The sequence below is a fragment of the Plecotus auritus genome, assembly GCF_963455305.1.
Source record: "Plecotus auritus genome assembly, chromosome: 12".
Lineage (NCBI taxonomy): Eukaryota > Metazoa > Chordata > Mammalia > Chiroptera > Vespertilionidae > Plecotus > Plecotus auritus.
The window spans coordinates 38,833,399-38,973,245 of record NC_137778.1 but is presented as its reverse complement, the minus strand read 5'-3'; the positions used below and the strand labels follow the sequence as shown (position 1 = coordinate 38,973,245).

At 52.1% G+C, this 139,847-nt stretch overlaps 7 protein-coding genes and 1 long non-coding RNA gene across 10 annotated transcripts in view; 5 read left to right on the top strand and 3 right to left on the bottom strand.

Moving 5' to 3' along the window:
- KCNC4 (potassium voltage-gated channel subfamily C member 4) overlaps window positions 1-3,778 on the top strand; it is an 83,624-nt gene extending 79,846 nt beyond the window's left edge. Inside the window, exon 5 of the mRNA XM_080648977.1 lies at window positions 3,575-3,778. The gene's annotated coding sequence lies outside the window, so the exon portion shown is untranslated. The remainder of the gene's footprint in view (window positions 1-3,574) is intronic.
- Window positions 3,779-6,599: 2,821 nt separating this feature from the next.
- RBM15 (RNA binding motif protein 15) lies at window positions 6,600-15,906 on the top strand (the record flags this gene model as incomplete). 3 transcript variants are annotated; one of them, XM_080648972.1, is made up of 2 exons in its annotated part: window positions 6,600-10,669; window positions 15,018-15,906. In XM_080648972.1, exons 1-2 carry the CDS (start codon window positions 7,822-7,824, stop codon window positions 15,038-15,040), a joined length of 2,871 nt encoding a protein of 956 aa, XP_080505098.1. In that variant the 5' UTR covers window positions 6,600-7,821. The 3 variants fall into 3 exon arrangements, with proteins under 3 accessions (XP_080505098.1, XP_080505099.1, XP_080505097.1); XM_080648973.1 differs by having other exon boundaries at window positions 15,439-15,554; XM_080648971.1 differs by having other exon boundaries at window positions 15,023-15,387.
- A 13,566-nt stretch (window positions 15,907-29,472) lies between these two features.
- Window positions 29,473-50,845, bottom strand: SLC16A4 (solute carrier family 16 member 4; the record flags this gene model as incomplete). Its single annotated transcript, XM_080648999.1, has 8 exons — window positions 29,473-30,179; window positions 38,270-38,363; window positions 39,397-39,608; window positions 41,892-42,407; window positions 43,557-43,718; window positions 43,884-44,027; window positions 44,686-44,818; window positions 50,762-50,845. 8 exons carry the CDS (start codon window positions 50,843-50,845, stop codon window positions 30,055-30,057), a joined length of 1,470 nt encoding a protein of 489 aa, XP_080505125.1. The 3' UTR covers window positions 29,473-30,054.
- A 3,411-nt stretch (window positions 50,846-54,256) lies between these two features.
- LAMTOR5 (late endosomal/lysosomal adaptor, MAPK and MTOR activator 5) lies at window positions 54,257-58,424 on the bottom strand. Its single transcript, XM_080648998.1, has 4 exons — window positions 58,289-58,424; window positions 57,424-57,485; window positions 55,422-55,539; window positions 54,257-54,557 (listed from the first exon to the last, which is right to left on the bottom strand). The coding sequence occupies exons 1-4, from the start codon at window positions 58,321-58,323 to the stop codon at window positions 54,497-54,499; spliced, it is 276 nt and encodes a 91-aa protein (XP_080505124.1). The 5' UTR covers window positions 58,324-58,424; the 3' UTR covers window positions 54,257-54,496.
- On the top strand, window positions 58,405-101,495 carry LOC308237816 (chymosin-like). The gene is made up of 10 exons (XM_080648996.1): window positions 58,405-58,556; window positions 61,473-61,574; window positions 93,825-93,972; window positions 94,854-94,971; window positions 95,943-96,061; window positions 97,114-97,313; window positions 98,458-98,571; window positions 99,293-99,437; window positions 100,403-100,501; window positions 101,226-101,495. Exons 5-10 carry the CDS (start codon window positions 96,029-96,031, stop codon window positions 101,361-101,363), a joined length of 729 nt encoding a protein of 242 aa, XP_080505122.1. The 5' UTR covers window positions 58,405-58,556; window positions 61,473-61,574; window positions 93,825-93,972; window positions 94,854-94,971; window positions 95,943-96,028; the 3' UTR covers window positions 101,364-101,495.
- PROK1 (prokineticin 1) lies at window positions 79,146-81,891 on the top strand. The gene is made up of 3 exons (XM_080648997.1): window positions 79,146-79,237; window positions 80,843-80,968; window positions 81,736-81,891. The coding sequence occupies exons 1-3, from the start codon at window positions 79,166-79,168 to the stop codon at window positions 81,853-81,855; spliced, it is 318 nt and encodes a 105-aa protein (XP_080505123.1). The 5' UTR covers window positions 79,146-79,165; the 3' UTR covers window positions 81,856-81,891.
- Window positions 101,496-111,123: 9,628 nt separating the features above from the next.
- KCNA10 (potassium voltage-gated channel subfamily A member 10) lies at window positions 111,124-113,304 on the bottom strand. The gene has a single exon (XM_080648980.1). It carries the CDS (start codon window positions 113,294-113,296, stop codon window positions 111,422-111,424), a length of 1,875 nt encoding a protein of 624 aa, XP_080505106.1. The 5' UTR covers window positions 113,297-113,304; the 3' UTR covers window positions 111,124-111,421.
- Window positions 113,305-114,281: 977 nt separating this feature from the next.
- LOC308237820 lies at window positions 114,282-116,422 on the top strand. Its single transcript, XR_013959482.1, has 3 exons — window positions 114,282-114,357; window positions 114,897-114,958; window positions 115,120-116,422. It is a non-coding gene; the product is annotated as an uncharacterized lncRNA (long non-coding RNA).
- Window positions 116,423-139,847: the final 23,425 nt, after the last annotated feature.

Here is a 139,847-nt window from a genome sequence, read left to right as displayed (position 1 = left end):
TCTGCTGCAGCGGCCATGGGTTGCAGATGACAGCCGATGTCAACTGCCAACCATGTGAGTGGCCATCTTGGATAATCAGCCTGGGTAAGAGGATTAAAGCTGCAGCCAACACCTGGTGGCAACAACACGAGAGGCCTGAGCTTTAATCGTCCGGTGGAGCCGTTCTCAAATTCCTGGTCCACGATTGTTTCAAGCTGCTGAGCACGGGGGTCCTTTGTTCGGTAGCCACAGGAAGGGGAGCGGGCGTCATTAGCTGTAAGTATGTAGCTATATATATTTGTATATAACATACTTACATACATAAAATATAGCTGCAGCTGTCTCTATCTCTAACTGTTTCCTATTAGTTCTGATTCTCTGGAGAACCCTGCTAATACAAGCAGAGCTCAGGAATTTGCTTTTGAAAATGCGATCCTTGGGTCATTTTATTTTTTAATTTTTGCTTATTTTTAAAATATATTTTTACTGATTTCGGAGAGGAAGGGAGAGGGAGAGAGAGAGAGAGAGAAATATCAATGATGAGAGAGAATCATTGACCTGCCTCCTACATGCCCCCTACTGGGGATTGAGCCTGCAACCCAGGAATGTGCCCTGATGGGGAATCGAACCGTGGTCACCTGGTTCATAGGTCCATGCTCAACCACTGAGCCATGCTGGCCGGGTGGGGTCATTTTATTTTGATGCTGGTCGGCAAACCGTAACCTCCAGGATACAGTTCTTCACAACCCAACACTCCCCTCCCCTCCTGTTAAACATAAAAATCTCACCACTCCCCTCAAGAGGACGGTGGCTTTGCTGCAGAACCCATGCACCCTCTACTTATCTACCAGCTTTCCTAGTTTGAGCTTGAATTCCTGTATTTTATATTATAAAAACAATCATGCTACTCTCATTCTTGATAAATAAATGTATAAAACGAAAGTTGCGAATGAATAATTAATGTAATGTGCTTTTTAAATATGCATGTGCATAAAATTTATAAATTAAATAGTAACAGGAGGAAAAAAATTACTCTTTCAGATAATTATCCCCATCACCGCCCCTTCCACGTCCCCAGAGAATCTGATCTCCAACCCTCCTCCCCCACTGAGTTGAACACCATGAATGTTTCCTAGTCATACTAGTCTGTCCGCTTGGAGGGCTTTTTGTTCTTTTGACAAATATTGATGAAATTCAGCACATGCCAGGCACTGTGCTGTGCAATGCATGCCCCTTCCAGAGAGAAGCAATGGATTCCTTGTCTGAGGGCCCCAGCCCCTGAGTTTGTGCTTCCACGAAAGCCTCGTCATTCCGTGAGATAGGTGTCTCCTTCTCAGACTGTGCAGCTTCTTAGGTCAGGGATTCTGTCTTGTTCATCTTTGTATCCGTCACTGGCACCGTGCCGATCAGTGGGAACTCAATGAGTGTTGATGAATGAGTTCATAAATGAATGGTGATAGCCCAGGGTCTGGCACATCACAGATGATCAATAAATATTGGTTGAAATGCAATTGAATTGAAGGTGCAGAGCACAGAGACAAGGGCAGAGAGAATTTCGAGAAGGAGTGGTTGCTGAACACTGTGAAAAAGACACCAAAAGATGGAGGAGGGTGAACCCTGGGGGTGGGTGGAAGGAAACATTGGAGTTGACAAAAAGAAAGTTCATGTGAAATCCTAGCCACTGACAAAATATTTACCACAAAACCAGTAAGTGAAGATCGGTATTTACTGACCCACAGAATGTTGGGGGTGCCTCTTTAAATCTAGTTATTGAGAGAGATCCTTTGAACCCTGTGGTTTATTATGCCACTAATGCACTAATTAGCAAATTAAAATGCCCACGCATTAGCTATCAAGCTTAAATGTCTTCTCCTCACACTTGAATTAGAAGTTTGACCTTACAGTTACCCTTTCGATGAAAAGACGGGGCCACTAGCTGAGGTATCATCACCTCAGTTGCTTTCTCCACTGATTCTTGGGACAAGCATTGATCATGCTACAAACCGTGCTGAGTAGAGTCCATTCTGCAGTTAATGGGCAGCTTCTATTCCTGACCTAAGAAATTGTCTAGACCCCTTGTTCTAAAATTTTCCCCATCACAGTACTGTACCTGATCACAACAAAGGAGGGGGGAATGGATATTGATTAGGCAACAGGCAGTGTCACCCATAATGTGTAAGGATGACTTCAAATCAAATGTTTTTCAGCCGGGAGAAAGCAAAACAAGCTGGGTCACGGTGACTTAGTGGTTGAGCGTCGACCTGTGAACCAGGAGGTCATGGTCAGGGCACATGCCCAGGCTGGATCCCCAGTAGGGGTGTGCAGGGGGTGATCAATGATTCTCTCTTATCATTGATGTTTCCCTCTCTCTCTCTCCCTCTCCCTTCCTCTCTGAAATCAATAAAACAAAACAGTATTTTAGTGTACACATATTCTTATCTGAAGAAAAAAAAGAGATTATAAGCCTATATACCTCCTGGGGTTGTTGTGAGGGTGAAGTAAGCTAATGAGGAAAGTTTTAGCAGAGTGCCTGGTATGTAGTATGTGTTTAGTAAGGCTGGCTTTTGTTTTTATCATCTATTGATAAATGGGTTATTTAACACGATGTGTTGTTCGGATTTCTACTTGTGGGAAGGAGGGGCTGCTGCTGCTACCATGTTACTTCCAGCTCCCAGGTTCATAGGAGATACAGTGGAAAGCCCCACAGCAGCAGCCCGTGGACCTGCGCTCTGTCCCCCACCTTGCAGACTTAAGTGCCTCACTGAGAAAGTCACCAACATACGTGCAATTACAGGACCGTGTGGGCTGTCCATTCTGTGCTTACCATGTACCGTGCACTGTTCTAAGCTCTGTGTGTGTTTTATCCCATTTAATTCCCCACAGGAAGAGATTCTGTGATTTTTACCGTTGTTGTTATTGTTTTAATCCTCACTGGAGGACATGCTTAGAGGAAGGGAGAGAGACAGAGAGAGAGAAAGAGAAAGAAACATCAATCAGTTGCCTTTGGTATGTGCCCTGAGCACATGTCCCGGTCAGGGATCGAACCTGCAACCCAGGTATGTGCCCTGACCGGAAACCAAACTGGCAACCTTTTGGTGCATAGGATAACCATCAGCCAACTGAGCCGCTCTGGCCAGGCGGATTTCCCCCATTTTACAAACAAGCAAATCAAGGCCCAGAGAGATTAACAGTAGAGGCCCACAGCAGAGCTGGATTTAAATCTAGGCTGGCTGGCCCGGAGTCCATGCTCTTAACCACTGCCCTTTAAGATGTCTGGATAAATGAAAGATAATTATGTTAGGTTTTAGTCACCTAGGAGAAGTTATAGCACAGTGCTTTCCTGTAATAATATTAAAGGATGAACCACATGTATAGCTCTGAAGTACATACTAAAAACCACTGGATTGTACACTTTAACTGGGTGAACTTTATGGTATGTAAATTATATCTTAATAAGGCTGTTAAAAAAACCCCCACAAACCACAAATAAGAGTCTTTATAATGCAAACTGGGTCCTAAATGATTGTTGGCTATTTTAGAGATTTATTATATGCCTGTGAGTAAAATACACATTTTTTTTTTTTTTTTTTTGCAGATCAAACAAACAAACCTCACTGTCAGGAGACTATTTTATGAAGGAATGGAACATTTTAATCCTATTGGTGGGAAATTTTTTTCAATTCCCAGCTTCAGGCCTTTTTATATCTGCCAGGAAATTGAATAGCTCTCAGCTCCCAAGATACATTTGCTGTTGCAATTAAATGTCTATATGTGCATTAAGGATATACAAACAATGAAACTCAGGAAGAAAGTGGAAAGAGGACATTTCATTGAAAGCATACTGATACATCCTTTAATTGTACAGTTTTCTTCCATGTGCGTAACTTTTATTTTTGCTTTTTCCTTTTCCATTCAAAACATTTAAAGGAGATAAAGCACTTTATTTATGTATTTTAAATATTTTTATTGACTTCAGAGAGGGAGAGGGATAGATAGAAACATCAATGATGAGAGAGAATCATTGATCGGCTACCTCCTGCACACCCTCCACTGGGGATCAAGCCCGTAACCCGGGCATACGCCCTGACCAGGAAGTCGAACTGTGACCTTCTGGCTCATAGATCAAAGCTCAACCACTGAGCCACACTGGCCAGGTGAGAAAGCACTTTATAAAGAAAGCTAGTTGTGGCCGCTCTCCTGCTGGGCCGCATCCGCTAGGGCCTTTGAGTTGTATAGCTCCAAGGGGCCAGCACTGACCCCAAAATGAGTGATAGCAGTTTTTCCTCAACACACTTGGTTTTTGACAAGGCAGAGGCGATCAAAACGCTGCTCTGATGCTCAGAGAATCTGTTGGTAGCTTAACTCTGGTTTCATGGCCGCTAAAAGATCTTCCTTGCCGGGTCAGCTGCCATGACAAATCTGGCATAGAGTCACAAGGAGATCAGATGAAAATTTGGACTGGATCTCAACAACTCCATCACCAACACCAGTAAAGGGTTCAAAGTCCTGGCCCCCTAAACCATGGGTCACTTTCCTGCTCTCAGCTCTAATGCACATGTGTGAAAATAGGCTGATTCAACCCTACGAGGGAGCTTTGTACTTTAAAGAACACAAAGGAACTGAATTTTTTTTTCACTATTCTGACTCAGTATGCATCAACGTATTATGCCATTATTCAGTTCTGTCATGGACACACACATGGCAGAGGCTGTATTTCGGCTCTGTTACCGCTAATGGCATCCAAGCCTTTCCTATTTACCCATTGAACTTACCGGTCCTCTGGACACCAGTTATCAGTCCCCTTAGGCAAGCCTTCCTGGTGCAGCCAGGCATGGGCAGTGGCACGTCACGCTCACTGGAATTTCAAACCGCAAGCCACTAAGCCTAGCAGACAGGAGGGCAGCACCACAGACACTGGTAGCAGCTCCCTGAATGCCCTCCTTTGCTCCCTCCTATCATGAGATTGGGAATGGGCGCTGATCTGGTCATTATCTTTTCCTTCAATCAGTGAGTCATCTAAGCAGGTCATTTAGGCCAACAGTAGTCACTCTGGAGCCTGGTTTATCTGCATTGGCTATTACCTTAACTGATCAGATAATGGCTTAAGTTCAGTTTCTTGTTGTATTAATATAATGTTGAAATAGATTAAAACCTCCTACGCAGTTGTTTTTTTTTTTTTTTCTGAATGTTTTGTGCTTTTAGAAATACTATGTTGGTTGTTGGTGGTTTTTTGTCCCCTAGCATCCAGATTTTTATCTTTAAATATCATTTCCCACTAACAGAAACCAGAACTCCTTGGAGAAATGACTGATTCCATATCTGGGGCAGAAAATATATCAGATAAACCTGGACCAAAATAATCAAGAGGGGCAAGACTGGGAAGAGAGTATAGATGAATCAAGGCTGACGAGATAATGTTGAAATTGGGTGGCACGTAGTTCTTCATAGTATTCTACATTTGTATATTTTTTACTTTTTCCATAAAAACTTTTTTAAGGAAAGCTCAAATTAATTTCTATTAAAAAGATGAAACACTAACAGCATGTACATGGTAAAACAAGTTTCATCTTAATAATACATAGAGGTATATAATGAAAAGTTGAGTCTCTCTCCCACGCAGACCGGAGGTGCCCCCTCTTCAGCATGGTCTTGCAACAATTTCCAAAGATTCTCAATGAAGTTTCTATGAATATATAAAAATATATGCACATATATGCAAATGGTAGCATACTATACTTTGTTCTATGCCTTATAAAGTTTTAACAGCTACTTTTACTGCAACGACTATGTGTATGTAATATATACAATACCATGAATTTTTATGCCTTTATATATTGGGCTTCTTTCAAGCTTCTTTGAGCTAATTAAGACAAAAAGCCCACATCTTCACCTTCCTCAAAATTATTTAGAAAGAGAAGCGTGGCTAAGGAGGGCTTGCAGTCCCTAATCCTAAGCGTTTTCAAGTTTAGGTTTCAGTTTGGGGGACATTATTGCTACCTTGAAGAAGGTCGTGTTTAAAAACATCGGACATTCTTTACTCCATATTGGACCCTGAGAGAGGTGGCTGGAGAGATCAAGACAAGAATCCTCATATCATGCCCGCAGGATACCTGGCAGGACTGCAGAAAGCCCAGTGGCTGTGATGACCTCAGGGCCACCACCCTCCCCTGCGGGAGGGTGAGCGGCAGGACAGCGGCTGCGCCTGATCTCGGTGTCTCCAGCACTTCGCACAGGCGCTCTTACAGGGGTGGGCAAACTTTTTGACTCGAGGGCCACAATGGGTTCTAAAACTGGACCGGAGGGCCGGAACAAAAGCATGGATGGAGTGTTTGAACTAATATAAATTCAAAGTAAAGGAGCGGAGGGGAGAGCAAGAGAACCGGATAGAACAGCCGGATCTGGCCCGCGGGCCGTAGTTTGCCCAAGGCTGGAACACAATCGAGGTCTCTGGAAAGAATGAAAGTTGGGGTTTGAAGCGCATAATGATGGAGGGAGCCCAAAGAGGTGGACTTACAGACAGCAAGGCGATTATGCCACAGGATTCTAAACAATAGTAGCGGGGTGGGCGGTATGTGCAAGAAGCCCCAGGAAAAAAATAGGTGACACAGCCACATGGTGCGTCAATTTCACTCTATTATTTAGCGGGAGGGGGATAATAAAAAAACAAACAGCTCTATTACGGGACTACAAAACCCCAAGTCCACGTGAACTCATAACATAAAACAGGAAGCCCACAGCCACGCCCGCGCAGAGCGTCCGCCACTCCCCGCGGTTACCCGGGCACCAGGGCGGGAACTGGGCGCGCCAGGTGAGCAGGGCTCCGGGCGAGGACCTGTCCCTGCTGCACAGCTTCTCGGCTGCGGGACCCGGAGCCGCGCTGACCTCTGCCCCGCCCGGACGTTAACGTGACCCGGGGCTGGTGACCTGTGAACTCCCGGCGGCCTGCCCCGCGGGCTCCAGGGGCAGCGCTCTCTCGCGCATGGCGAGTGGGGCTTTCTCTGGCTGTTCACAAAGAGGCCCGAGGGACTAAGATGGTGTCCGCTGGGCGCCCCGGGAGCGGCCTCCAGAAGGATTTGTGGGCCCTACCGCCGGAGGTAGGAAGTGGGGAGCCCAGAAGTTCCGCTCCCACGGCCGAAGCACAGCAGAGTACGCTGCGCGACGGAACTAATGTTTGCGGGCAGAACGCCCGAAGCTCGGAGAGGCGGAGCGGGATTCTGATCACCATCTCGCGACGTCTCAGTGACGTCGCACAGCACTCGCGTGTTCCACTCTTTCACCTTCAGTCCACTCCCTCAGTACGTGGGCCTACCCCTTTAAGCGAGTGATTGACAGTTATCTCAGCCATTCAACGTCCCCATCACCATCCAATCAGATTTAAATTTCTCTCAGCCGCCAAAGGAGTTGGAAAAAGGGGTCGAAAGAGGGAGAGCTCTCTCGCGCGAGATCACTGTGAGGCGGCCTCTGAGGAAAAAAACGCCAGAAAAGATGGCCCGACCTTCCAAGTAGTGGGTTAAAGGACGGGGTCGAAAACCAATAAAAGGAATGAGGAGGTGGGATCATTGCTTTCCGTAGCCAGAAGTACCGTTACAGGGCACACTTTTTGTCCAATCAACGCCTCCAGACTTTGGCTCAGGTGACCATAGAGTGCGAGGGGCGGAGCTACAGCCTGGCGCGAGGAACCGTTAAGATGGACAACGAATGTAACCAATGAGGTACTCCGACTAAGGCGTTGGGAACCCAATAACAGTGGTCGGGCGGGCGCCTTCCCGGAGCGCGGGGAGATGTAAAGACAGACAAGTAGTTTTCCCAATGAGACTGTAGAAGAGGGGAGCTACTTGACCAATGGAGGCTGCGGGGCGGGATCCTTTGCAGCGGCGGAGCCCAAGATGGCGGCATGCGGTTCCGCTGTGTGAAACCAGCGCGGGGCGGCGGGTTAATCAGCTCCGCGGAGACGACCTCCGACGACCCGCAACAATGAAGGGGAAAGAGCGCTCTCCAGTCAAATCCAAACGCTCCCGTGGTGGTGAGGATTCGACTTCTCGTGGGGAGCGGAGCAAGAAGTTAGGGGGCTCTGGCGGCAGCAATGGGAGCAGCAGCGGTAAGACCGACGGCGGCGGGTCGCGGCGCAGCCTTCATCTCGACAAGTCCAGCAGCCGAGGCGGCAGCCGCGAGTATGACACCGGTGGGGGCAGCTCCAGTAGCCGCTTGCACAGTTACAGCTCCCCAAGCGCTAAAAATTCCTCGGGCGGGGGCGAGTCGCGCAGCAGCTCCCGAGGTGGAGGCGGGGAGTCACGTTCCTCGGGGGCCGCCTCTGCTGCTGACGGCGGGGAGTACAAGACGCTGAAGATAAGCGAGTTGGGGTCCCAGCTGAGTGACGAAGCGGTGGAGGACGGACTGTTTCACGAGTTCAAACGCTTCGGTGATGTAAGTGTCAAAATCAGCCATCTCTCGGGTTCTGGCGGCGGGGATGAGCGCGTAGCCTTTGTGAACTTCCGGCGGTCAGAGGACGCGCGGGCGGCCAAGCATGCCAGAGGCCGCCTGGTGCTCTATGACCGGCCCCTGAAGATAGAAGCTGTGTATGTGAGCCGGCGCCGCAGCCGCTCCCCTTTAGACAAAGATTCTTATCCTCCGTCATCCAGCGTGGTCGGGGCCTCTGTAGGCGGTCACCGGCACGCTCCCGGAGGAGGTGGTGGAGGCCAGAGATCACTTTCCCCTGGTGGGGCGGCCTTGGGATACAGAGACTACCGATTGCAGCAGTTGGCTCTCGGCCGCCTGCCCCCTCCACCGCCGCCACCATTGCCCCGCGACCTGGAGAGAGAGCGAGACTACCCGTTCTACGAGAGAGTGCGCCCAGCATACAATCTTGAGCCCAGGGTGGGAGCTGGAGCAGGTGCTGCTCCTTTCCGAGAAGTGGATGAGATCTCACCGGAGGATGATCAGCGAGCTAACAGGACGCTTTTCTTGGGCAACCTAGACATCACTGTGACCGAGAGCGATCTGAGAAGGGCTTTTGATCGCTTTGGAGTCATCACAGAAGTAGACATTAAGAGGCCTTCTCGGGGCCAGACCAGTACCTATGGTTTTCTCAAATTTGAGAACCTGGACATGTCTCACCGAGCCAAACTAGCAATGTCTGGCAAGATTATAATTCGGAATCCTATCAAAATTGGTTATGGTAAAGCTACACCCACCACCCGCCTCTGGGTAGGTGGCCTGGGACCTTGGGTGCCTCTTGCTGCCCTGGCACGAGAATTTGACCGATTTGGCACCATACGCACCATAGACTACCGCAAAGGTGATAGTTGGGCCTATATCCAGTATGAAAGCCTAGATGCCGCTCATGCTGCCTGGACCCATATGCGGGGCTTTCCACTTGGTGGTCCAGATCGTCGCCTTAGAGTAGACTTTGCAGACACGGAGCATCGGTACCACCAGCAGTATCTGCAGCCTCTGCCCTTAACGCATTATGACCTGGTGACAGATGCTTTTGGACATCGGGCACCTGACCCTTTGAGGGGTGCGAGGGATAGGACACCACCCTTACTATACAGAGATCGTGATCGGGACCTTTATACTGACTCTGATTGGGTGCCACCCCCACCCCCAGTCCGGGAACGCAGCACTCGGACTGCCCCTACTTCTGTGCCTGCTTATGAGCCACTGGATAGCCTGGATCGCAGGCGGGATGGCTGGTCCTTGGACCGGGACAGAGGTGATCGAGATCTGCCCAGCAGCAGAGACCAGCCTAGGAAGCGAAGGCTGCCTGAGGACAGTGGAGGACGGCATCTGGATAGGTCCCCTGAGAGTGACCGTCCTCGAAAACGTCACTGCGTTCCCTCTCCTGATCGCAGTCCAGACTTGAGCAGTAGCCGGGATCGCTACAACAGTGACAATGATCGATCTTCTCGTCTTCTTCTCTTGGAAAGGCCCTCTCCAGTCAAAGACAGACGTAGTTTGGAGAAAAGCCAGGGTGACAAGCGAGACCGCAAAAACTCTGCATCAGTTGAACGTGATAGGAAGCATCGGACAGCTGCTCCCACTGAGGGAAAAAGCCCTCTGAAAAAAGAAGACCGGTCTGATGGGAGTGCAGCCAGCACCAGCACTGTTTCTTCAAAGCTGAAGTCCCCTTCCCAGAAACAGGATGGTGGGACAGCCCCTGCTGCAGCAGCCTCTCCTAAGCTCTGTTTGGCCTGGCAGGGCATGCTTCTATTGAAGAACAGCAACTTTCCTTCCAACATGCATCTGTTGCAGGGCGACCTCCAAGTGGCTAGTAGTCTTCTCGTGGAGGGCTCCAGTGGAGGCAAAGTTGCCCAGCTCAAGATCACTCAGCGTCTTCGTTTGGACCAGCCCAAGTTGGATGAAGTAACTCGACGCATCAAAGTGGCAGGGCCCAATGGTTATGCCATTCTTCTGGCTGTGCCTGGAAGTTCGGACGGCAGATCCTCTTCCTCCGCCACATCAGATACTGCCACCTCTACTCAGAGGCCACTTAGGAACCTGGTGTCCTATTTAAAGCAAAAGCAGGCTGCTGGGGTGATCAGCCTCCCCGTGGGGGGCAACAAAGACAAGGAAAACACCGGTGTCCTTCATGCCTTCCCACCCTGTGAGTTCTCCCAGCAGTTCCTGGATTCTCCTGCCAAGGCACTGGCCAAATCTGAAGAAGATTACCTGGTCATGATCATTGTCCGTGGTGCGTCCTAAAGTCCATGTGTAACTTGTATTTACTGCTTTGACATGGTTCCTGTTTTGTGATGTATAATGGGATACAGCATTAGGTGAAATTTTCTTTTTAATTAGTTGTTTAGTTGTAGCCTTTTTCTTTTTTATATTTTTATAAACCTTATAGAAGTCAGGATAGTTTAGTTATTAAGTGAAAGGGATGCCCTGAAGGTAGCAGGCAGATGGATTTACTTTAATTAGCAGTTCCCACTTGTATGAGTAACTTTTTTCCTCCTCTTCGTTTTTTTTTCTTTTTTAACCTTGAGCTTAAAAAAAAATCCTCAAAGTTACAAAACCAAAATTTTGAAGTCAAAATCTGGAGGAAAAAGCCCATTGATTATATAAAGATATACACCTAAATATGGCTTGACTGGTATGTAGGTAAATAATTTCTGTACCAGAAATATTATTTGTATGAAAAATTTTGATCAGGGACCTCAAAAAGTATAAGCTGGTAAATTGTATAGCTATGTAATTATTTTAATCAGGTATTTGAGTATTTCTCTTAAAATACACGGTTTATTCCCAGAGAGTTTGCTTTAACATAACGCATTTTTTCATTCATTCTTGAGTTCTGTATCCCGTATATGCACTTTTGGTTTGTAGCTGTAACTGTTCAGTAAAAATTGAGGAGTATGTTACAAACCATATGTCTTATGCTTACACTAGTATGCAAGTGAGTAGGTGCTTTTAAACTCAGAATTCTTTGGTCAGTTATTGGTGTGTGGGTTGTTTATACTGATTTTTTTTAGAGAGGTGTAGCAGGTACATTTCTAATTGTGCATATTTCAAAACTCAAGTATTTTCATCAAAGATGAGTTTTTTGTATTCATTCAAATTCCTGATTTCAATAATAGAAAGAAGAGTTGTCTGCAGGCTCATAAGTCATCTTTTGTTTCTATGGGCATTAATCAGCCATGTCTAGATTGCGGAATTTTTTAGTCATCGTGAAATGCCTTTGACATGCTCTTAAAATTTTGCTTGTATTCTTATTTTCATATTTAAACAGTAGCGATGACATTACAGTATGGAAAATGTTTGGACTATCTTTGAAATCTTGGGCTTAATATTTGCACTGGTGTCCAACCATAGAGAATTAAAATGTCAGTGTAAGGAGAACTCTTTTATTGTTTTATTTTCCCACACATCTGGAATTAATTCAAAATAACCCACCCTCACGGTTTTTTTTAAAGCTGAAGATTATATTGACTTCTGGTTCTTAACAAGGGCTTTTGCTGCTTAACAGTAATGGATGATTTTGAGGGTCTTTTTTTTTTTTTTTTTTCCATCTATTCCTTAGCCCCCACTTCTAGTTTCTTAGGTCAATAGTATATCCACTCCTCCCTCCCCCCCCCCCCCCGCCCCACACACACTGCCCCCCGATTTAAATGCAGAAAACTTTGGCTAAGGCCCTTGATATTTAATAATGATTAGAAACTTTAGGACCTTTTGGATCATGGTCATGTTTCTATTCTGTGAAAGTGACTTATTGAAAGCCTGGCAGAACCCAACTGTTTTCTTTCTGTTATCAAAGCTGGTAGTTTAAAATAGCACCAATAATAACCCAGGAAAGTGTCATGTAATTTTTCATTTTTCATTATGACAGGTCTCTAATGCATGTCAGCATGAAAGCCTCACCACTGCTGTGTCTTTTTTGTTTTCTTTAGTTTTCATTATGCAGTCATAAATATTCTTTTTAGTTTTAGAGATTTTTGTTTGTTTGTTTTTAAACTGGAAAAACTAGTCATTTTGAGGGAAGGAAAGTACTAGGCTATGAACACAAACGTCCTTGGTTAGCCTGTAGGGAAAATACCTAAAGTCCTACAATTAAAGCTTTGGGTGGTTTTTGCTTTTTTCTTTCTTTTTTTTTTTTAATATATGTATATGTATATATATATATAGTTTTATTGATTTCAGAGGGGGAGGGAGAGAGAGAGAGAGAAACATCAATGATGAGAGAGAATCATTGATTGCCTGCCTCTTGCATGCCCCCCACCGGGGACCCAGCCTGCTACCCTGGGCATGCACCCTGACCAGGAACATGCCCTGATAGGGGGATCAAACCGCAACCTCCTAGTTCATAGGAGGTTGGCGCTCAACCGCGGAGCCGTGCCTGCTGGGCTGCTTTTTGCTTTTAAAAGGCCGAGTGCGGCATGGTAATATGGCGTAGACACCTGTTCAGAAACTAATGCAAGTGTGCAGTCTGTGCATACATGGGGTCAAAGTACAGTTTGGCTAGATACATTTTTCCAGTTTAAATCTCACTAACCATTAACTTTTGAATATCTTGTGATAAGATGGCTGGACAAATAATTTTGCTCCTTTAGGGAGTGAAGTCCATGACATCTAATTTTATGATAATCCCAAGTGTGTGTGCTCCTCTCTCTCTCTCTCTCTCTCTCTCTCTCTCTCTCTCTCTCTCTCTCTCTCTCTCTCTCTCTGCGTGTGTGTTCTTGCTCCATGTTTGTGTGAATTTTTACTTGACATTGCAGCTTTTGTTAAATCTGGGAAATTAGTGCTTCAATGTTTTAGGAACAATGGCTTGATATCATTTCTAAACGTATGTATTGTAAATACCAAATTATGTTTTGTTTGGTGCTTACCTACAGAGTGCCATCATTCAGATGAATCTCTTATTTGTGATGCCCATTCTCGTGCAGTTTTATAATATTGGTGAACTGTTGACTTAAATCTTCAGAATGGAATGAAAGCAAAAGTCTTAAACTGTCTGGTCTGATGCTGATTGGTCAGAATTTCATTATCTCAGCATTGGGTGTTCTTTGTAACAACCAATTTTTTTCTATTTCTTATACTTTAAAAAAAATACTTGTTTAGTTGATGTTTCTGGAATTCGGTTCAAATGAATGGAAAGAAAATTTCTTCAGTGTATCATTTAATGACTTATTAAGTATTACTGGTGAAAACATCAAGCTAATTAAGACTTTTGGATCACCACTTCAAAGTTTATGGAAAATTAAGCGTTCAGCTCCTAGCCAGTTTTTTAATATTATTTTGTTGGTTGTAACTGGGATTCTTAGAGTTTTCCACACAAAAAAATTAAATTCCTGGTTTAAGATGTATACTTTGACTTTTAACTGAGCGTAGATAGACTTCCCTTTAAAGATTACATCTTAAAATGTCCATCCTCTGGCTTGTATAAGTTTTTGACACATTTTGAAGGTAACATGTTCTGGCCCTTCTCTTAACTAGATCATTTGAGGTACAGTCGTAAAAGTAAGGTGTGTGTTCGTTGCTTTCAGAGTCAAACATGGTTTAGGTTTATTTTAAAACTTATGAGCAGGTTTTCACTGACATTACCTTTTTTTTTTTTTTTTAATTTTAAATCCACTGTTTTTAGACAGTGAAATTGCTCATTATATAGGTGTAGCTTGAATTGTAGTTTGGAACCATTCACCAAAAACTCTGTGGTAACAGAATTAGGAAATCCTCTTGAGAAGAGGGCCTTTATGACTTTTCATGTGAAAAAAAAATTTTGGAGAGAATTTCTGGACATTTTTTTTCTGTCTCTGCCACAATGCATGGTTTTGAGATAGATAGAAGTTAAGTATTAGAACAAGCAGAGGAGACGTGGATGTGACCCTGTTAACATTCTGGTTATAGTGATGTCGCTAAGGGAGGGGAGAAAATGATTCAGGTAACCACAGTGAGCTGTCCATCTTAATAAAAAGTTTTATGTGTGATTTAAACAGCACTGAAAAGTAAAAGTCCTTAAAATGTTCTTGGCTGTTTAGCAATGGGTTTACGTGAGTGTTTTTCTTAAAGTAACAGCTGTTGTCTTTGGTAACACAGATGAAGGTGGATTTTTAAATGGTTTTGTATCTTGACCCCTTTCTATAATAACGGAGCAGTTCTGTATTGCTCCATATAAATTACAGAATGAAAATAGAGGGGGTAAAAGTTTAACTAAACTTTACCGTTTCACAGTTTCATTTTTTAAGTTATATGTAGAATATATTGATTATAGGTTGATTATAAACTTGCTGTCTTCTGAAATTTTTTTCAGTATGTTTTACTCAGTTACATGAGTATAAAGGATATTTTCAGTCCTATAATCCTCACTTAATTGCAGTCTTTAAAAAAAAAATCCACCCTATTCTACTTGTTATTTGTCTGTTCATACAGTAAATTCGTTTCACGGTTTGTGCCAATGGGTATTATTGGTGCTTTTTGAGGTCAAGGTGGACTATCCAGGAAGGGCTTGTTAAGGATGTGTTCATCTATGATGGCATAGGGAAAATATATATATTTTTAATATTGTAAACATTTTTACTGAATAACCTTTTTTTCCCTCCTGCAAGCAAAGCTGGTGAACAGTGGATGAAGATACGGAAATCAAAGCTCTAATGGACCTTTTCGAAGAGAAGTTGTGGCTTATGTGGAGTTTACATGGGCCTCTTGATGGAAGAAAGCTAATCTGTTTAGTATTTGTGCATTTTACTAAAATGGCAGCTTAAAGTTGTGTATCTGCTATTGTGATGCCAATGCCGGTGTTTTAAGTGGAAAAAAATGACCTTGCTTTGTGCTGTATACACAAGATTTCTGGAAAAGTAAAGAAAAACCCTTTTTATGGCTCACACAGCTTAAAAGTAGCTGTCACTCAAACGTGCGCTCACAGTTGAGCTGCTTTTGTTTTATTCTAAATAAATTGTTTCTTTTGAGGAAAATGTTTTTCTGCCTGGAAGTGAATTGACGGCAAACCTTTGACCCCTTTGTTTGCAGCTGAGGCGTTACTTGCTGCTGCTCAGATCTTGTATGTCTTGAGCAAGAAGCAGGGAGACCATCATTTTGACTTATCGCGGTGTGTCAATTCTGAAGGATCACTAGTGTTACTGTGACCCCCTTTGTTTGCAGCGAAGGGGATCATTTGCTTCTCGGTCCTCAACTTGATGAGGAAATGGTGCTGTTGGCTGGCACGAAAGAAGCCGGGGCAAGCACCGTAAGCCTCACCACAGTGCACGAGTCGAGTCGGGGGCTTTGCTGGTTTGAAGAGCCGGAGTTGCTGAAATTTTAAGTTTTGATTTATTTTGTTCACCTGTCACGTTTGGCCTTAGTTTCATTTTTAATTTGAAGAGAAGTTTGCAATTGCTTTATCTTGCACTTAACATTTGCACCAAATTGCCAAAAGAAGGAGAATGCTCCGTTTGCTTTTTAAATGTTAATGATGATGTTAATAAAGCCTTTCCTGACACATTTGAGGAGCTCCTTCGTCTCCAGGGGCTTCTCACCAGAGGTATGCAGTGATGGGTTTAGTTCTGAATGGATGAAGAGTTCCTGAGAGCTAGCGTTTGTAATTAGAACCGTTACTTGGTATCTGTGCCTTACTTGACCTGTGGTTCCACATGCCTTGGATGTGCATGCACCGTGACGGTTTCATAGGTACGAACGCACACTCAGGCCCAGACACCTCGGTTGGTAGTACAGATTGTGAGGAAAAAATGGAGGCATCCTTAAGGAGGAAAAAGTGTTTGCCTTTAGTTCCTGCATTATCCTGCACAGGGGGTCCTGAGCTTTGGAAGCTGTTCCCAGTACAGGAGAACAACTCCCCTCTTTGCAGCAGGAGACTTCGGTGCACAGTGACAACGCTGGAGTTCAAGAGGAAGCCAGCAATGCTGCACCATTGGCTTCAGACACCATTGTTGTTTGCCAGTTGTAAACTTAACTAGTTGCAGACGAAGACCACCTTGAAATGCAGGCTGGCTGGGCTTGTTTTGAATTTTAACCTCGGATGGAAGAGCCTAGTGCTGTCTGTCTCCATGCGGGATGATGATTACTTAGGCAACAGGTGATTACCAACAAAGGATGCCACGCTTATACTCTGCAAGGTGGTGTTCCAGTGGCAAACAGCTGTATAGACTCTTGTAAACAGGTAAGAGGGTTTTTAGAGGTCAAAATGCATTATAATTAATAGGGTGAGGGATTTTAATGTTGGGGGTATGCTTCTCTGGAAATCTTCAGGCACTACCTCCCCATCACCAAAGTATTGTATTTGTAAAATTCCAGGCCAGAACTTTTGTTCTACTGGTATTTTTATTTTTAAAAAAAATTATCGTGGGAGCCAAAGCATTGAAATCTTGGTTATGGATTTGGGGCCTACAGCCTTCACATCCTTTAAAATTTTGACGTTTTCCATTAGCCACGACCTTCACCCTTAGTGGTGATTTACGGGTGCTGGAAGAATTTCCTGCTGTAAACCTCTAAGTTAACAAAATTATAGTATGTAGCAACAACAACAAAGAAATGTGTACCATCAGACTAGGAATGATAGATAATTTAGCCAAAATGGTTAGTTTTTTTGTTTTTTTTTTCTTGTCCTACAAAGAGATTAATTATAAAATTTGGCCACTACAACTTTCGGGGAGTGAATAGACAATGTTGACAAGGCTATTACATCATTTTCATGGTCCATTTAGTCTTCCCAGCCTTCTGAACCCTTCCAGCTCCTCCCCCCAACATTAATCAAGTGTGAGATTTTGGCAACTTAACACAAGCACAATAGTTTAATGTATAATACAATTTAGGTTTTCTTGATTTATTTAAAATGGGATAAAAATTTTGAGAATTTTTAAATGAAATTTTTGTTTATCGCTTTACAAAGGGGAAAGGTGTTTTCTTTCTTTTTTTTTTTTTTTTTTCAGGTTTTCAGTGTGCCTTACAAGAGTTTTTAAACATCTGCTTATGAGTTGGCTGCCATCTAAAGCTTTGCTAAATGATTGCTTACCTTCATGTCTAAAGGTTTTTATACCTGTTAGGAATGTCAATTTCCAGTGCATTTTCTTTCTCTGGCTAGTTCAGACTGAAAGCCCATTAAGTAATTTTTCCAGTTATTAAACAAGTATTTTAAATTAGTATAGCGATTTGAGGAAGAGTATGTTACACTCTACATATTTCTGCATATTTGGTATCTTTCTAAGATCTCAGGCTTCCTCTCTCAGGAGTAAGAAGAAATGTTGCACCAAGGCATTTGCTTATTTGTATATGAAACTATATGCAAAATGGAAAGGTACACAGTATGGCAGTTTTGAAATTAGTCAAGAAGTTTTATTACCAGCTACTCTGGGAAAGAAAGATTAATTAGGTCCACTGTTAGATCTAGGATTCTGGTTTTATAAATTGGAAACCGCCCTTTTGAAATATTGGTGTGGTTTCTCAATGTCTTTCATATGATCTAAATTTAGGGTTCTACTCTAAAGGAAATAATTCCATGACCATCTCTGAATTGATTTGTGCTCATGTTGGGAAGCCTGGCTGTGAGTGTTAAAATTGAAAATAGGGATTACCCTGACTTTGGTAAATCAACCTTGATTTTATAAATTGGCACTTCTGTAGGTGAAGTTATATCGTTGTTTCCAAGTTGTTTATCTCAGGCAATAAATTAGTACTTATGACTTGTATAGCATCTATTTTCTTTGTGCAATAGGATATCTGATTATGGCTTGTCTGACCACCACCTTTATCTCCCATCTTACTCCCTTTAAGCTTCCCTGGTTAAAAGACCCTTTTACTTAATAACTTGAATTATAACCTAGTTTTAAATTGTTAGCAGAGGAATTTATTGAATAATAAAATTCCTTCAAACCTCAGACAAGATTGTTCTTAGCAATTAAGAAGAGATTTTGACCTTGAAGTAAAATGACATAACCATAAACAGGTAAATAATTAAATATCAGGGGAAAAGTTCACAGTTTAAAACAACTGTAGGAGAGATGTCACAATATTTGAGTTGGTTTACTAATGAATTTTCACAGGTGATATGGGTATATGAATGAGTAGATGAAGTTTAAGGTTTCTTTAAGCTAGAATGGTCATAAGCCTTACAAAAGAATTTGTTAGTTGGAGAAGGATGTGGAATGGGGGAGGGAGGTTGGGATTGAGATATCAAGCAGACAAGCATGAATCACAATCTAAGCCTGTTGATTGATGGAAAAGATGCAGGCGGAAGCTTGGAAAAGGAGTAAAATGGTTAGAATCCTGAGAGTAAGCCAGTTTGAGGAGGGCAGGGAGTGAGGATGCATAACCAGTTGAAACATGTTGATAAAAAGTAACAGTATTAATAATAGCAGTCACTTATCAAATACCCCCTTCAGGCCAACATTCTGCCAAGTTCTATTACACATTGTCTCATGTCTCACCACAGACCATAATCTGATAGCTAGTAAGTGATAGAACCAGTATTCTAACCAGGCCTTTATTGTCACTGTACTGTCACACTTCCCTGCTCTCTTCAGGCTGGGATGGGATTGAAGCTATAAACTTAAGCATATGGGCAATAGATTTCAAGCTATAGTGTGTATCAACATTCATAGTTCTTGGGAAACATACAGGCCCTTGACTCCAATCGCAGACATTCAGGGATTTGTTAGGGCCAGCATGGCCCAGGAGTCTGTTCTTTCACAAGCTCCCCAGGTAAACTCTGCTGTAGTCTATGGTCAGTGGCCACATGTTGGGCAACACTGTCCCACAGAGTGGAGTGCTGAAGTATGTACATATTTAAGACATGGGAAGGGAACATAGTGCTGGGAAAGAAGCCCTGGTAGGAGAGCCAGAATACTCTTCTGTCTCTGAAGCTGAGACGAGGCACTTCCAGATGATGAATTAAAGCTGTTGCAGAGACAAGCAGAATGAAACGACAAATGCCATGGAATTTATCACTAAAAGTGTCATTTAAATAACAGTCTTATAGTCACATAATTACTTCTCCAAGGAATTCAGTGTTGCTTAGTATTTAATTTTGCCTTACAACAGTCTGTGAAGGAGGTCCACTGTTTAGTTTATGATATGCTGAGGGGATACCAGAAAAGTTTGTGACTTGGCTAAGGGATACACAGCCAGGAAAGGATTGAGATATCCTTGAGTTTTCAGATGTTAATCTAAAAATAGCGTGATTATAGTCTAACTTAAATTAAAATTGCAGGTGATTCTAGGATTGCATGTGTATGTACACATGTAAGTTATTTTCCATGAATGAACATCACCTGTCAACTACCTTCTAACTAGGTTACCAATAGGATGGAGACAATGGAATTATAGGTAAAGTTGAGTGTATCTTTGAGTTGTAAATAGTTGAACGATTTCCTATTTTGAATTATGTATACTGGGTTGTCTTCAATTAATGTAGCTAATTCTTCAAATATTTAGTTACCTATTTTATAGCAGGCGTTATTCTAGATCTTGGGGCGGGGGGAGTATGTTGATAAAGAAAACAGATAAGTTTCTCTTTTCTCATGGAACTTACTTTCTGAGGGAAGAAGGGAGATAGTAAACCATGTTAGGGCCTTGTTGCCAAGGACAAAGGGTTTGGATTATTTTAGTCTTAAGGGCTGAGTGCAAAGGAAAGTTATTGGAGGTTTTAAGCAGGAGTGATGTGATTTGATCAAGATTTGACTACCTGTCTCAGGAAAGTAAAGCAAATTTCCTTATATTATTTCCTAGATCAAGAATAATGCCTGACATATAATAGGTGCCCAAATATTTGAAGAATTAATTAACTAGCTACACAAATTGAAGATAAACCAGTATAGGTAATTCAAAATAGGAACTCCTTAACATTTACAAGTCAAATTTCCTTCAAAGATAAATTAGCATTTCAGATTTTCTGTAAGACTGTGTTCTTCAGAGATCCGCAGTGTTCCATATTTAAATACCATATAGAGATTTTATTCCTTCTTCAGGTTCATAATTGTTGGCCACCTCGAGGTTTCAGAGCCACCTTTCTTCTCGTACCTCATTTTCTCATCATGTTATTTCTTATTCTGTCTGCTTTCATCAGACTCCTGACAGTTTCAGCCGTAGACATATGTAGTCATCATGTAATTTCTGCTATAACACATGGACCATGCTTTCTATATTTCATAACTTGCCATTTCTCCAGCGGTACCAAACCAAACTTCCTTACTAAAAGTCAGTTTAGAGGGTCTTTCTGTAGAATGGCTGTCACCCTATGCAAACCAGATACATGTGTTTATACAATTTTTAAGTGCTGGATTGGTATCTGACCTTTCCCAGATGACCAACAGATTTCCTTTTACCCAGGACAAGGACTTCATACATTTATGTTCAGATTAGAACTGTGATTACAGGCAAAATTAACACTTTGAGGTGCTACATACATACACATTTTAAGGCATCTTGGGAAAATTGTTCCATATAATTTTTATTTCAGCATATAGAAACTGACAATAGTTTTACTTTGCTCTCAAGATAAGCATCTAGTGTGTGTATATTCTTTATATACAGAAACACCTCAATAAATTAGGTACCTTAATTAGAATTTTTCTGAGTTCTGTATAGCAGAGATCTTAAACCTGGCTCCATATTAGAGTCAACTTTTTAATACCGATGGCTGGGACAGTTGCTCAGAGCATCATAAAAATTGATCCTAGGTCAAGTGGGACTCGGCCAAGTTCCCAGTATTTGTTTTGTTTTTAGTGCCCCAGGTGACTACTATGGAGCCAGCGTTGAAAACCTGCCCAGAAACAAATGTTAAGCATATGGGTTCAGTACAGCAGGTGTATTGCTTAGTCTTCTACAGTCCTTGCTATTAAGAGTGTGGCCCAGCAGCATTAGCATCACTTGGAAGTTGGTTAGAAATAAAGAATTGCAGAGCCTCACCCCAAACCTGTTGAATGGACCCAGATCCCCAGGCAATTGGTATGTATCGTACTTGAAAGATTGAGAAGCACTGCTTAAGATGTAGATACATAAATATTCTGTGTGATACAAATAGATGATTAAACTCTTATCCCTTATGAGTAAGATTCTCAGATTTGTGCATTAGTCAGTGATATTTACTTTAAAGAATTTAAAAAAGATTTTTCAACAAGAAAAGTAGGCACAAAAGAGTTCTTAGTGAGCTTCTGACGACCAGAGACCAGTGGTCTCTGCCACCAAGACGGGGGAGGGGTTACTATTGCCTCTCCTACTTGGTTCTTGATTTTTTTATGTTTATGTCTTTTTTCTGTCTTTCCTATTGTGTTCTAGTCCATTCTTTTCATTGAGATAGAACATGTTACTTTTTATAGATACAGATGAGGTTATTTGAGACTCTGTTTGATGATAGGTTTCCCCTAATTTAGAAAATTTGGTCAAGGTAGGTTTAGAGCTTTCAGTGGGGAGATGGATATGGACAGGACTGGGGAGTGGTTCCCAATGGCCTTTCTGCTTTAATTTTAATATAGTAACTTCATAAGTGAATTGATTTTTCTCACATAGCAATAAGAATAAAAAATCTAATTTATATTCAATTCATCTTAAAGTTCACAATAACAAATAATATAACAAATGTTAAATTTAAAATTCACATATGTTAACAGGAGTGGTTCAGTGTGAATGTTCAAAGAATAAATTGCAACGTATCAATTTAGACACAGGAATGATATTTTTAATGTGTTCGTTTTTACGATTAAAGATACTGAAATACATTTGCCAAGCAACCATGTCGATACCAAATGAAAAACTGCAGCTAGACTATTCTCACATCCCACAGTTTTAAATTGACGTATGTGTTTTGCAGAGATTTTTTTTGTCAAGCACAGCACTGTCAGCATCTCTAGAAACCTTTTCTAGGGTTTATTTGTGACTTAACGATTTCTCCTGAGACCTGAGAGGTTCGTTTTCAGTGAAGACTTACCTATTTCTCCTGAGAAATTTCATTTGTGAAAGTTACCCTCTGCAGTGTTATAATCTCACTGAAAATTCATTCTACAAAAGGAATGAATTCATCTGAACTTTTAAGTTTGGTGATTGAAAATACTTCTGTGATACATGAGTGGGTTTTGCTTTAATGTGTTGGTTTAAAGGTATTTTGAACCTTCAAAGACACTTTGGCTTCTGTTTGCTACTTCTTAAGTTTAGAGATATCTGAAGGTCTAATATGATTTTTTAAAATACATATGGTATTGGATCTACCTCCTCTACTTTAATAGCCAAGATTAAAGGAGGGAGCATTTCTAAGTACAGTAATTGGTTAAATGTCTTTTTTCCTCCTGGGTTTCTTTTTAGGAACTACTGAGAATCAAAAACCTATAGCCGACTTTGGGATATGGCTTTATTATTCAGCAACTAAAAGATGAGTTCTAATTGGCAGACTTCTGGCATTGGCACTTGTCCTCCTGTTTCTATAGAAACGGTTGGAAGTCAGAGCTGCACAAGGGAAAGGGTAAGTTTCTTTTAAACTCCATATTTATAAACCCATATGTTATTAACTGTGGCATGGTGTCAGTTTCCACGTAAAGATGTCCATCAAGGAACTAGAACTTAAATATGAACTAATTTTCACTTGAGTGGAAACTGACATCAAGTCATTAAATATCAGGAGGGTTTAAATATGGATTTATTTTTCTTATGACTCTGACTTCAAGTTTCTTGAAGCAGTTAACTCAGTATAGTTTGCATGTTCAGTTATTTCTAATTTAGGGGGTCATAAAATTGATTTTTATCCTCTTAGATCTAATTCTGTTGTACTTTTCAGTAAGTGAACATTGGAATATAAAATGTACAGAGGACATTTTAAAGGTCCGCATGAATTACAAGTCTTCTTTGGAACAGACTTATTTTTTAATATATTTTTATTGATTTCAGAGAGTAAGGGAGAGGGAGAGATAGAAACATCAATGAGGAGAGAGAATTGATTGGCTGCCTTTTGCACGCCCCCCACTGGGGATTGAGCCCGCAACCTTGACCGAAATTGCACCCGGGACTGTCAGTCCGCAGGCGGAAGCTCTATCCACTGAGCCATACCAGCTAGAACCAAAGTCTGATTCTTTACACTATATAACAAGTACTGTACTACTGACCAGTTTTTTAGCCTCTCTCTCTCTCTCTTATCCAAGCAGGAAGGGGTCATCTGCTGGGCACAAACATTTGTTCTCATCCAGGCAGGCTCCCATTATTCGTAGAACCTAAGACAGCTGCCAATTGGTGAGTCATTTTATTGCTGTGGCTTCAGAGGGCTGTGTGCATAGCTGGGGCATTTAGGCTTGAAATTGTTTAATCAAGAGTGAAAAAGTCTGATCTACAGGTTGGTGTATATAAGTGATTTACACTAAACTGACTAGTTTTGAGATATTGGAAGATAGTATTAGCTCATGTCCTTTAAAACATACTGTCTCATTGCCTTGATCCTGACATGCTGCTCTCAAGTATATTGTTATAGACTTCTCTTTTCCCTGCTAAATGAGCATTAATGTTGGTTGATACAAACCACAGAATGGGACATCTTGGCTTTATTTCAACTCAAAATAGTCAGTTATGTAAAAATAGCATAAGAAATGAAAGTTGGACATTTTTCAATGGGAAAGTGAATTCACTTTTTAAATTTTCACTTCATAAGTTAATGCCTGAAAATAGATTCTCACAAAAAAATGTACACCTCTCTTCCTTAACTACTGTGTATCCTGTTCATTCTCTTTGCTCACTGTGGCTTGAATGAAGTAAAAATAGAATTGAATTTGTGATTTTTGAAAGGAAGGTGATTAGAAAAAATTCAGTTTTTGTCTGTATGCTGTCAAATATCTAGAAGGGGTTGTTCTTTGGTCCTTAGTGTCAGGGTGGCTGACTCGTCCTGGTTTTAAAACTGCAAGTCAGAGTTCCAGGAGCTCCCACATCGTCAGCCAAACCCAGACTTTGGTCACCCGATCTTAGTTTGTTCTCTGCATCCCTGAAAAGGCCTCTCTAGGTGTTATTGATCATTTTGGAGATTTCACAATATACTAGCTTCCATCAGAATGTACCAGGGATTAGGTGCTTTTTTAGAAATTATTGTCATATTTGTTTCAGTAATACTAGGTAATGCCAGCTTACCTCTCATAGAAATAAGACATACATTTTAAACTGATTTATTTAAAAGTGGATTCCGAGGACTTTCATTATTTTTTTATTTGTTTGTATATGTTAAGACCATCTATATATATAAAAGGCTAATATGCAAAGTGTCCCCTTGGGAGTTCGACCGGGAGTTCACTTGCTCACTATGACATGCGCTGACCACCAGGGTGCTGCGTGGACCAGCGGCAGGGCACTGAGGGAAGGAGGAGGGGGAGGGGGAGGAACCATGAGAATGGTGAGGGAAAGAGGAGGCTGGGAGGTGGGGAACCTGATTGGCCCTGATCGCCAGAAGGCCTAGGGACGAATTTCGTTCACCGGGCCTCTAGTAAGTGATAAATGTGAAGACAACTGGGTAGGTATTTGTGGCAAATGTAGCCAAGTGAGGCAAATAAGTAGACAGAAAGCCTCATATAAGTTAGTTCTGGCTTAAGAAATGGTTAGGGGTAGAAATATTAATCATGCCACGTTAACCACAATTGTGTTCTGATTAGAGAAAGTACATTCTAACCTGGCTGAGAGTTGTACCTGCCTGGGACTTGGGAGTTAACCTGGAATGGGTCCATTCTCCTTATCTGAGAACTGCCTTTTATCATGGAAAGAGGTGCCTGCCCTTTGCAACCCCCTTGCCCATATTGCCTATGACCTGTAACAATTATATCATTCTTACTCCTTTTGCCTACCCCATGCAATCTTTGTCCTTCTACCAGAAATAAGCAGCTGGTTTATGGAGAGGTGGAGGGTAGAGTAGATTTTTGTGGATGACCTGCTGCTCTCCCATACTGCCAGCATTATTGCGATAAATGCTGATATTTGACTCAACCCTATCTCTGCTTAATTGGCTCAAGCAGTGACAGGCATCCGGACCCATTGATCATCCCATTTCAAAACTACTCAAGGGTTTTAAAAAATATTGAGCTTTGGTTTTATATTGAGGTAGTAGAGAAACCACTGTCCACGTTTTGTATTGTGTCTCTCTTAAAAACAGTTAAAATCCAATATTAATAGACTGTGTTTTTTCTCCTATGGAAAATGCTGATTTTACAGTTAGGCATGTTTATTCACTAAGGGAGCTAATTTTTTTTTTTTAATGGTGTCATTCAGATTTAGACATCCATTTTCTTTTTTAAAATTTTTTATTGATTTCAGAGAGGAAGGGAGAGAGAGAAAGAGAAACATCAATGATGAGAGAGAATCATTGAATGGCTGCCTCCTGCATGCCCCCAAATGGGGATCGAGTCCGAAACCCGGGCATGTGCCTTTGACTGGAATCGAACCTGGGAACCTTCAGTCTGCAGGCTGACGCTCTATCCACTGAGCCAAACCGGCTAGGGCAAGGAGCTAACTTTGTGTAAAGAAAGCATCTTATATTAATATGCCTAGATTACTTGAAAAAAAATCACAAAATTACCACTAGTCCACCTAAGTATAATTGTTGCTTTTATTGAATTTTAAACTAGAGAATCATTAAAGAAGAGAAACCAAGGGCCATGATCTAACGAACACTGGGAATCAGGTTTCAGAATTGGCTCTGTCCAGGACTTTAGGCAAATGACTTGGTTTTCATTTGCTTTTGTTCCTTATTTATAAATAGAAATAATGATACATTTCCAGCTTCCTCACAGGATTGACATGATGATAATGAGGTGATAGGTGGGAAAGAACTTAAATTTAAAAGTACTGTAAGGTAGGTTAGTATTAGAAATAGTATTTAATGACCTATATAGAAAATTCTTCAACAGTGATGGTGTGGCATTGAGCCAATTAAGCAGAGACAGGGTTGAATCATGTATGAACGTTTACTGCCCGCAGTATGGGAGAGCAAGTAGGTCATTCACAAAAATCTGTTCTGCAAGCCCCCATAAGCCAGCTCCTAATAGAGGGTGGGACAAGGATTACGTGGGGAAGTAGGGCCCACAGGCATGGGGAAGTAGGAGGCTAGGGTGGGACTCCATTGTTTGGGCAACAAGGTTGTTAATCTTGCCATGACAATAGGCCAGTGCTCGGCAAACTCATTAATCAACCGAGCCAAATATCAACAGTACAACGATTGAAATTTCTTTTGAGAAACAAATTTTTTAAACTTCTTCTAACGCCACTTCTTCAAAATAGACTCGCCCAGGCTGTGGTATTTTGTGGAAGAGCCACACTTAAGGGGCCAAAGAGCCACATGTGGCTCGAGAGCCGTGGTTTGCCGACCACTGCAATAGGCAGTTCTGGAATGAGAATGGTTCCAAGGTTGACTCCTAGGTCCTGGGGGCATACAACTCCCAGCAGGTCAGAATGCCCTTTCTTTAACCAACACAAGGCAATCGTGGTTAACAGAGCAAAGTTAATATTTCCCATAACCATAGCTAGTCCCCAGTATTCTGTTTTTGCCCCTAGCAGTTTGAGTTAGAACAAATTTATTGATAGATAACTGCTTTCAATTAAATTAGCTTCATAAACTCACCGTAATGCCAAGAAGCCAGGGTGATCTAGAGAAGAAAGAAAGTGAAATGCGTCCCGGCTGCCTATCACTGCTTGAGCCAGTTAAGCAGACAGCGTTGAATCATATGTGAGTGTTTGTTCCAATACTGCCAGCAGTGTGGGAGAACAGCAGGTCATCCATGAAAATCTGCTCTGCCCTCTCCTTCCCCGCCATGAACCAGCTGCGTATATTGGGTAGAAGGACAAAGATTACATGGCGAAGTAGGTAAGAGGAATAAGAATGTATGCAAAAGGAATAAATGGGTATTACAGGCATGGGGAAGTAGGCAAAAGGAATAAGAACGGGTAAATGGTTACAGATTACAGGCAGTGCTGGAGGTTGCAAGGGCATTGTTTCCGCAACAAGGTCGTTAACCTTTCCGAGAGGCCAGGCAGTTCTTGGATAAGGATAAGGAGAATGGACAGAATTGAAAGGTTAACTCCCAGGGCTGGGGGTGTACAACCCCCAGCCAGATTAGAATGTGCTTTCTTTAATCAGAACAGAACGATCACAATTAAGGGAGCGTGATTAATATTTCTTATAACTCTAGCTAGTCCCCAATATTCTATTTCTGCCCCTAACAAAAGCATAGGGTTTTGTGTCAGTGTGTTTGAATTGTGACTCCATCACTTACTGGGTTAAACTTTCTTGATCCACTTATTCATTTGTAAAATGGGCATTTTAGTATCTGCTGAAGATTAAATAAGATAATATATAAAATGTGCCTATCTCAGTGACTAGTATGTATTAGATGTTGAAATAAAGTTATTCACCAGTCTACCACTCCAAACACACAGGTATAACCAAAGTCTAATATTTGTTTTCCTCTTTGTCCACTAGGGATCTCTTGAGGGGCAAGACTGGAAATCAATATACTATTTTGATTTTCTTGAAACCTTATATAGATCTGGGGTAGTGTTTCTAGATTGCGGATTCTTAGAAGTGTGTCGACATCTTATAATATTGTCCAAGAAAAGTAGTAAATGAACAGGAACATCATGAGTTAATTATGTCTATATTAGCTATAGTCTACATATTATTTAGATTTTTCTTAGTCCACACCACCCAGGTTTTAGGGGGACTATTTCCATTGAGTAGGATGAAAAACAGCTCTGTTGCCTAAGATTCATAAATCAGTTCAACTAGGAGTTCTTTAGTTGGTCCTGCTTAAAATGTATAGTCTGCTGTCATAGGAGGAAAGCAGAGTTACCCTGGGTAGCTAGAGGCTCTTTTGAAAACAATTATTGTTCAAAAGGGAAAGGGGCATGAAGGAAAGTGGTTTCTAATAATTTATTGATTTCTTTTATCTTCTCTTTTGATATATAAAACAATGAAAGCAAATTAGAAGGTCCTGTATATGAGGGTTTTTTTGGCTTGGTACAAGTATATTTTCCCTTAATCCACACAATATAATATACCTGTGAGGTAGGTTGGTGGCATCCTGGTTTACAGAGGAGGAAATTGGGACTTAGAGAGGTGGAGACACTTACCCGGTCACCTGGTAACAAGTGGCAGAGCTGGGATTTAATATTAACTATGTTTGCTGTTTGTGTGAGTGAGAGCAGTGGTGTTTCTGCTGGTTTTTAAAGAATATATATCTAAAATGAAAAAAAAAGAAGTTAGATATTTACATTTAAAGGTAAACCCTATACATTTTAAATAGGGCCAACTACTATTTTTAAGATAACTGAGATTCGAACCCAGATTAATTCGGTCCAAAGTTTCTGCTGGGCCTTGGGGAATGCAAAGATGAATAAAACATTATCCACCTGGTTGATCTTTCAGACTGATGGAGATGGTTGACATGCAAGCTCACATAGCACTCTGATAAAATTTAGATGGGGTTCCAGGTGAGAGAACGCTTTAATGCCAAGGAAGTTTTTCAGAGGTGGTGGCCTTTGAGTGAGTCAGATTGGGAAGGACACCTGAGCCTGTAGGATTGTAGCTGGTAGCAAACCTTGCACAAAGGTGGCCACAGGGAGTGAGAGGGTGTGACACTTTGGAGCTAAAACCAGGCTTTCAGTTTAGGATTTTTCTCTGTAGGGAATCAATAGCTATTTTAAAGCAGAAAAGGATGGAAAGATGTAATAATAATAACAATAGTTAAAGGAACATTCTGAAGGAGATGCTAAAGGAGGTTGGTGTTAGTGAGAACTCGAGGTGTTTTTTTCCTTCTTAAAATCACCAAGTAATGAAGGGCTCTCTATTGACATGTAATTTCTTAGTCTAAGTGGCATTGTTAATTAGTTAACATAATTTTTCCATATGTAAGAAGAATCTTTTCGTTTAAGGATATCTCCCATTAAAAGCCACCTATTCAACTTTCATGTAAAACTTGTAGGTCTCAAGAAACATTTAGATAATCAGCTTGAATGTTTCAGATAATTAGTTGTAGGGAAAAAGTAATATTGTTTGGATGGGCAGGAATACTATTCAAATGAACTTGAAATAAAGGGTATTTTTTTAACAAAATTTTTTTATTACATAGCAATACATATTTATCAAAGAAAATGTAATAAAATAATGCAAAGAAAACAAAAATACCTCTAATCCATAAGCAAAGATAAACTTTTTTGGGGTATATAATATTACACTCACTAAATATTCAGATTCCAGAGTTTAGTCAACCAATGGATATATTTAATACCTTAAATTAAGGAAAATGGTTTCTGCCTTCACTTAATTGACTGAATTACAATGCACAGTTGAGAGTTTGGTTATTATTACAGTACGTTCTGATTTTCATCTAATAACTAAGGTGGCTGCTTTAACTGATTAAAATGATAACCTATTAAGTACTAACAAATGGCATGCTTTCAGTGGCCACTACCCCTTTCTTACCACCAGTTCATTCTTAGGAATGGCAAAGGAAAGGGGAACCTTAAAAACTATTTGCTTTGCCTTCTTATTTGACAAATGAGGAATCTGTTCTGAGTTTTTGTGTCCAGTAACTTATTCCTGTAGGTTTTCTTCTGTTTCTAATGATGTACTAGTTGAGCTTTTCTTGTGTTAAGCTTGTACTTGATTGCAGTCCTCTCTCCTTCCGGTCAGACTCTGCTTTTCCATCTTTCAGCCAGTGGTACAAAGAAAAGGGAAGCTGAAGAGAGGAGGTAGCATGTGCCCGAGAAGTAGAAGGAGCCTGCGTATGTCTGGGTGTAATCATATAACCAGCCTGGAAGGAAGGAATGGTTTCTGTTAGCCAAGCAAACCTTCCCTTTAGTCATTCTCAGCCATGAACTTTTCTCGAACAAAAGAACCTCGTGTACTTAACCAGCCTGTATTGTGACCTATTAGAAAGTTAGTCCAGCTCCTCATCTGTCTTATTTCTAGTGATGGAGTTACTTACATCAGTTTCACTTCGTTTAGGGACTCAACCCATGGAGACAGTCATTGTGGACCCAGAGCTCATCTCCGATCTTAGAATAGAAGTTGGAGAAAATGAGGGACACCTACCATTTCATTTTCTGATGAATTTTATTAGAAGGCACCATTCTTAATAAAGAAAATAATTGTAAATTCCTAATGTTTTCCAAAGAAAAAAATTAAGAGAACTGATTTCACCCCGTCACTGAACAAATGTTTGAGTATTTACTATGTTCCCAGCGATGTGCTAGGGGTTGAGGATACAATAATGACCCAAAAGAGACATGGTCCCGGCCCTCGCAGACTGTACAATTTAGTGGGGGATTAAGTGTTAACCACATAAATTGCAAACTTACATTATGGCTTTTATACTTAAAATCCAAAAAAACTTAGAGAGTTAAAGCTGTTATTCTGATCGTGTTTTTGAAAAAATGTTGGTGCTGTACGCTGGCACAGTTCTGGGTACTGGGAATATACCCACCAACAAAATAGATGGAAGTCTGCCCTCGTGGAACTTTGGTTGTGTCTTTTGATTTTTGTTTATATCTTGGAACATGATTTCTCACGGGAAGTGTAGAGTATACCCTATCCTCTTTGTTCTCTTATTTGGCTCTGAAACACACTTTATGTTTTTAGTTATTTTTCATTCGCTTTATGTTTCTTGTTCGTAATGTAATGAATGAATGGAATGTTTTATCGCCTCTGAAATTCAGCTAACTTTAAGTTGTTTTTTACCTATTGACTCCTTGTTTGATCAGTGACCACAAATGCTTCTTGGAGTTAAGCAAAAGAGTGGGTGAAACCTACGAGGACAAGTCCTTGTTGATTGTGATTGACCTTTATATACCTGAAAAATAGGTGACCAATCTCTCAACTTCTAGAAATTTCTAGGAAGGAGGGAGTGTGGAAAGCAACCACACTCCCTTTTATCCCTTGTCATTGTTGCCTTAGTCCCACCAGTACAGCCAATTTACAGGGTATATATAACCTGTGAATTATGAGACAGCAGTATTAGAAATAATACTATGGGAAAAGACTAGAAATTCTTGGGTTGCTAAGGGTCAGGAGAGCACAGCTAAAAGTAGTGAAATGAGTTTTTTAAGAAATCCCAGAGAGCCTAAAACATTTTCAGAGAAAATGCTTATAAGCCTTTAATTTCACCCACATACACACATTGAAAGTCAGAATGTTGCTTTCGAAACATTAAAGATTAATGAAATAATTTGTTTTAAATCTGTTTTTCCTCTCTATACTTGATAATTGAGATGTTAGTATATGTTTTTTTATCCTATCTCTACGACCCAGTTGCCATTCAGTAGGATTTTAATGTACAGTTGAGTATGTAGTTTTAGGAGTCTATTTATAATAGCAATTATGAGGTGAAATATAGGATGCATTATTGATTAATTGTGTATGAAAGTATTGTCATAATCAGCTCTATGTGGCTGATAGGTAAGTTAAATTCAGAACTTGGTTAACATTGAAATATTTACTCTTTTTGGTTGGAATAAGTAGCCTTTCCCCACCACTGAAAAATAAAAGAACGCTGTATAATTGGTCAGATTTTATCAGATCTCTGTACTTTTTAAAGAATAGTATGAAAAAGCTGTATAACAGTGCACTTCCAACTCTACACAGTTTAATGCTTCTAAGTGTATATTTTTAAAAGAAATTATTGTTGGTAGTTCAAAAGCCACTCTGTTTTAAATGGAAACACACACATGGTTGACATTCAAAAGTCTGGGTTCCTTTGTGGCCGTAGCAAAAGCATGTGAATGGCAGAGAAAGTCGTAATTAGGTACCAGCCACAATTCAGGAAGTGTGTGTATGTCTGTGTGGCCACTCCATGTGTGTGGCCACCCCTGACGTACGCCAGCAACTTCCTAAGCCGCTGTCCCCTGTGAGCACGTCCCCAGTGTCTCCAGACACCCGAGGTGCATGTTAATCGCTTATTGGTTCCCCGCAAGGGTACGTCCTGGCTGGTGCCCAGTTGATTCTTAGGCACAAAAACTTGTTCTCCAAATCACTTCCTTTATCTATGGCTCTGTAACCCATGTGGGGCAGGAGTGTCTAATGCTTCCTCTGATAATTTAAAACAACTAAGAAGATAGGGCTCAGCTCCCTTCATTAGTTTTGCAAACCAGTTTCTTACAGTGAACACAAAAGGGATTAGAATAATATGTCAAGTTTGATTTGTAATCTAGGATTTTAAATTCATTTAATAAAATGTCAATGTTTTAAAACTATTTAATGTTATGGGTTAAGCCAGTGGTCGGCAAACCGCGGCTCGCGAGCCACATGCGGCTCTTTGGCCCCTTGAGTGTGGCTCTTCCACAAAATACCACGTGCGGGCGCGCACGTACAGTGCGATTGAAACTTCGTGGCCCATGCGCAGAAGTCGGTTTTCGGCCTGGGCGAATCTATTTTGAAGTGGCATTAGAACACTCAAGGGGCCAGAGAGCTGCATGTGGCTCGCGAGCCGCAGTTTGCCGACCACTGGGTTAAGCCATACATGTTTAAAGATGAGTTTAACAACCTGTCTAGAAAGTATTCATACCTGTAATATCTTAGAAGTTGGTTGAGCTCAGTTATGAATCTTTTTTATTAGGATTAGTACTGTGAGGTTTACTGTTGGTCACCTTGTGAAAACTTGAAATATACCCAGAAGGTCCTTAATTCCAAAGTTCCTTGATGCTAGTTCAAGTTAGTGGTTGAGAATTCTGTAACTGACTAGCCGGTGTTGAACCAGAACTTGCAGCTGATGGGCTGCAGCACAGCGTCCAACTTCCAAGGCTGTACCAAGACGGTGCTCTCTCATCCCCAGGTCACCGGAGCTGCTGGCTGGCGGTCAGTATAAGTGCCATGATGGGAAAATACATAGGTATTTTCAATAATCTTGGGAAGTGTGGTTTAGCACATTTCAACCTCAGTGTCTTTTAAGACCAGAATTCTCCGAACGCCTTATGATAGAAACTTGCAGTAAGATTTATTGGGTGAGCTTTGGGCATTGGCTCTGTGCTGTGGGTTTAACTAAAATGATTGTGGTCTGTGTTAGGATTTTGAAGCTTGAATCCATGGCCTTGCAAAGGAATATATTTGCAAGGGAAGGACTAACCCTCCTCCTCACTAAACCACACTAAAGAGCTATTTGGGATTTTTTTTTTTTTTTTAATATTTTTGTAGCGAGTCATCCATCCTGGAAATACTGAATCAAAATAAAATTTCCATGGGCATTGTTTGTGGGGGAAATCACTGGATAAAGAGATGCTTTACATGGTTTTCCTTTGCCTCTTCAGGTTATAATGTACCCCTCAGGATTTAGAGGACAGAGAACCTTGCTCTGCCTTCTCACTTGTCCCCCACTTCCTCCACCCTCCAGGGGTTTATAGCAGACTGAAAGGTTGAGTTGTTTTGTTTGTTTGTTTTTCAAATACAGTTTCAGGCCATGGAGAAATTCCCAACTGATAGGCCAAGATGACTGATAAATGTGGAGCGTATGCTTGATAACAGGTGGAGTGAGGACTGGGCTTAATATTTGCTTAATATTGTATCTGAAGTGAGGAAGGAAGAGACATAGGACATGACCTATTATTTCATGAGGAGGTGAACTTATCTGTGTTAGTGGGGCAGAGGCAAACTTGGATGAATTTTCATCTAGCCACTGTCTTATAAAACACAGATGAAGAGTTAGTGCAGAATTACCAATTTCACTCCATGGTATTTTGGATAATAGTACAAGAGAGATGTACTTCTCCTTTAGGAACTAGTTAATTTGAACTTGTGCTGGCATACAATCAACTTATAATTATTTGGCCTTAGAAGTAATTTCTCGAGTTCGTTGAAAAAAACAACAAACACTTTTGTGAAGTACCCGCTGGATTGAGTCACGGCCATTCTTTCTATACCACAGCTCAGAAAGTCTTAAAGGTAGGAAAATGGAGACATGGCTTAACCTAAATTTTCTGTTAATGAAGTGGAAGAAGAATGCACATTCTATTCTCAGTGTTAGAGTTTCCAGATTGTTGGTTTTATTTTTATTTTTAAAAATTTTTTAAAATATATTTTTATTGATTTCAGAGAGGAAGGGAGAGGGGAGAGAGAGATAGAAACATCAATGATGAGAGAGAATCACCAATCGGCTGCCTCCTGCACCTCCCCTACTGGGGATCGAGCCCACAACCCCGGCATGTGCCCCCGACCGGAATCGAACCCGGGACCCTTCAGTCCCCAGGCCGACGCTCTATCAACTGAGCCAAACCAGCCAGGGCCAGATTGCTGGTTTTAGTATTGGGTCCGGTCCGTGTATGTGCCATTACTCAGTGAACAGTGGAGGAGCATTAAGAAAAGATTGTCTTCTCTGTATCCCACGTAACAACTAGCAGAGAGCTATGCTAATAAGGGGCTTGGTAATTATTGAATGAATACTGAGCTATCAAATAATTGTTTTGGTATTTTAAGGGAGTTTTTAGAAGATAATTGGGATTGATGTAAATATATATTAGCATAGTATGTACATTCATCAGTTGGGAATGGGGAGGTATATGGGAGAGAGGGAAACTATATTCAGTTCTGTTTTATAGACAGCCAATATGGGCCCTTGGTTTTATTTTTACATGAAACTGAGCCTTTAACATTTTGAGCTCACACATCAAATGCCTTTGGATAGAAGATTAGGAATTTTACATAAGCAGCTTACATTTGACTGGTATGTTGGAGAATATGACTTATATACTTGCTTTTTTTTTTTTTTTTTGCCCAAGGCACTATTTTTGTTTTTATACTGCTGTCTAAAGGCCTACTTTTGCTAACAGGGTATACTAGAAATATAATAATGCTTTAAAATAGCAATGCTTTTTATTTTCCCACAACTTTCCAAGGCTTCCATCTTAGTGCCAGCATGTAGATCTGGATGCCAGCTTCCAGCAAAAACAGCAGTTGGGTTTGGATAAGTTAGGACATTGGCCTATACGTAGGTCTGCTGATCACCATAGGTCGGAACACCCCCTAAAGCTGGCCTAGTCTGAAGCAAGCCACATTATTAACTATGAATTTGTCACTAAGTATTGGAAAGCAACAGGAGGGGTGGGCTGTGGGGTGCAGTGGACAGGGCCGTGGCTTGTGGAGGAGGTGTGTTAGGGAGTAATTTTAAACTTCTCTCCTTTTCGGTCCCTATTGATAAAAGAATTTTGTTGCTACTATATTATCATAATCATGGTTTTAAAGGTGTATAAATAATTTTTTGCCAAATGCTCTATTTGCATTTTTAAAAGAAAAAAAGTGTGTTTTGAAGAAACTCAGGTATGATTCTTATGGGTTTTCTTTCTGTGTTTTTTATGCTGTATATGACTAACTTGCTTTTCTTTTTCATTTCCACACAGGAAAGAGAAAAATATTGTTCAGATAACCGATGTGACCATTATTAACTAGTGTTTGACTGAGATTCTGTGGAAAGTTTTACTGTTTGCTAGAGTCCTAATTTAAAATGCTTGTAATCTTTTATAGGAATTTCAACTTTTGCGATTTAGTAATAACAGATCTAACAGGTAAGTAGAAAAATGAGAGTCTCGTACAATTTGAAGATCTAAGTTTGGTTGAGAATTTAATATTTTGTAACCAGAAAGCCTATTGATTTATTTAAAGCTAAAGACAGTAATGGAACTGCCCAGTCCTGTTGAGAACTGAGTGAATCTTTAAGGCAGCATTTCTGATGTTTCTTTGGTAGTTGCTGTTGAAGTCAGAATTTAGGAACAAACCTCCTAATGGCCTTTGTCAAGTCCTCTGTCATCTCACAGAGGAATGAGTTACAGAGACAAAGGCTTGCTGAAGTTTCTTCCTCCCACTGAGTGCGCAGTGCAGCGTTGCGGTCAGGGAGAGATCCTGGTTTACAGAAGGACATTTAACCACTCCTATGTCAATTATCATCATCTTGTTAAGGTACTGTGAGCTACTCTCAGACCAAAAAATCTATACATAAGCTTTCAGCAGCAGCCTTAACACTTTCTTTGACACTTTTTTTTTTTTTTTGAACTTATAAAATTTATAGTTGCCTAAATAACTGCTCAGAATTAACAGGTAGAAATTTTACCACGACCTTCCTTTCTCCTCACAGCTGGGGCATTGTGGACTTTGGGTAATAAAAGGCTCGTAAATTTTTTTTTATTCACTGATAGCAAGAAATGTACTTTACATCACATATACTTAAAATACATAGGTATGTGTGTAAAATAGAAGTTTCACAATAAAGTGATGCACTGTTTTCTAATCTGCTCTGTTGTAGTCTATCCTTTTTCATTCAAAGATAAATGAAAAGATCATGAACCAAGAAATTGATTTCAAGACCCACACACACATCTGCAGCTTTTCCTGTTCAGGTAGTGGTCCTCACAAAACATGCCTCGTCTTCTCATATACGGACCTCTTTGAATATTTTATTTTAAGATGTGTACAAAAACTGGAATGTAAAATCTCTAAACATGTTGTAGTTCAGCTACTCGCCTTTCTCAGCTGCATGAGATGCTCTGTGCACTGGAATTGGTTACCACCCTATGCTTTTGGCCTGACAGGCTGAGCTCCAGGCATCATTGGACCCAGAGAAGAGGGATCAAGATGGGAAGAAATGCATGAGCAGCCTGTCCTTGGGCTCTGTTTTCTGTACCTCACTGACCTGGGCGCTGGCCATCGAGTAGTTCTGCCAGGTGTCTCTGGTGTTTGGTTTCTCTCATTAGTCCCTAGAGAACAATTCTGGCTTAACTCTTATATCCTAGCCTGCTCTCCAGGTATGAAGTATAGACTGAGTTGGACAACGTGGGAAGATGTGTGTTCATACGTGCAAATAAGGATTTGGTTGTATATTTGTACCAATCTTAAGAATGATAGTGGGCAAGATCAGATCCTTTTCCTGCCTCACTTCAGGACTAAAGGAGGCAAAAGTAAGTTTTAAGTTGAATTCCTTTTTGTGGGTGTTTGGAAATGCTGTAGTAATTTCTACATTCCAATACATTGAGAACTATAGTTTGGAAAATACTGAAGTCTGTTCCCTATAAGTAGTTAGTCTTTTAATAGTCTTGGATTAAATGTCCAGTTAGGTAGAAAGCGAGTAAAAAAACCAACACACTTCAGTCTTAAAGCTAACTTACATGATCAGAACTCCCCCGGATTTTACTCTACTTGTGTTTAATGTTCACCAGTGGTCCCACATAGCCTCTCCACAGAGATTGTGGCCTGTAGGCCTAGTATCCTCCCACCTTTGGTACAGACACAAAGTGAAGGGCCTCCATCCCTCTTTGACCATCAGAGATGTTGAGCCCTAGCCAGTTTGGCTCAGTGAATAGAGTGTCGACCTGGGGACTGAAGGGTCTTGGGTTCGATCCCAGTCAAGGGCACATGCCCGGGTTGTGGGCTCAATCCCCAGTAGGGGGTGTGCAGGAGGCAGCCAATCAGTGATTCTCTCTCATCAATGTTTCTATCTTTCCTTCTCCCTTCCTCTCTGAAATAAAATATATTTTAAAAAAACAGATGTTGAGAAGAACAAAAGGGTCAGGCTTGCAGTTTCAAGCTCTATAAAAGTGACTCCTGTTTAGGTAAAAATGGTAGTGGTTCTTTTTCTTTTAAGCATCATAGGTCTTTGAAAATTCGATAAAACTGTATTGTCTTCCCAGATAAGTAGACATACCTACAATCTCTGCTCTAAGACGCCCAAGAGGCTATAAGAGCCTGCTTAATGCACATCTGTTGAATTAACCCTCAGATTCTCCTGGACTGGCGATGGAGTGTGAGGGTTGGTACAGGAACAGCACAGATATCATCAGTTTCTTTTAGCCTGATGTTGTCATTACATGTTCCTGTTAATCACGGGTCGGCATTTTCTTTCATTTGCTCAGAACATGGCTAAACTGTTACCTGCTATCGGTGGTCCAGAAAGGACAGCTATCCCAACGAAGAAACTGGCAAGTCCCATAAACCTGTGTACTGCAGAATTCCCAGACAGGTCCACCTGTAGGGATTAGAATTCATTGTTCGCCAGACAGAGGGTGAGATTCTGTGGAGACCTGTGCCTACCAGGGGACACACACTGTTGGTCATCTCAAACTGAACCGTTGACTTCCGGGGTGATTCGGGTGGCCTTGTGCTCTGACTTGTGAAAGAGCTGAGGCAGACAGGGCCCAGAAGTCTCGCTAGGCAGGTAGTGTTTTCCCTTTACGAGTAAGGAACATTGGTTTTTGTTAAGTCTTTTTGGTGGCTCAGGGGTACCTTTTTTCCTGAACCTCGCTGCTCTTCTCTGTTAGGAAATAATATTTACAATCTAGCTGACAGTGGGGTTCTTGAATCCACCTGAGGCTGAGTACCAACCATTGGTTTGTAAGCAATCAGACATTATGAGGAGTTGATTCAACTTGAGAAAGTTTGGCTTTTGCCTAAGCCTCGTGTATTGCCTGCAGCACTTAAGCTAATATGGCCGCGAGGCCAGCACTGCCCAGGGATTGTGTTCTGGCACACTGGGGACTTGGTGCTAAGGAGAACCCAGAAGTTTGTATGTCAGTTCCACTTGGGTCCAGGACTTGAGGTCGATTGGGGGTGAAAATGGAGCAGAGTTTTTTTAATGCCCCTGTTGAAATACAGAGCTTCTCTCAACAAGAGAGAAGCCACACTGGTCAGGAAGGCCCTTTTCTCTCAGGAACTCTGCAGGGTTGTACCTTAGAGGGAGCCAAGGAAGTTTCCGGAGCTGAAGGAAAGAAGTGACCAGAAGCCTGACCTGGGAAACTGGTCAGCAAAATGAAATCCTGCTGGTCCCTTACTGGTTTCCATTGCTTGTTCCCTGTGGACAGTCCTCCCATCATTCCAACCCCCGAGGGAAGATGAGTAACTGGATTAGGCTATAGCTACAAGGTTTCTGAGGCCTTGGCTGTGTGTGATGTTTTTTGTAATTATAAAATTAATACAAAATATGTATTCTCTTTGGGCAAGATTATTATTCATCCTTGCTTTTACCAAATGGTTTAACGATGTTAATGAGTGTGTCTACTCACCAGAACAGGAAGTATCAATGCCAGGTAACCACCAGAGAAAATGGCAAAGATGATGGTATAGGTCATCAGTAGTGGAAAGGTGGTGGCTAACGGAGCAAGCAGGTTAGTAACGCCGCAGAGTGCGAGGTAAGACTTGTGGTAGTGGTACTTGCTGGTCCAGTTTTGATCAGCAATCCATCCAGAGAGAATCTGACTGACTACCTCAGTGATACCTAGAAGAAGTTTGAAAGGTCTTATGAAATCCTAATTCCATATTTCCCAGCCCCTTTGAAGAATGTAAATGCCTAAGGCATCTTTTCCTAAGTAATATGACTTCATCCTTAGGCTAGGACACACGAGAAAAAAAATGGTTTCATTTGCCTATCAGTAGATTATATCATTTACTTAAGTACTCCAGACACATCTAATAAGTTACCAGAAGGTTCATACCACTGAGCTGGGAGTCCCTGGTTACAGAGGAGCCGGGCACAGGGAGCCTTCCTCAGAAAGGAAGTGTGGGCCCTCCGGTTTGTGTCTTGGGGAAGTCAGAGGGTGGATGATGAGTATAATAAAGCCTTATGTTTACAAAAAGAAAAAGGAGATGTTGGGAATCTTTTATAATTGCATATGAGGATTTGAAAATTAAGTCCTTCTACAAAGGTTGTTATGCTTAACTTGGAAATATGTAGGAAGTCTGGAAATGAGAGATCATATTTTGAACACTGGAGCTAAGATGTAACTTGAACAAAATGTAAGAACCACAATTTCGCTCAATTTCATAACAAAAATTCTTAACCTTTATCCTATTAGAAGCTAATGTAGCAGTTAAATACCAAGAGATTTTCCCCAAGAGTAGCATGAGCTGTGGTGGTTTTATGCTTCAAGTCCTTCCTACAGTTCAAACATAAATTGCTCCACACACGCACATTAAAAGGAAATAAAAATACAGAATACTACCATTTCTATATTTTTACAGTTATTTCCTAGAATACATACTGAGTTTATGTTACGTTCTTTTGTTCCATTACATAGCCCTAATCTGATCTAAATTGATACTACTAGACGTTTTAGTGAGAACATCTGTTGAGCTTTATCTTTTGTGTGTGTGTACATTTTATTTGACTGAGAGTACCTTTGCAGTTGGAGGCGGAGTGCAGTCAGTTTTGTAAGTCTTGATAAATAGTCTTGCGGGAGGAAAGTCACTGTGAGCTTCCGAGACTTTCCAGATAACTAGAGCTAACCAGTTCCATTTCATCCCTTCTCATTTTAAAAAAAATATCAGTCAATTCATTAGTGACTAGCCTCAACAGACATACACTGAGTGGCCGGATTATTATGACCACCTGCTGTCTGCAATCACCAAGATAAAATGTCTTCAATTCGCACAGGAACACAAGGATTGGACAGTCGAGCATTGGAAAAAAGTCAAGTGGTCCGAAGAATCACGTTTCCAGTTGCATCATGCAGATGGCAGAGTGAGAATTTGGTGGAAACAGCCTGAAAGCATGCACCCCACATGCATGAGTACAACCCTTCAAGTTGGTGGGGCAGTGTTATGGTTTGGGGCATGTTTTCCTGGCATGATTTGGGCCCTTTAATTCGTGTGGAACAACGTCTGAATAGCACAACATACCTAAGTATAGTTGATCAAATTCATCCTGTCTTGTTGATGGCGTATCCCAATGGAGATGGCTTCTTCCAACAAGACAATGCGCCATGCCACGGTGCTCGTATTGTGCAGGAGTGGTTTCAAGAACATGAGGGAGACTTTACCTTGCTTAGGTGGCCCCCACAGTCACCAGATCTCAATCCAATTGAGCATTTGTGGGACGAAGTTAAAAGAGCCATCAGGCAGCTGGTTCCACAACCATCCAATCTCACAGAACTGGACAGTGCTGTTCATCAGGCATGTGTCAGATTCCTCGCATCACCTTTCAACATCTCGTGGAGTCAATGCCAAGAAGAATCGCCGCAGTATTGAAGGCAAAAGGTGGCCCAGCGAAGTACTGATGGGGTGGTCATTATAATCTGGCCACTCAGTGTATATGTCTTAACATGAGTTCAAGTGGAAAATGCTTAGCTACAAATATTAGTAGAACATGATTGCATGCTTACAATGGGCCAAGCACAATCCTAAACCTCTCATACGTTACTTTTTTAATCATAACCTTATCAGGGTGGGTAGGTAGGTACTATTATCCCTATATTACAGATGAGGACATTGAGGCACAGAGAAAGCACATAACTTGCCCAAAGGCATACAGCTCGGGAATACAGAGCAAAAATTTGAACCCGGGAAGTCTAGCTCCAGAATCAAACCTTTCAACCAGTGCACTGTGCTGTCTACCTGGGATTTCTTTTGTTCCTTGGGTGGTGGTTGCCCCTAAGCACCAGCTTTTAAAAATACTGTATTTTCCAACAAAGACCTAATGTCTACTGTGTCAGACACCTATGAAACACTAACAAGAGCTTTCTGTTTGCTTGTCTGAGTGTGAGGTTGCAGTAGGCTTTCTTACCAGCCGCAGAAACGAGGTAGGAGGCATCCATCATGTCGATCCCCAGTGTTTTGGCTCTGGCTACCAGGTGGAAGGTAGGGATCAAATATGCCAGCTGACTGAAGAGAAGAGACCAGGTAAATATGCAGAAGAAAGGGTTCTTTAAAAGGGAAATGTCACAGAGGTTTTGTTTACAGCTCCACCAATTAGCCTGCTGGAAACGTGTGTCTTTAGGTGTTAGGAACAGTCTGTTCCCGCTTGGCCCATTGTTGATCTCTTCGTTTTGGTGTTGCGAGTCTATGAAACTTGCACCGGCTTGTCCAAGCTTCTGCTTAGTCCTGTCCCTGATGGGGAACTCTTGTGTCTCGCTGCAGTGTGACGTGTCCATCCCGCAGCCTGCCTCTGGGCCACTTACAGACAGACTGCTACCTGTATCTCTCCTATCAGAGTTGCTCCCGCTTGTGCTGTGGATGGCTCTCAAGAGCATACTCGAAGGCACCAAGTTCAGGATGATAGCTCCAAATAACATAAGGGCACCTACATGGAGAGAAATCGCCAGGTGGTTAGAAATTACCCCTCTCGTTTCACAGTGCTCTGTTCTCAGGCTCAGAACATTCATAGTGTTGCTAAATACTCATAGCACGATAATTCCTTGAGATACTACTTTGTCTCCTTATTTTAACTGGAAGTATTGAAATCTGATGACTTGAGAGCCGTACACACTGCTGTATCCTTGTGAAACAGTGGCCTTTTGCAGATAGGGTACCAGAAAGCTGGCATGGAAGGGGAGTTATTTGTGCTGAAGAAAAAGAGAACAAGGGTTTTCTTGGAGGAGCCGGGGGAGCTATTTCAAATGTTAGAACATTACACGGTGTTGTGAAGAGGGACGTGAAATGTTCGCAAGTGGGTATAAATTTTGAAAGAAAGGTGCCAGTTTCGCCTCTGAGGCCGAGTAGGTCTTGATTTCTGCATGACCGTACTAAGCTGAGGTGTGTGTGTGGCTCCGAGAGACAGGGCTGGCCACAGGTCCCGCCATCCTGTCATGGATTTGTCAGCTGGGCCTGTTCATGAGACTCCTGCACAACTGCTCTGTGAATTTATGTCTCTTTCTGTAGAAGTAGACATATACATACATATGTGCGTATCATGTTTCCAGTAATGTAAGAAGATTTAATCCAGATATTTTCTGTAAGGCACAAAGAAAATTGTGAATGATTTTCATTCATTTGTGTAAAAGATTAAGTATTAAGGAACATAATCTTTTTACCTGTTTTTTGTTTTTGTTTTTTTCCTTTTCATTTTTTTGTTCTGGTTTAGTGAGTCTAATGGAGGAGGCATGTTTTAATGCAGATTTTTTTCTTAAGGGGAGAATTTGGAAAGAATGCTTTGGTGGTGGAAGGAGAGGGTGCCCTTGTCTCCCGAGGGGTATTGCTGTCCCTGCAGGGTGTTTCACAGCCCACAGAGGCGCTCTGTGCCCCAGACAGGACCCTGGCCTGAACTTGGAGCTGCTGGTGTGGCCTGCAAGTAGTTCAAGATCTCGCTCCTGTGTATTCCCCACGGAGGAGCATGATTCTTTAGAAATCATTTCTCCTCTGGCTCCATACATCTTCACCTCCAGTCCTCAAGGCGGAAAACTGAACTTGAAATCTTGCAGAGTTGATAGGTCAGACACTTAGAATGACTCACCTGTCCAGTCATACAGATCTATCAGGACTTTTGCAAAAGGTGCCAAGAGAAATGTCAGTCCCATCCCTGAACGGGCAATAGCTGTAGAAAGCGCTAATCGCTTTTTGAAGTATTTGCTCATTACCACCATTGCTGCTTGGTACAAGAAAGCGGAACCCAAACCTAAAAAGAAAACCATAATAGGTTGGAATCACTTACATGAGGTGCCTTGCACCAGACCACATATTCTCCTGGACCGAGATAATGGAACTAGGCCTTTGGACATGTGGCCAATAAGAGGGAAGGGTCCTAGTTCCCGTTTTTCTAACCTTTTTACAGTGGACTCACCAGGTAACACTCCCATAGTCACACAAAGAAAGGGGATGCTCGTGGCCCAGCTGCTGATCACATATCCACCGGAAACGAGGAAGGCCCCAAGCATGGAGGCAGTCTTCTCTCCATATATGTCACAGATAATGGCAACCAGGGGGCCTTGGGGAAAAAGAAAAGCTGGTACTAGGGTGAGTGCTCGGCGTCCCTTATCCTGGCGTCAGTTGAAATGAGCAGCTTTAGGAAAACAAACTTAAGTGTTGTGTGTACTTCACAAAGGTATCTGTGTTGGGTTTTACTGTCCTAGTCCACACTATTTGCTTTGTTTTTTTAAGGAGAAAATTCTAAACAGGTTTGGAGGTGAAGCTTACTGAAAATGAATTGCGAAACCTCCACACAGTGAGAGTGCGTCTGGTGGCCTATGACTAGAACAAGTTTGCTCCTTAACCTCTGCACCACGCTAGGCTCCAAACAGAACTGCAGGAAGAGGAACTGGTTCCCAGCGTGTTCTGCGAATGCTTAGGTGATAGGTCAGAACTCCGAGGTCTGACTTCCCAGCTGACGGTGGCTCACTGAACCTAGGGAAAGGCCTGGGGAAAGAAACACGGCATGAGGAACCATGCAGTTAAGTAGGTGGACCCCAACTTTCTCTGTTTGAACTCGATTTTTCCAGTTTTACCACGTCAGGTGGAGCTACACACAGGTTTTTCCTTTTCTCGGCTGCCCATGCTAATGAGCGACCCTGAGGGCAGCAGCTGGTTCCTGGAATTGCCCTCTGGGCCTGCTCCTTGCACTGTGAGCTTATCCCTGGGCTTCATACCTGCGGAAAAGCTGAGTGAGGACATGATGGAGCCAATCCAGCCAGTTTGCTCCGAGGTGCCTTCAAATTCTTCTTGAAAAACCACAAAGAAAATTGCAAACGTCTTGGTCATCCCCAGCACAAACATGTTGACCTAAATGAAAGCAGACAGAGTCCAAGTCAGGGTGCAACAAAGGGGTTACAGCTGCTCGGGGTTCGGTCCCCCAGCTCGCCAGCACTTACCCTTCATACATTTTGTGTTTTATGGGGTTGTCATCCCCAAAGAGCTGCTGTAAGCACTTGACATGAGTGTCCCCTTGAATCATCAAAGCTGGGGAGTAGGTGTCACGATTGTACTAGTGATCAGGAGATGGAGGTTTAAAGAAGGGGGTGCTGGGGCTGAGATTTGAACCCAGATCAACCCCTACTCGACTGTTCTACGACATTAGCATCCGTTAAGCACAGCCAAGTCCAGTTACCTTTGTGAGAGATGAGTGTTTGTCCAAAAGATGAATTGTTCCTATCAGTTCGTGGGTTAGCTTTGCTTTAACTCTGCTCTTGAGCTGAGTACCATTCATCACCTGATATGTAAGTAGGGTGGCCATATAGTAATTTATCCAAATTGAAACACTTTTGAGAGCAAAAGGGAGCACTGTTAATTGTGCCAGGACAAGAGTAAATGAGGTCACCTGGTTGGGTCACATGGCCACTAGGAGGCGCTCTCCTTTGAGGTCAGGTTTTCTTTCTGTGGAGTGCTAGTGAATACTAGTATGCCCGTAGACCAGGGGTGGGCAAACTTTTTGACTCGAGGGCCACAATGGGTTCTTAAACTGGACTGGAGGGCCGGAACAAAAGCATGGATGGAGTGTTTGTGTGAACTAATATAAATTCAAAGTAAAGGAGTGGAGGGGAGAGCAAGAGAACCCTCCGCTCTTTCGGCTCCGCCGGCCGGATAGAACAGCCGAACGGGCCGGATCCGGCCCGTGGGCTGTAGTTTGCCCACGGCTGCAACAGTCCCTCTCCCAGTTTTAGTTGCCGCCCACATACTAACGGTGTAGTAGTTAAGTACCTATCTGCACAGTCAACCTCCTTGGCCTGAGTCCTGGCTCAGCTTCCTACTAGGGGTGTGAACTTGGGCAAACTATTTCTGAAATAAGAATCCGGCTGGGGGTGGAGTTAAGCTTCGCACATTTTATATTTCACAGAAGTTAAGCTTCCTCTTTTGTAAAGTGGAGATGAAGTCAGTGTTAGCTAGCTCACAGGACTGTGAAGACTGAGAAAGTTCTGGTAAAGTAATACAGATGTTTCTCAACTTGTGCTGGGGTTACACCTCGATAAACCCATCATGAGTTGAAAATATTCTTAGCTGAAAATGCATTTAATACACCTAACCTGCTGAGCATTATTGCATAGCCTACCTCAGAGATGCCCAGAACACTTACAGTAGCCTACTACAGTCGGGCAGAGCCATCCAACAGATGATTTTATAATAAAGCATTGAATATCTCGTGTAATCACTTTCGCACCATCGAAAAGTTGAACAATCGTTAAGTCAAACCATCAATTCAGGGACCATTAAGTAGCATTTAATACTCAAATTATTAACTGATTTTGTTATCTTTAACCGTTAATATTTTTCAAGAGTTTCAAACTTGTTTATATAACTCTACCATATCTCACGTCAACTCATCCAAAACGAAAGTCTTTCCCTTGTCCCATGCCCACTTTTCCTTCTCATTTCCCTTTTATTGCTACCATCTACCCACTCAGCTGAGTCAGAGCCTGCCTCTTCGTTCCCTTAACCCCTAGCTTCTAGCAGTGGTTCTCAACCTTTCTAATGCCGCGACCCTTTAATACAGTTCCTCATGTTGTGGTGACCCCCAACCACAAAATTATTTTCGTTGCTACTTCATAACTGATTTTGCTACTGTTATGAATCGTAATGTAAATATCTGTGTTTTCCGATGGTCTTAGGCGACCCACAGGTTGAGAACCGCTGCTGTAGAGCCTAAGACCATGGGAAAACACAGATATTTACATTACAATTCATAACAGTAGCAAAGTTACAGTTATGAAGTAGCAACGAAAATAATTTTATGGTTGGGGGTCACCACAACATGAGGAACTGTATTAAAGGTCGCGGCATTAGAAAGGTTGAGAACCACTGTGCTAGAGAATCAAGCTACACTCGTATTTCAGAAATAGTATTCTCTCCTGTCTGGAGAAAGGAACTAAGAACCAGTGGTGGTGCTCCGAGGTTGCAAAAGTTGGGGGTGATGAGGAGGTCCCTTAATAGGTTTTTCCCATTTTGACTTGATAGAAGCTACTGATTTTTCATTATTTACAGTGAACAATGCTATGGACGCCGGGGCTCTATTTAAAAGTGAAAACTTTTATCAGGCCCTCATTAGGACACTTTGCCATCAGAATGTACCCAGAGGTGTTTCTATCAGGAAGTGGGGCTACAGAGCATGTAAGAACCTCGAACGACCCAGACTTGTTTCTTTCAATATACAGAGTGGTGATTGCGCCCTGTCACACAGTGAGGCATCATTCTGGAAAACATCATTCCTCTTAAACCATGTTTTCTGTGCTGGCATGTAAAGGACGTGGGTCCTGTGCTGGCATCTAAAGGATGCTGACCTCTGTCTCCTGAATTTGGCTAGCTACTGCTCTCCCAGTTCAGAACCTGGCCTCTCTGGTCCGTCTTTGACGTCTGGGAAAAGCAGCAGTGGGTAGCTATGACTTGTATCTAATCACTGAGTCTGCGTCTTCCCCTGTGGATATCAACAAGGCCAAGGTCAGCCTTTGCGTCTACTGTGCCTCCCTTACTTGTAACCTTCCAACTTTGTTTCTGTTCTCCCCCCGCTGGTCCTCCCCCAGAGTATGTTTATTGAAGCTGGGAACAGTGAAACAAGGGCAGGCCTAGGAGAGAAGAAGCACCAGGAGAGATTAGGCGGGGAAATGGGCCCAGCTGGGCTGCTTTGGCTCACTGAGGAGTCGGAGAAAAGGGGGCTTGTGGACAAGTCCAGAGGGTTTGCCCAGGAAGAGCTGCCCCTGCCCATTGCTTGCTGGGCAAGTCCCGTGGGGCCCTTTAGAGTTTAGGAGGTGCACGCCTGTGGGGCAAGAAGAGGAAGGGAATGGTAAGGGTGTGCTCCCTGGACGGAGAGCACGCCTGCTTTTCTTTGGACTCAGATTAAAAAGTCTTTTCCCTAAGCCTAGATTTCCGCTTCGTTAAGCGGACTAGACAAATCTGGATTTCATCCCATGCTTTGGACCAAGGTGGCTGGGTTTTAGTCCTGTCTGAGACCACATCTGACATTGTCAGCGGGCTCACCCCAAAACTAAAGCCTTTGAAATTTTCCTGTGGCTGGTCCTTTTTATGTTTAAGGGCACGCCCCTACCCCACAAGAACTTCCTCAGATCCTTTTAATTAGAATATTGTCTCAGGGCTGGTTCAGCCACAGTGGCCCCTTTTGAATAAAGAGCATCAGGCTTTGTTAGAAATTATTGCTTAATAGCAAGTTTCCTCTACCTTAGATACCCCTCTAGCATCCACTTGCTCTTCCAGACCTTCACAGACAAAAGAAAGAATAGTCTGTTAGGTTATCTGCACTTCCTCTGTCTCAGCACCCACTGTACAGGCTCTGCTTGGGGGTTATCAGAGACTTCCCTGTTGCTACACCAACAGCCCATTGTCACTTCTGTGACATCTGACTTCTCAGCAGCTTCTGCCCCTCACTTGCTCCTGGACGTTTCTGCCTTCGCTTAGGGGGTGCTGCCCGTCAGTAAAACCACTTGTAAACTGACTTCTGACTGTTTACTCTGTGGGCAGCTCCACCAGTTCCCTAGGTCTCAATTCCCCCAGAACCAGTTGCTCGTGGTTGCTCTTCCCTCTCCCTGGCGCTTTGACCCACCTGTCCCATTGTTCCAACCGCCAGGGATGCTGGTGACTCACAGATTTCAGGGTGCAGACCTCGTGCTCCACATGCACATAGACTGCTGACCACATTGCTTATGCCGCATGCCCCTCAGACTGTCCAAAGTCAAACCATCTAAATCTAAGCCATCCGCAGATCCCCCCTTCCCTCGTCCCCCAGCTCACTGAATGGCATATATCAGCCTCCAAGTTGCCCGAGGCAACCCAGGACTGACTCTGCCTGAACTGCAGTTACTCTCCCAGTCTTACAGGTCTGCCTCCTCAGTGTAGCTCAGATCTGTATTCTGTCCATCCCCATTGCTGTGCCAGAACTTGGGGCCTTACTGTGTTTTCACCTGGATCATTGCAACATCCCTCCAATGGATGCGCCTGTCTCTAGGCCTAGCCCCCAGCAATCCATATGCACCCTGCAGCCCGAGTTATTTTCCTGGCATGCAGATCTGATCCCATCACTCCTGCTTCATTTTTTTTTTTTAACTAGCTCTCAGAGCCTCAAGATAAAAACCAAGATTCTTAACATATCATACAAGTCCCCTGCCCATCTCTACAATTTCAGCATTTACCACCTTCCTTCTTGTTTAGTCAGAAATCTGCCCATCAGTCAGTCCACCCACCCACCAACAGGTATTTATTACATGCCTACTATGTTCCAGGCTATTTCTAGGGTCTGGCTTACAGCAGTGAGCAAACATGGTCCCTGTCCTCATGGAACATCAGCCCAGTGAGGCAGACTGAATGTTGGCAGTCATGCCAATATGTAAAGTGTGGCAGCTTAGAATGAGTCCTTCTTTAAAAGTCAGGAGCCGCCGGAGACCATGTGGGCGGCTTTTTCACTCACCTTTTCAGGAGCTCGTCTGCTGTAGAAAAGTACTTGGGACGCGTGCGGTCACCAAAGCAGGCGTCTAACCGGCCTCATCACTGCAGGCGATGAGCCGGAGTTCCTGGGTAACATTTTGGGACCTAATATATCTTACACTTTTATAAGCAGCATCACTCCCCACCCCCAAAAGCAGGACATTGTTTATTAATCTAGTTATAAGGCAGTTTTTCTTACCAGCAACTACATGGGTTAAATAACTTCCTATCCTGAGGATACTGTAGGCAAAGCAGGGTGGTGGTTGGGGAGGAAGGGGAGAGAACCAGACGGATCATAAACAGTGCCATCCTGCGAAGCCTGCATTCGGGGAGGTGGCCCAGCCACAGGAAGGGCTCTCAGACCTTAGCGTGATTTCTAGTAACACTGAGATCCCACGTTCTTTGGTAACGAGGCCAATGTTGCACAAGCGGTTGTCTGGTTAGGGAGTTTGTATTACACAAGTCCTGGCCGAGGACCTCTGCTCCTACTTTCCCTTCTCTCCCACCAGGGAGGAGGCCTGAGCTGTAGGGCTGTGGGCGGAGTGAGGGTTGGGAGGAAGGGGTGTCTGTGAGTAAACTGATCTGGGGACACGAGGAGCTGTGGAGCAAGTGCCCATCTGTAGGGTTGTTTGGGGCTTAGCTGTGATAGGATGCACCGATATTCTAGAATGACCATGCTGACATTCAGATCAGGATGAGGGAGAGAGAGGATCATTAAGAAACAAGTGCCCAGTCCAGTTGCTTATGGATGAAGGAGAACAGGCTCCAGGTTCAGAATCTGTGTCCTCCCCTCTCCAGACATCAGAAACACACATGAGCCTGATTCTAGCTCATGTGTGGCTGGTGGGGAAGGGTTGGAAGTCGGCAGCAGGCAGGACGGAGGAAATGTCCCCATCCCCTGTGAGTGAAGGAGGTCACTGCCAGGTCTACCCTGGGCTGAGTGCGGACCCCACCCGAAAACGCTTTAGCCCTTGCCAGTGCTACTTCCGGGGTAGTTAATTGTGTGATTGTCCTCAAAACTAACTGTCGTGTAGCCAGGGCAGAACTGTTGATGGTGACTGGAGCGTTCTGGGGTGCAGGGATGGGTGGGAGGAGGAGGACGAGACCAGATGGGAATGCTTTTGCTTTTGCTCAAGGTGGACGGTTTCAACCTGGGTCCATTGTGGGCAGCTGACTTGAGCAACCACTGGCAGTTTCTGGCCTGGCTCTGCCCCCTTTCCATTCAAATGCCAAGGGTTTCATAAGGGATCTCGGCCTCCAGAGGCTGCCTTTCAGGCGGGAGGAGGGAAAGGAAATCCTTACCAGGAAGAAGTGGAGCACAATCATCCATCCCCAACCTCCATCCAGGGCCTGGGTGTAGGGTGGGGCCTTCCCCGCCCTCAGCATGGTGCAGGTCCCTGGGACAAACCCAAGACATAGTTTATTCCATCGACAAGAAACAGATCTAAACTTTTAAACTTGACTTTTCTCTGCGGTGTAAGACCACTTGTAAATGTTTTTTAGCCCAACTCTTTAAAAACGGATGACTTCCTCTTGTTTCTAAAGTTGTTTATAGACTGTTTTCACCTCCAAAACGCAAGCAGGACTTTGTACAACTTTGGGACTGGCCTGCAGGCTGCTTCCTGGCTGCTGCTGGCCGCTCACAGGGCTTGACAGCTCCTGAAGCATGTCCTAGTCACGTGTACAGGCTGCCTGACTTTGATGTCCCCGATCCCTGTTTTTTCTATAGTCACGATTCAGGCAGAATCATGGGAGAAGGAAGAAAAGCTAATGATAGGCTGTGATTTGAGGGATTTCGAAGCCACTGCAGAGAAATCTCTTGTCACCAGTCTGAATGGCACTAAGATGACCACTCAGTTTATTTCAGGCAGGAATTTCAAAGGAGTTAACTGCAAAGCTCGACCTTACTGATTGTGGGGTGGCAGCTCCTAGCACTGTCCTCGGTGTCTTCCCCCAGCTCTGCACACCAGATCCTAGGGGAAGCTGTGCCCCGCCCTCTGGTCTCCTGGGTGAGCTTTCGACTTTAGAGAATTTTTAAAAAAGGGCAGGTTGCCTTGGGCTAAGAATTCCATTTACAAAGCCCTCGCTAAAATGAGAATATTCTAAGGGCCTAATCAGGGTGGGGGAACCTTTTAAAAACTGCCATAAGCCATTTGGATATTTATAACATCATTTGCAGGCCGTACAAAAATATCAGCTTAAAAATTAGCCTGCTAAAAAAAAAAAAAAAAAAAAAAAAATTAGCCTGCTATATTTGGTCAAACTCACCCCTAATGCCCTGGCAGGACCTGATGTTCCCCACCCCTGGGCTGACAACGAAATGCAATAACTGTTCCTTGAGTGGACCCTGGGCCAGGAAAAGTGAAGAGCTTTGGAGGTCAGTTGGAGGGGTTTGAACGTGGACTGTGAGCAAAGTTACGCCTCGTGGGTGTGATGGTGGTCTTGTGGTTCTGCAGGAGAACGTGCTGAATAGCATTCAGGAGTGAAGTGTCATAACTGCTACCTCCTCACAAATGGTATAAAGAGAAATAGCAAGGAAGAGAATGGATGTGTCCTGGGGAAGGGATCCAGCATGCTTCATTTCCCACTGTCAGGTCAGCAGGCAGACCGTTTCTTACCGGGAAGGAGAATCCACAGCCGGGCATGCGCAATGGCCGAGTGGTGAGCAGCTGGGCTGGGAGAGAAGCCCGTGGGTCACTGAAAGCATTATAGGAAACCAACCCCAATGCACAATCCTATTCTCTTACCTTGGACGTGGTGTTCAGCAAAGGGATCCTCCACGGATGAGACACTCCGGGAAGAGAAATAAACTCTAGTTTTCTAGAATATTTCTCTTTTTCCAAGGGAGTTCGTCACGTTGTGCTGTGAGAACAAGTGAGCATGTGAGAGTGAGGACCTCAGAGCCAATGTGGGCTCCCGGCCAGTGGACTTTACCTCCTGAGGAGCGGGGGCAGACTATGATTTGACACCAGCCATCCTGGCCCTGAAGGTAGACTTTCACCGTAGGCACAACAGCAAGCATCGGAGTAAGCCAAGTAGAAAATCCTCTTGGGAACTGCCGTTGAATTAGTTAAACAAGAAGGTCAGTCCAGAGGTGGCTCTGGGGCTGCAGTGGCTACATAAGCAAACCCAGGTCAAGGCCTGTAAACGCCTCAGGGTGAGGAAATGAAAACCCAAGGACAACCATCACAAACAGCCAATCAGGCCTTGAGTGATAGCCAGTCATTTCCCTGCTTTGCTTTTGCCTTTTCTCCACAAGTCTCTCCCCAAGCTGCTGTTGGTGGAGCACGCCTACCTACTTCGGGTTTGGTGCTGCCTGATTCAAATGGATTTTTGCTCCAATCCTTACTGTTTTAATATGCCTCAGCTCCCCGTTTAACACTATGCTCAAGGCAAAGAATGAGGCCCCAGGACTCTGAGAGCCGTGCCCCTGCCATTCCTTCCAGGGGTCCTCGGGACTTCTTCTTTTACAGAAGACACCCCCCTCTCCCAGGCTTGGGAGGTCCATTTCCTGGGCTACAGATGGCAATGCTCAGGAAGTTCAGCCCATATGTGTGACCTTACATGTAGTGACTAAATCTGGGCAGTAACGTGGGGTTCCAGACGCCATTTTTAATTGCTGTTTTTCATACTTGGTTACCTTACCACCAAACACCTCCCAAAGAAGGTGTATACGTGAATTTTAATGAAACTTCTTTCTTCTTGCATTTTTGAAATGGTTAAGGCTGAATCTCCTAGAAAATTACTGGGATGATGCAGCTTTCTTATTCCATTTCCTTTTTCTGTTCCACCCTCCACCTCAAAAAAACCCCAGTGAATAGGAAATGGCCTTTCATCTCCCCAACATCCCAGGTTTCAAACCAGAATGTATGTTAGGCTAATGTGTGTTTTTCTTGTTTTAGCTGGAAAATCTGCACATATTTACGCATGTTCCTTTTTAAAAAGTAAGTGGCTTCTCAGGCTCTTAAAAACCAAACTAATACTTTGAGACGAACGTGCTAGCAGGATCCCAGTGAAGTGGTTTGGGACACGCCTTATGAGTAGCGATAGGATAATAGTTACGTGATGCTGGTGCTAAGGACCGAACAAACCTCCAGCAGAAGGCAAAACCCCCAGAGAGAAGGTGAGTACTATTGTTTGTCCTTATGAAATACTGGGAAAGCGTTGTCTAGTAAACATCTATAGGACTGGGAGCGTGTTGCTCTTAGCAGGGCGATCTGTGATTCTGATCGCAGGATGAGACGAGGCCAGGCTTCATGTTGATGGAGAGCTCTGATGGAGGCAGAGGCCGGGGCAGATTTGCAATGTGGCAGCAGCGTCAGGCTGGGAGGGCTGCAGAGGCCTGAGATGAACCCCTGGCACAGCTTTCATAGAGGGAGCTTTGGGGTGTAGAGGGGAATGAATTGCAGCTTGGTATCTCCTAAGTCACTGTTACCCTCACTCCACTGATATGTGGTGAAGACTAGACACGAATATCCCTACTTTCCAATGAGTGAGAATTAAATGAGTTCCTGGCATATAGTACTAGTAAGTGCTTAATGATATTAGCCATTATATTTTTATTATGGGGTAGGAATATGCTTGATTTGTTTTAATACCCATGGGTACTTCTGTGGGAATTTATGTATTTGAGGAAGCTTCTGAAAGAGAAGAGAATAATTTGGAACAAAGACCTTTGAAACAATTGTCAGTTTGGTAATTGAAAAAATGAACATTTGGTAAGAGTTAGGACGAGGTCGGGCATGTCCAGGCTGGTATGGCCATAGACTGATGAGTTTAAAGAATCCAGAAAAGATCCAAGCTTTCCTCCAACCAGATTTATTGAACACAACAGAATTCTATATACAAAGTCACCTAGACCTGCTGCTGCAAAGCAAGATCCTTTCTTACTAATATTTTGGCCAGTCAGTCCATAGTGTCCAAAAGCAACTTAGCCTAAATTAATCAAAAGTGCCCACAGCACACTGGATGACAGGCCTAACCACTGAAACTAACGGGAAGGCAAGGAGCAGACGCTGCCGGAGGACTTGGGCGCCATCAGGAGGCCATCTTGTGCACGGCCACTGTGATGCCGTCGTGTTTCTGGATCATAATGTTCCTGGAAGGCAAAGCGGAAGACCTTCAGTAAAACGTTCCACGTGGGAGGCAGTGTGACGTTAATGGTTTAGGACACGATGAAAACACTATTTTCCCATGTATATAGAAGCAATATAGGAACACAACAGAACATTTGGGAAACACAGAAAGTATTAACTATAAAAATGAAATGACTCCTGTCACCCTAGCACTCAGACAACCAGTGACTATTTTCCTGGTTTTATCTGCAGGTCTCCTGTCACACATTCTCTCTTTACAAGCTGTGATGATACTGTAGTTTGTCTGCTGCTTGTGTCCGTTATTCTGAGGACACTCCTTGGAAGATCTTTAGTACTTCTATAATTACAGAAGCAGTTTCTATTCTTTGATTGGTCTTCCTCTACTTTACTTTCTTTTTCTTTTTTTTTTTTTAAATATATTTTATTGATTTTTTACAGAGGAAGAGAGAGGGATAGAGAGTTAGAAACATTGATGAGAGAGAAACATCAATCAGCTGCCTCCTGCACACCTCCTACTGGGAATGTGCCCGCAGTCAAGGTACATGCCCTTGACCGGAATCGAACCCGTGACCTTTCAGTCCGCAGGCCAACGCTCTATCCACCGAGCCAAACCAGTTAGGGCATTTACTTTCTTTTTCTTGACAGACTGATAGTTCATGACAATGCTTCCTCTTCATTTAAATGCCACTGTGGTCTGAAAGCCCGCTAGCTTGAGATCAGTCTCGGTGCCTGCAGTCCAAAGGGTGAAGAACCCCCTTAAAGCCCTTTGAATGAAGAACCACCAAGGAACACAGGGCAGGCCCCAGTCACTCTCCTAAATCTTTCTAAATAAAAAGGAAAGGAGGGACCTGCTGCCCTCAACTCACCCATTATCTGACTCTAGACACACCACAGGAGTATCAGTGGGGTCTGAGGTTAGCTTAGCCGCTTGCTGGGCTAGAACGGATATCACCCCGGCGTGCTCATCTGACAGGGTCCCACGGCCTGGAAGACACAGATGGTATCATGTTGCCCGACTGTCTTAAAAAGGAGCGTGGAGCTGGCGTAGCACCTCATGAATTATTCACGAGAGTCAGTTCCTGTTCTCTTGGGTTAGTTACTGACATGAAATGGTTTTGCTCTGCTGTACTCAGCTGGGTGCCTCAGTGAGAACGCCACACACCAGTTCCTGAATCAATAAAGCCATAACAGACACTCAGTTTTCAAAGTCATTCCCATCACCATCTTTAAACACCATCTCAAGCCTACAAGGAAGCTGTAATTTCAAGTCGCTCTGAAAGTCATAAATCCATTCCACAGGAACCTTGCTGAAAGCAACAAGAAATTCGGAGGTGAGATCGACAAACGGCAGGAAGGACAAGAGACCTGTTGAAACATTCCTCATAGGAAATCTGATTTCCTTCACTGAGCTCCACCTCAAAGGGTATGGAAGTTTTTTCGGGAGCTCAGCTGTAAGTCCACCTTGACAGCATATGTGGACATTCTGTGCGCAGTTCACCCTGTTAGAATAAGCTGGCTGTTTCCCAATACCAACAGAATTGGCTTTTGTTTTGGCCTGTAGATGATTAAATCCTGGGTGGCAGGCAAAAAAAGTAATTACTAAGTTTACAATATATTTGCCTATGTAAGGACAATACAAGCCTATCTGCTAAATCAGGTAACGGACATGCTACTGGAACAGAGCTGTTGGGTTGACTATTGTCACACAGAACATTAACTGCACAGACAGCGCAGTCCTGTGGGCCTTGAAGGTTTAAGGAACTAATTTCGTTTTATATTTCCTTGAATTTCCATTAGTGAGCCTGGCAAGTGTCCCCACCCCCTTGGCCTTTTTCCTTCCAATTCACTGTGTGTGTAACTTCCCAGCAAAAGTTCAGAGCTTTAAAAAGCCCCACATTAAAGAGTCCTGGGCTTATTGGTGCTGATGTTAATCAGCCAAATGTTTCAGTTACTTATTTCTTCATCTGTAATGGTTACCATTTATGGAGCATTATGTCTGGGTTATGTGTTGTGTTTTACACATATAATCTTATAGTACTGTGATTAAGAGAATTTGGAGCCAGACTCAAATCCCAGCTAGACCACTTAATTCTTTAATCCTCACCCGAGGATATGTTTTTATTGATTTTGGAGGGAGAGGGAGGATGAGAAACATCGATGTGAGAGAGAGACACTGATTGGTTGCCTCCCATAGCTCTCCAACTGAGGATCAAACCTCCAACCTTCAGTGCACGGGACAACGCTCCCACCAACTGAGCCACACCGGCCAGGGCTACCACTTAATTTCTTTATCTACCTCATGTTTTGAGGACTAAATGACTTAGTATATGTAGAACACTCGAAGGGTGCCTGGCACACAGTAAAAACTCAATAAATGTAATTCAATAATAATAATTATTAAACAACCCAGTAAAGAAACAGGCTCAGAGAGGTTCTTTCTGGCCCAAGCAAACAGAAGAGCAGGCAGTTGAACCCGGTGTGTCCAACTCTGAAGCCTCATTTTTACCGCCTCCTCACTGTTAAGTGTAGACTGAAAAATAGCATCTTGCAGGAATAATGTGAAAATTAGAAGCTCCGTATACGAAGCCTAGCGGTCCAAGCAGACGGCACACATTCAATGTTAACTGAAGGCTTTCCTCAATCCACTTTTTAAAATGGGGCAAATGCTATTTCAGTAGAAATAACTGTAGTGCAAAGAACGTTTCTACCTTCATAAATACCAAGTGAAAAATTCAATCTTCTAATCTCATTATTGGGAGATAATCTCTACTTACAGCAGTAGCTAGAAAGTGGCAGGCTAACAGCACACGGACTCGCAGCCAACTTCAAATGCTGTGCAACCCACCAAAGGGTGTGGGGGGTACTTACAGCCCAGGTTAAGTCCTTGTGAATCTGTGCACAGGACTCCAACAATGGATGGATTCTTCATTCTATTTCCCGGAACAGATGATGTGAGAAAAGGAACTTAAAACATTACAACACACATAGGCATTATACGTACCAGGCAGGCACTGTTGCAAGCGCTTTAAATTAGTGTTTCTCAACTTTTTTTTTTATCACCCCCCCCCCACGAGAAAAAAAATAGATGAGTTTCTCTGATGACAGAAAAGACTGTGTCCAGGAGCTTAGGAAGGCCACAGACATTACAGTACCTAGGATTCTGTGTCCCTCGTTAAAAACGCGTGCTTTAGTGTTCTAACTGAAAACTACTGACAACTCAAGTAACACGGGCGCCTCCTGGTGGGGGTGGGGCGGCGGGGAACTGGGAAGCTGAGGGGCATCGGTGCGAAGGAGGTGCTTCCCTGTCCACTTACTTCGACTTCTACATAGATATTCCTCGTTGAAAAACTGAAGGGATGACTTTCATTTTAATCACCAAGTAACTGGTTACACACGGAAGGAGGGGTGTGTGTGTGTTTACATTGCAGGACTAGTCTACGTGGTGGCACGTCCTTCCCCCAAATTAAACCAGTTCCTGAAACTCGAAAAGGCGGCCCCTGTCCAGAGACCATTTCGGCAGGACGGGTGGTTCAGGGCTCGGGCCGCGGAGCAACGTTCGGGAGTGTGCGGGGCCCCGCGGGCGGGAACTTAATTTCGGGTCACTGGCCGCCTGCGGGCCCGGGACCAGCTCACCGCCTGACCCGCGCCCGGGGGTCGCGCGGCGTCCCCGAGCCACGCGGCCGGCCCTCGCAGCTCGCGCACTTTGTCCCGATCAAGTGCCCGTGCCACTCACGTGTCCTCCAAGTGCTGCTCCAAAGTCGCCTCCATCCCGCTGGCCTGGCCGTCCACCCCAACCCAAGCCCCGAAGCGCGCCGCTTCCGCCTCCAGGAGGCTCCTGGATCACGTGACACGAGCGGCCTGGACGGCGTCTACGAAGGGACAAACTTCGCGGCGGCGCCTCCGCGTTGCGTACAGGGAGCGTTCGCTCCGCCCAGTTGCTGAATGCCCCAGCGGTGACAGGTGCTTCGAAACAGGTGGCGCGGCTGTCCCGCGGGAGAGAGGTCCGTAGCCTGTCCTCAGGGCGTCGATTCCTGGTCGCTCACTTTGTGTCAGGGATGGAATCTTGGGATTTTTTTTTTTTTAATATGTTTTATTGATTTTTTACAGAGAGGAAGGGAGAGGGATAGAGAGTTAGAAATATCGATGAGAGAGAAATATCAATCAGCTGCCTCCTGCACACCCCCTACTGGGGATGTGCCTGCAACCAAGGTACATGCCCTTGACTGGAATCGAACCTGGGACCCTTCAGTCGTCAGGCTGACGCTCTATCCACTGAGCCAAACCAGTCAGGGCGAATCTTGGGATTTTGATTCAGCCGACTGCGAAATGTCGGCCAGACCTGTGTTCGTTTTACCATAACGCGGTGGTCAGGCAGGTCAGGGCCAGGCAGTGGGTCAGGACCCAGAGGAGACGCAGGACCCCGTGCAGAGCTCCACTGGCCTGGAGGGAGACGACATGCGACATGCACACGGGGTGTTGCGGAGCCAACGCGAGTAAAGACCACTGGAGTCCAGACCAAATTAAAATTTAGGGAGCCTTTATTGCCGGCCTGCGACTGTCCCCTCTCCACTCAGGGAGATCAGAGAGCAGCCCCGACCCTTTGTGTCCCACCGTATTTAAACCCATTCACTAGAGCCTGTTTTTTGCAGAGCAAACAGTCTAAAACAATTTAAAACAAAGCAGTTTTCCTTAATTAAAGAGCCAGCCCTATTTGCGCTTAGTGGTTATCTCGCTGCTGGCCTTGAAAACAACACAGTTCTATCCAATTAAAAAATGCACCTGGCCTGGCATTGAGAGTATGGGCATCTCTAGTCTCTGGCCTATAAGGTCAGACAGCTAAGTTTATCTTCCTCATTATTCAAGCAGGCTAGAAAGCCAAGTTATTTTTTAGAATAAGAGTTCGTCTAAAAAAAAACAGCAGAGAATTCCAAACAGTAGTTTTACAAAATAGGGGGTTAGCCTTCTCACTAGGAGGAAGCATGCTCAAAAATTCCACTCTCCAACAGGGGCTAGAGGACGAGGTGTGACAAGGTGCAAACCCCAGCTAGGTATTGGGAAGTGCCGGGATTTTAGCGAAGACACTGGTTCTTTCTTTAGCAAAGGCTCAGGACAGATTGGGAAAGACAGTAGCATTAGAAAAGAAGAATGGGTAGGACAACTTAAAAATAACTTTAAAAATTAATTATAAAGCAGTTCCAAAAATAAGGAAGGAAGGACACCCGTAGTCTGTCCAGAGATGATTGTTAATGTCTTGGACAGTGTCCTTTCAGCCCATCCTCTGCCAATGCATGCTTTTAATGTTTTTTTTTTCTTTTCAGTTTTACAACTGACATACATACTGGGCATACAATTCTGTAGCTGGGCTTTTTCACAGAATTTTGCATAAATGTATTAACGTGTTAATAATAATTCACTTACATCCTTTGTAATACTTACAAAATATTCCATATTATAGCTGTACCTTAATTCATTTCACCAGCCCCTTAATGTGCAGTTGGGTCGCTTATAGTTTGTGCCTGTAGTTCTTCCCTAGCTGTGATAGTGAAACTTGCAGCTTCCTTAAAATTCGTCTTGAATATTGTAATTCAGGAGTTTGGAACGCCTAGAGAAATTACTATTTATGCTTCTTATTTTTATTATTTAACTCAGGGATAACATAATGTGGACCATTTAAACTTTAGAAAAAGCAATTTAAAATACCCTTAAAAGCATTAGAATAAATGTTAGGAGCCAGACTGTTTCCTGCTAACCTCCCGCCCCAGGCAGCTCAGCGCTGCAGTACTGCCCCCTTGTGGTTCCAGGTAACGCTTTGCTGGGCTAGCGCTTCCCAACGGGCTTTTTAACCTCCAGGGCAGTGACGTCCAATAAAAATATGTGAGTCACTTTTATGATTTGATTTTATGTTTTAAAAATATATATTTTTTATTTCAGAGAGGAAGGGAGAGGGAGAGAGAAACATCAACGATGAGAGAGAATCATTAATTGGCTGCCTCCTGCACATCCCCTCCTGGGGATCGAGCCTGCAACCTGAGCATGTGCCCTTGACCAGAATCAAACCCCAGGACCCTTCAGTCTGCAGGCCGATGCTCTATCCACTGAGCCAAACCAGCTAGGGCTATCTGATGATTCCTGAGTCTCAATTTTGAGTGCTGATAACCGTTTCTGGGATGACAGGGAAAGTCCCATGACGCCCATAATTGGAGTACTTACCTCATTGCACTGTAATTAAAAAATATATTTTTATTGATTTTTAGGGAGAGAGGAAGGGAGAGGGAGAAAGAGAAACATCGATGTGAGAGTGAACCATCGATTGGCTGCCTCCTGTACACCCTCCCCCCTACCCCCCCCCCCCCTTTCCAGGAATTGAGCCTAAAACCTGGGTATGTGCCCTGACTAGGAATGGCACCTGCAGGCTTTCAGTGCACAGGAGGGCACCCAAACCCTGAGCCGCACTGGCCAGGGTATTGCACTGTAATTTTTTATGTTTTCTTTTCAAAGACAGGAAGAGCATCTTCTCCCTTTCCTCATGTGAGCATTGGGGGACACAGTAGGAATCTAGCCCATATTTACTGAAGAATCTTTTTTTTTTAAAAAAAATACATTTTATTGATTTTTTACAGAGAGAAAGGGAGAGGGATAGAGAGTTAGAAACATCGATGAGAGAGAAACATCGATCAGCTGCCTCCTGCACACTCCCACTGGGGATGTGCCCGCAACCAAGGTACATGCCCTTGACCGGAATCGAACCTGGGACCCTTGAGTCCACAGGCCGACGCTTTATCCATGGAACCAAACTGGTTAGGGCTACTGAAGAATCTTGATGGGTCTTTTGGGAGTGGCCTCTGTGTAAGGTAAGAGCCTTTAAATACCAAACTTTAACCACCTTTATCTTCTTTCTCTCCTCCTCCAAAAAACAGAGGAAGCAGCCGGTCATCTACAAGCCAAGGAGGAAGGCCCTGACAGCCACAGAAGGAACCCACCCGCCAACACCTTGATTTTGACTTCTCGCCTCCAGAACTGTGAGGCAATACATTTCTGTTGTTGAAGCCACTCCCTTCATGGTATGTTGTTATGACCGCCCTGAGAAGCCAATATACACGAATATTAATAAACCCTTCCAGTCAAAGTCACTGTCTGTGATGCCCCCAGCATTTGGCAGCCCTTATGTAATAGAAAAACCTCCCGGAGGCAAGAGAATAGAGCAGATAATCTTTCCAGCATGCTCCCAACCTTGATACTTGGCTAAGATACGTTTCCTGCATTGGCCAGCCGTGGTGGCATGATCCATTTGACTGTGACTTGAGTCTGTTTTATACCCCGGAGCCTGGCCTGTAAGGTGCTCACTGAGTGTGTGGAGAGGGAGTGAGTGGGAGAATACACCCCTGGCCTCTCTGACCTGAGCCTCTCTAAGCAGTGAGCTGGGCTGTCAGTCTATGGCAGTGAGGTTGGCACTGTCTCCGAGAGTTTACAGCCAAGCCCGGTTCTGGGAGACACAAGGCGAACGTATCTGAGGCGACTCAGGGTTGGCTAGAGAGGTTCCGGCGCAAGAGGCCTTGTCCTGCTGCTTCATTCCTTTTGCTGCTGAGGATAAATGCGATCAGACTTCCACGTCTACGTCTCCATTAGCTGCCGTGTTAATGCAGCCTTGACAAATCGGAACGAAGCCCTTATGAATAAAAAAAATGATCAGCGCAGCATAAAAAATTGTAGACCAGAGAAAAGAAAATTTAGGGGAGCTGATAAAATACCTCATTCTTAATGAGGCTGTCTGCATCACACGTCACATCAGCCTTAATGCGAAGATTTATTGGCCTCGGAATTATGCAAATCAAATAAGTGCTTGAAATGCAGGCAGAGGAATTTCCTGTATTAGCGTGTGTGGGAGAGGCAGGCCTGCGCACTGATGTGCTTGCTGCGCCGTGTGCCGTGTGCCCTGCCCGTCCCCTCAGCCCTGGTGGGCTTCAGAGAAGACCCTTGTGGAGTGACAATGCCTTCCATTGTCAGTAATCTCTGCCATCGTCCCCGGGGAAGCCCTCGGACAGTCAGATATCTCTGTTCTTTCACCAGCTGTGAACCTAGTAGGGTGTCGCTGGTCCTCAGGACCCGCCACATGTTGCCCATCCTGCCACAGATGCTGCTCCCACAGCCTGGGCCTTTCCCACTGCTGCCTCCGTCTCTCTTGGAATCATGTTGAGCTTCAAGAGCTCGTCTGCTCACAACACTGAGTTACCCTCTTTTTATTTTATTTTATTATTTTTAAAAATATGTTTTGATTGATTTCAGAGAGGAAGGGAGAGAGAGAGAAGCATCAATGATGAGAGAATCATTGATTGGCTGCCTCCTGCATGCCCCCTACTGGGCTGATAGGTCACCAACCGAGCCGCAAGTCCCCCAATCTCCTAATGGCTCCATTTCCGCTACTGTGAATGAGGTCTGAGAATCCCATGAGATTGCACACAGAGCCCCTGGCAATGGCAGCTGTTGCTGCTGCTGCCAGGGCTCCAAGAAATGACCCCTCAGGCAAACTTGAACGAGGCTATCATTGAGGGTTTTTTTTTTTTTAATATATTTTATTGATTTTTTACAGAGAGGAAGAGAGAGGGATAGAGAGCTAGAAACATCGATGAGAGAGAAACATCGATCAGCTGCCTCCTGCACAGCCCCTACTGGGGATGTGCCCGCAACCAAGGTACATGCCCTTGACCGGAATCGAACCTGGGACCCTTGAGTCCACAGGCCGACGCTCTGTCCACTGAGCCAAACCGGTTAGGGCCATTGAGGGTTTTTAATGCACGCAATGGAAGCTACCTCTGCCATAGACTAGGAAAGGGGATTTTAGAAAGACACTGGGGAGCTCATGGTTACCCAGATTGTTGGGGGGCGGGGGGATCTGGAGAACTCAGTCTAAATTTCCAGTGACACAGCCCCAAGCCCCCAGTAGGAGAACACCCCTGCCACCAGCACCACCAGCTGGACCGCGCCCACACAGCTTGCAACGCCCACGTCGCTGCTGCAGAAGGAGCCCAGTCCTGCCACCCTGCCCCCTGCTCTGCTGTGCCTCAGCCAACAGCGTGGAATTTCCCCAGAGCCTCTGAATGGCAGTCCCAAGTGCGCGGGTAAGTGCGAGCCGTGGGCCTGGGTCACGTGCCGGGTTTTAGTCCAGGAGGACTGTTCTGCTTCTGTGTTTGTTTGTTTGGAAAGCGCCCTGGACGTGGCAGAGGCCTTCAGTGGAGTATTTCCAGTGTCTCCTACGGGGGCTTCTCGCTCGCTTTGCTCTGCTGGAGGAGAGGCTCTGAGGTCGGCTCTCCAGCCCCTTCTCCCACCCGAGAGCCACTGGGCACCGGCCGCTCCCTGGCAGAGGGAGGGGAGTGCCCTCTCTTCTGCCCGAGGGTAGATATGGCATTTGAGAGCTGCTCAGAGCCCGCTTGTCCGCCAGCTCCATGCAGCGGCCTCGCTGGCTCCGCAGGGCCATTTCTTCCTTCTCACTCCTGCTTGGCCAGATCCTATGCGAGGAGCCCCGGTAAATGGGGCAGAACTCCCTCAGCCCCAGCGCGTGCGTTTTAAAGGTGACTAAGCTAGAGATCATGGAAAAAACCCAGGTTTGTTTGGATCAGAGGAGGGCCTGACCGGGAACAACCTGTGTGTTTGGCGCTCCCACCGCCTGGGCCAGCGCTGCCTTTTCAGGCGCCAGATTTTAAGGAGGGGGGGGGGGTGGGTGGGTGGGGGAGGGGCTGGGTTGGCAGGGTCCCTCCCCACGCCTTTTAGGGAGGGAGCTGCTTCTGGGAAAAGACTAGAGGGAGGGGCAGGAGAATAAAAAGAGAAACACCGAACCCTCAGGGTCAAGGCCTTTTCAGAACTTGAGTGTGTTGTCTGTACCCCCCATGGCGTCCAGAAAGGCCTCTGGCTCTCAGAAGTAAGCTCTCTCCCAGCCCGGCCGTTCTAGTAGAGGAGGCCTCTGTGGGACCCGCCGAGGAAACTGACCCTCTCCACCCATCCTCTGCACAGCATCCCAGCTCCCAGGGAACCGGGAGAATCAGGCAGTCACACGTGTCAGCAGCAGCGGGGCGGGGGCAGGGGACAGCCTCCTGATTGACGGCTACGGGTGTCACCTCCATAGGCCTGAGTTTTAATATCTGCAAACTTGGCCAGTTTCTCACTCAAGAACATTGACTTACTCTTGAGTTTAAAGATGAAAATTTTACCAATTGTATCCATTCACACAAATCATCTCTTTAAACAAAAATTTTTTAAATTGATTTCAGAGAGGAAGGGAGAGAGGGAGATAGAAACATCAACGATGAGAGAGAATTATTGACTGGCTGCCTCCTGCCCCCTACTGGGGATTGCCCTGACTGGGAATCAAACGGTGACCTCCTGGTTCATAGGTCATGGTTCAACCACTGAGCCAGCTGGCTGGGCCAAATCATCTCACTTTAATCTCACAGTCATCCTTTGAGGAATCTCTGTCCCACGTTGTAGATGCAGTAACTGAGGTCTGGAGAGGCCAACTCTCCTGTCAAGGTCACAGAACTTGAAAGTGTCCATGGTCTTGGGACTTTCAAGACCAAGGCGAGCCCGTCTCCAGGGCGTAGGTCCCGGATGAGCCAGCCCCGCTGCAGCTGGCCTCTCACCCAGGTTGGCAGCACAGGCTTGTGAGTTGGTCCCATGAAGTGGCCAAGGGCTGCCTTCTCCTCTCCCCTCCCAGCTGTGGGAGGACTGGTCCTCCTGCCTGTAGACACCACGAGTAAATCAACTGCCACATTAATTCTGGACCATCAGCATCCCCTCCCCGCCCCTCGCCACCCGGAGGAAGTCTGAGGCACAGGCATGGAGACTAAAGTCTCATTGATCTTCTCAATTGCCAAAGGGGTAGGAAGAGGAATCCAATCCCATCTGTCACAGTGAAGGGCGATCTGAAGGCAGCACAGAGGACTTTAAGCAGATAACAGTTTATCACTCTCTGGACAAGCGAATATGAAATTGGGACTAACCTCCGATCTGACTTGATAGAAACATCAATCAGCAAAGAGACTATCTAGGGAAACGAGCAAGTTCTCCGGCTTCTTTGCTACCGTCCTTTCCCTAATACTTTGTTTTCATATAGACACACATTCACACAAACAGGACAAAATCCACCGCTACTCACAAGCAAGAAACATTTGCTGAGGATTGATGATTGCCAGGGGGTGTACTGAGTGTTTTATGGTTATACTAGAGGCCTGGTGCACGACATTCGGTGCCCTCTTGCCCGGGACCCCAAGGGGTCCTTAGCGCTGCCACAGAGGCAGGAGAGGCTCCGGCCACCGCTGCTGCACTCGCCAGCCGCGAGCTGGGCTTCTGGCTGAGTGGCACCCCCCCCCCCCCCCGCCCCCGTGGGAGCGCACTGACCACCAGGGGACAGCTCCTGCATTGAGCGTCTGCCCCCTGGTGGTCAGTGTGCATCATAGCGACCGGTCGTTCTGCCGTTTGGCCGATTTGCATATTAGCCTTTTATTATATAGGATCCGGCAGCTTTCTGAGGTGTTCTTATTAGCACCGTTTTACAGATGTGCAAATTGGGGCTCAGAGGTGTTGAGTGGCTTGCCCAAGGCTGCTCCGCTCTGCAGGTGAAGTGAGGTGCAGCCTGGCTGACCCTGAGCCTGCCTGCCCTCGACCGCACCCAGAATGTGCACATCATTGAGCCTGAGAAGCAGCCCAGGCGGCTCTGCCCTGAGACCCCTGCGCCTGTCTCCTCTCCGCTCACTCCTTCCCTGGTCGCTCTTAGGGAGTCCTGCTGGCCCCAAGGAGATGTGCCCTCTACGTTGTAGAGGCTGAGCCAGACCGAGGGGCTGGACTGCCAGGAGGCCGCAGTCAGGGCGTCTGGGCAGCTGAGGCGGGAGGAGGGGTGGAGGAGTGGGCAGCGGGCGCGGTGGGGCTCAGCACCCAGGGCTCAGGCTCACTGAGGCTTCCTTGGTTACTCCTTCCTGTGCTTGGTTGGGCCCCGAGGAGAGGCGAGGGCAGCGAGTCTCAGCCAGTCAGAACGGGGGCATCTGGACTGTCCAGCCGTGACGCAGGCAGGCTGTTGTGGCCACTGAGAGCCCGAGGAAGGTCATGTCCATGGGTCAGGAAGTTCAGGTTAGGGAAGCCTGGAGACCACAGCAACGTGATTTCAAAAACCCAGGAGGAATGTGCGTGCCTGAGCTCCTCAGAACACGTCTCAGCGGTGCGCGCGGATTCTTTGCTTCCACCCGGACAGAAGCACCCTCCCGAGTCAAGAGCCCCACGGGAAGGCTCGCCACCGGCCTTGCGGCTCGAAGGCTGCAGTTTCGCCCTGTGTGGTGTGGCCAGGACAATGTTCCTGATGAATCCCACGCTGGATCTGCCAGGGGCTGCTCCGTCTCAGGCTTGTTGGCGGTTTGTCCTGTGATGGATGCTGGTAACAGTTCGAGCCTGTCGGGGAGGTAGTTCATGGGCCCACGGGACGGGATGGAGTCGGCCAGGAAATGCGATTCCCTCGTTAAGGCAGAATCAGAGGAAGTGCGTGTTGAAGGAAAGGCCCGGGATTTTCAGCCTCTCGTGAGGTAGAGGAGGGGGTGTGGGGCCGGTGGGGGCATGGAAGGTGCTGGCCTTCCCTGGAGCTGCAGGGGGACCCGTGTGAAGGGCCGAGAAGAGAAATAGCAGATGCGAGGCAGGCTTCGTCATGTAAAAGCATCAGCCCGGTGTACTAAGGGTTTACTAAGACACACCCGAAAGAAGCAAATAAAGCCAGCAAGCGTTCTTCTTGCCATTTCTGGGGTTTGAACTGTGTGCCCCAAACCTTTTCTGCCCCCCAGAAGGCCACCCGTTGGCCATAAGGCGGATCTCAAAGGTGAAAAGGCTTTTGAATCCCCCAACTGGACGTGGTCTTCACCCTGACACCTACAGCACTTTGTACGTTACTGTGAAAGCACGATGTCCAAACATTTTAAAACATGGCTTTCGTAAAATGTGGAATGGACAGGTGTCAAAGATGTAGGAACTCCTGGATGAGAGAACCGGTAAGAGGGGAACGCTGGTTCAAGAGCATTTTGAGGAACTGGATGTTGATAAACATTTAAAGGGAAATGTGTGAGTAAAATTTCTAGGTTAAAAAATGACGCTGGCACTGGTTGCCCTCATGTGTATGGGCAAATGATTTTTGACAAGAGTGCCAAGATCATTTAATGAGGAAAAGACAGCGTTTTCAACAAAAGGTGCTGGGAAAATGGAACACCCACCTGCAATAGAATGAAGTTGGACTCTACCTTAGACCATATAAAAAATTAACTCAAAGTGGATCAAAGACCTACAGGTAAGAGCTACAACTATAGAACTCTTAGAAGAAAACAAAGAAACATCTTCGTACATACGCTTTGGCAATGATTTTTTTAAAAAAATTTATTGATTTTACAGAGAGATATTTTTACAGAGAGGAAGGGAGAGGGATAGAGAGTTAGAACCATCGATGAGAGAGAAACATCGATCAGCTGCCTCCTGCACACCCCCCACTGGGGATGTGCCCGCAACCAAGGTACATGCCCTTGACCGAAATCGAACCTGGGACCCTCCAGTCCGCAGGCCGACGCTCTATCCACTGAGCCAAACAAGTCAGGGCATTTGGCAATGATTTCTTACATTTGACACCAAAAACACAATAGATACATTGGGCTACATCAAAATTAAAAACTTTTTAAAAATATATTTTATTGATTTTTTACAGAGAGGAAGGAAGAGGGATAGAGAGTTAGAAACATCGATGAGAGAGAAACATCGATCAGCTGCCTCTTGCACACCCCCTACTGGGGATGTGCCCGCAGCCAAGTTACGTGCCCTTGACCGGAATCGAACCTGGGACCTTTCAGTCCACAGGCTGACGCTCTATCCACTGAGCCAAACCGGTTTTGGCAAAATTAAAAACTTTTACCAGAGGACACTATCAACAGAGTGAAAAGACAGCCCACGGAATGGAAGAAAACCTTTGCAAATCATGTGTCTGGTAAAGGGTTAATGTTCAGAATATATAAAGAGCTCCTACCCGTCAACAACAAAAATGTCGAACAACATGATTAAAAAAATGGGCAAAGAACTTGAATATACATTTCTCCAAAGAAGATATATAAATGGCCAGTAAGCGTATGAAAAGATGCTCAACGTCACTAGTCTTAGAGAAATGCAAATGAAAACCACAATGAGATACCGCCTCACCCCCATTATGATCAATAAAGTAAAAAATAACAAGTGTTAGGATATGGAGGAATTGGAACCCTTGTGCACTATTGTGGGGATGTAAAGTGGTTAGGCCGCTGTGGAAGACAATATGGTGACTCCTCAAAAAATTAAACAGAAATCTATAAACCAGCAATTCCACCTGCAGGTATGTATCCAAAAGAACAGAAATCAGTGTCTCAAGAGATATTTGTACACCTATATGTATAGCGACATTGTTCCCAATAGCCAAAAGGTGGAAGCAACTCAAGTGCCCATCAATAGATGAATGGCTGAGCCAAATGTACATGCACACATCAGAATATTAGTCAGCCTTAAAAAAGGGAAGAAATTCGGACACATGCTACATCATGGATGAACTGAAAGGACGTTGTGCTCAGTGACATGAACCAGTCACAAAGACAAACACTGTGTGATCCCATGTACACGTACCTAGAGAGTCAGGCTCTCAGGGACAGGAAGTGGAATGGTGGTGGCTGGGGCTGGGGCAGGAGGGACGGGAGTTCGTGGTGCTGAGGACAGGGATTGTAGAGATGAAAAGAGTTCTGAAGATGGATGTGGTGACGGCTGCAGAACAGTGTGAATGTGCTTAACACCACTGAACCGGACACTTAGAAATGGTTACGGTAGTAAAATGTTATATATTATGTGTATTTCACCACAATTGAAAAATGAAACAAAACCGGTTAATGTCCTCCAGGGCAATTAACTAGTCAGTCTTTGGTGTTATCTTGTCTATTGGATTTACACTGTGTATGTCTTTCCTGGACTGGATCTCCATCCATGTCACTCTAACTTCGTAGAGTCTGAATGAATGGTCAACCGCCAAGGCCCAGAGACACACTCCCCCGGGTCCCTAAGCCATCCTTGGGTGGGCTTGGGAAACAATGGCTAACTGACGTCAAAGCCCTCGCGTGGCCTTATTTCCAGGATTGGGGTGGTTAGTGTTCTTTTTTAACATCACAGTCATTTAGGTCCTTGTTTTTCCAATTGGTCCCTGGTGGGCAGGGGCTCTGTCTTGCTGTTCTTTGCCACCTCTCTTTGTCTGGGGTGTTGAATAGAACGGACAGGAAGGGAGAGGCGGCAGGGCCAGCGAGGAGCAGCGGACCAGGCCTCCCACGGTGCCTGTGACCACAACCAGTCCTGGGATTTCCCGACGTTCTCACCCATCAGATAGGGACCTTGCCCCCAGGCCCTGGGCTCGGTGCTGGGCACCAAGGGCGCTGTCTAATCGGGTTGTTTCCTTCCGGCTCCAAATGCTGCGCTTCCCGTTTGGTCCAACCCAGGGGTCGGCAAACTCATTAGCCAACAGAGCCAAATATCAACAGGACAACGACTGACATTTCTTTGGAGAGCCACATTTTTCCAACTTAACTTCTTCTAACGCCACTTTTTCAAAATAGACTCGGCCAGGCCGTGGTATTTTGTGGAAGAGCCACACTCAAGGGGCCAAAGAGCCACATGTGGCTCGCGAGCCGCGGTTTGCCGACCACGGGTCTAACCAGCCACTCAAGAGAGGAGTTCCTCAGACTCAGTGATGCAGACACATGACGGGGAAATGAAGACCCTCTTGCAGGCCCATTGCACGGACAGAAGCAGCGCGCTGCTGGCTTTTCTTGGAAGAGCCGCTCTCGATGCCTTGTGACCCCCGTGGGCCTGGCTCGGGGCTGAGGACAGACTGACTGTAGCTTTACTAGAGAGGGAACAGCTGTTGTCCGCTGGTGGCGGGAGCATCTCCTCCGGGGACGGGGCCCGGGTGGGAGGGGCGGTCAGCCGGCCCCAGAGGGAAAGCTCACAGACGCCAGGTCTGCCCTGGAGAAAGGGGCCCGTTACTGTCTTATGACGCTTTCACGAGGCTCTTGTTGCTGCTTTCAGTTAATTTCTTGACAGCTTGCTCCTCCTCTCCTTTTCCTTAGGACGGAGGGGAGGCTCCGGGGGACCCAGGGGGGAGGTGGCAGATGCTCCCCGTTGGGAGCTCCGGCTGGAATTAGCTCAGTGCTTTGGAGCGAGATCTGACCGGCAGGACCGGGCCAGGGTGGCTCCTTTTGCGGGCGCTGCATGTTGCCGTAATTTTCCCACGGGGTGCAATGTCCCCCAAAGCCTTTGGAGCCTTCCATGCTCAGTCCCATCCCAGTGTCCCTCTGTGTCCCTCCACTGTGGGTCTCACCACCTTGTAGGTGAACCCATCTCCCCGCCCCCTCCCACGTTAGTCCCGGCCACCAGTGGGCCCGCATCTTGCTGACTGGAGTCCCGGAGGTACTGGAGGTACTGGGTGTTCCCCACTCCCTGCGCCTGGGTGGGAGGCGCTTCCGGGCACTTTGGCGGCGAGTGTGGGTGCCTCCCAGCTGTGCCATCCCATGTCCCCTCTCCATCCTCCGTTTCAGCAGGAACTCTTCCTAGCACCACAGCCATCTGCTGCTGGCTGCTAAGCACCCTTGCTCCGAAAATGCTCTAACCACCACACCAGTAAAGGCCTGGCTTTTGCCTACGCATGTCCTGGCGATTGAGGGAGAGGAGACAGGCGCCGGGGAAGAGAAGTCGCTTGTCCAAGGGCACCAGCCAAAGGAGAGAAGGAGGGTCTAGCTGGGCATAATTCTCAGTAATCCCCAGACTCAAGTGCTTTGCTAATTTTTCCTTTCCCACCCTTTTTATAATTATTTAAAGCTTACATTTATTTTGTTTCCCATGACAAAAAGAATGCATGCTCAAAGAGAAAGCTTTGAAAATGCACCAACGGCCAAAACCGGTTTGGCTCAGTGGATAGAGCGTCGGCCTGCGGACTGAAGGGTCCTGGGTTCAATTCCGGTCAAGGGCATGTACCTTGGTTGCGTGCACATCCCCAGTAGGGGGTGTGCAGGAGGCAGCTGATCCATGTTTCTCTCTCATCGATGTTTCTAACTCTCTATCCCTCTCCCTTCCTCTCTGTAAAAAATCAATAAAATATATTTAAAAAAGAAAAGAAAAGAAAAGAAAATGCACCAACGTCTGAAGACAAATGAACCACCCAAACCAACAGCACCAAAGCCACGGCCATTAGCAATTCCTCCCGGCCAGGATGAAACAGGAGCGTCTTAGCTCCTTTCTTTTCAGTCCCCCTCTCTCTGAGTGGGCGCGCGCACACGGGCGAAATGGAGAAGTGGAATCACACTGTCCATTCTCTCCTGTCCCCAGCTTTCCCCACTTGGCAGTTAACGCGAACATCTCCCCACAGCAGAACGCGCGCTCCAGCCCCAGGCGCCTCACCGCTCCCATCCCCGCGGGTCCCGCCCAGCTCCGTTTCCTTCTGTGTCAGTCACATGCCTCCTTTCTGGGGACCCTGACGTCCTTTCCAGCCCACGGAGCTGGTTTGTTTCCAAGCGACTTGCTTTGTGCGTGGCACATGCCCGCTTTGTCTGTGAATGTGCCAGAGTCTATTCAGGGCGGGCCTGTGGGCTCGGCCACAGCTCAGCCCCGAGAGAGAGGGCCGGAAAGGAGGGGGAGAGGCTGCTCATCAGGAGAGAGAGCCCTTCCCAGGAGGATGCGCCCCAAGGCAGAGTGGCCTTTGGGGGGCCGTTTTCAAAGTGATGTTTCATGAGAGCCAGTGACCTTGCGACCTCGAGGCCTCAGGTGCTCAGTCTGTGGATGTGTCCCAGCCTCTGCCCAGGATGCCGGGCGGGGGGACTCCCCTAGAAAGAAATGGCACCCCAGGAGGCAGGGTCTCCAGGGTTCAGCCCTGGCTTCTTTGCCAAAAGGTTTTTTAAAAAGCAGGTAATTGCCCTAACCGGTTTGGCTCAGTGGATAGAGCGTCGGCCTGCGGACTGAAGGGTCCCGGGTTCGATTCCGGTCAAGGGCATGTACCTTGGTTGTGGGCACATCCCCGGTGGGGGCTGTGCAGGAGGCAGCTGATAGATGTCTCTCTCTCATCGATGTTTCTAACTCTCTATCCCTCTCCCTTCCTCTCTGTAGAAGATCAATAAAATATTTTTTTTTTAAAAAAGCAGGTAATTCCATGAACAGCAGGGACGGAGAAGTATGGCAGGTTGTGACCCTGCTCCCATCACCACAACCACAGCTCTCGCAAGGAGGACTCTGGGTGACCCGCCGCCTGGCCCGAGGCTGTGGTGGAGTTAGAAACAGCCCGGGGCCTCCCCCGGAGGTAAAGCTCCCGGACGAGCCTGTGATTGTCTCCTTGACGTTTCCTGTGGAAGCGGATGGTTAGAACCCACACGGCTCGAGGGCCACCCCGTCCCACCGGTCCGCATGGGCGCCCTTTCCCACGGAGCCCAGAGATGGCTTTTCAGATGCCACCCAGGTCTCTGGCAGCCCTGCCGGTCCGTCCCAGTGACCTGGGGGAGGAAAGCCCTCGCCTTCCCTGGGTCAGTTCGTCATCCCCGGGAGGGACCGGGCGCCGCGTGCCCATGGCGTTGAACATGAGCCGGGCCGGTGCGGTGGATGGGGAAGGTGGGCTAAGAGAGCCAAGGGGTCTTTGTCTGGCCCCACCGGTTTTTGGTTTAAGACTAGCTGTGTCTTTCTCACATTGTCACAGGCAGCCCCACCCCTGCCGGTTCCTAACCCGGCCTGGGTCTTTCCACCGCCGGCAGGGCAGCGGGGAGGGGGCCTGGGGTGCCCTTCCTCCCGAGGGCAGGCGAGGGCAGAGCCTGTGGCTGTGCCGCACAGCTGGCCCGTGCCCTCGGCCGTTGTCCCCTGGCCCCCCTGCTTCCCAGGGGCCTCCTGCCTTACAGCCTCCAGCTGCCGCTCCAAACCTGCTGACCTCGTTCCCCAAGAAAAGACCTGTTTAGTCGTTAAACCCTGCGTGGGGGGCGAGGGGGAGGAGGAAGTAGTATGTGTCCTGATGCTGGAGACATCAACACCCGGCGGGTTAGCTCACTGAGTTAGCCAATCTGCCACCAAGAGGATTACTTGTTTTTAATTTAATTGCTTTTATTTATTTTAATGAAATATTTCAAATGCACAGAAGTGCACGGATTAAAGAATGCCATCAAAGCCACCACCGCATACCCTGCAGCCTCAGAAATGGAAGGACTGCCCCTTAATGAGAAGAGAGCGAGGCGCCGCTGCTGGAGGCCAGGGCTCTGGGGCCCGGGGGGGGGGGGGGGGGGGGCGGCGCTGGATGCAGTGGGAAACCGGCTGCGGAGTTACCCTCAGCTGTGAGTGTTCCCACTGCGGCTTCCCATTATTGCCTCGTTCAGCCCACCCCCTGGCAATACGCCCCTTCCCGTGGGGGAGCCCTGGCTCCGGGCCTGACTGTGGGGGCGGCTCCCGCAGCTCCTTCGCTCTGTCACCGCTGCGGCGCCGGCCACCCCGAAATTTCCTTCCCACGTGTTTCCCAGGTTCGTCCTGCGCACGAGGGACGGTGGCGCTCAGTGGCTCAGGGACCCGCCAACACCCGCCTGCTTCCTCGTGGCTGCTCGCAGGCCAGATCCCGGGGAATCTTGGGGTTGGTAACAGCAGGGCCCCGAGGGCGCGGGAGGGGGGGCCAGGCCCCGTGCTCACACGGCTTTTCCGGGTGGAAGGGCTCCTCTGGTGAGAAGGCAGCGGCTGCGTTTCCCGAGCTGCCCGGGCTGGGCTGGGTCTCGGGGGGTGAGCTGACCGAGGGACCTGCCCCCAGTGACCTGGGCTTGGCCCCACGGCTTGGCAGGCTGGGCCTGGGTCCTGTTTGCAAGTTGGCCAGCTGCCCTGGAAGAAGCCAGGTCACAGTAACTGTGGAGCCACCTCACAGTATCTTCCTTTCCGCTGTGACCCCTAAGTCTTCAGGCCAACCGCCCTCGGAGGCTCAGAGAGGTTGAGTAACGTGGCCAAGGCCACACAGCAAGGAGCAGCAGAGGAGGGTCTCTGGCACAGCTCCCCCCTCCACAGCCGCTCCGTGCCCCTCAGGCCCGCCCTCCCCTCTGCCCTGCGCGGTCCAGGAGGCTGCCCAAGGGAAGGCACCGGCGGGCCCTGTGCTGGCCGCCCTCTGCTGGGCTTGGCTGGTGGGGCCCTGTCAGAAGACGGGGAAAGGAGGACAGGGAAACGAGGCATTCACTCCCCAGCCGTGTTCCCAGCCAGCTCACCTGGTTGGCCGTCCCTCAGCCCAAGGGTCACAGCTCCTCTGGAGAGACCCCTCTCTACAGGACTCTCCTCCTGGTCCCGGTGGCTGGTCTCGTCTCCTGGCCGGGATCCTAGAAGCTCCTCCGCTCTGTTGTCTCGGGCCCCAGGTTCCTGCACTGGCCCTTGTGCCCACCCTAGGCCATGCCCACCCTAGGCCATGCCCACCCTATGCCATGCCCACCCTATACCATGCCCACTCTAGGCCATGCCCACCCTATGCCATGCCCACCCTACGCCATGCCCACCCTACACCATGCCCACCCTACGCCATGCCACACCCTTCACCATGCCCACCCTATACCATGCCCACCCTAGGCCGTGCCCACCCTATACCATGCCCTCCCTATACCATGCCCACTCTAGGCCATGCCCACCCTATACCATGCCCACCCTACGCCATGCCCACCCTATACCATGCCCACCCTACGCCATGCCACACCCTTCACCATGCCCACCCTAGGCCGTGCCCACCCTATACCATGCCCTCCCTATACCATGCCCACTCTAGGCCATGCCCACCCTATACCATGCCCACCCTATGCCATGCCCACCCTACGCCATGCCCACCCTATGCCATGCCCACCCTATGCCATGCCACACCCTTCACCGTGCCCACCCTATGCCATGCCCACCCTACGCCATGCCACACCCTTCACCATGCCCACCCTATGCCATGCCCACCCTAGGCCGTGCCCACCCTATACCATGCACACCCTATACCATGCCCATCCTATACCATGCCCACCCTAGGCCATGCCACACCCTTCACCATGCCCACCCTATGCCATGCCCACCCTATGCCATGCCACACCCTTCACCATGCCCACCCTATGCCATGCCCACCCTATGCCATGCCCACCCTACGCCATGCCACACCCTATGCCATGCCCACCCTATGCCATGCCCACCCTACGCCATGCCACACCCTTCGCCATGCCCACCCTATGCCATGCCCACCCTACGCCATGCCACACCCTTCGCCATGCCCACCCTATGCCATGCCCACCCTACGCCATGCCACACCCTATACCATGCCCACCCTATACCATGCCCACCCTATACCATGCCCACCCTATACCATGCCCGCCCCGGTTATGGCCTCGGCCACTTCAGAGACATCGCTGCGTTCCCATGGAGGGGACGGCCTTGACATTCACGGGGGAACCAGCAAGTTAATGAACCAGAGGGATTTCTGGTGCCTGGGAATCCTCTTATGGAAAGAAGAATCCATCCCGGACAGGAAGGTCCCAAAATGTACTGGAAATATCCAGCCAAGGGCACGCCCTCACCCTGTGCTTCTTTACGACGCGATCCCATCACTAGACGCACGGAGACTCCTTGTGCGTCCCTGGAGGGGAGGCCAATCACACCGCCTCCCTACCTGAGCAGGTGAGCCCGCGGGACTGGCTCTCCTTTCCGGAACCAAAGCACAAGTCCTGAAAAGTGACCTCCCGTGGACGCCAGCCTGTGACAGCTGAGGCAGGCTTGTCCGTGGGACAGGTGCGGCGCCCTCTGCTGGCGAGACAGGTGCGGCGCCCTCTGCAGGCGAGACAGGTGCGGCGCCCTCTGCAGGCGAGACAGGTGCGGCGCCCTCTGCTGGCGAGACAGGTGCGGCGCCCTGGGCTGGGCCTCACTGGCCCCGGAGGTCCCCTTCCTGTAGGACAGTCCCAGGGGCACAGCGCCAGAAAGCCTCTTATTTTGTAGAGGAGGGAAATGAAGTCCCAAGACGCTGAGTGACATCTTGGCTTGGGTGTCTCAGGAAGCAGAGCCCGAGGCAAAGTCCCGGGTCGCTGGTGGTTTACTTGAGAGGTGATTCCAGCAAACAGGAGGCGGGAGCGGGGAGAGGGGGCGGGAATGCCAATAAGGAGCGGGTCTCTCGGGCCTCCTGGTTGCAGCATTCATGCACTGGCTCCCTTCTCCCTGGCTGAGGGGTCCCCAAGGTGGGCCCTGGGGGCTGGTGGGGGGCAGGTGGCATAGGAAATTGTTCTGTCAATCTTCCAGCCAGGAAGATGCTAATTGGCAGTGGTGGTGAAGACGGAAGGGGGTGAATCTCAGTCCCGGGGGAGGAGGGTGTCCAAGTGACAGGATTCAATGGCGAATGAAAGCAGGCCATTCAGGAATCCAGGAAGCTCCCAGGTTCGGCTGCTGAGTGCCACTAACCCATGCGCCGTAGCTGCCTGAGAAACCTGAGCCTCTTCCCGGATACAGCTGGAGTCCGTTTCACCCCGTGCCCTTGCAGGTGGGCGCAGGTGTGACACGCAGACGGGTGCAGGTGTGACATGCCGGGTCTGCGACCAGACAGCCCGCGTGTGCCTTCCGCAGCGATGAAGCAACACGGAGAAAGGGGCTCCACATGGGCCCTGGATGGCAGCCTCAGATCCGGCTGGGGGAGCCCTCTCCTCGTTGGGCAATTCCGTGGTGAGGCTCCGGGCACTGTGGTTGGACCCTTAGCTCCATCCCGTTTCTATCCACATAATTCAATGAGCTGAGTCATAGTCTTTATTCGTCCCTCTCCTACTTAGGCCAGCCAGATTGGATTCTGCTATTTTGCAACTAAGAACCCTGGGCAGTATGAGTGGGTTTAAGGGGGAGGGTGAGAAGAGGGTAGAGGAAGGGGCATGTGCATGGCAGTGCCTGCGGGGATCAGCCTGTGGCCTGCAGGGGGCCGTTGGCTGTGTGGGCCAGGAGCCTGGGGTGCCTGCACAGGGACACAGATCTGGGGTCATCAGCATGTAGGTGGCCTGGAGTTCATTTGGGTGCATGTGGTGGGATAGGAGGCGATTGGATGTGTAACCCTGGGGAACGGCCTCGTTTAAGGGAGGGAGAGGGGCGGGGGGACCCCTGGAGGAGACCGAGGCGGGGGAGGAGCTGGAGAAGTGATGGCGTGGAGTAAAGAAGAAAGTAGAGGAGGAGCAGGTGTCTGTGTCAACAACGGCAAAGCGCAACAGGGTGAGGCTGGAAAGTGACGTGTGGTAGTTGGCATTTAGAAGGTCAAGGGCGATGCAGAGAAAGCGGTTTCACTGGTGTGGTGGGACGGGGGAGCCTGGAGTGGGTGAGGAGGGGAAGGAAAAGGATTGCACTCTGTCTTTCTAGAAGCTTCCTGCGTAGGGAAGGAGAGGAATGAGGCGCAAGGTGAAGGAGAGAAGCAGGAACCGGCCAAGGCCTGTGAGTGGAGCTGGGCAGGTCAGAGTCTGCCCCGTGCCCACGAGAGTGGCCCTTGTTCACCACGCACACTCATGTACACATATGCACACACGCACACACATGTATGCATATGCACACACATGTACGCATATGCACACACGCACACAGTCCTGGGAAACGGTGACACTGGCATGAACTAAGCAGAGAAGCAGGCCAGGCCCTTTGCCCAGCACATCTCCCCGGCTTTCTTCTCCCTCCGGGGACGCAAGTGCCTGCTTACCACTTGTCACCAGGCCTTTGCCAGTGGCTCCTCAGACAGACCCTCACCCCATCTAAGGTGTCACCCACTCTCATGCTCTGTCATTTTCCCTGACTTCATTTTTCATAGCACTCAGCTCACCCAGCCATTTTATTATGAATCCATTTGCTTATCAATTACCAAAGTTACATGGACACAGGGACGCATTTTTTTTGTTTTGTTTTTGTTTTTAATATATTTTATTGATTTTTTAAAGAGAAGAAGGGAGGGGGATAGAGAGTTAGAAACATCGATGAGATAGAAACATCGATCAGCTGCCTCCTGCACACCCCCCACTGGGGATGTGCCCGCAACCAAGGTACATGCTCTTGACTGGAATCGAACCTGGGACCCTTGAGTCTGCAGGCTGATGCTCTATCCACTGAGCCAAACCGGTTAGGGCTGGGGACCTGGTTTTGTTCATGCTCCATTTCCAGGGCCAAGAGTGGGGCCTCCGATAGAGTAGCCATAATAAATAGTCAGCGGATAAATACACAAATGGATGGAGACTCACACAACCTGACGATGCCATTGCTACGGTGACACCGAGAGGCCCGGGTGCGATGCCTGTGACTGCCTGCATCCGTGCGATTTGGGAGACTTAGAGCCACTGTCATTTTTATTGGTTTTGATGGTGATTTGATGTCATTAGGGATTCAGGTCTCATCTTCTCGTCTGAGATCCTCTGAGTAACACGGTGATGGGGAAGGGAAGAGAGGCACCGGCACGTATATTTATAGGGTCGGACCGTATAAATCCGGGAGGAGGGGGGCGGGGCGCGAGCGCCTGGCACCAGGCTGAGCAGCAGGAAGCTAGAGGCAGCGGAGTGGCCCGCGTTTTGCTTCACTCCAAGCGACCATGCGGGGTGCCACACGGCTCTGGGTCATGCTGCTCCTGGTGACTGCGTCCGACTGTGCCGTGATCACCGGGGTAAGTCAGCTGGTGTTGCCCTGGGGTTCGGGAGGGTGTCAGGGTCTGCGTGGGAGCGAGCCGGGGGGTGGGGGGGCGGGGGGGCATGGGAGGGGAGTGGACGGAGGGGAAGGGGCCGGCCACCTCACAGCACCTCCCAGGCCATTCGTGATTTCCCCACGAGCCAGCCTCGCCTGCTGAACGGAGCTGCTTTAGCGGAGCTGCGTGTAAACCCAGGCCTGTTTCCCCTGCCTGGGGGAGCAGGAAGCACGTTAAGTTTGGAACGTGGGTGAAATGAGGCCTCCTATTTGGGGTAACAACCTTTATAGAAACGATTGGCATCTTGTAATTCACCTTCAGTGTCCATTGGGGTTTTCCTGTTCCGTCTGGTCCACGGGTCACGTTTAACTTACAGAGCTTGTTGGCGGAATTAAAGGCAGTCACCTTAACAGCATCTACCGGGTACCGTTCCCCTCTGCGTTCTCTCCTCTCAGCGAACGCTGTCCCGAAACTCGCTCTCCCTGAGCGTTTCTGTTTCCACTCTGTGCCCCGTCTGATGGGAACAGGGGGGACCCCTCAATCAGCTGAGTCACCCAAAAGCCAGCGTAGGGAGACATGGGTCGTGGCAGAGGCTCGGGGTGGGGTGGGGGGTGGGCACGGGTTCTGCACACGCTCGTGTGCAACTCCGCAGGTGTGGTCTCTCGGGAGCGTGGCGTCGCCCTCGCCTGGGCACCGGCTGTGCTGGTGGGGGGGCCACGCTCACTGCAGCAGGAAGTCATAGTGGACCCCAGAGCTTTCCAGAGAGGAGCCAGTAGGAAAAAAGGGGGGCGGAAATTCGCTTTTATTTCCACCTCCTCCAACTTTCCCCGGGATGATGAGAAGGTAGAGAAATGCCCAGCGACTCCCGGCCTCGGCCTGGTTTCATGCTTAGGAAAGGGAGCCCCGTCTTCTCCCTGTGAGGCCAGACCCCAGCCGCGCAGGACCAGCAGGAAGGGCAGCCGCTGCGTTCGAGCCCAGAGCTCAGATGCGACTGTTTGGGCAGAACCGCACCCAGCGGCTGTGAACCCAGAGGCTGCCCTCCTGCTGGGCTGCGTACATCGGGGAGGGCGAGTCACAGGGAGAAGCGTGGTCACCCCGCCCAGAGGGGTGGGGGCAGCAGGGTGACCCCAGGCCCAGGTCACCCTGTGAGCTCTGACATCTGGGGGCAGGAGGCAGGCCTGAGACAGGCGGGAACTGTCTTCCAAGGTGACCCTTTGAAGAGCACAGGGAGGGAGGGACCTCGGGGAGAGGAAATGCGTGACGGACGGACATGCACGCGTGGGTAGAACAGGGAGATGAGGGCAAGTCAGGCCTGCTGGCCTCCCTCCACTCTCCACCTGCCGCTGCCCCCTTCCGACTCCCAGGAAGGGCCGAGTCCTGCCACCCACTCCTCTGCACCCCGACTGCCACCGTCCCCAGCTCAGGCCTCCTGGTCCTTCCCCCAGCGTGGGACAGCGACCCTGTGGGGCGGGTACTGCTCTCAGTCAGCATCCCCCCAAGGGTTTGGGGGTGTGCTTTTCGCTTCTGGTTTCTTTTGGATGGCACTGACGAGCCCTAATGGCCCCTTTGCCCCCCCCCCCCCCGCAGGCCTGTGAGTGGGATGCCCAGTGTGGGCCGGGCACCTGCTGCGCCGTCAGCCTGTGGCTCCGAGGCCTGCGGATGTGCACCCCGCTGGGGCGGGAAGGAGAGGCGTGCCACCCCGGCAGCCACAAGGTACTGCGCCGACTTGCTCGGGGCCCAGGGCCCGGGAAGCAGAGCCCAGACTGGAGCCACTCTCCCTACTAAGTGCTTTGTGCACGTTTAAGCCTCTTCCCACCCATATGTGTTAGGCTCTGTTATGAACCCATTTGACAGATAATAAAGTTGAGGCACGGAGAGGCTGAATAACTCGCCAGCTGTCACAAAACTGGTAAGGGGCAGGCCTGGGATTCGAGCCAGGCAGTGTGACCGACCGTAATCGCTCCTCTCCAACCCCCTGAGGACCTCGGGGCTCAGCCCTGCTCTGGGTGTGACCACAGGGCGGAGCAGTGTCAATCCTGTCCAGCTGCGTCCCCCGGGCCCCTGTGGCGTGTGATGGATGAATTGTAAGGGATATTCCGTCAAGGAGTGTGTGTGTGTGTGTGTGTGTGTGTGTGTGTGTGTGTGAGCACCTGGGTGGGCCAGCGAGGGGAAGCAGTGCTGGCGGCTTGTGGGGTTTCAGGCTTGGGGGTGGACAGCCTTGTGCTGTGGCTGATCCATGGTCTCGGGAACCAGATTCCCTGGGTTCAAATCCTGACTCCTCCGTAAATTAGCTGTGTGATCGTGGCCCATTGCTTAGCCGCTCTGTGCCTCTGAGAGAGGAGTTTGCTCCTCTCTCCTGGCTGTGATTGCGCTGGGGCGGGGCTGCTGGGACGCAGGCCGGGGCTGGGCCCAGCAGAGGCCCTGCCAGGAGGCCCCTGTCCCTGCGGGACAGTGTCATCCTTCCCCTCCTGTCCCCCCAGGTCCCCTTCTCCGGGAGACGCCAGCACCACGCCTGTCCCTGCCGGCCCGCCCTGCGGTGCTCCTGGCGCGCCCCCGGCAGGCACCGCTGCTCCGCGGACTTGAAGAACTTCCACTTCTAGGAGCTCGGCGGGTCTCCGGACACCACCCGGCTCTTGGTCTCTTACAAACTTTTATTTTCTTCTGCCACGTGGGGCCCCCCTCCCCCCCGCCACGCCTGTCGACACGCCCCACACCACCTGCCTCCATCCTCCGTCAGCACACACATGGGCATGCATGCCAACACACTGCTTAGGACACGGTCCACCGGGCGGCCTGAGGGTGTCCCGCTGGGGCCGTGGTCCCGGAGGCGGCCTGACCGGTTCTCGACAGTCACAGAGGCTGTGAGTCACCGGAAGGGTGTTCTTTCCTTGTCCCGGCCTCGCCCGCCTGCTCCTCCGTGACGTGGCCTCCGGGGCCCTCCCTCTCTCCCCCCACTTGTGCCCTTCTGCCTGGTCCCGATGTCCGAGCACAGACCCTGGGAGTCACGGGTCCGGGCCTGACTCTGGTCTAAAACATCAGCCCCACTCAGCACCCCACATTTGGACCCGGCCCGGGCTCCCTGGGGTCAGGGTGGTGGTGCCAGCAGCTGGGCACCCTGGCGGGCCGGTTGCAGAATAAAAGCGTGGACAAGGGCGCGTGGCCGTGGTGCCCGCTACGCCTGTGTGGGGACTTGGGGGCGGGACCAGGCTGTGTCCAGGTGGGGGACGGAGCCAGGGCGGTTTCGTGGAGAAAGCGGATTCAGGGTCTTTGAATGAGGAATGAGACGCAGCTCAGCGGTCGCGGCTCAGACGTGTTGATGGTTGGAGGCGGGAGGGAGCCGTGACGGGCATCGGGTGGGGGCGCCACGGTGGCATCTGGGTGGGTTGCAACTCCCATGTCTGCCGTTGAGTCCCTTTGGCTCAGTGTCAAGTACTTGATGCCACCACGTGTGCATGGGGGGGTCCCCCTCAAGCCCCCTGGAGGACTGGTTTCTGAGGCCTATCTGCCCTTGATGCCCTCAGAGCGGTGCTGGAGGGGCTGCCGAGGACAGGCCTGGGCCCCCCACGGAGGCCTGCTCTGCTGTGTGCACACCTCCTACAGCCCGGAGTCTCTTCCCACTGTCAGGCTCGGGTACCAGGAAGGGCTTCCTGTCCAGTCTGGGATTCCAGTTCGCCATCCTCGTCCTGTGGGCCTCCAGCACCGCCGACCGCTGCCCGGTGCCCTCTCCGCCAGCAGAGCCATCCTGGCGGAGCAGTGGCACCTGCCTTAGAGCCGCAGAGGAGGCAGGGGTGCCCAGGGCACGGGCGCTTTGACACTCTGCCTGTGGCTGCCCCGCTCCATCCCTGCCTGGGAGCTGCCAGAATGCAGACCCGCCACTGGGCCAAACCACCCACGTGACCTCACTGGACCAATTCCCGCTCTTTATATCACACTTTCGAGGGATGTATCATTGGTCTCTGCCCCGGTTCCCCTTGTTTTTCCTGAAGAACAAAGAGGGGGGCTGGGAGGCTAAGACAAGCTTATTTGTGTGAATTCTTTATATTCAGGAATATATTCTTCATACATGTAGATATAAAAGGATTCTACTTATACTAGTAAGTAGAATCCTATATAATAAAAGGCTAATATGCAAATTGTCCCCTCGGAAGTTCGACCGACTGGGAGTTCAACCACTCGCTATGACATGTGCTGACCACCAGGGGGCGGTGCAGGATGAAGGAAGGCCCGGCTGGAAGCTGGAAGGCCCCAATCAGCTCTGATCGCAGGCCAGGCCTAGGGACCCTACCCATGCATGAATTTCGTGCACTGGGCCTCTAGTGTATCCATAATAAGAATGTCTTAGAAGAAGTAGATTAGGATTGGGTGAAGTGGACACCCCTCCAGGTGCAGACCTTTCAGGGGCAGCCTCCCCCATTCACCCCATCTTTTCTTCCCAGTCACTGGAGTCTGGTGCCATCTGGTGGCTAATGCGGGGATGGCAAGAAAAGCTCAGCCGGGGAAAAAGGAAAAAGAAAGATGCAACCTTCTCAGAGATGATTGGGACCCATCCCCAGGTACCCCCAAGAGTTAGACTCACTCAGAGGTTTAGAGGGGCAATGCTTCCACCTGCAGGAAGAGGACTGACACCCTAAGGCACACAGGAGGGATGCTTTCTGCCCCTCTGGGCCCAGCCCCACCCTAGAAAATGCTAGAAGCCCTGTCCTCTTCCTGGGAGACTCTCCCCTTCCCCAGGATTAGGAGAGTGGAGGTGGGGGGTCAGACGAGGCCGACTGAGTCCCTCCCCCTCTATCTGTGTGCTGGTCTTCTGTTAGTGTCCCCCAGCCCCCACCTGAGTCTCCAAGTCTGAAGTTCAAGGGCAGCCTAGGTTTCTATGTCCCTTCTCCCTGAGCTCCATGTCAACTGGTCACCAAACTCTGTTTCTTTTTCCTTTTTAAAAATGTCTTTATTGATTTTTTAAAATACATTTTTATTGATTTCAGAGAGGAAGGGAGAGGGAGAGAGAGATAGAAACATCAATGATGAGAGAGAATCATTGACAGGCTGCCTCCTGCACGCCCCCCCACTGGGGATCGAGCCCACAACCTGGGCATGTGCCCTTGATGGGAATTGAACCCAGGACCCTTCAGTCCACAGTCTGACGCTCTATTCACTGAGCCAAACCAGCTAGGGCTCTTCATTGCTTTTTAAAGAGAGGAAGGGAGAGGGATAGAGAGATAGAAACATTGATGACAGAGAAACATGGATGGGCTGCCTCCTGCGCTGTGTCTGAGCGCCTGCCCAGCACCATCTAGCAGCGGTCCTCACACTTTTTAAACAGGGGGCCAGTTCACTGTCCCTCAGACGGTTGGAGGGCCGGACTATAGTTTAAAAAAAAAACCTATGAACAAATTCCTATGCGCACTGCGGGCCCGGGACGAGTCGGCTGCTAAGCAGGACAGGCAGCGGCACCCGGCGGGCCGGATAAATGTCCTTGGCGGGTCACATGTGGCCCGCGGGCCGTAGTTTGAGGACGCCTGATCTATGGCAACTGCTTCCAACCTATTGTCTCGGCCGGAGTCCTCCCCTTAAAACCCACCCCTGTCCGTCTGCCGTCCTCCTTCCGTGCATCCTTCAGGATCGACTCAAAGGCAGCCCTGCCCGGAGACATCTGCCCCCTCAGGCACCCAGCCGGCACTTGCTCTTAGAAAGCACCCATGTCCAGGGCTGCGTCCGGGGCGCCCCTTTGCTGGGGGTTAGAAAGGAAAGCAAAACACCACCTTTTTACACAGCTTTGCACCATTGACTGATACAGGAATGAAGAAAACGTGCCACAGCTGAGCGATGAGACATTGCCATAGCGCCCGCCTGCCTCAGGGTTGCTGAGTTAGGTGCTGCGTGCACAGCGCTTCAGCTGGGGGGGAGAGGGGGGGCGGAAGTTCCATCACAACCTCTCAGCTTCTTTATTTCTGAAGACACTGCACCAGGCATCCTCAAATTACCGCCCGCCGGCCACATGCGGCCCGCCGAGGACATTTATCCGGCCCGCCGGGTGCCGCTGCCTGTCTTGCTTAGCAGCCAACTGGACCCAGCCCGCAGTGCGCATAGGAATTTGTTCATAGTTTTTTTTTTAAACTATAGTCCGGTCCTCCCACGGTCTGAGGGACAGTGCACTGGCCCCCTGTTTAAAAAGTTTGAGGACCCCGGCCGCAGACTCCGGTGCTGGGATCCCTGCGCCCCCGAGATTCCTGCGCCCCCGAGATTCCTGCGCCCCCGGGAGCCAGCTCACTGCGCCTGCGTCACCGGGAGGAAACTAATCAAGCCTCCAGGGAGGAGCGAAAGCCTTCGCCTGCAGGTGCCTTGAATCCCCGAAGTCAAACGGGGTGGGAAGAAAGTGACTGAGACTGGCGTGTGGGCTGCCATTATCACGAGGTTAGGAGCGCAGGTTTATGCGGGCAAAGCTCCAAAAACAGCTCCTCTGGGGAACATAGATACGCCAATCTTATCTCAGCGCGTCGGATGCCTCGCCAACACAGGGGCCACGGTGTCACCGTGAAGTGCGTGTTTGCTCATGATCTCAATCCCGTGCTATTCATTTTATTTGTTTATTTAGAAACAGCAGAAGGAGAGTGGGCTCAGAATTCTCTCCCAGCTCTTCTCGGATTGTTCAAATTAAACCTGTCAAAGCGAGTGTGTCCCCTGAGACAGGCGTCACTGTGGCTGGTGGCACCCCCCTCCCCAGCTCCAAGTACTAGGAAATGTCAGTTTCCAAACTGTCGTGCGGGGAAGCACCAAGGGGGGGGGGGTGCCAACGTGCTGATTCCTGAGCTCAGAGGCTCTCAGCGAGGACGGATGCAGGTGGCCCCTGCGCCTCCGCCCCAGAGAAGCAGGGTCCTAGCCGGCACCCCGACCTCGGGAGGAAGGCGCTTAGACATAGAATGGAAATTCTGACTTTCTTTCCAAGGGACAAGGAGGCTCATTTCCACCCGAAAGTGCTCCCGTCATCTCATTAACAAAATAAACCTGCAGGAGCGGATCCAGAGACACGGAAGCAGGGAACAGAGTGCGGAACTCGGAGGGAAGGCGGGGCGGGGGGCGGGTGGGAGGTGATCGATAAAGACCTCGTGTGCATAGATGCGTGGCATGGACACAGACAATGGGGGGTGTGAAGGCCTGGGGAGGGGCGGGGTGGGCTGGACCGGCCAATGGTGGGGGGAAGGGGACATGTAATACTTTCAACAATAAAGATTTTTTTTTATAAGGAAGAAAGAAAATGCTCTCGTCAAGCCAGAGTGTGGTCTTAAAGTGAAAACAAGGATAGCAAGACAGGAGACAGGGTGTGCGTGTGTGTATGTGTGCGCGTGTGTGTGCGCACGTGTGTGCACATGTGTGCATGTGTGTGCACGTGTGTGTGCGCGCGCGCCTGGCTCTGTGTCCACCCACAATTAGGTTTCAAAGGCGCGATGACTGTCCCTGTGAACACCTCATCGAAGTGGCAACGTGGAAAGAGTACGGAGAGGGGGCGCCGTGGGGGAGAGGGGAGGCCCCACTTAGGGGCTGTCAGTCCCCCTCCGGGGCCGACAGCTGGGCCCACACCTGATGCGGGAAGGCCCACAGGTGTGGAGGCCGCACTGCTGCCCTAGGCCCTGGCCGGGAGGCAGAGACCGTGCCCAGCTCGCATCTGGGGCGCAGCTGGGATGCTCGGTGTCTGGAGGGGTGTTAGGGAGTTGGGGCCACAGAAAAGGGGGCCCAGGCCCTGGGGCCAGGGGCTGCCCCGCTCAGCCGGGGAGCTGCTGGGAGCAGGTGAGTTGGGAAGTAGCCGCACGTGCGCAGCAGCCCGTGGCTCCCTCCCAGGGAGAGGAGAGGAGAGGAGAGGCAGACGGTGCGGGCCCTCCCCCCGGCGTGTCCTCCTGGGCTCCTTGGCCCCCAAGAAGGGGCGCTGAGAAGAGGCCATGGGCCTGGGTCTGAGGAGGAACCGTGAGTGTTCTCGGGGACCTGGCCCCCGGGTGGGGGTGGGGGGGGCTGGTCCCTGCAGGGCGCCAAGGGCCTGGCCATGCTCTGCTGCAGGCAGGCTGGGTGGGCAGGACGGGCCTGGGCGCTAACTGCCAGGGCAGCTGGGGACGTCACTGAAAGGGACGAGGACGTTCATTTCTTCGCTCCCTGGGGTGTGTGGGTGCCTCTGACCACGGGGGAGGCTGCCTGTGGCCACCACACCCCGGCAGCTTGCAACCCCCGTGGAGACAGCCTCATGGCAAAGCGAGGGGGTGCCCTGAGCCCTTGGGGAGCTGGGACAATCAGGAATGAGGCCCCCGCTGGCGTCTCCTGCCCTCCTTCCCGACACTGCCCTCCCCATGTCCTTCCCTCCTCCCCCCCCCCCCCCGCTTCTCCCCTCCACGGAGGCTCTGTCCTCTCCCTACCTCCCACCCCCACCCCTCCTTGTGGACCTGGAAGTAAGTTGGTTCTCAGCTCAGCACCCAGAGGGTCAGGCGCTCTCAGCGTCCTTCCACCCCTGACCCCTGGGGCACTAAGTCCTGCCGCCCTGTGTGTAGCGTGAGGGGTACCCATGGCACTGCTTCCCCAGCCTTCCCTGGTGGTGGGCATCTCCTGGGGTGCTTGCTAGGCACCCAGAGGCCTGTCCCCCCTCCCAGAGCTGCTGGATCCTAGTGGCTGGAGGGGTGAGGGGCTGGGGAACTCTCTTTTAAAAACGTTTCAAACATGAACCCAGACAGAGCCCCCCTGACTTCCGTGCACACAGCAGCCCTCTCCCTTCTGCGAGCCACCCTGGAGTCCGTCTGTGCGGGGAAGGTGGGGATTTAACGCGGGCTATTTATAATTCCCGCCGCGGCGCGGGTGTTCTTTTCAAAGCAGTCACGCCAGATGTCGACTTGGAAGTTGAGAGGGAGCAAACGTTCTTATAAATTAATGTTGCCAGCGATGAGCATCTGAGATTTTTAACACATGCATCTCAGAGGGACAAACCCTCAGATTAACGGCTGCAGCTGTGCGGACGCCCCCCTGGCGAGGGGTGGCTGAAGTGGGTGTAGCTGCGGGCGAAGGTCTGACGGCAGGACATTAGTGGACCCTGAGTGGGTGCCCTGTGGACCTGCTGCCCTCTCCCCTCTGCCCACCCCTTCTTCTCGTCCCTCGGGGCTCGCGTTCCGCTGGTTAGTTTGATCGGGGCCTGTGCTCTGCCAGGAAGTGGAGTGGCTCATCCCGGAGACGGCCACTGGGGGGCGTGCTGCAGACCTGCTGAAAGGATACCCTTCTGTGAACCCCGGTGTGCTCCCGCACTCCTGTCTCTCTCGGACAGTGGGCAGTCCTGGCGTCCCTGGGTCGGGCTCCCACAGTGGCACTAACTGGTCGGGGTGGCTGGCTTCGCAGCTGCCCGGTGCGCGGTCGGCGTGATGTCGTGTGCATGGTGCCTAAGGATTCAGGAAGTCCTGCCGACCACGTGGCAGCACTTGGTTAAGACCCTCATGGGGCCCTAACCGGTTTGGCTCGGTGGATAGAGCGTCGGCCTGCGGACTCAAGGGTCCCGGGTTCGATTCTGGTCAAGGGCATGTACCTTGGCTGTGGGCACATACCCAGTAGGGAGTGTGCAGGAGGCAGCTGATCGATGTTTCTCTCTCATCCATGTTTCTAACTCTCTATCCCTCTCCCTTCCTCTCTGTAAAAAATCAATAAAATATATTTTAAAAAAAAGACCCTCATGGGACCCGCTCTGTATCACCGTCTCCGCAGAAGAGGAAACTGAGTCACCGAGAATTACAGGGACTTGCTCAAGGCCACTCCACCAGGTGGCAGACCCAGGGTCTAAGCTCAGGGCAGTCACTCCTGCCCCTCCCCGCCGGAGGTGTCTGTCTGGATCACCGTCCACGGGGGCACATCCAGCCTGTCCCCGCCCGGCGGTGGGCTCCAGGGGCAGAGAGGGCAGCTCCCATCTCTGGTCCAGTGGGAGCCCATAGAAGGTGCCCCGGGCCCGGTGCTGGGCTGGCTTTGCTGCTGCTCATGTTGTGGAGCACCAGGGCTGGGTGCCCCGGAGGGCTTGACCTGGGCCGTGGCTATGTTTTAGCCACTTTCATGGTCGGCCCCCAGGCACAAGGAGCTAGGAGCCGTCCCCGCCTGGCACTGGGTAACCAGCAATGGCCTCTTATCGCGCTTTCCAAAAAGCGTTTGCAAGTCTTGGCCTCCCCCTGCTCCCGCCTCCCGGTGGTTACACAGTCTTCACGCGCTGTGCAGCCCGGGGCCGCATTCCCGATAGCGCGCACTTTGATGTGGTTAGAATGTCCCAACCTGTGAACGCAGAGCAGCCCGTGCCTGGGGATCTTTGTTTCTTGGTTGTGAGGGTCACCTTGCAGGGGGAGCGGTGGCTGAGCCTCACTTCCCGGGCTCGCTGTCCAGGTGTGTTTGCTCTGGGGTCAGCCTGGGCCACTGGTGACATGGGGAGAGCTCCCAGCCGACCGTGCTGACCCCAGAGGGTCCCGGCCTCAGGGGGCCCACTGCCCACGGGTATGGCTGTCCCAAGTGCTGCCAGGGGCCGGAGGGGTGAGCTAGAAGCAGAGCTGCCCCAGACTTGGTGTTGTAGACTCATGACCTTCCTGCCGTGTGCCTGGCGGGGGGGGGGGGGCGGTGCGCGGGGGGGGGGGGGGAAGTGCAGTGTCAGGGCAGGGGTCTTGTGACCGTCCAGACCAGCCTTGGGCAAACTACGGCCCGCGGGCCGGATCCGGCTGTTCTATCCGGTTCTCTTGCTCTCCCCTCCGCTCCTTTACTTTGAATTTATATTAGTTCACACACTCCATCCATGCTTTTGTTCCGGCCCTCTGGTCCAGTTTAAGAACCCACTGTGGCCCTCGAGTCAAAAAGTTTGCCCACCCCTGGTCCAGACTCTTCCTCATTACGGGCAAGCCCTCTACCTCTGCGCCTCCATCACCTCATGTGCAGGACGTGACAAATGGGCCTCAAGAGCGGTGGGAGCACCATTCATCCGCTCACTGGCTTGGCCAAGCGTTTATTGAGCAGCTACTACGCGTCGTGCTCGGTGTCCGTGTGTGGGAGGAAACGCCGCTCAGACTCAGGGCCTCTGGGCCGGGCAGCGTCCTCAGGGAAGAAACAGGAAACCAGCTGTCCCGTGCGGCGCGTCTTTCCAGAGGCTTCCCTGGCTTTTGCAAAGGGAGGGAGTCATGGAGACAGGCGGACGCACTCATGGCTGCTTCCTGGGCCTGAAGGGCAGCGGCATCCTGGCTTCTGGGAAAGGACATGGAGGGTGTTGCCGTGCTGGGGACCAGGCCCACTGTCCCCCTAACTCCTGCCCTAACCCACTGAGGTCCCGTGTTGGCAGGCCCCTGGGCACCTTCCCGAGGCCCTTACAAGCCAAGTTCTGGAAACATCCCGGCTGCCCCTCTCCCAGCACCCCCGTGCCCAGACCCCAGGTGCCCACCCCTCTGTCTGCCCAGCCTGCCCTCTCTGCTCCAGGCCCACACTTTCCTCTTCCACCGCCTCCAGGCGTCTGCCTGCCGGGAGGTGGCGGCCGGCACTGTGGTCCCACACACCGTGGTCCCAGAGCCCCTGCCTCACCCTGGCTCCATCCACCTGCCCTCTGTCTGGGTGCTGAAGGCTTTGTTTTCCTTCTCCCCCGGATTCCCAGGCTGCGGGCCGAGAGCCTTCTTCCATCACAGCCCCTGTACCTGAGCTCCCGGAAGCTGGGCCCCTGTGTGGGCTCAGATGCCGAGTCTCCCCTGCCCCGGCCCCTCCTTCCTTCTGTGTGTGGCACATGTCTGCCTCCTGGGCTACCTCCTTGTCCTCCCAGCTGCTCATGGGATCCAGCATCTACCCCTCCTTTTCCCAGCACCTCCTCACAGGGAACCCCGGGCCACAGCCTGGGGGTGCAGGGATCTTGGTTGGTCATCTCTTTAGATCAGGTGACAGGTCAAACACTGCCTCAGATGCCACTTCGGGGCAAAGTGCGTGTCCCCTGGGCTGGGAGATCCCTGAACAGGCCCAGGGTCGGGGCGGCGGCGACGGCAGGAGAGGGGGCCTTGGGAACGGGCCAGGTTTCTGCAGGTGGCACCTGTGTTAGCTTAAGAGTCTTGTTTGGAGGGGACATCGGAGCGGAGGCCTTGAAGTCCCTGCGCCCTGAGACCGTGCCGGTGGGTGCTGGGGCCTGGGGCTATCTGAATGTGTTTGCCGGGAGTCAGGGGCTATCGCGGCGGCCTGGGCGCGCAGCCAGAGGGCGCCTCGCACTCGCTATAAAGGCTGGGCTGCGGGCACCGGCAGCAGCAACCAGCCCGACGCCCAGCATGAGGAGCCTCGTGGTGCTACTGGCAGCCCTCGCGCTGTGCCAAGGCATTGGGATCACCAGGTGGGTGTCAGCGCCTCTCGGGGACGCTCTGGGTGGCTCTCTCCCTGGCGTCGGTCCCCGGGGGGTCTTTGGAGGAAATGGGCGGGTTCCCAGGACAGTTCTCCCTGCCCCCCCCAAGCCTGACTATTGCATGTTTTAGGACAGGGGTGGGCAAACTTTTTGACTCGAGGGCTACAATGGGTTCTTAAACTGGACCGGAGGGCCGGAACAAAAGCATGGATGGAGTGTTTGAATATAAATTCAAAGTAAAGGAGCGGAGGGGAGAGCAAGAGAACCGGATAGAACAGCCGGATCCGGCCCGTGGGCCGTAGTTTGCCCACGGCTGTTTTAGGATCTTTTCCTCTGAGGGCGCCACTCCAGGGTGTGGGCGGTCAGGGACGCTAGGGCAGGGCTTCTTCATCAGACCTCCACGATTCGGTCCCAGCTTCAGCAGGGACTTAACTCTGTGCCCAGTGTCCTCGCCTGTATCAAAGCCAGAGACGGGGCCTCCGTCTCCTGGGGTCAGGGAGGAGCAGAGGAAATGCACGCATTTGCTAAACAAAACCGAGTTCTCTATGTCACAGGCCCTTGGGGGTGAAGTTCCCCGGTTCTCCTTCCAAAACCATAGGCGGTGTTTATTGCGCCGCCTGCTGCTAGGTTCCCCCACACTCGCAGGGCCCTCACGGGTAGATGTCAGTGTTTGCATTGACCGATGGAGAAACTGTTGTTCAGGGAGGGTCTCCGAGCTGCCTGAGGCCAGGTGGGTAGAAGGGGAGGAGCCAGGACTTGGTCCCATGTGGACGTGAACTGTTGACCTCACACTGTCTGGGGTTTCCAGGTTCAAGGTCCCTTTGAGGGCGGCTCTCGGGGGCCCTGTGCTAGGACAGGGCAGCTGGGCGGAGGCACGGCAGCTGCTGGGGGGGATCCGGAGTTGATCAGGAACCAGAGCCGAGCGAGCAGGAAGCTTTGGGGGCCTGGACTCGGGACCCCGGAAACGGCCGCACCCCTTCCTTTAGGGCTTAAGTCCTCTTCTCTCCTGAGAGACAAGGGCTGGGAGACATGTCGAGAGCCTTTCATCCGTAAGCCAGGTCCCGGCTGGAGTCACACCCGAGGGCGGGTGGGAGGCACCAGCGGAGACAGTAATCCACAGGCAAGGCTGTCCTGCGTGGCATCGTGGGACGGGAATGACACTCAGAAACCACTTTCGTTCCAGGTCTTAAAACGGCAGCATTTTATTATTCTCAGCAGACGTCCTCAAACTACGGCCCGCGGGCCACATGCGGCCCGCCGAGGACATGTATCCGGCCCGCCGGGTGCCGCTGACTGTCCTGCTTAGCAGCAGACTGGTCCCGGGCCCGCAGTGCGCATAGGAATTTGTTCATAGTTTTTTTTTTTAAACTATAGTCCGGCCCTCCAGCGGTCTGAGGGACAGTGCACTGGCCCCTGTTTAAAACGTGTGAGGACCCCTGCAAAGGCGTTCACACCCGCTGTCTCCAGTGGTTCTCCGTCAGCCCCAGGGAAGACCACGGGGCTCTCGGAGCCGGAAAGGGCAGGGGACCCGCCGAGGGGTTAAGCCGCTGGCTGGTCCAAGGCCGGGCGGGGAGAGGGACTGGGCAGGAAGGACTCAGCCCATTGGCAGAGGAGGAGCCGGAGCGCCAGGGCTTCGGGGAGCCACCAGGTGCCACCGAGCCGCTTCTGCGGTTTGTCCGTCTTGGTTCTCTTCCTGCGCACCTGCCGCCATCACCGGCTCCTGCGGCCTGTCAGGCGCTCCCTGGGGACCACGCTCTGGGCGAAACCTCTGAGGAATCTCCCCCAGCTTCGGCCCCATCGGGGAGCCGAGTGCAGGGACGATGTCTTCCGCTCCAGTGCGCTCCGGCGGGTAGAGAGTGCGCCCTGTGCATTATGTGACCCTGGGCCCTGTGGGTGCCTGGCACATAGTAGGTGCACAGCAAGCCTTTGGAGACGGATGATCACGTGCTTCGTCTCGCAAACCTCAGAGTGGGGAAACTCATTAGCTGGTTATAAAGGACACCTGCTGAGTCTCCCCCAGCATTACAAAGAGAGAGAGAACTAGAAAATGGAGCGTGTGGCATTTACAAAGGGTAGGCACTGATTTGTGAAGGGATGTAAAATGTGTTTTTTACTTTGGGTTGTGAGAAAGCGTTGGGGAGTGTTGGGGTTAGGGCTGGGCAGGTGTCGGAGGCAGGGCAGCCCTGGGGAGGCGCCGCCCTCCTCACTCCCCTCCCGCCTCCTCAGGGTCCCTCTGCACAAGGGCAAGTCCATCCGGAAGGCCCTGCGGGAGCGCGGGCTCCTGGAGGACTTTCTGAGGACACACCAGTACACGGCCAGCGGCAAGTACCAGTCCGGGAAGGTGGCCAGCGAGCCCCTCTTCAACTTCCTGGATGTGAGTGGCTCTCCACCCCCACAGGGTGCCACGGACATCCCCCAACCCCACCCACACCCCCACCTCCTCCCCTGCTGGAGGAACCGTGAGTCCCTCAGGACATGGAGGCCGCATCCTTGGCCCTGGGTCAGCCTCGCAGCGCTGGCCTCTGAGTGACAAGCTTCCTGCAGACAGCAGCCCTCGGGGCCCATTGTCTGCCCTGGTCCAGCCTCATTCAGGGACCAGGGGGCCCTGCCTCACTGGGGCTCCGCGGGGATGGGCAGCTGGTGGTAGGAGGGACCTGGGCCCGATGCCTTCCTGGAGCCCGACTCCCTCTCACCCGTCACTCTCGGCAGGAAACTCCCAGCCCTTGTCTCCTGTCTCCCTTCCTTACTGAGGTCACCCTCACGCCTGCCGGCTCTAGTCCTGACACGTGGCGAGGAGGTGTGACAGGGGCCGCATGCTCTGCCCCTGATCCCGGCTGGGTGGCCCAGTGTCCCTCCCAGGCAGGACTTAAACTTTAACCCAATGTCTGCTGCTGCGGCTGAGGCCAGCAGGGCTCATGGCTGGGGTGGGCGCTCAGCGTGGGGGCTGGAGACCCCTCCCCAGGGAGCCTCCTGTTCCTTTCCCCTCCACTTCCCCGTCTCGGGCAGAAAGCACGGGGCCTACGAAACGGAACAGGCTCCATGCCCACGTCCCGCTCCCCCGCACGCTGCCCCCCTCCCCCGCACGCTGCCCCCCTCCCCCGCACGCTGCCCCCCTCCCCCGCACGCTGCCCCCCTCCCCCGCACGCTGCCCCCCTCCCCCGCACGCTGCCCCCCTCCCCCGCACGCTGCCCCACCCCCGCACGCTGCCCCTCCCCCGCACGCTGCCCCCGACCTGAGCCCGCGCTTCGCCCGCAGTGCCAGTACTTCGGGAAGATCTCCATCGGGACCCCGCCGCAGGAGTTCACCGTGGTGTTCGACACCGGCTCCTCCGACCTCTGGGTGCCCTCCATCTACTGCAAGAGCGATGCCTGCCGTGAGTGCCCTCCCTCCCCACCCGCTCGGACCCCGGGCCGCTGCCTGCAGTGGGCAGCTGGCCAGCGGGCCCTGTGAGGCGGCAGGAGGCTGGCGTTGACATCCCCAGCCTTCCCGGTGTCCCAGGTCCACACAGCCCCTGCCAATGGCCACGGACGGAGGGTGTGCACCTCGGGGCTGACGTATAAACCGCGGCTGGAGGCGGGGGGGCGTGGGATTTAGTTTTGCCTCCATCAGGAGCCACGGCAAGCTGCGGCCTCTCCCGGGTCCTGTTTTCCTTTCTATGGAAGGGGCTAGACAGGCCGGGGGTGCCGGCCAAAGGAAGAGAGAGGGCCTCTTACTAATGAGAAAACGCGCTGGCTATATCACCCACTTCCCAACAACCCCGGGCAGTTTGTGGTCTTTCCACCTCATGTGCCAGAGGAGGAAACACGTTCAGAGAAGGAGAGAGACTGGCCTGAGGTCGCAGAGCTGACGAAAGCGCGATGCCCCGGGCGGCCGAGGGGAGGCGTTTTTTCTCTCTTATTTTTGTTCGGAAGCCACACAGGTAGCCCTGGGCTCAGAGAGGTGGGTCCAGCAGCAAAGGATAATTTTCTTTTTCTTTTTAAAATAGATTTTTATTGATTTCAGAGAGGAAGAGAGAGAGAGAGAGAGAGAGAAAGAGAGAGAGAGAGAGAGAGAGATATCAATAATGAGAGAGAATCATGGACCAGCTGCCTCCTGCACGCCCCACACTGGGGATCGAGCCCACAACCCGGGCCTGTGCCCCGACAGGAATGGAACCGTGACCTCCTGGTTTGCAGGACGATGCCCATGTCCGCTCTTGAGCCGGCTGGCCGGCCGAGGATAATCTTGTTGGTCGACCTCGGGGCTCAAAAGAGAACGGGCTGCTCAGCTTACTTCTTACGAGGCCCGCAGGCGCTGGTGCGGGTGAGGAGACTGAGGGCCCCCTGGCCGGGCTCTGTGTTCCAGAGAACCACCACCGCTTCGACCCGACCAAGTCCTCCACCTTCCGGGACCTGGGCGAGCCTCTGACCATCCAGTACGGCACGGGCAGCATGGAGGGCGTCCTGGGCTCCGACACCGTCGTTGTGAGTGGCCCCCAACCTTCCTGCCCACCCGCTTCCTGCCTGACACCTGCTCTGGCAGCCGCCCCTCCCCGGTGCCGTGGCGGGGAGGACGGGCCCTGGGGACAGGAGGGAGCAGGAGCCCTGGGGTGGCTCAGAGGAGGCGGGGCCGTGTCCCTAGTCGGCTTTTCAGGGACACGGGCAGGTTAATAGGCTACTTGGGAGTTAACCCTTGCTCAGCCGAGGTGATCGACATGGGTGATCGACACGGAGGGGGCGAGTGCTGGTAAATGCTCAGCATGAGGGTCGTGTCGCCTGAGATGCAGGCGCCATCGGTCCATGAACATGAGGAGGTCAAGGCTGGGAGAGGCATGTCCCAGGGCACTGGGCACATGAGGTCTTTCACAGGCGAAGGGGGCAGGGACACCCATCTGGCTCTTTCAGATGCAAACTGCGTCTGTGTCCTTCCGGTCCACCCACAGCTATTCCCTGGGAGACACCCCGATGCAGCCGGGAGGTCGGGGGTCTGCAGGCCGGCAGGGGGCCTGAGGCACCCCTCATCCCACCCCCTTCGTTGGGCTCGGCCCCCAACTTCTACACCATGAGCCCTGCTGTCTGCACCCTCTACCGTGTCCTCTCTGTCCTTCCTCCCCTACCCACTGAGCCAGTTCCCTCAAAACCGCAGCAAGAGCGGGTGCAAAGGGGCTGTTTCTCTTTAAGATCATGTAACTCTGCTCAGCCGAGCAAGGTTGGCTAGCTGGGGTGGCGGGCTGGGCTGCCTCTGGCCGAGGGCTGGCTAGCTGGGGTGGCGGGGCGGGCTGCCTCTGGCCTTGGGGCGGCTAGCTGGGGTGGCGGGCTGGACTGCCTCTGGCCAAGGGCTGGCTAGCTGGGGTGGCAGGGCGGGCTGCCTGTGGCCGAGGGCCGGCTAGCTGGGTGGTGGGGCCGGGCTGCCTTTGGCCGAGGGCCGGCTAGCTGGGTGGTGGGGCCGGGCTGCCTTTGGCCGAGGGCAGGCTAGCTGGGGTGGTGGGCCGGGCTGCCTCTGGCCGAGGCCCCATGGAGGTCGCTCCCTCCTGCAGGTCTCCAACATCGTGGACAGCCAGCAGACGGTGGGCCTGAGCACCGTGGAGCCTGGGGACGTCTTCACCTACTCGCAGTTTGACGGGATCCTGGGCCTGGCCTACCCCTCCCTGGCCTCCGAGTACTCGGTGCCCGTGTTTGACAACATGATGAAGAAGCACCTGGTGGCCCAAGACCTGTTCTCCGTTTACATGAGCAGGTAGGCGCGGCGCCCGCCGGCCGGCTCCCAGCCTGACAAGGTCTGCGTCTGAGGGTCAGGCCACCCCATGGGGACGCTGCCGCTCAAAGGGAGTCACCGCCTCCAGGCACATTCAACCTCTCGTCTGAAGGCCCCGACACGGTCACGGATGCAGCCAGAGGCAGGGGCCGAAATGGGGCCTTTATTTCTGCCGTTTAAAAGGCAAGCCTGACCCGACCTCTGCACAGGGCCTTCCTCTTCTTCCCAAAGCGGTGGCCTCAGCGAGCCTTTGTGGACGTCACTGAGCTTCGCAGACTTTTAGAGCAGGCTCCAAAGGAGTCCTACCTTCTCCTTGCACAATGTGGGGAACTGAGGCAGGGAGGGACGCTCACCCTGGGAGTTGGTGGCTCCTGACTCCAATGATGGGCAGCTGGACAGAGGGACAGGGGGAAGGCTGATGTCAGAGGAAGTCAGGCAAGGGATGCATTGGTTTATTCATTCATTCATTCATTCATTCACTCATTCACCTATTCACTCAATAGATATTGGTGGGTCCTACTGTGTGCAGGGGCTGTGCCAGGAGATGGGGAGGGATCAGCAAACAAGACAGCCTGGGAGTTAACTTTTATCAGGGGAAGCAGACCACGCACATATGATGATGACAGGTGTGGACAGGGCGGCCCTACTGACGGGGAGGTCTGCGTGTATTAAGCTGAATAATAACAGGGAAGCTGGCCTAACGGAGGGTGTGGAGGGGCCGGAGGCTTCACTGAGGCATGAGTGGGCGCCGTCCGGTGACACAGAGGGACGGTGCGTTTTAGGGCCCGGAGGTGGACGGAGCTAGATGAGGGCAGGGACGGGATAGCGGGTGGGAAGCAGGTGGCAGTAGTGTGCCCGTGTCTCCTGGCCGTGGACAGAGCCCAGGGGAACAGAGGGGTCTGGCGGAGGTGGAGGGTTTAATCCAAAGGCGTGGGGCCTTGTGGACAGCCCTCTCTCCTACTCTCAGCCTTCGGTGAGGGCGAGCGGGGCACAGGGCGGCCGCTGGGAACGGCCGAGGGTGGTCCGCGCAGAGCCCAGCAGCCTGTGACCTGGGGCAGCTTGCTCCCGGAGGTCCCCTCCCATAGCCGGGTGCCGAGTGCCACAACACACCTGTCCTTGGTTTCAGGAATGGCCCCGGGAGCATGCTCACGCTGGGGGCCATCGACCCATCCTACTACACCGGCTCGCTGCACTGGGTGCCCATCACCATGCAGGAGTACTGGCAGTTCACCGTGGACAGGTGGGTGAGCGGCGGCTGCGGGCTGGCCAGAGGCTCCCGCCAGGTTGGGGACGTGGGGTTCACGGTCAGCCCCGAGAAGACCATCACACCAGAGTCTGAATTAGACACTCCCAGGCCCACGGCCTCGACAGCCACGCCCTCGCCTCTGCTTTACGAATGAGACGGCGGCATTGCCTGAGCGCTTACTCCCCGCGAGGCACTGGCTGGGTGGCTGAGTGAGAATGGGACTGTCTGGTTTAATCGCAGCGCGGTGGGTGCCGTGAGTGCCCTTCCTTTATGATTTTCTAGCATCCGGTTTGAACCTCACAACCATCCCTGGGAAGTGAGGAAGGGGTCGTTAACGTACCCATTTCGTGGATGGGCAGCCCGAGTGTAGGAAGGTTGGGTAACTTGCCCGAGACGCGCAGCAAGTCAACAGCGGGGAGAAAACTCGGTCTCCAGGCAACGAGCAAAGTACATTCCAGTACATCCACCGCGTGCACGTGACGGCTGTCTCATTGCAGTGTTTGTCCCACAGAAGGTGGGGTGGTCTTAGCCACTGAGTTGGGAGAACATTGTTTCGGGTCTCTTCTCTGAGCTCAGGAAGTTGTGGGGAGTCCAAGAAGGGGTCCCAGGGAAGGGCACTTGGGGGTTGGGTGTCCTCCCTGCCCGGACCCTGGCAGGGGAGGCCAGGGGCACCCGGGAGGGAGGCGCAGCAAGGCCATCCGGTCTCCCTCTGCAGCGTCACGGTCGATGGTGTGGTGGTGGCCTGTGACGGCGGCTGCCAGGCCATCCTGGACACGGGCACCTCCATGCTGGTCGGGCCCAGCAGCGACATCCTCAGCATCCAGAAGGCCATCGGAGCCACAAAGGACCAGTTTGGCATGGTGAGGCCAGGCCCTTACCCCTCCCAGACCCCCCTGAGGGGCCCCCTTTGTGCATGGGAGAAATGGCAGAGGGAAATGGCGGGGACCACAGAGGTCATGGTTTCCCGGGAGGCCTTCACGGTGGCCTCCTGTCCCCCCAGCCTGACCTCCTGTCCCCCTAGCCTGACCTCCTGTTCCCCCAGCCTGACCTCCTGTTCCCCCAGCCTGACCTCCTGTCCCCCCAGCCTGGCCTCCTGTCCCCCCAGCCTGAGCCTCCCCAGCGTCCGCTGAGAAAGCAGGCCCCTCCCCTCCGCGTGGCTCAGTTCCAAGGAAGGGGTCTCAGCCTGGGACCGGCTCTGCTGCTTCCGGTCACACCCATCGCCCTTAAAAATTTTTTTTTTGTGTCAATCACCTGAGGACATTTTCAAAAAAATACGTTTTTATTGATCTCAGAGAGAGTTAGGGGGAGAGAGAGAAAAACTTTGAGGAGAGAGAAACATCCATCAGCTGCCTCCGGCACGCCCCTACTGGGGATCGAGCCCACAACCTGGGCATGTGCCCTGACTGGGAATCGATGCCAGTGACCTCTTGGTTCGTGGGTTGACGTTCAACCAACTGAGTGTGCCACACGGGCTGGGTACACTTCTCTCTGGTCTTTTAAAAACATAATGTTAAATGACTTATTACAGCATAGTTGCTACTGTAATACAATATTATATTAGTTCCAGGTGTGCAACACCGTGATTTGACATTCATGTGCTTAAAAAGTGCCCACCACACCAAGTCCATGGCCCTGTCTCTGTACAGAGCTCTGCTATGACTGTTTTCTCTGTTGTATGTGATACCCATGACTCCCTTCTCTCCTAACTGGAGTTTGTACCTCTCCATCCCCTTTCCCCTTTCCCACCTGCCCCCACCCCGGCCCTCGGGCAACCACCAGCTTCTTCTCTGTGGCTGTGAGTCTGTTTTGCTGGTCGTTTTTCCAGTTTGAGATCAACTGCGGGAGCCTGAGCAGCATGCCCACGGTGGTGTTCCAGATCAACGGCCAAAAGTACCCGCTGCCCCCCTCCGCCTACACCAGCCAGGTAGGCGTCTCTGGGGTGGGGTGGGGGGAGCCCCAGGCTCCCCAGGCCCTCCGCCCTCCTGGGAAGTCAGCCAAGTTGGTGATAAGTGGAGGGACCACATGGAGAACGCAGGGTGTGTGCTTAGACCAGCTGGCCCTCCGGAAGGGGGCCCTGAGGTCCCTGGGCCCCGTGTGTGGCTGCTGCAGCCTCGTCCTGGGAGAAACTGGGCAGGTGGGGAGGACAGAGGCCTGGGTCTGAGGGAGCGGGAGGCAGGGCCATAGACCTCCGTGGGGGCCTCTGTCCACTGCTCTAGCTCCTCAGCCCAGGGGCCTAGTGGGTCTGGGTTGTCCTTAGATCCCCTGGGTTGTGTGGGGACCCAGATTCCCAGCGATTGGGCTTGACCTAATCTTAAGCACCCCAAACTAGCAAGGCCTCGGGTCCCCAAGCTTCTCTGGCAGGTCCTCAGGACAGGAGGTCATGAGAGCTGGAAGATGGGGGGCTGGAGAGGAGGTGAGGGGGCCCCACCAGCTGACCTTGGATCCCGTCCCTTTTCTATGTTTTGGGCATCCGTTTCTTCACCTCTTGAGTGAGATGAATCTGATACTTGTTTGCCTGCCTTGGCAGGTGATTTCAAGGATGGAAGGAAACAATAGCTGAGAGCCGTGGGGGAGGGGCACGGGAGGGAGCGGCCGCGCTGGAGTCCTGCGGCTGGCCAGCCTCCTCACCTCAGTCTCGCCTCTCCCAGGAATCCGGCTTCTGCTCCAGTGGCTTCCAGGGCGACGACAGCTCTGAGCAGTGGATCCTGGGGGACGTCTTCATCCGCGAGTACTACAGCGTCTTCGACAGGGCCAACAACCGCGTGGGGCTGGCCAAGGCCATCTGACGCACCCCTGACGTGAGCCGCGCTGCCCCGACACATGCATGCCTGCACACACGTGCACACACACATGCATGCCTGCACACACATGGGCCGTGTTTCTGGGCAGATGGTTCTCAATAAATACCACTTCTCTGCAAAGCCTGGCTCTTTGGGGCTGATGTCCTGCACTGTCATGGGTGTGGCTGTCATGGGTGTGGATGTCATGGGTGTGGCTGTCACGTGGTGTGTTGGGCAGAGCGGGGCCATATGGGGGGGAGGGCTGGGGACACTGAGGGTGGGAGACTTTCACAGGTGAATGGCCACTTCAGGTCAAATCTTGCCATGCTGGCCTCCTCCTTTCTGGGGAAAGGGCACAGAGGGGAGACTGTCGCAGGGTGACACCTGTACCGGGGAGCTAGGGCTTGGGATGTGGGGCTGAGCAGAGGACTCTGACCGGGTGGAGAAAGACTCCGGGTCTGTGAAGAGGAGGCCCCGCTGCCTCTAGGAGGAGACAGTGAGGGGCACAGGCAGAGGGCATCTGGGAAGGTCTGTGGGTCCAGAGGTCGCCGTGACCTTGAGGGAGAACCATAGGCCAGAGCTCCCCCCTCAGTTTGACTCCAAACCTGACCCCCCCCCCCCCCCCGGCGCCCGGGGCGTGGCTCCCTCGCCCCATGGGAAAGGCCCCTCTATTCCCCAACAGGGGGCAGCGCAACGGACCGGGTTCCTGTCACCCCTGAGTCCCTCCTCCTCGTCCTGACCCCACTCGCCCTGCTCACTGAGGGCAGGTGAGCCAGAGGGCAGGCTCAGCCAGAGCCGCAGGTCTGCCCCGGCACTGCACAGGTGTGTGTGTGTGTGTGTGTGTGTGTGTGTGTGTGTGTCCGTCCGTGTGTCCGTGTGTGTGTGTGTGTGTCCGTGTGTGTGTGTGTGTGTCCGTGTGTCCGTGTGTCCCCGTGCCCCAGCAGGAGCTGTGGATGGGGTCCTGGTGACAGGCCCCTCTGGGGGCCTCTCGTGGGGTCTCAGCTCCCGCCAAGGACGGAAGGATGCTGCCTGAAGGGCCAGTGCTGGACAGGAAGGCATGGGTGACCTCTGGCAGGGAAGGAGCAGGGCTGGGGCGGGGGGGGGGAGGCGTGGAGAAGGAGGGGCTCAGGCTGTGGTCCGGGGGAGCTGAGGAGCTGGGGTGGCTTAGCAGAGGCTGCAGGAGGACGGGGCTGGACCCCGGGCCTGGGTGCCAAGACCTCCAGGGCCAGGGAGGAGAGCCCGGTGCCCAGCAGGCAGCCCTGGCATCGGCGACTCCCCTAAGCCTCCCTCTGCTTATCTAAGACCCATGCTGCCCGTCTGCCAACGATGAGACAGAACTGGGCCACGGCCATTATTTTTAGGCTTCTTGTCACTTTAAAAAAAAGTGCCAAACAGACTCACACAAAAAAGGTGTTACATTTCAATGATTTATGCTTAACACACTGTATTTTAAACATCCCAGCGCAACTGGAGGTAACGTACAAAGTCTAAATATGACCACTTTCATGAACCAGGGGCTTGGACCAAAGGGCCCCTCAGACACCTCGGCCCCCCGCCCCCCGGGCCTGGTGGTCCTGGGAGGGCAGCGACCACGGGAGGCAGCTCCCTCCTGGGCAACGGCCTGTGGGCAGCCCCGTCTGCCATGGGCCTCTCCTGGCTGCCGAGAGGGCGCTGCCTGGATGCTCTCCACACCCCCAACCCCCTCGGGCTTCTCACTGTCCTTCTGCCCCCTCGGCCCAGCCTCTGCCGGCTGCTGCTGACCAGGCTGGGGGTGTCCTGCATGCCCACTGCCCCCAGCCTGGCGCTCGGTACCCAGCACTGTCTCCTCGCCTGTCTCCCCCGTGGATCCTGCTCCTCTCGGCTCCATGTGTTGGATGCTGCCTCCCTAACTCGAGTCTCGTTGGAGGAATGAGTGAGTGAGTGAGTGAGTGAGTGAGGGAGGGAGGGAGGCCAGCACTCAGTGAGGTCCTGGGGAGTCACCTGCTTGCTGGGGTCTCCTCTTCCCTCTCAGGTCTCTCTAACCGCCACCCCACCTCCCCCTCCCATTCCTTATGGGGTGCTCCCGATCCTTTGCTGTCCCCGGGGAATGGCTCCGGGCACTTAGGCGGACACTGAAGGGACAGAAGGTGGCCGAGCTGCTGCACATGGCTCTGCGAGGGGAGGAGGGGCCTGGGGCGGACCCGTCAGCACATCTGCTGTTTGCTTATGAAGAGGGGCAGCCAGGGGGGCGGTGGGAGCCGGGAGGGGCCCTGCAGGGCTGGGGTTCTTGCCAGGGCGGGGAGAGGGCCGCTGAGGAAGCCTCATGGTCATGCTCACCCAGCCCGTCCCAGGCATTTGCTGCAACGTAGCTGCTGCCATGGCCACTCCCAGCACCTGCCAAGGCCTGGCTCGTGCCCTTCCCTTTGCCAAGGGCGCCTTCCCGCTCCCTGTGGCCTGGAGCTGCTCCTCATCCTTCCCCGCCAGCGTAAGCATCCTCAGGTGACAAGCCCTGCCCCCCACTCCCATCTTCCCCGTCCGAACTGCTCCGCCTGTGGCCGGCTGCAGTCACAGGCTGGACTCTGCTCCAGTGCCTGATGGGCAGCACCATCTTTCCCCTGAACCCTCAGTACCCAGGAGGGCTCCTGGCATGTGGAGGAAGCCAGGCAAATGGGGGAGGCGGGGGGAGGGCTTAGGCTCTGTGATCTGAGCAGGCAGATCTCTGCTTGACTGGCATGAATCATGAGCACTGAGAAACACGAGTTCACAAAGACACGGGTACACACAGACACACAACATACAATACATGCAAACAACACATACATAGACACATAACATACATGTATACACAGAAACACAGAGACATACAGACACATACACAGAAGGCACACAAGCACACGGAAACACACACACACACACACACAGTATCCCACCAGTGCTTGTCTGCCAGCACCCTCCCTGCCCTGCCCAGATGGTGGCAGAGCCCCAGGTCCACAGCCCCATTTCCACCTCCTCTCCCTCCCTTGTCACTCATTTTTCCTGCGGTGCCTCTCCTGCTAATGAGAGGAAGCATTTGGCCAGAGAGAAGCTTGGGAAGGAGACTTTGAAATGGAAATGTTGTGACAGAATGATGGATTGTTTTCTGAGCTGTGCAGTTTGTTTCTTGTGGGAAGGTGCACAGAGCCCAGCGAGAGAGGTTGCCCAGGTCGGGGAGCCCTGGACCCTGAAAAGGCAGGTGGAGAGGGGCAGCAGGCGGAGGGGACACGGGCCGGGCCTGCAGAGGGACAAAGCTGGCCTCTGCCCAATAGCCCTGGTCATGGTTGGGGGCCCCAAATAGCTAGGACATGCAGCAGCTCCCTGCCGAGGGACATCTGGTCTGTCTGGTCCTCTGAGCACCTGCTCATGCTGTTCCCTTTGCCTGCGGCTCCTCTCCACTGTCTCCAACCTGGGAACTGCTCTTCCTCCTTCAGAACCAGCAGAAAGGTCACCTCCTCCGAGAAGACCCCTCCCACCGCACGAGGATTGCTGGTTGGCTCCTGGCCACTGGGTTTCCTCGGGGCTAATGAGAATTGCCACTGGTCTTATTTATTAAAAAGGGCGTTTTTTGTACCTACTGTGCGAAGCACTGTTCTGTGTATTGTGTCCATCAGAGGGCACAGCAGAGGGACCCTCCGCCCTCAGGGAGCGCTGTGGGGACGCAGACAATGGAGATGATAAGTGTAAACTGCGTAGCATTTTACGTGGTTTTAAGCGTCACGGGAAAAGGATGCTGGGGTGGGAAGGGAAGGCTCCAAAGCCATGAGCGGTAAGGCATGCGGATATGAGGAGAGACGGGCATGACGGGTAAAGTGTGTGAAGATGGATCCACCCTCCCTAAACAGAAGTTACCAGCAAGCAAACATGTATATGTTATTCTTTGTTTGTGCCGCCCTTCTTTCTAACGGCCCTCTCGCGGAGGGCAGGAGTCGCATCAAAATCATTTTGTATCCTTCACAGCACGTAGTGTTTGACGCAGAATAATTAATTGTTCAGTAGATGTACTTGACTGAATAAACAAACTACAAACTGTCCCCTCTAAGCTCCAAATCAGGGTGGGGGCGGTCAGGTGTCAGCTCTTGTCCTGGAGCGCCCTCTAGTGGTGAAATCTCAAACACCCGTTTTGTACACCTTGTTTTATATCCTGCAATGTTCCTACTCCTCCCCCCGACCCCAGGTTCCCAGGGCAATGGCCATGCAAACAATAGAATTTGCTAAGTGCCTACTATGCGCAAGGCACAACGCAGGCGGCACAGACATAGGAGACCTGGTCCCTGTCCCGAAACCCCTCAGTCAGTGGACGTCTCGCTGGGTAGCTTTTTCTTTCTTCGTCTTTGTTCTCTGGTGCTCTCCCTCTCGGATCTTTTCTGGATCATCGGTGATACCAGACGTGCATTTTGGACTAGAGCTGGCCCGGCAAGGATGTGCCTGCTGTGTGTGTCCGAGGGGTGTGGGGGTCGCATTGGCCCCTCGAGTTGGTGGCACAGCCCTTCACCCCAAGGAGTGACAGCTCCGGGGAGCTTGGAGGGCAGCCAGAATCTGGTGCATTACACACTCCCTGCAGTTTCGGGGTTGAAGCTGTCTCCCCGTTCTGGCTGGTGGGATTGTGCCTCCTTTTCGGGGACTGCTCACGGCCCGGCCACCTCCTCTGGGCTGGCGGCCTTGGCTTCCTCAGTGCCAACGCCGAAGCTCCATCCGCAGGTGCTGAGCCTCCCCCAGCCTTTGTCCTTGCCTCTCCTCTGGCCCAGCCGTGAAACCCGAGAGCCCCTTTCTTTCCCGGGGCCGTGTTCAGCGCTGAGACCAGAATAACTGCGTCCTGGGAGCTTTATTTTTAGGGTTTGCGAGAGGGAACAAGGAGCCTCTGGAGACAGGTGTCTCCTGTGTCCAGGAGTGTCCTGGGTGGGGGCCAGCCACACCCCCTGCAGCTCTGAACTGTATGTACTGCTGGTCAGCCCAAATCCTAGCTGTCCCCATATCCACTCTTGGGGGGGGGGTGGCATTTCTGATCCAGAGAGAGTCAACACAAGCAATGAAGGGGTTTGTGGGCAGACTAGCTGTTCCGATACCGAGGTTGTGTCCCTGGGACTCCCTGAGTCCCCCTGGTGGCTAGTGTCTGGGCCTCAGCTACTGAGAGAGGGAGTCAGGTGGCTCCAAGCTGAAGGGGAGCTTGGACCAGAGCTCCAGTACCTGCCCGTGGCCCTGGCGAGTTGGCATAATATGCAAAAAGTAGGGCATCTCCAAGGACTTTCCGGAGGCCACGCGTTTCCAGGGAGACCCAGGCCAGAGAGGGAGAGAATGGACTGGGATCTGGGGAACTTCCGAAATCATTGGCTTGGGCCTGAGAGGCAGGTGAATGGATCGACTGAATGGATTGGCATCTGGGGAACTTCAGAAATCATTGGCTTGGGCCGGAGAGGCAGATGAATGGATCGATTGACAGGCAGGTGCAGAAGGCGCCATGCGGATGTCCTAGTTTCTTGGTGGCAGTTGGGCTATGGACTTGGCCTGGATTTTAGGACTTATTTAGACCTGAGTAGAGAGGCCGGGCTTTCTACTGCCCGGGGGGTGCTCCCTGGCCAAGGTTGCTGGGACCCTCTCTCCTCAGACCACCCTGACGTCTGTGTCTTCCTCCTCGTCTCCATGGTGTGTTTGTCCGTTTAGGCTGCCATAAGCAGATACCACCTATGGTTGGGTTGTAGACAACACAGTGTTTTCCTCACAGTCTGGAGGCTGAAAGTCCAAGATCAGGGTGTCGGCAAGGGCTGGTTTCTCCCGAGGCCTCTCTCCTCGGCTTGCCGACAGCCGCCTTCTCATTGTGTCCTCGCGTGCCTCCTCTGTGCCCGCACATCCCTGGTGTCTCCTCTTCCTAAGGACATCGGCCCTGTGGGATTAGGGACCCACCTTTATGACCTCATTTAACCTTAGTTGCCTCTTTAAAGACCGTGGCTCCAAAGCCAGCCACAGTGGGGATTAAGGCTTCAACAGATGGATTTTGGAGGCACATAACATTGTCTTAGGAGGGGGGTCCTTTCTCCCCACTGCCTGTCAGCCCCATACCATCCTTCTGCCCATCACTCCTTCCCCTTCTGGCGCTGAGAAGTAGCCTCTCGCCCAGGCCTAAAGCTGCCCAGGTCTGTTCGGAAACAGCTCATTCTGGGGCTGGTTGGACCTCAAGGGACAAAAGGAGAGATTTATTGGGTGGGGGCGCATTTTAGGTTTTACATGCCCTGTCACATGACCCTCTCCTTTGATTTCAGTGTCCTAAGCAGGCAGCTCATTCTGAATCCAAGCGCCCGCTGCCAGAATGTTTCTTGCATCAGTGAGAACCCCAGTGTTGAGTCCAGAAGGTACGATCCCCGTGCAGCCATTGTTTCCGAACCTCTGACGCTGGACAGGGATCTGAAGGGGGTGGGGGTGGGGAAGGGAAGCAGCCCCGGGGAACCGGGAAACCTCACCCAGTCACGTGGTCCCCACTTGGTTGCCTCGTGGGTGCCTGTCCTTCCCTGGGGGCCGGCCTGGGACTAGCTCCCCTGACTCCGCTGCTCCAGACAAGCCCCCAGGACGTCCCAGCCTCCGGACAACCTGCAGAGCCTCCCCCACCTGCACCCCCACCCAAGAGGTGGCCCTAGCGTCCCCACAGGGTTCGCTGGAAGTTCAGAGAGCTGAAGCCAGAGGGCAGCCGAGAGCTGAGATGGGATGGGGCTGGCTAGGGAGGGGGAGTGGCTGCGGCTGGCTGCAGGGCTCCAGGCCCAAACTGGAGACCGGATGGGCGAGAGGCACCGTCCCCAGGAGGTGCCCTTGAAGTGTTTGGCAGCTCTGACTGTCTCCTGCCCAGCGGTGGTGTCAAAAAGAAGACAACAGGCCCTGAATGGAGTCACTTATGCCAAGCCCCGTGTCGGTCACCAAACTGGGACTTGGTTACCGTGTAGCTCTCCCAGAAATGGAATCTTAAACCAGTGGATCGGCACCAGGCGGAGCCATGCGTGAGAGACCCAGCCATCCCCTGAGGAAAGGGACTTTGCCATCACCCACCCGCATGTTCGCCAGTAGAACGTCCTGGTTCTGCTCCCTCCTGCCTAGAAGAGCCTTTCATTCTGTGCTGGATGCCGCCAGTTCGAATCCATTTTCAGGGGACACAACCCCGATGTTGTGTCATGTCCACTTCTCTCCCTTCCTCTTCTCCTTCCTTTGTTGGCTGTTTTGCAGCAGACACTGGGCGGGGATTATAAGGTCACAGAGGCACAGCGTGGCCCCTGAGGAGTGACCCCCTGCGGGCCAGCCCCCATCCTGGGCCTCATCTATCTCCATCGGCTGTGTCACCACATTTTACCTTTTGCTAAGGAATTTCCCACATGACCTGATTGAATCCCCACAACCACCCTGGGGGCTTGGTGTTATCATTTCTGTTCCACGTGTTTGTTTGTTTTTCCAATCACATTTGCATGGATTATTTGTTAGCGACAGAACGTGAGGGTGGTGGTGGGAAGGAGGGGACTCAGCCGTGGCCCCTGTGGCTCGGAGGAGAAAGAAGATCCGCTCAAAATTCCTAATGAGCTTCGCTGTCATTCTCTCCCCAGGCGCCTGACAGACACCCGGTGACGAGGGAAGCAGCATTCATTATCCGGTGACATTTCGCGGGCGGCTTTCTACCTCTGCGTCCCCTGAGAAGCAATCACAGAAGTGTGTCTGATCTTCCTGTTGCCCGCCTCCCGGGCAGGGCCACCCCAGCTCCTTTCATCCCAGCGATTGAAGCCGGCGGCCACCGTCTCTAAGATCTGCCCTGGACGACACCGTGGTCTCTGGGGAGCCCCCGACGGCTTTCTTCCTCGCTTCAAAGAGCCGCTGGAGCACTTCCCTGCACGGGTGGAGCGTTTTATTTTCTAGGGGCTGGGCAGCTGTCAAGGGGGCGCCCCCCCCAGACTGAATATGGAGGGAACAGGGGTAGAGGGTGGGGCCTTCGTCCTCAGCAGCTGGTGTGCAGGTGGCCGGAGTAGGACTTCCCAGGAGCAGGTGGCTGCTGAGGGGCGGCCGGGGTGGTCAGGGCATGGGGCCTGGGCTCCTGGGAGGCGGGGCTTCCGGATGCTGTGGAGAAGGGCTCAGGGGTTCCCTTGGAGGCCTGTGAGGGGGTCTGAGACACGCCCTCCTGAGAGACCTTCCAAATGGGGTCTCAGGCTGGGGGGCCTGCTCTCCTGTCCCCTCTAAGCCTCCACCAGGCAGAGCAGCCCCCAGAGGGGAGGGAGCTGGGAGCCTGCAGGGCTCTGGACCAGGCCTCCTGTGCCCGTCCCCTGCTGTACCCAGCCCCCCTCCGCCCCCCCAACCCTGCAGCGCCTTCCAGGGTCCCTGCACTCACACCCCCTCTAAGGAGTGGCCGGCCTCAGCCTGTAGCCTGGGGTTTGGGGGAGAGTGGGGGTGGGAGAATGAAATCTAGCAGCCCACGGAGTGGCTAAGTTTGGTCTCTTTAGGGTCATTGGAGGGAGGGCTTGAAGGGACAGTTCACTGAGGCACTGACTAGTTCCTGGTCCCTGCTGTGGGCGGCACAGGCCCTGGGGACACCGCGGTGGACCAGGCGGAAAACCCCACTTCTGGACCTAACGTGTCTGCGAGGAGTTTCAGGTAATAACTAGGTCGGAAGGTGATTGTATGTGTGTGTGTGTATTTATTTATTATTATTCTCTGGTTTGATGGACACACGCTGTGGCCTGGGACTGCCACGCCCCCTGCCCCTTGGAGAATGCCCGCCTCAAAGGCACGAAGGCCCCAGCAGAGGAAGAGGAAGAGGAAGAGGAAGGAGATGGACAGACGTGGCCAGAGCTCTGACGGTGATGTTCGAGCCCCGGACGCACTCGGGGCTACAGCCAGTTCCCTGCACCTCTCAGTCGCGTGAGCAGGTACAGTCCTTCCTCTCGGTTCCCGTCGGAGTTGGGTTTCTGCCACGGGAAGTGTCCTGCCTAATTCATGCCCGCACCAGCTGTGCCTCCTCAGAGAGCCTCTGAGCACGTCATGGGAGGGGACTGTGCCCAGAGCAGAGCGAGGGCTGAGCAGCGCCAGCAGGAGGCGAGCTGCTGAGCTGGGTGGGAGGGCAGGGCAGGGGAGCAGCGGCCACTCCGGGCCACTCTGCACGGGCGGCTCTGAGCCTGGGAGGCTGTCCCGGAGTCCGCAGAGCCTTCTCTCCCAGCCGTGACTGGGCGCCTCCGAGTGGCCGCCGCACAGGTGTGAAGCAGGAGAGGCAGGTGCAGCCTCTCCACGTCCCAGGACCCTGGGAGCGATGCATGACCCTTGCCCCAGAGCAGCCCTGGAGACCCCCCCACCCCCAGCTCCATCAGGCCCATGAGTGGAAAGAGCAGGAGACTGGGAGGTAGGAGATGTGGTCCCAGCACGGACTGCGCCCGTTTCTGGTGACCCTAGGCAAGTGACTGACCCCCAGTTTGTTCATCGGTGTACGTCTTATGGGAATGATCATCAAATCTGTTCTGCTGGTGATTCTGAGACACAGTGAGGTCATGTGGGGAGAGCACGTAGGAACGTGTGTGCCACGCCCCAGAGGCCAGGCGTTATTGCTCAGCAACCGAGCTCTTCCTCTGGCCTTTCCATCTGCTTCCTCCCGGGGGGAGGCGGGGGGGGGGGGGGGAGAGTGAAGCCGGCGCCTCACCTTTCCCGTGAGAGCGAGAGCGAATCGCCTGTTAAATGCAGATTTGGAAGCAGGAGGGCTGGGCTGGCCTGGGCTTCTACCTCCTTGCTCCCAGGAGGCGCCGGTGCTGCTGGTCTTGGGAACCACAGGCGAGTCGCAGGACCTGCACGGCCCTCCCAGGAGAGAAGGAAATCCCATTTTTGGTGTGGCCGGTGGGGAAGAAACAGCTTAGAAAACGCGGCAGCAGAACGTGTTTATTAAAACAGCTGGCAGTCCAAGGTGGCCTGCTGGCTGCAAAGATACATTTTGCTCTTTGGGAAAACAGAGCGGAAGAGGCAGGGGAAGGGAGAGAGAGACACACACACACACAGAGACACAGAGATGCAGAGACAGAGAGACCCGGAGCCAGGACGCCGGGCACAGATCACTCCCGGGACTGCTCTGCGGAGCAGCCTCCGTTGGTCTTGCTGAGCGAGTCTGCGCTGCCCACCCTCGAGTCCGCGCTGTGGACGGTCTTGTCGACGTCCTGCGGCATGTTCTTCTGCCTCTCCTCCCTCTCCGTCTCCCGGTGGTAGAAGTAGTTGAAGTTGGACACGATGACGGGCACCGGGAGCGCGATGGTGAGGACGCCAGCGATGGCACAGAGGATGCCCACAATCTTGCCCCCCGCGGTGGTCGGGCACATGTCGCCGTAGCCCACGGTCGTCATGGTGACCACGGCCCACCAGAAGCCGTCGGGGATGCTAGAGAAATGGGACTCTGGCTCGTCCACCTCCGCGAAGTAGACGGCGCTGGAGAAGAGGATGACCCCGATGAAGAGGAAGAAGATGAGCAGCCCCAGCTCCTGCATGGACGCCTTCAGCGTCTGGCCCAGGATCTGCAGCCCCTTGGAGTGGCGGGAGAGCTTGAAGATGCGGAAGACCCGCACCAGCCGGATGACCCGCAGGATGGCCAGCGACATGTTCTGCTGGGCGGTGGGCTCCGTCTCCTGCACCAGCTCGGTGATGACGGTTGCGAAATACGGGATGATGGAGATGATGTCGATGATGTTCATGATGTTCCGGAAGAAGCCGGCCTTGCTGGGGCAGACCACGAACCGGAGCACCAGTTCGAAGGTGAACCACACGATGCAGGTGGACTCCACCATGAAGAAGGGGTCGGTGAACATGGAGGGCGAGAGCACCATCTTGCTGATGTTGCGGCCGGGGTCTCTCACCAGCTTCACCTCCCTGTCCTCTCGGAACTCGGGCAGCGTCTCCATGCAGAAGATGGTGATGGAGATGATCACCACCAGCACCGACACGGTGGCCACGCCCCGGGCGGCGATGGAGCTCTCGGGGTACTCAAACAGGAGCCAGAACTGCCGGTGGAAGTCGTTGGTGGGGAGCAGCGCTTCGGGGTCTTTGATGTAGCCCTCGTCCGCCCGGAACTCGTCCATGGCCTTGCTGCCCAGCTCGTAGAAGGCGATCTCGTCCGCAAAGACGTCGATGGGGACGTTGGCCGGGCGTCGGATCTTCCCACCGGATTGGTAATAGTACAGGATTCCATCGAAGCTGGGCCGGTTCCTGTCAAAGAAGTACTCATTTCTCATGGAGTCAAAGAACTGCGTCCGCTTCTCCCGGTCGCCCAGGAGGGTCTCCGGGAACTGCGTGAGGGTGCGGAGCTGCGTCTCGAACCTCAGCCCAGCGATGTTGATGATCACCCGCTGGTTCCCTTCGTTCAGGACCGCGGGCTCCGGCCCTGGGGGGTCCAGGTAGTCTCCCGGGAGCCTGGAGAAGGCCGTCTCGTGGCTGCCGCTCTCCCCGAGGAGGAGCTTCCAGTTGGAGAAGGGGCTGGCCCCAGGCCGGCCTTTGGGGGTGCTGGCGGGATTGAGGTCTGGGTCGTAGCAGGGCTGTTCCTGGATTTCATCCGAGTTATCGAAATGGACCAGAGCCACCTCCATTTCCTTCCAGCCGCATCCATCCATCCTCGGGGAGGCAGGGGAGCGGAGTGAAGACCTCGGTCTTCCCGGCCTGCGGGGAGCTGCGGGGAGAAGAGGCACGTCACGTGGGAGTGAGGATGGGGAGCAAGGACGGGACGGCTGGCCCTGGGCGTTGACGTAGGTAGGCCGTTGGATGAAGGGATGATTTATGCTCAGCTGGGGAAGGAACCTCCTGGTGGTTTTGGCAACATTCTTCCCTTGAGACCAGTCTGCACACACTAATAACTGGAAAACATTGGGGAGAAGGAGCCGGGCCGAGAAAGGACAACTTTCTCCAGACAAAGGGGCCCTCCATACGCGATCGTCGGTAGAGGCCATCGTGGACGAGGAAGGTAACATTTCTCTTTTTAAAGATGAAATTGAATTCTTTGCAAGTGAATGTTTCCTGACACTAACACGTGGAATCTCGCATGTGTACGCAGTCTCCCGGGGCACCCGGCACTTGTGTGCCCAGGTCAGCCGAATCAGCCCTGGCGGTCAGTGGAGTGACACGTCACGGCCAGGCCACCCTCACATCCCACTGGAGCCTTAGAATACTGGGGGAGGGGCAGACACAGGACCCCGCACTCTGCACGCAGAGCACGCTCCTTTCTTTCTCTCACTGGACAGCCGGGCCCTCACGGATTCTTTTGGTTACAGCTTCAAGACACATCTAGAATTCACCCTTTGCTCAGCACCCCCACCTCCGCCTCTTGGGCCAAGTGGTGGGCGGCGTGGAGACACGAACCCCGTGGGTTCCGTTGGGAAGGTGAGGCTGGAGGTGGGGGGCACCGGCAGGGCTTGTCCTGAGGGCACGCCCTGAGCTAGTGTGGGCACAAGGTGGGGGAAAGGTCATCAGATCACAGCTGTCGTTTCTGCCAGCTTCCCCACATCACAGGAACTGGACAAGCCAACAACTGCTGGTATTTTTATTTCTTTTTGCGTGTGGATGGCTTAAGTCCAGGATGTTTATGGGAAATGATTTGATGTCTAAAACATCCTTCTCGGCAGGTGGGAAGTAAGTGGTGGAGCGTGTGTGTGTTGAGGGGGGTGTTACGGAGAGCATGCCCACGGGCTTGGGCATCCACACACAGAGCCCAAGATGCCCTCCTCGGCTCCACGCACACTTTTGATTTCAACTTAACACATTGCGGACGGATCACGAGAATTCTCGCTTCATATTCCACAGTGTTTTACAAAATATCACACTCTAAAAAGATTTTCGCTTGTAAGAACATGTAATAAATAACTTCAACATGCAATGGATATTTAATTTTAAAGCGTGCCTTAACACCGTGTAAAACGTTTTTTGTTCTCGTTCAGTAGAGACTCATCTGGCCACTGGGTAAAGCTGGCAATAAGACGACTGGTCTGCAATGTGTTACGGACACTGAAGGCAGGTGAGCTGTGGGGAGGGTCACAGCTGGGAACAGTCTCACTCACAGGGGACAAGGACAGCCTAGAGTGTCACAGAGTGCGTCCGTATTCCCGTCTGCTCATCTCACTTCTAAGGGACAATAATCGCGTGAGCCAGCTGGAGTGGGGGCTGCCCTCCTGGCCGCTGGGAGGACCGGATGCTCTCGGTGGGGGTGGGGGGGGCACCCTGATGAGGTGGGGCTGTGGGCTGGGGTATCTGGGGGCAGCTCCCATGGTGCTGGGCAGGGTGCTGGAGCGTGCATTGCGTGCGGGGTCCTATGTCTGTCCCTCCACCAGTATTCTAAGGCTCCAGTGGCTGTGACATGTCACTCCACTGACCGCCAGGGCTGATTCGGCGGACCTGGCTGGGCGGGTGTCCCCTCCTCCCTCACCCACTCATGCGTGTCCCCCACAGCATCTGATGCCTCAGCACTCGCACTGGCTGGGCACAGCGCCCGCCGAGACAGGGTGCTGGGGTAAACAACCTCTGTCCCCTGAACACACTTGTGTTTCTTCCCTCCAGGACACTGTCTGTGAGGCAGACGTCACCTGAAGATGAAGTTTGCCCTAAAGACGCAGGAGAAGGTGCGCTTGCTCTCCCGAGGTGACAGGGAGGGCTGAGGAGGCGGGGGCGGCCAGAGGGTGGGCAAGCGGCTCTCCCCCTTGTTAGAGTGGGGTGGGCACAGCGGGGGCTGGCTGTCTCTCTCCTGCGGGGACGGCTCAAGGACAGAGCTGTGTTCCTATAGAGATGGACGACACAGCCACGGCTCTTTCCTTTAAACCCTGAGCGGCAGCCGCAGCGATGCTGGGAGGGACCCGCGGGATCGCTCCTTCCAGCAGGGAGAGCTGGGCTCCTGGTTTCCTGGCTTTGGGGAGAAGACTGTGCTCTGGGAGGCAGCTGGGAAGAGGGCTCGCTGGCCTTTTCCTGCACCTCCTGGTTCTGTGCACCATCAGGGCCTCAGATTGCCCTCCCCCCCGGTTTGCTTGTAACACTAGTTACAAGCCCTGACTCTGGAGCCTGCAGGCCGAGGCTTGCAGCTGTGACCACGAGCCCTGTGCCTCAGTTTCTTCACCCGTAAAATGGGAGCCTCCTGGGGTCACAGGGCCTTCCTTCGGCGCCCCTGTGATGGGCTGAGTCACACTGGCTTCTGCGTCCCCCTGTTCATGCCCGGGCTGGTTCTCTGTGCAGGGAAAGGCGCTTTCTCCCCGACTTCACACCTGCATCGGTTTGGAGATCCTGCGGGATCTGCCTGCCTGCGGGGTGTCCTGTCTCCCACCCTGCCCGCCTCTCCTCTCCCCTGGATTACGGCCATGGCTCCCCCACGTGGTTGCCAGGTGCTCCTGCTCACAGCCAGGTGATCCAGTTGCCCCTGCATAGCCTCAGCGACCCCTCCCCAGCCAGATCACCCCCCCTCCCCACGCCCTGCCTGGAACTGTGCGCGCCCTTTCCCTCCCCTGCTGTGGCCGGGCCCCGGCCTCATCTAGTCTCCGCAGCCAATTCTGGGTCCATGGCCACGCATGGTATCCTTGGGGGGGCTGGAGGGGAGGGACCCTGCTCCATGGGGCGGTTACCCCCACACTGCTCACCCCCCTCCCCTCTGTCCTTTCCTGCACGGGGAGGCAGGGCCGGTGCTAAATGTTGACACTGAACAACAAGGTGCCGAATGGCAGCCTCTCCATTTAGCAAGCACCCCCAATCTCGAGTTATGGCTCACCTCCCTAAAGAACACCCCACGGCTATGTTCCAGGATGCCTTAAGCTGTATGCCCTGGGGAAAGTTACCTAACCTCTCTGGGCCTCAGTTCCCTCGTCTGGAAAGCTGGGGTCATAACCCTGTCCACAGAGAGACCTGGGGAAGGATTCTGATCCTGTATCACCCCAGTACCTCGTGTGTTTTCTAGCCCCGAGAAGGGCCTCTGTCCATACCTGTTGAATAACCCATTGCTTGGACGTGAAGGTGTGAGCAGTGAAATGAAGCAGTCATGGTGGGATTGCAGGCACCGGGGGTTGGGGGGGGGAGGTGCTGGAAGCTGCCTGTGTGCCTGACAAAACCCCCCAGAAGCCAGCCCATTCTCTGGCTCAAGTTCTGCTCTGCCTCCTGGGCTTGCTCTCCTGTGGTCCTTACATGGGCCACTGAGCAGGGGGGACTCTGGGGCCTCTAACCCCAAGAAGGCTCCAGAATTTCTGGGGCAAAGGTGGGCGTAGTGGGTCGGGGTCTGGGGACAGCTTTCTTCTGTGCAAAGACAAGGCTCAGATGGTGGTGGTCGGGGGAGGTTGAGACTGCTATTCTAGAAGGCTCCGAGCCACATGAGCTAGGAATGTGGACCATAGAATAACGCGTCTCCCTAAGATCGTGCTGGGAACCCAGCCAACCTAGGAGCTCACGCTTGTTGCCAAGCTCACGACTGCATTTCCCCAGAATGCCTCGGGAGCTCCAGGAGAAAGACGCTGGGGCCTTGGGGTGGTGGCGAAGGTCCCCGCAGAGACCGCAGGGTGGGTCAGAGGGTAGGGTGGCCAAGGACTCACCGGGGGAGCAGCGAGGAGCAGGCGCGCCTGATCGGCCTGTGGGGGCCTGAGGGCCCGGCTCGGTCAGCTCCCCATGGCCCAGGCGTCCACGGGTGTCCGGCGGCAGGAGCTCTGGAAGAAGAAGCCTGAAGCTGATGCCTGGACTCAGAAACCCTATCCTCCGTGAAACAGGATCGCCCCTGCTGTCTCCAGAGGAAGCAGAGGGGATGGGCCAGGGTCGGTGGGCAGGTGCGGGGCATCGGGGAAATTGGGCAAAGTGGATTCAGGGAAGGACGAACCTCCACCTTCAGGGTCAGATCAGATCCTGACCCAGAGCCTGAATTAGCTGCTGGTTTAGGCCCGTTTCCCCAAAGCCGTGGTCACACGGAGGCACAGAGGGTGGCGGCGGCGGCCCCTGTCGCCCACATCACCCCCAGCTCGGAGCCCTGCCCTCAAGCGGGTCATCCCGGCCCGTCCCGGTTCCCCGGCTCCTCAGTGGCTGGTCCCTGGCACTGAGGTTCTTACGAGGAACTACTTTGCTGGGGCCTCTCCCTGTGAGAAGGGCCAGAGCAGGGGTACGGCTGGGGCTTGCTGATGTCCCCCTGGACTGGGGGCCAGAACCTCGGCCTGACCGGGGACAGGGCCCTTTCCTCCAACTCCGACCAGACGCCCTCAGGCCGCCTGGGAAGGCCATGGCTGGAGGACAGCGAGCGTTGGGGAGGACCCTGCAGGCGGGGGGGGGGGGGGGGGGGAAGGGGGGGCTCGTTCTTCCAGGGGACACCTGTGCTCTCTGACCTCACTGTCCCGAGGGGCTCTACCTGGAGGGGCCGAGAGCGGGAATAAAGCCGCACTGGTTATAAGACGTGACGCTGAGCTTCCCCTTACTAGCTGGTCACCTTGCGCACAGCCCTCTTCTCTCCGAGGCAGCACAACACAGTGGTTCAGCACAGGCTCCGGAGCCGATCGCCTGGGCCCAAATCCAGGCTCCGCTACTAGCTGTGTGACCTTAGGCAAATGGCCTAACCTCTCTGAGTCTCCTCCTCCTCGCCATAACCCTCTCTCTCTCCAAAGGACATTTTGCATGAAAGTCCAAATACAAAGAGGAGCTGCTCAGCTTGAGTTAGAGGCGAGGTGGGGGTCCCGACCCTGCCTGCTGGGCCCCCGGATTCCCTGCTCCCTGGAACCGTTCCAGCTCCTGGATCACAGTCTGAATAAAGTCCTGTTTCTCATGCTGCCCCATTGAGGTCTAAACGCCCAGTGGTCCTGCCCCCCCCCCCCCACATGTCCCCTGGCCCCTTCCCCGCGGCCTGCAGGCCAGTGGCGCAGTCCCGCGTGCTCCCTGCCCAAGAACCTGATCTCCCTGCTCTCCACTCTGACCTCTGGCTCCGTTACCACCAGCCGGGAGCGGGCAGCGGCCCGGGCCTCCATTCGATCCGCTGGACAGCGAGCCATGAAAAACAACTCCCTGATCAGATCCCGGCCCCTCGGGCCTTGGTCTGGGCTTGCCCTTCTGACCTAAACTCCCACACTCCAGTTTCGGGGGCAAAAGGACAGGCAGGGCAATGCACACTCAGGGACACCCTGACCACCCCAGCTGTGTGCCCTGGGACGAGACTTGGCAGGGGAGAGGCAGCGCGGAGGTGGGGCGGGGGAGGCCTGTAGCCTCCATCCCCACAGCTGAACCGGGGGGGGGGGGGGGGGGGGGGGCGGGCGGTGAATAGGAAGCTGTTTCCTGAGGCCAGGGAACACACCCTCAGGTCTGAGTGGCCCAGAGCGAGGACCTACTCCCTCCCTCAGCACAGAGCACGGAGCACTGCGGACAGCAGATGGCTCCGTGAGCAGGCTCACTTCCTACGAGTGCACATGTGCCCTGCACTGTGCTCCAAGGTGGAGGCAGAGAGGTAATGGGGTGGGGGGGAAAGGGGGGAGCAAAAGCAATAAGGTGTGGACCTATGACTGTCGAGTGGACATATCAGGAGCTACGGTGGGCACAGCACCCAGCTCTGAGCAGCTGCAGGGGAGGTGGGGAGGTGGGACATGAGCATTTGCTGCAGAGCACAGAGGAGGGGAAGCTCTCCTCTCTCAGGAGCGGCCTGGGCGGTCTTGTAGGATAAGTGGGATCTCTTGAAGCAGGGACGAGAGTACGGAGAAGGCATCCTCGGCATATGCAAAACGGCACGTGCACAGGGAGGCTGGGTGTGTGCAAAAACTTGGTTTGCCTGCAGACTCCAAGCTCAGGGATGTCCCGCCCGCAGGAGACATGACATCAGGGTCCCTTCCGGGCAGCATCCTGGAGAGTGGCTCTGGACTCAGACAGACCTGGGTTCCCAGGGGTGTGGCCTGGGGCGTCTCTGAACCTTTCTGAGCCACGGGCCCCCGCCTTTTGCTTTTGGCCTCCCTGAGCTCCTCAGAGGTAAAGGGCAGTTTGCTGTTTACCTTGCGAGGCTGTGGTCATGCAGGGAGACAGGAACACTGCCGTCACAGGGCAGGCCGCGGAGCTGGCTCCCACCTCTTCGACGAGGAGGTGCAGACACAGGTCGGAGCTCTGGAGTCAGGAGCTGTCGGAAGGTCAGCTGCAGCCCCCTCTTGGGGCAGGAAGCCCCGCCCCAGCAGCAGGGATGGGGGCATCCAGGCCCTGCCCGGGCTTCTGGGTTTGGGCGAAGGGTGCTGGCCATCGTCACGCTGAGGCCGTGGCCAATTATTTCATCGCAGTCCGACCCTGTCCTAGGGGAGAGGCAGCAAGGGGAAGAGATTAGGATCGTGACCACCGGTTCGCAGATGCAGGGACGTAGACGGGACGTTGGCCGTCACTGATACAGACGCAGAGGGCTGTGATTTGCCAAGGTCCCCAGGGAATTTTTGGCAGGTCCCCCGAGTTCCCCGGGCAGGGCTGTTCTAAGCATCCTTTGACTCCAGCCTGGTGACATCACGGGAGCCCAGCAATCCCTGCAGGCTCTGCCCCTGTCACTTCCATCACGGTTACTGCCCTGGAACCCGGAGCCTGTGGGAAGGACCGGGCAGGACCGAGTGCTGTGATGGGGGCCTGTCCTTGCACGATCAGGGACACAGGGCCCAAGGGGTAGCCTGGGGCCGGCTGGTGCGACTACACCCACCGCCTGGGGGGAGACAGGTGGGCAGTACTTGTAGGAAGGATGCCATGCCGAGCAATGCGAAGGGGGTGTGACTCCAGCTAAGAGGCAGAGCCCAGAGCCCCCGTGGAATCATGGCATTCGGCGGAGACGCCGGGTAAGAGTCAGCATTGGGGTGTCTCTCATTCCTGATCCCGAGGGGGCAAGAACTGGCAGGAGCAAGGCAGACCCCACGCTGGAGGAGCAGCCATGGCCAAGCCCCGGGGGGTGGGCTAGGGGCCAGGGGGGCGAGCTGTGGCCTGGCCGGGGCTGCTAGTGAGGTCAGGGTCCAGCTGTGGGGATGGAGGCTACAGAGGCCGGAGCCAGGCAGGCCAGGGGCAGCTGGGCCAGGAGGGGCAGCGCCTCCAGATCACGGCTCATGAGGGGTCGGATGAGAGGAGGCCTGGGCGGCTGGAGGGCGCCTGGAGCAGCTCTGCTACTGACTTGCTGGGTGACCTGGGCTTTTCACCTGCAAGCTGGGACAGGAGGCCCCTCTGCCCACCTCACAGGCTCTTTGTGATTAAAAAGGAAGCTGCTTAGCCTGGCCCTGAACTGACAGCTGTCTCCCCTCTCGCCATGAGGTCCTTCCACCTGTGAGCCCCCCAGGGCAGCAACCTGGCCTCCGGCTTCCTCTGTCCCCGGCGTCCAGGTCAGGGTTGTGGCCGCTGTGCAGCGGGAGGGAGAGGACGGGCCGCACCGAGGCCAGGCTGCCAGGCCCTGGCAGTCGCAGGGTGGGGAGGAGGGAACAGCCTGGTTGATGGATGAGGTCTCCAGCCCTTGCCCATCTGGCAGCCCGAGCAATTTGCATAAAAACAAAGACAGCTCCCGAGGCATGAAATATTGATGCCCCGAGACTTTGCAGAGCGGCATTTCGGAGCTTCCCCCTCCCGCCCGTGGGAATGAGGCTCATTCCACGAGGCTGCAGCGCCCCTGCCGACCGAGCCACCTGCGAGGCCTGTGGCCCAGCGCTGGCCTTGGGTCTCAGGTGAGACTGATTTTCATTAAACTGGGGGAAACGCATTGGATCGCGTTCTGAGAGGCGGTTTCTAGTCTGAGGAAGGCAGACAGGAGCTCAGTCCCCTCAGGAGGCCCTGCTCCCTCGAACCCTCACAATACAACCCACTGAGCCATCTTCAAGAGTGACACCTTCAAGAGAGTGACTGTTGGGAGGGAGAGGCCCCGCTCGGAGGAAGCGCTAAGATGGGGAGGGTGTGATTGTGAGGGGTGCATTCTCACCGGCTTCCTGGAGGGGGCGCTCGAATGAACAATGCCCACACAGTGCAATTAGGGCAGGGGTGGGGGGCTGAGTCCCGAGGTGGAAAGAGGAGGGTGCTTCAGGGGCAGGCACAGCACCTGGGGTCTCTGTCCTCGGGTCAGGTCCGGGATGCTGTGACTCTCCGGTTTGGCTTCTCCCGGAAGGCGGGGGTGGTGACATCAAGTCCGTTCTCTGCGGCGTCCCGCAGGTGCTGCCTCCTGGCCGCGGCCCCTCCATCTCCATCTGCCAGAGGGGCACCAACATTCGGCTCCGGCCAGGTTCCCAGGACAGCAGGCCGGAGCACCTCCGGGCCGCGGGCCAAGGCTTAGTCATCGCTGGCTCCTGGCCCCTGGCACGCAGGAGGCACCTGAGAAACGGTGATGAAATGAACCTGAGTGTGGAGCGTGGGGGGCGGGGCGGGGCCAGGGCTGACCAATAGGGCGAAGGGAGAGAGGGGCTTCCCCTGGGCCCTGGTTGGTTGACAAGAATCAGGGAGCCTCCTCTCTAGCCAGGGGCCCCACCTTTCGTCTTTTTAAATTTCATTTTCTTCTTTAAAAAAAAAAAAGAAATACACGTTCACAACAGAAAAACAGTGAGAAATAGAAGAGTGTAAAAATAAAAACAACGCGTCTAGCCGGTTTAGCCCAGTGGATAGAGCGTCTGCCCGAGGACTGAAGGGTCTCGGGTTCGATTCCGGTCAAGGGCACGTACCTCAGTTGCAGGCTCCATACCGGGGAGGCAACCAATCGATGTGTCTCTCTCACATCGATGTTTCCGTCTCTCCATCTCCCTTCCACTCTCTCTAAAAATCAATGGAAAAATATCCTCGGGTGAGGATTAACAAAAAATAAAATAAAAACAATTATTACATTCTCAACAAGGTGAGCCTTTTCTTAAACACTCTTATTCTAAGTATGGCTGACTTGGCTGCGGTAGGGCTTGGGAAAGTAACCCCCCTACTCTGAGCAAGCGATGCCAACCCTGCAGTCTCCTGCCCACCCCATGGCTCACAGAGCAAACCCCCGGATCCGGTACTCCCCTCTCCTCTGGGTGAAGACAAGAACCCCTCGCCTGTCCTGGTGGGCCCCGCAAGGTCTTGGTGAACGGGCTGACGAACCCAGACCCACTTGGGTCAGTGCCTTCATCCATTGACCCAGCCCTGGCAGTGTCTCTCCGGGTCAGGACCAGGATGCTGACTGGTCCTCTATGGGAACTGGAGTGTGTGTGTGTGTGTGTGGGGGGGGGGGGGGTGGAGGAGGGGAGCGGAGGGCGCAGTGGAGGAGGGGGGAAAGCTTAGGAAGGCTGCTAACCTAGGGCCTTCTCTGAGACCAGAGCTCATCCCTTCCCGAGTGCTTACTATGTGCTAGACATCACTCTAGGCACTTTACAAATGTCCTGTTATATAACCCCTCATACCAACTCTTCATTGGTTTTTTCATTTACTATATAACGAAGATTTACTGAGCAAGACTCCCGTCTTATTAGAAATCGGGGCCATTTCTGACTGCCTCCCGCACCCCAGCCCCGCTAAGTAATCACCCCCCCCCCTCATTTCCGCTTCCCAGCACATCCCCTCGCTGCCCTCCCGCGTCGTCTGTCTGGCCACAGATGCTCTGAAGTGGCCTTTGTACCAGTTTCTCCTCCTTCTTCCCTCCAGTGTTCTCTCCACACAGCACCCTAAGTGACTGTTCCATATGCAAATCAGATCTGTCACTCTCCTCCTCAACACTCTTCGGGGACTCGCCATCTGCTACGGTGCGAAACTGAAATTCCTTTCCTGGCGAAGCAGGAAGACCACAGTTTAATTTAGGAGGCTTGAGGATCAGATAGAACTCGTGCTAAGTGTCGGGGTGGTCACGCGAGGCGGAGAGGCAGGCGACAGGAGCAAGGTGCCTGTGGCAGTGGTGCCACTGGCCCCGTCCTCTACTCCTCTCTGTATCCATGCCCTTTGTCATGTGACTCTGTAGTTCCTCCTAGCCCTTGATGCTAAGTTCAACCATGTGACTTCTTTGGCCAATAGAAGGAGGTGGGAGTAACAGGGTGCCAGTTCCAAGCCTTCAGCTTCCATTGCCTCGAGAAGAACAGGACTCGGCCAGCCTGCTGGTCCAAGGGAGGGGATGGGGGAGCCATGAACCCCCGAGTGGCCTCAGCTGAGCTCAACTCAGATCAGAGATTCCCAGCAGACCCCCAGGGACAGGAAGGAGCAGGCCTGGCTGGGATCAGCGGGCCCACCGTGCAGGAGAAATCATACACGATTGTGGTTGGGAGCCTGAGTCTGGTCTGTGATACTACAATATCTAACGATACAGCATCCCTCCTCTAGTCCCCAAACTTGGCAAACAGGTTATAGTCTAACGATGTGACTAATATATAACGGATCAGAGACACAACGTAACCTTCAAGGAAGAGAATGCCAACAAGACCAGAGAGACTCGATGGCAAAGAAATTTATTCACATGCACCAAGTAAGTGTCAGAAGAGAAATGAGTCATAGACGGAGCAGAAGGAAGGGGAACCAGCCCGAGAAACAGCAGGGCCCACCTCCCCGTCTGGGTGGAGTTTGTCTGGTAGGTGTCGTGGGGAGCTGGTGTGCCGGCGGTGAACCCCACGGTGGCGATGGCAGAGCAGGAGAGCCTGGTGCCATTAAGCAATCACATAATTTAATTAACTCATATTGGCCAATTCCTCCATGTTTCTATAATTTGGCTCCCGTGGAGAGATGGCAGTCAGCTTGGGTACGTTTCCAATCCCTCTGACAGCTATATTGCTCCTTTTGATTTAATTGGCATTCTGGTCTTGGGTTTCTAATCAGGATCCAAAATTTGATCCAATTTGATTTGGGATCCTGATGGCATTTGAGCTCATCAGTCTGTAAGGGCGAGGGCTAGAACCTTGTCGGCAGCGAGCTCATCAGAATAAAAGCTGCCTTCGGATGTCCAGCCAACAGGCCTCGAGTAGCCTCCACATTAATCCCCATCTTTTCTTCCAATTCCATGGCTGTGTGGCTACCCAGGCATATATACCTCTCTGGTGAGATCGCAGGAGTGATCGCGCCTGCTTAGGAGGGAAAGTTGGGGGAGGGAGGCACGGAGAGTCATTACCTAACAGCATCTTTCCAGCCCCACCCCCACCCCACCCCGGAGCTCACTTAGAAAGACCATCCTGAGATGGTGATGCAGGAAGGATGCTTCCAGTCCATCTAGTCCAACCTACCCCCTTCACTCAATTGGACACTCAGGCTCAGAGAGTTTATACAAGTTGTCCAATTTCACAGTCCCCCGCCTGCTCCACGTGGGAGGGTGCACACTGTCCTCACCGTGGTGTGGCGGATTGAGCAGAGACAGGGCAGGGGCCACGCCTGCTTAACACCAAGAATTCCTATTGTACACGTCTGCCGGGGCCTCGGCGTGTGCTGCTGACTAGCTGAGGTCTGGGGTGGGGGAATGGTCTCCACACCCTGTCCTCAGTCCTGGGCTTGGCTGGTTGGGGCTTCCCATCTGCCATCCCTTCTCTCAAGCTGTGATCTTGGCAGGAACAATCCACTTACTTGTGCTTCATTACCTGTACTCTCTTTCCAACTGCTCGCACTCCCAGAAGGTAATAAGCAAAGTGTTCCCGATTGAGGAGCCATGGGCTAATTTCTCTCCTCTGGACTTCCTGCCCCTCTCCCTCCCCCCAGATAGATCCACTCTTGGCACTAACGTTGGCCGAGCCCTGACCACTCAGGGGCGCTTTCTGTAGAGGAGCAAGAAGATGATCTGAATGCCACTCCAGGTCTCAATTCGGGGCAGGGGACGAGCTCAAGGATGGGAAGCGGGTCATCTGATTTCTTCGGAACCCAGATGCGTCATCAGTAAAATGGAAATGGCGAACTGCCGAATTGTTTCTTGCGCTAATATTCTGTGGCTTCCTTTTGAACTCACAAAAAATGTCTTGTTTTGCAGAGTTGAGACACGGAAGAGGACGCTCCAATCAAGTGAGCTCTGTCCTTGGTGCTGAGGTCTCGGATATGGCGTCATAGGTCAGATCCAGGAAAGCAGAACCAGCTTCGCTGGGGGGGGGGGGGGGGGGGGGGGGCGCTGTGCACCTGTTTGACCACTAGGATTTGGATCCTAAGATAGGGCTCCAATAAGCAGGCCACAGACCCGGCTGTTACAGAGTTTGAGCTATGTTTTCCACGCCTCGGGGATGGTTTGGCAAAATGCCACCCGTGAACAGTCTGTACTGGGATGGTATGACCACAAAGATTCTGGATTTCTGGATTTCCTGGTACGGTCCCAATTTCAAGTATACTATCACCTGGCTTCCACAAAGCATTGCAGTGTCCGTGAAGTTCTAATATTTTTGCCAACAAGCCCACATCTCCAGGATGTCTCTTGGTTATGGAAGTAGTTGAATAACTTTTTTGTCCAACTATGTATCTAGGTTTCTGGCTTTGAAAATGTGGCCTTGCATAGAGATGGTCTGTTTGATAGCTCGTATGTTGAGAATGTATGACCACTGGATAAAGAATTGCCAGGATTCTTTTTTTTTTTCCAGGAAAAACATTTGTGATTAGGGGGCACGCTTAGTTACGAGACGAGCTTCCATTCTCTGGGCAAAAAGGCAAAAGCGTACACAGTTCTGGGTGGATCCTGCCTACACAATATCACACAGGAGTTAGCAAGGATAAGACATAAGAGCACCAGAGTGGTGGGCCTCCCCGCACCCCCCACTTACTCCACCAGTTGCCTGAGACTGTGTGGACACAGGAGTGGTGACAGAATGGGGATAGTCACACAGTTAATGAGTCCCTCCTCTGATCCCGTTGGAGAGCCTCGCTCACCTCTACTCTACATCCCTCAAAGTTTTCTCACTCTCCAGGATGGAGGAACCCCATTCAAAGCTGACACTAGCTGTTTAATTCGGAAAGTCCCTGAGCACTAACTGTGTACCCATCACGGTGCCTTGAGCACTGAGGACTGCAGTGGGCGGGAGTGGCCGTAGGGAAAGTGGTGGAGGAGGCTGGGAGGCAAGAGGAGGGGGGTTGCCTGGAAACCTCAGGATGGACATTATGAGCTCAGACTCCAGAGCCAGTCAGCCATGCTTAAGGCGCAGCTCAGCAGCTGAATAGTTAGCTGTGTGAGCTTGGGAAGGCCAGTAGGCCCCTCCTAAACCCAAACACATTAATGTATAAAACGGAGGTATAAAAACAGCATCCCTAACCTCACAGAGTGGTTGTTATTGGAATGAAATACGATCATTTACGTCGAGGGTTTAGTTCGGTGCCCGCGCGTGCTCCCTCACCGGCAGCTGTGTTTATGACCTGCATGTGAGGTGTATCTGACAGGGGGGTGGCTTGGGAACAATAACCGGGCACCTTAAGACCCATGCTCTCTGTCACCGTCCTCGGCCTCCTTGGATGTGAGGCTGCTGAAGTTGGTCTTGCCCTTCCCGCTCTCCCTCCGGGACACGTTAGCCGTCTTGTCACATCCCGTTATCTTTCTGGTGGTTGTGCGTGGATTGTTTGGATATTAACTCCACATCCATCTAGCCTGGTGCAGACTGAGTCATTGGCTTTGAACCTGGAGGGTTACCTGGCTCCGTGTCAGGCTTGTCTCCATAGCCACCCTTTCGATGTCCTCAGGGTTGTCCCCCATCCTGATCCTCTGGGAATCTACAACCCCCAATGCCTCAGCCAGACATGCAGGATTTCTTTCCTAAGCGCCCTCGGGATGTACGTCAGAGGGGCCAGCAGCTATGAAACAGCTTCTCAGAGGCCGCTCTCACCAAGTATGACTTTTTAGCCTTCCACCCAATGAGGCACCTTGCTGATATGATTATAGTTGGTCTTTTGAAACAAAGACAGCAGTTCAAAGAATGCTCCTGTCTCCATTGTCTCCTGGCCATCAGCGGGGGGGCGGCTGCAGGGGTGGCTTCCCCCTTCCTCCTCCTCCTTTTCTACTCGGGGAATGTTTTCCTGTTTCCATCTCTCCTGGGCAAGATCTCACCTCCTTTCACACCTGCTCCGATCACGACCCAGCTGCCCACGTTTTCCTCTGTCCTGTGCTCCTGGTCTGACGGGAAATGCATCCGAGAGCGCGTCTAAGGGTCAGGTCCTCCGGCACCCTCTGTGCGCCTCAGAGGGCACCACCCTGCCTTCTCCTCACGGCCTCTGCGCTCGCTTTCCCTCTGTGTGGAATGCTGCTCCCCTGGGTGTCTGCTTGGGCCACCTCCACCAGGCCACCCTGGTTCTCTATCCAAAATTGCAGCCCCCCCCCAAAAAAAAAATCCAACAGGCAAAACAAAACAAACAAAAACAAAAACTGCAGCCCCCACCCCAGCCTATCCTCCCCCTGCCCTACTGATCTCAACCCTCATCACCGTGGCGTCTCTCTTCCTCGGGTCCTTCCTCCACTCCAGGGGGTAGGACATTTTTCAGTTTCATTTGCTAGACTCCTTGGTGCCTGACCCACCTTGAGAAGCACTGCTCACGGTTTCCTCTGAGAAACAGGAAGTGTCCTGTGTCTCCCCCCGACCCCCAGCTCCGCAGGGACCAGCGGGAGAGAATGGGAGAGGACCAGGGGCACAGCTCTCAGGTCAGGGACGAGCATGCACGTGGCTGGGTTGGGGGAGCCTGCCATGAAGGCATTTTCCAGTGCTGGGAGGAGTCTGTGCTGGCTCAGAGGTCTGGCACCCGCCCACGCCCGCCACCTCAGGCCCCAGAGAGGTGTCCCCCTGCTGATTTGCATCTTTGGTGCGTAGACCTGGACGTGCTGGCTCGGGAGGGGAGAGTCCACGTGGCTGGGCGGCTTCTGGACGGAGAGTGGAGGCTCAGGGGAGGCCCAGAGTGGGGCTGGGAGGTGGGCAGGGAGAAGGGGGGGTGGAGAGGGGCGGCTGTGGGTGTCTAGGCTTCTGGCTAACTCCTCAGGCAGCTGAGGCAGCTAACAGCCTTCCTAGACCTTTGCCCCCCTGTGGTGAGTGGAGGAACAGCAGGGCCTTTCCTGTCACCTGGTTGAGGCCCACTCCCCAGTGGCCTGGGCCCAGGGATGCCAGGTACAAGACAGGATGCCCAGTCAGACTTAAATGCCAGATAAACATCGACATGAGAGAGACACACCAATTGGTTGCCTCCGGCTCGCGCCCGTGGTCCGAAGCTGCAACCCAGCTACACGCTCTTGACCCGGAATCAACTTTGCGACCTCACAGTCCATCAGTGGATGCTCTAACCACTGAGTATGCCGGCCAGGGCAGGACCGTTAGCTCTTACTGGGTCCGAGGGTCCGTACAGGAGGAGGTAAGAGAAGGTAACGGCTCTCAATGATAAATATCAGAGGTAGCGGGCTGGGGGGGGGGCAATGGGGGAAATGAGGGGACGTATGTAAGTTATACTTTCAACAATAAAGCTTAAAAAAATTAAAAAATGTATCAGAGGTATATCAAAGAAGGTGAGCATGGTAAGCAGTGGCTTGGCTCTATAAATACAAGAAAAACACAATCCAGCCCTACAATTTGGGTCTAATGACTGTGGTGCCGGGAAATGGTACTGAAGTCCCTTAAGCTTAGTGTGACTGTGACACGGGACAGCCTCGGCCCTCAGTGTGGGGAAGAGCGCTCTCGTGTGGTCGTCCCTGAGTGACAGCACGGGGCCGCTGAGCCTTGGCTGTCACAGCAGGCGGTGGCCTCGGTGTTAGTGGCCCGAGAGCGTTAGTCCTGAGCCTGTCCTCCTGGGGACTCGTGGGCACGACTGCAGGGCCATGTGCCCGGGTGGCCCACGAGCCACCTGTCTAACTATGTTCAAGTTACGTCTCCAGCTCCCGGCTCCACATAACATAGGTTCACTTCTTACCTTGACGCGTGCACCTTTGCAACAGCGTGGGAGGCCGTGTTCAAATCCGGAAACTCCAGGTTGCTCACCGTTCCGTTCCGTCACGCCACAGGTGGCGTGTTCTGTCCCCCTGTCCCCGTCTTCAACCCACGGCCCCTCTCCCCCTCCTGGCTCTGGCCTGCCCCTCCAGGTCTGTATTCCATTGCAGCTGCAGCCAATTAGCACCGGCCTGGCCATTTAAAGCCACAGCGGTGTATTGTCTACGGCTCTGGAGGTCAGGGTGGGCCTCGCTGGGCTGAAACCCCAGTGCTGTCGGGGCTGCATTCCTCTCTGGAGGCTCCGGCTCCGGGGAGAATCTACTCCTCACCTTTCCCAGCTTCTGGGGGCTGCCCACGCCCTGGCCCGCGGCCCCTCCTCCTCCTGCAAAGACAGCAGCACAGCAGTTTCCAATGTCTCTCTCCTCTTCCCTCTTTCACCCCTACGACTCCACTCGTGTGATTACAGGGGGCCCACCTGGGTGACCCAGGCTCCTCTCCCGTCTCACTTAACCTGGGGTGGGGTGGGGAACCTTCTTGCTGCCAAGGGCCATGTGGATATTTATAACCGCATTCCTGGGCCATACAAAATGAACAACTTAAAAATTAGCCTGCTATGTTTGGTCAAACATTTAATGAACTCACCCCCAATGCCTAGGCAGGGCCAGACCCAATGATTTCGCGGGCCTTCCACGGCCCGTGGGACGGACGTTCCCCGCCCTGAACCACGTCTGCCAAGTCCCTTTGCCATGTCAGATAGCGTATTCACGGGGAGTTGGACGTGGGCGTCTCTGGGGGGTGGTCATTGCCTCTCACGGGGTCCCCATGCACACGTGTGGCTCCTCCACCTCCCTGCACACGGCTGCTCAGGGCCTCGGGACCAGCTCACAGGGGCAAGGTCGGTCCTGGAGGGGGCGAGCCAGGCGACGGGGAACCCGCAGGACGTGGGAGAGGGCTTGGTCTGTTTGGGCAGAGAATCCAGAGTCCCCGGCACCTGGTACCAAGGCCCAGAAGTGGGCACGAGCTCCCGGTGTGAGCACCCTCTTGGCCCTGAGGACCCCCTCCCCCGTGGAGAGGGACAGGGAATGAGAAGGACCAGAGGGGGCCCCAGGGGAAGTTGGGCACTGGGCAGAACCAGGCCTGCTGGGGCGTCCCCGTGTCTTTCTGGCCACAGGGTACAGATGCTGCCTTATCTCTGAGGTGTGCCCGCCCCCAGGGCTGGCCTCTGCCTTCCCAGGGAACCTTTGCAGTGACTATTTGGGGTGCAGTGGGGGCCCATGGCGCTTAACTGCAGATCTGGCCTGGGATGTGGAGGGAGCGGCCACCTGAGGGAGGTGAGAGGAGCTGTTACCTTCTTCCTCCAGCAAACAGATGTTCAAAGGCATTTGCTGGTTCCCACATGCCGCCCCCCCCCCCCCATCTTCCTCAAGCAGAGCTCAGGCCAGGCGCCAGATGGGAGCGTGCGAAGGTGGCCTTGGCCAGCAGGTGCGTCTGACAGGTGAGCGGGGCTGTTGCTGTCCTCACGGGGGATGGGAGGACGCGGCGACAGTGGCAGTTTCCACCGTGTGCTTTTATTTTCCAAGAAATTAAGCTGAATTTCTTCCTCCCAGTGAATTTCCTTAACAAGGATATTTTAAAATCTTGGAAAACATGCTTGTCCTACTTTAATTGTGTAAAGACTGTGTGTGCTGCAAGGGAAAGAGGGAGGGGAAAGAGAGAGAGAGAGAGAGGAAAAGCAGTGGGGAGCGGGGAGAAAAGAGTGGGGAGAGGGAGAGGGAGAGGGAGTGGGAGGAGGAGGAAAGCAGAGAGAGAATGTATTTAAGAAATTAAAGAGCAGCTCTTCCCTTAAATGAATGATCTCTCCCGGCTTTCTCCTCTCCGGTCCGCTGCTACCCCAGCCCACCTGCCGAGACGAAGCTGGAGGTCTCAGAGCAAGAATTGCCTGTGGGTCCCCGTTCAGCCCTGCAGGCTGCCAGCTGTGGGAGGCCCTGTGATAACGGGGCATCTTCCTGGGCGTGTCTGAGGGGAGGGAGCCAGATAAGAAAGGCATCTGCGGACCCAGACGCTGGACTGTGGTGCCTGGTGGGGGTGCAGATGCCCCCGGTGGAGTCCATCGTGGGAGATGCCCGGAGATCTCTCAGCTCCGCGTCTTCAGCTCGGCCACGGGGCTTCTCCTGACAGCTCTCTGACCCGGGCACCTCTCCTCAGCCCCACCCAGAACCTGAGCTCCGCCCATGCCCGGCAGCCCTGCCTCCAGGCCCCAGGGGTCTGGCCCCTCCACCCTGGCCAGTGAGGTTGGTCTCCTAGAGACGCACCAAGCGAGGGAGGCCAGGAACATCCCAGAGGCGTCTTCTCTTCTGAGATGGAGCTTGACATCCCCCTCCCCCATCTCCCAGAAACCCTTGCTTCTGAAGGAGAAAGTCTCCCTGGGGAAACTGAGGCAGATACGAGCTACCCATTACATTGAACCTCCCACCGTCCTGGAATACCTTATTCCTTTGGCTGATGGTCAAGAAGGACGGGGCGGAAGTCTTCCCTTCGGGCTCCGGCCAGCACTGGCGGGCCGCCTCCCTCCTGGACCAGAGCCCTGGGAAGTCCCGAGGTCACCGAGGCCGGAACGGGGCCCGTGGTGGCCTGCCGTCACACGTGCTTTGCCGCTAGTGCCTCTGAGGACACATGGAGAACGCGGCCAGGGGAGGGCAGAGGGAGGAAATGCTGGGAAAATCTCCTGAACGGGAGTCCGAGGAGGGCAGGGACCTTGTCCCGGTCAATGCTGGGTCCTCGACACCCAGGCTAGCCCCCGGCCGAGAGGGGCGCCAGGGGCGTTGACATCCGGTGGACGCCGAGGCCTGGGTCTGCTTCTCTGATAAATCTCTGGGTCTTGCGGAGCATGGGATTCTCTGAGATTCTCCGATTTCACAGGAGAGGGCTGTTCCGAAGGGGAATCTATTTGCCTGAAGTTCTGGGGGTGGAGTTTAAAAATTAGCAGCTCCAGCCTAACCGGTTTGGCTCAGTGGATAGAGCGTCGGCCTGCAGACTGAAGGGTCCCAGGTTCGATTCCGGTCAAGGGCATGTACCTGGGTTGCGGGCACATCCCCAGTAGGTGGTGTGCAGGAGGCAGCTGATTGATGTTTCTCTCTCATCGATGTTTCTAACTATCTATCCCTCTCTCTTCCTCTCTGTAAAAAATCAATAAAATATATTAAAAAAAATTAGCAGCTCCTTGTCTGGGAGGCGAGAGGTTGCTTCTCCATGCATCTGACCGTAGGCCAGGTGCTGGGGTTCAACGATGGGTGAGAAAGCCAGGGCCCTGGAAAATGCAGGGACTTGTCTGAGAGGAAGAGGAAGCCACGGAAAGGCTGGAAACAGGAGAGGGACAGGAGCACACATTGACTGGGGGGTGTCACCGGGTTGCGGGGGGGAGGGTGCCTGGGTGGAACCCGTGAAGCGGTAAGTGTGACAGTTCCCGTGGAGATGTGGCAGTGGGGATGTGGACACGTGCACGGATCTGAGAATGATTCAGGAGGTAACACCGATGGCCCCGAGAGCGGTATGGATGGAAAGGAGGGTGACTCCTGGTACCGGAAACCGGCCCACAGCTCACTGCACGGTCTTCTGTGGTCAGAGAAGCTGAGTGTATGAGGGAGGGCACTGTCTGTGGTAAGGACCAGAAACCGGCTGCTGGGAGGAAGAGGGAGCTACGCCAGGGGCTTCACCATTTCTGCGGGGGGGACGGAGGTTGGGGGACCTCAAACTTCCCCCTCACGGTTGAAAGATGGCTGCTGAAATTCTGGACATCACATCCAAGGGAAGAAGAGGGGGTGGAAGGCAATGGAATTTCCAGAATGGACTGAGATGAACTAGGATTAATATCACCTTCGATTAAGGGGTAGTTGACAATCACTGGACTTCTCTTACCGAAGAAGGCAAGAGAAATGGATTTCCAGGCGGCAACCAAGAGTATCTGCTAACCAGGGGCCATGTCCCAGAAGCCTCGCAAGGAGAAACAGACCTGGAGGAAAACAGCCCTGGGGGAGAAGGTGCAGACCCCTGGGAGCGGCCCCAGGCGCCATCCCAGCCGCGCGGAGCCAGCGCCACCAGCAGAGGGCGCCGTGGCGCAGACGCCGCGCAGAACGAGTGGCAGCTGCCGTCCCGCATCCCTCCCGCATCCCTCCGGCATCCCGGCTGCATCCCGGCCCAGGTGCCTCCCTGCCGCAGTCCAGTCTGCGGGCTGGGCTGGTGGCGAAGGTCTTGGTTCTCCTTTAACCGCCGGGAGGCGCCGCCGGATGGCTGGGCCGCTGCGGGTGTGGACGGAGGCCGGGCTGCGCGCTCTGCAGGGGCCGGCTGGAATTTTCCTCCCCCCGGCTTGACTTCCTTGGATCCTCCGATCCTGGCCCGAGGTTGCCAGGGACAGGCTTCTGCCGCCCTGGACTCTAGCGTGGACAATGCCAGCCGAATCCCACCCCAAAGCGTGTGTGTATGTGGGGGTTGGAGAGAGAGGAGGGGTCCCCTCCCTATCCTTTCTGTGCGCTTAGCTTAGGGGTTGCGTTTAAGGCAAGAACTCTGCACGGAGGCTGAAGGCGAAGACTGTCCCGGGTTCCAGGTGCAGAGCCCTGCCCCCCACTTCCATCTGGTCACCTTGGGCTACCCATCCCGCTTGCCTGCTTGCCGGCCTCCTCGCTGGTGATGGCACCTGGCAGGTGGGGTGGCTGAGGCTCGTGAGTCACTACTACATGAGCAGGGCTAGGGCAGAGCCTGGCATGGGTCAGTGCCACACAGTGTTAACTGTATTATTGTTGTTATTATTAGTACTATTACTATTACTATTACTATTACTATTACTATTACTATTACTATTACTATTACTGCCCCAGTGTCCTCCTGGGCACATGCAAAGTCCTCAAGGGTGAGAGGAAACTCCGTTATGGAGCTCAGGGCGGGCCACAGAGCCGTCTGTGCCAATCACTACAGCAGGGGTGGGGCCACAGGCACAGCTGATGCCTGCCCCACCGCCTCCACCTACCGGCCTCATGCCAGAGAACATGGTCCTGATGCACTCGCCTGCCCCTCTCCTAGTTCAGCAAGCTTCAGGGCCTCACTTCCAGTGATGCTGTGGCCCCTGTGAGCCCCTGGCGCCCCTCCCCAGGGCCTGGGAGAGGTCAGGAGGGACAGGAGCCTTGGCAATGAAGTCCTGAGTGTCTGTACATCCCTGTTTCCTGCAGACAGGCTCGGGCTCAGCCCCAGCCGCGTCCTTGGAGGCTCTGCAAGGGCTCCCCAGGCCTCCTCGGTGACTGCGTCTGCTGACGGGGCTCTTTGCACACGGCCTTTTGGGAAAAGGGTGGCAGTTGGGATGCTCCCTCAAGCACCTGCCAGCACCCCCTGGGTGGGTGTGGGCCATCTCTCCCACCAGGAGCTTGGCTGCCGACCAGATTCTCGAGCTCCCACACACGGCCAGTCTCCCCAACACTGGCTGCCTCTCCCTGTAGGGGCCCTGGGCTGGGAGTCCGGAGGCCTGGGTTCTAGCCTAAAACACTGCCACTTGCGGGCTGGATGTCCCTGGACAAGTCACTTCACCTCTGGCCTTAGGATCTTCATTTATGAGCTGGGGACAATGAGAGCTGTCCCGCCTCCCCCACCCCACCCCAGAGGTTCAGAGGGCTGTGCATGCGGGGCTTTGATGGGAATAAAAGACTAGAAGTAGGTTGTGTTCCAGCTCCTGGTTCTTGCTGAGTGATTGTGCTGTCATCGGAGACTCTCACTGGTTTTCTGTGGGCAGCCAAGTGGTGGCCAAGCAGAGGGGGTAGGGGAGACCCACATGAAGGACCTCCTTGATCTTGGGGGATCTCCACCCCCCCCCCATTATTGGAGAAGCAGAACACACATTCCTGAGGGCAGAGAAATACATAAAGACTTCAAAGAAACCCACAAGCATGGTTTTAAATAACCATCTATAAACTCACAAAAGTTTCCAAACTCACAACAGCTGGAAGTTCAAGTGCTCCAGGATTCTGGATTCATCAGGCGTAGGGAAGGTAGTCTAGGAAGGCTTCCTGGAGGAGGAAATGTCCTTCCTTCCTCCCTCCCTCCCTTCCTTCCTTCCTTCCTTCCTTCCTTCCTTCCTTCCTTCCTTCCTTCCTCTCTTAGGAAAGGCGTACAGAGAAAGGGGTAGTGCGTGGTGGTGGTGATGGAGGTCCAGGCCAGGACAACCTAATTTATAATCATTTTAAGGCAGGAGAGATTCGGCTTCTGGCATAGAGAGATACTGAAAGCACCGATGCTGAGTAAGGAATGGTGACCAGGTCTCCCATGGGACTGTCAAGTGGGAACCGGTTTGGATGGGAGGTGGATGAAAAGGCCGGCTTGTCAAGGCAGCACCCTCCTAGGGCCCAGCTCAGTATGGCCCATTTCCAAACGGCCCTCAGCGGATTCTGCTGTGTACTGACCCCCGCCCCCCATCCTCGGAGACTAGACTGGGAGCTCGATGCGGTTGGGGCTCCCTCTCTGTCCGGCACAGTTCCAGCACAGGAACGTCTGGGGACAGAGCGAATGTGACCTCTGTCCTCGTCCTCAGCCTCATCTGTTGCCGCTCCCGCCCGTGTCTTCTATGCTGCAGCCACTGTGGCCTCCGTGCCTTTGCACGGACTGTCCCCTCTGTCTGGAGCCTCGCTGCCCCCGACCAGATGCGGTGAGTTAGCATGGGTGCCAGACGCCGGGGGCGCTAGGCATTGCTGTTACCCCTTCTCCGTGGACACCCTCTGCTGATCACCGTCCTAAAGGGGGTCGCTCTTTGTTTGAAGGGCTCGCTTACGTGTTTGTCTCCTCAGGGGCCAGCAGGCCTTGGGCAAGCAGGTACCGTATCCTTAGCTCTGTATCCACAGCAGCTAGTCCAGGGCCTGGCACATAGTAGGTGCTCAATAATACACGAGTGAGTGGGAGAACTAGCCTCCTAGGGAGACAGTTTGCAAACACCGACTTTAAAGTCTTTGGGAGGAGGGGCTAGTTGAGTCAGAAGAGCTGCTCCGGGCCAAGTGTGACACAGTCCATACCGAATAGTGACTACCTCACTGCAGGAAAGGAGGGCTTGTGGGTCCTATAGGCAGAGTGGGAAGAGCTGGGTGGATGGCCGGGATTTGGAAGAGGCTGGGTGGCAGGGAGGGCCGGCAGGAGGGGCTTTTGCGGGCTGCACTGGCCCAGCAGCCAGGTGTGAATTGGGGTGGGGGCGTCTGAGCAAGGCCCCCCTCCCCCGACCTCGCCCAGGTGAGCTTGGGAAGTGCTGCTGCTGCGGTTGCTGTGGCACCTCTCCGCCTGCAGGGAAGGTGCCGGGCCATTAGTCATTCTGACGTGTCCCGGAGGTCAGTGTCAAGGCCGCAGAGCCAAGCCGAGCTGCCGCGGGTGCTGAGTCAGCCGGGCGATGGCTGCTGGGGAATGGGTTTAATATTAGCAGGAAGTCAGGGACCCTGGGCCGGGGCCAACGGCCTGTGTTCCTCAAGGGGGTTGGCCGAGAATCCCACGGGGAGGGAACAAGGCCAGTGCGCATTCCCCCGTCACGGGGTGGCGGGCCCAGAGAGCATGGCTGAGGGCAGACGTGTCAGTTTCAGGGGGTTCTTGGTCCAGAAGGGGCTTGCTTTTTCCCGTCGGCCAGGCAAGCAGCGCTGGTCAGCCCACTAGGTCAGCCTGGTGGCCCGGCGGTCAGGCAGCCTGGCAGGCAGAGACCGTTTGTCCAGCGGTCGGTGGGATGGGCCTGGGTCGGCGGGTAGGAGTGGGCTCTGTGCGCGCAGCTGGCTGGGATGAGGTCTGGGTGCCGTGGGCAGAGGGAGGCAGTAGGAAAGAGAGGAGGGGCCCAGTCCCTGGCCTGGGAGCCTCTAACAGCGGTTCTCAACGGGCCGCCTGCCCCTTAGAGACCACTGGAAATGAGGGGGGCGGTGGGTGGGAGGCGGGGTGTCGGTTGCAACAGTATTGCAAGGGGTAGGTGTTGCATCAAGGATCCAGGGCCTGGAAGGTGAGTGTCCCGCAAAGGAGGGTGATCCCACAAAACCAGGAAGGATCTCACTCCAGAGGCCAGCAGCGTCGCCTTTGAGAAACGCCGTGTCTGTCAAATGGAACATTTTATGCGAATGATTTGCAGGGTTTGCCCCCAGCGCTGCTCCCTCCCACACACCCAGGCCTCCGGTGACCTCTTCACGCCCTCTTCCTTCTCTTCTCTGAAGGCACAGCGGCTGCTCACGTGGAGAGTTCGCAGAGTGCCATGAGCGGCGGGGAGCGGGGTGACAGCGCGTGACAAGTGGGAACACCATGTGCCCGTAGGTCTGGCTCCCGCAGGCAGCCGGTGGAGGTGGGCTCCCGGCAAGCGCAGGGTCGGGGGGGCGGGGGTCCTCCCCTATGCACATTGCTCAGGACAGGCCCCAGCTCAGCCATGAAGGGGGTGGCACCCAGCTGCTGCCTGTCCTAGTGTGGGCTCCAGAGCGTGCCCCCCCTTCCACCTTGTTCCTTCCCACATCTCAGGACGAGGCTGCCGTGTGCAGCAGGCACGGAGGAGGGGGCTGGCGGGAGGCTGCCCCCCCCCCCCCCACGCCATATGTCCTGGAAGGACAAATGGAAAAATATAAAAAGCCTCTGGTCTTGGAGGCGGATCACATGGCTGGGTGGCCTGTCACCCTGGCTGGCGGGCTTTCGCTGAGAAAGGTGAGGCACTGGTTAGACCCAAGGCTGGGGGAGCACTGGGCTTGGTGAGAACAATCCCTCTGTCTGCAGAGTCCTTCCTCCCGGAGAGGCCTGCCAGCCCCCTGGGGTAGGCTGGGAGGAGGGGCCATCTTCACACCCATTTCTCAGATGAGAAAACGGAGGCTCGGGTCCATGGCTAGCTAGTGGTGCCGTGATTCGGGCCCACGTCTGCGGACTCCTCCACAGCAGGCTCCAGCTCTTTCCTGTAGGCAGGGAGCCGGAATAGGGAGCAGTCACTGGAGCCCTTGACCTTGACCTTGTTCCATGGAGGTTTGTGTGGAGGCTCGGCCCCTTCTGCTGCGCCCAGTGGAGACAGTGTGCGAGCCAAGGAGGCCCGCCTTCGGGCTGCTCCAGGCTGGCGCTGGGTGTGATGCCCTGCGGGTGGGGACCGCATCTGTAGTCCTCTCAGAGCGGGCAGCGGGCAGGTCGCATCCTTGGCTTCTGGAAGGAGCCAGCGAGAGAGAGGGGTGGTTTGGCCGGGATTGGTAAAGCGGGGTCTGGGACACAGTCGCCCCCTCATGGACACGGGGCCGCCCCAGAGGCCAGGGCAGGTGCTGCGCTGTTCAGGCCGCCTCTGGTCCCCCTGACCGTCAGGAGCCTCTACCCCCAGCTTCTTGAAGAACTCTGCTTAATGCCCACAGATTGTCTCGGGGCTCCCCTGGGTCTCTGCTCGGCCCAGCAGCCTGGGCCAGGATGAAAGTGAAGCCGTCAATAATTCATGTCCTCGCTCCCCCTCTCTTCCCCTGCGTGGCTGGCTGTCAATATTTCACGGGTTTCGGGGGGGCAGACAAGGCCCAGAAATCCCTAGGATGGGGCTCGAGGAAGCTCACCCTTTCTTGGAGGCTCCCGGCCGGGTCTAAAGGTACAGGCCCTCCATCTGGGGAGCCCTGCCTTCTGTCTTCCTGACATCAATGGACGTCCTTGGCCATGGAGGTGAGGCCAGCACAGTGTGTAGGGGGGTGTCCTTCTCACTGTCTGCATACACATCGGGAACTCCTCTCAAACTCTCCCAAAAACCTGGTGGGAGTAGTAATCCTTGAATATCCATCCATCCATCCATCCATCCATCCATCAATCCATTCAGATAGACAATGTTTCCCAGACCTGGGCCCCGAGAGAGGAAGAGGGTCCCAGTCCATGCCCTCGCTCTGGAATTCTGGCCTGGAATTGCTGTCAGAAGACAGTCCCCCGCGCACCCCCCGCCCCGGACCCCGATTTGAGTCCTTGGATGAGGTCACCCATCCTTGAAGCTTCGTGTCTCTGCTGTAACCCAATGCTGATAACAAGGACCACAGTGACCTGGCGGGGCTGGCAGGAGGCTGCAGCGAGGGTCGAGGAAATGTCACCGTCAGTTTCACTGTCATCGCCTTCCTCACCGCAGGGCAGAGGGAGGTTCGTGCGCGGGCTGCACGGCTGCGCCCGGAGACGCCTTCGGAAGGAGGCTGCACGTGGGCCGGCGAGGAAAGGGATCGGATTTATAATCAGCTTCAGGATGAGTTCAGAGGTGGGAGCCGGGAGCCGAGCCCTGCACATCCGCCGGGCTCTCCTCAGCGGAGGCGGGGCCTCCCGGCTGTACGTGGCTTAGGATGCGGCAGGGGTAGAGGAAGCTGCAGCTAATGAAAAATTCAAGCTAATTGTTTGTTAAAAAGCCCTGTCTGCTTCGATGGGATTCTCTGGGCTGGGGAGGGGATGTGGGTGGCCTGTGGCTATTGTTAGTTCATTGGGGTTTGCTTCCTGGAGGCCCCAGGGGCAGGGGCAGGGCCGGATGGGAGCTTCCTGGGCAGGCGGCCAAGGGCTGGTGTCTGCTTTTGGGGGAGGGGGTCCCCACGGAAGCTCTGGCTGCCATTGTGTTAAAGCACAACACCTCTGTCTAAACAGCTGAGTCCGTGTGGCAGGCGTGGGTGTGTGTGTGTGTGTGTGTGTGTGTGTGTGTGTTGGAATGTTCCTGGAGGAAGACAGAGAGGCATCTGTAAGTCACCAGTGTCCAGGCCCCACTCCCGATTGGCCTGTGAGTGCAGGACCC

Excerpts from the sequence above, each read along its gene's own strand:
- LAMTOR5 (XM_080648998.1), bottom strand. The coding sequence starts at position 58,323 with ATGGAGGCGACTTTGGAGCAGCACTTGGAGGACAC. Across the intron at positions 55,540-57,423 it reads ACAAGGACTTAACCTGGGCT|GCCGTGGGACCCTGTCAGAT; the intron begins GTAAGTACCCCC and ends TGTGTCTTCCAG. Across the intron at positions 54,558-55,421 it reads TGTCTAGAGTCAGATAATGG|GAACATTATGATCCAGAAAC; the intron begins GTGAGTTGAGGG and ends TTTGCCTTCCAG.
- PROK1 (XM_080648997.1), top strand. The coding sequence starts at position 79,166 with ATGCGGGGTGCCACACGGCTCTGGGTCATGCTGCTCCTGGTGACTGCG. Across the intron at positions 79,238-80,842 it reads ACTGTGCCGTGATCACCGGG|GCCTGTGAGTGGGATGCCCA; the intron begins GTAAGTCAGCTG and ends CCCCCCCCGCAG. Across the intron at positions 80,969-81,735 it reads GCCACCCCGGCAGCCACAAG|GTCCCCTTCTCCGGGAGACG; the intron begins GTACTGCGCCGA and ends CTGTCCCCCCAG.
- LOC308237816 (XM_080648996.1), top strand. The coding sequence starts at position 96,029 with ATGGAGGGCGTCCTGGGCTCCGACACCGTCGTT. Across the intron at positions 97,314-98,457 it reads TTCTCCGTTTACATGAGCAG|GAATGGCCCCGGGAGCATGC; the intron begins GTAGGCGCGGCG and ends CCTTGGTTTCAG. Across the intron at positions 99,438-100,402 it reads CAAAGGACCAGTTTGGCATG|TTTGAGATCAACTGCGGGAG; the intron begins GTGAGGCCAGGC and ends TCGTTTTTCCAG.
- KCNA10 (XM_080648980.1), bottom strand. The coding sequence starts at position 113,296 with ATGGCCTCTACCGACGATCGCGTATGGAGGGCCCCTTTGTCTGGAGAA.